The 125136-nt window shown below is 47.4% G+C and overlaps 2 protein-coding genes across 5 annotated transcripts; both read left to right on the plus strand.

Annotated features, from left to right (window-relative positions):
- The first annotated feature begins 14238 nt into the window (after positions 1–14238).
- On the plus strand, positions 14239–27620 carry Klhl36 (kelch like family member 36). 2 transcript variants are annotated; one of them, XM_038313291.1, is made up of 6 exons: positions 14239–14423; positions 16344–16420; positions 16560–16721; positions 19101–20171; positions 24831–24988; positions 26946–27620. In XM_038313291.1, exons 4-6 carry the CDS (start codon positions 19257–19259, stop codon positions 27496–27498), a joined length of 1626 nt encoding a protein of 541 aa, XP_038169219.1. In that variant the 5' UTR covers positions 14239–14423; positions 16344–16420; positions 16560–16721; positions 19101–19256; the 3' UTR covers positions 27499–27620. The 2 variants fall into 2 exon arrangements, with proteins under 2 accessions (XP_038169219.1, XP_038169218.1); XM_038313290.1 differs by lacking the exon at positions 16560–16721.
- Positions 27621–53819: 26199 nt separating this feature from the next.
- Positions 53820–101502, plus strand: Usp10 (ubiquitin specific peptidase 10). 3 transcript variants are annotated; one of them, XM_038312475.2, is made up of 14 exons: positions 53820–53945; positions 70753–70821; positions 75751–75808; positions 79597–80628; positions 87344–87435; positions 87920–88029; positions 88669–88724; positions 88952–89055; positions 91131–91230; positions 92702–92879; positions 95788–95953; positions 98257–98401; positions 100127–100192; positions 100487–101502. In XM_038312475.2, exons 1-14 carry the CDS (start codon positions 53925–53927, stop codon positions 100672–100674), a joined length of 2385 nt encoding a protein of 794 aa, XP_038168403.1. In that variant the 5' UTR covers positions 53820–53924; the 3' UTR covers positions 100675–101502. The 3 variants fall into 3 exon arrangements, with proteins under 3 accessions (XP_038168403.1, XP_038168400.1, XP_038168402.1); XM_038312472.1 differs by lacking the exon at positions 53820–53945 and adding an exon at positions 62612–62743; XM_038312474.2 differs by lacking the exon at positions 53820–53945 and adding an exon at positions 62612–62743 and having other exon boundaries at positions 79600–80628.
- Positions 101503–125136: the final 23634 nt, after the last annotated feature.

Raw genomic sequence — 125136 nt, forward strand, 5'->3', positions numbered from 1 at the left:
CCCAGGCTGGCCTCATCTCCTGGTCCTGCTGCCTCTACTCCCAGGTACTAGGATTACAAGTGTTCCGCCATGCTCGGCTGTGCACAGCTGCTTCTCTGTTAATTCTCTGTCCTTGTGTCAGCCTAGATGAGACTTGAAGCCATCCTCTAGGGCTGGTTTTGTTGCAGTACAGCCTCTCGTTAAATAACCGAGACCGGCCTTGAACTTGAAATCCTTCTACCTCAGCTTCCTGAGTACTGGGATTACAGCTGCGCGCACACACTGGGCCCATGCCCAGGGTTGGACACGGTGAAGGTGCCATTTAAACCAAGGCCATCTGACCTCAGAGGTTTTACATCTCCATCAGAAAGCAGCATTTGGAAATCACAAGATGGAGTCAGGCTGCTGGGCTACCCAGGCTTTAAGAGAACTCTGTGCTGAGTTTTTAAGAATATCTTATTTAGCTGGGTAGGGGTGGCATATTCTTTTAATCCCAGCACTTGGAAAGTAAACACAGGTGGATCTCTGTGAGCTCAAGGCCAGCCTGGTCTATAGGGTGAGTTCCAGAACAGCCAGAGCTACACACAGAGAAACCCTGTCTTGAAAAATTAAAAAAAAAATAAACCAACCAAACAAAAACCTTTATTTACACAGCTAGAAAGGTAGGTCTAGCATCCAAGAAGCAAAGAAAGAGGGGTCAGGAGCCCAGGGTCACTCTTCACTACACAGCCAGTTTGAGACAAGCCTGAACTATGAGACCCTGTCTCCAAACAAAAATAAAAACAAAAACCAAGGGCTGGAGAGACAGGTCAATGGTTAAAAGCACTTGTTGCTCTTTCAAAGGATCCCATGTTCACTTCCCAGCACCCACACATGGCATACAACCATCTGTAACTCCAGTTCTAGGGGATCTGGCACCCTGTGACCTCCACAGACACCTGCACACACATAATATTTAGGAACCCGGGCACACACACACACACACACACAGAGAGAGAGAGGGGGGGGAGAGGGAGAGGAAGAGAGAGAGAGAGAGAGAGAGAGAGAGAGAGAGAGATTTTTTTAAAAAAAATCTTTAAAAACAAAACAGCAAAACCCATCGTAATTGACTGCTCCTTGCAGAACCCCGACAGACTCTTTGAGGTCAGAGCCGTGGTTTCCACGTTTTCCTTGGGGCTAAAAGCTGAAGGAAAAAAGTTCCTCCTCAGCTGACCCGCCAGGTGGAATAGCACACACCCGACTCTTGCTTCCTCAGCAAGTGGCTGCACCTTGAAACAGGTGCCTCCCTGGGAAGGAATATTTATAGACAGGACTATTAATGGAATGAGCTGATCTCACCAATGCGAGGGCTTTAAAAAGAGGTCCTCAGGGGTGTCAGAAAGATTAAGTTGCCTAAGTGAGGGCTGAAGGTACAGTCTCGGGGCTCCTGGCTGATGGCTGCTCAGGCAATATGCCCTGGGTTTCTACTACTTAGGAGTCCAGAGGTTCTGCATGGAGGTCAAGGTCTCTTTTGGTAAGAGCTCGACATGCACAGGCCCCAAGCCTGCACGCTACAGTGTGCAGATACGAAGGTCAGAGGTTAACTTGTGTCCGTTCTCTTCTTCCACCTTGTGGGTCCCAGGGATCAAACTCAGGTTCTTCGACTTGGCAGCAAGTACCTTCCCTGGCTGGACCATCTGGCAGGCCCTAGAGTGCACCCCTCTCCCATGCACACATAGATAAATAAGTGTGATTTTTTTTTAGAGTGAAGCGTCTGTCAATTTATTGGCATCATCAACTATGAAAAAGACAGGTGGGTTTTTTGTTTTGTTTTGTTGGTTGGTTTGTTTTGCTTGTAAATTGAGGTTGGTTTCAGTCACCATAACAGGTGCCCACACATCTTCACTTTGAAGACGCAGAACTTCACACAGGAGGCAGGGACCACATTCCTTTCTCTCTCTCACAATTTTTATGCAGCTATCGGAAGTCTTCCCAGCGTTTGCTTTGAATCCTGTCTTCAGGGTACCCTTCACTGCCTTTGTACAGATCTAGTAGAATCTGATGTGGCTGAGTCCTGCCTGTCACCAGTACATCGCCATATTACCTACAGAGGGACGTGATGGGCCAATCCCTAGGATACTATAATGTTGGAGGTTCAGCCTGGCTGCAAGATGATCAGGCCTGAGCAGTAAACTCTCTCTCTCTCTCTCTCTCTCTCTCTCTCTCTCTCTCTCTCTCTCCCTCCCTCCCTCCCTCCCTCCCTCCCTCCCTCCCTCCCTCCCTTCCTTTTTAAGAAAATACTGGTGGGGGAGGAGGCTGGAGGGACAATGAGGACTGGTTAAGAGTACTGGCTACTGTTCCAGAGGTCCTGAGTTCAATTCCCAGCACTCATGTGGTGGCCCATAACTCTCTATATCTGTAGTCCCTATGGGATCCAGTGCCCTCTTCTGGCGTGCATACAGGCAAAACGCACATATACATAAAGTACATACATAAATAAATAAACTTAAAAAATACTAGGAACTTTGAAAACAACATGAACATTTGGCTGCACCAAGAACAAAATGAGTAAAATAAGATTAGAAAATTGTGGGGGCTGGAGAGATGGCTCAGAGGGTAAGAGCATTGCCTGCTCTTCCAAAGGTCCTGAGAGCCGGGCGGTGGTGGCGCACGCCTTTAATCCCAGCACTCGGGAGGCAGAGGCAGGCGGATCTCTGTGAGTTCGAGACCAGCCTGGTCTACAAGAGCTAGTTCCAGGACAGGCTCCAAAGCCACAGAGAAACCCTGTCTCGAAAAACCAAAAAAAAAAAAAAAAAAAAAAAAAAAAAAACAAAGGTCCTGAGTTCAATTCCCAGCAACCACATGGTGGCTCACAACCATCTGTAATGAGGCCTGCAGGAAGAATACTGTATACATAATAAACAAATAAATAAATATTAAAAAAAAGATTAGAAAATTGTGCTGCTGGGTGATGGTGGCGCACACCTTTAATCCCAGCACTTGGGAGGCAGAGGCAGGAAGATCTCTATGAGTTTGAGCTTGGTCTGCAGAGTGAGTTCCAGGACAGCTAGGGCTACACAGAGAAACCCTGTCTCAAAAAACAAACAAACAAACAACAAAGAAAGAATTGTGATTTATTTTAGAGGGACATGGTTGAAACATCCAATTTTAGAGGGCTAGAGAGGTGATTTGGTGGTTAAGAGCACTGGCTACTCCTCCAGAGGACCTGGGTTCAATTCCCAGCACCTACATGGCAGCTCACAACTGACTATAATTCCAGTTCTAAGAAATCTGACACCCTCACACAGACATACATGCCAGCACAACACCAATGCATGTGAAATACAAAACAAAACCAAACAAGTCAAAGTTTACACTTTTCTCTTTTAAACAAGACAAGTCAAACTGCTCCACAGAGCTGGGATTTGTCTTCTGACTAATTGTGTTTTGTTCTGACTGCCATAGCTTTTTAATTTAAAAATAACTAAGGACTGGAGAGATGGGCCGATGTTTAAGAGCGTATACTGCTCTTCCAGAAGACCCGATTTCAGTTCCCAGCCCAAAGTTGAGCAGTTCATAACAGCCTATAACTAACTCCAGCTCCCAGAGGTCCAATGCCTTCTCCTGACCTCTATGGGCACACACAATTTAAAATAAAATCTTTAAAATACAACAGTTTCTGCTTTAGTTGTGACAAAGAAGCCCCCATCCCACGGAAGGTCTCCTATCATCAGCTGGGTTTTTATGCTTTGTAAAAAGTGTACCTTTCCCTTTTAGAAACCACACTTTCCTCTCAGGCGCTGTCACTGTTTGGCTCAAAGCAAAGGCCGGTGTGGTAGAGCACACCTGCTGGAGTAAGAAGCAGGAGGATCAGGCATTCATGGTTAGCCTAGACAACATAGTAAGTTTGAGGCTAGCCTGGGCTACACGAAACCCTGTTTTAAACAAACAAAAACTTATTATGGAAGCCCTTTAAACAGTCATTTCCCCTAGAACATTTCAAGGACTGAGATGGCTTGAAAGATGGCTCAGCCAGTTCATGTTGCACAGGCATGGGGACCTGAGTTCTAATCCCCAGAACTCATGAAAAATCCAGGCTTGAAAGCCTGGAAGCCCAGGTTACCCTGGAGCTGTGGAGATGGAGGCGGGAGGACTGCTGGAGCTTCAGTACCAACCTGGCTTCAGGATCAGGGACAAAGCCTCTCAAGTGAAAAGAGGGAAACACAATAGAGAAGACATGCCATAGTCACTGATCAGTGTCTGTGAAGAGATGCCATGACCAGGGCAACTATAGGAGAAAACATTGAATTGGGCACCTGTAGTGAGGAGCCGCTTGTTTGTTCCTGGCTGCTCAGCCCCCGAAATTATCACACAGAAACTGTATTAATTAAATCACATATTGGCCCATTAGCTCTAGCTTCTTATTGGCTGACTCTTACATATTAATTTAACCCATTTCTAGTAATCTGTATATCACCACGAGATCGTGGCCTACCAGCAAAGTTTCAGCATGTCTATCTCCAGCGGCAGCTCCATGGCAGCTCCCTAACTCTGCCTTCCTCCTCCCATGCTATAGGCCAAGCCAGTTTCTGTATTCATTAATGGTAATCACAGCACACAGAGGGGACCCTTACATCATGGACCTGCTTGCTGTTTCAGAGGGTAAGTTCATGACCATCACAGTAGGAACAATAGAGGGTATACAGGCAGGTGCTGCAGCGATGCTGCGAACTACATCCTGATCTGGAGGTGGGAAAAGTGGGGCACAGGGTCTGGCTTAGGATTTTGAAACCTGAAAGCCCACCCCTGATGTGGCATTCCCCTTTGTATGCTGTGAATATGTTTTATTACCATTGGTTAATAAAAAAAAGCTATAGCGGGGCAGAATATAGCAAGGTGGAAAAATCCAAGCAGAGATAGAGAAGGAAAGAAGGCAGAGTCAGGGAGACACTGTATAGCTGCCTAAGGAGAAAGACCCCAGAACCTTACTGGTAAGCCACAGCCTCATGGCAATACACAGATTAATAGAAATGGGTTAATTTAAGATATAAGAGCTAGCTAGGAATATGTCTGAGACCTTGTTGATAGGTCAAACAGTATTGGAATTAATATAGTTTTTATAATATAGTGATTATTCAGGTCTGGGTGGCTGGGAAAAAAAGCAGTCTCCATTTATAAATGGCACCCAACCCCAGTGATACTTCCTCCAACAAGGCCACACCTACTCCAGGAAGTCCACACCTCTCAATTCTTCTCAAGTAGTGCCACTCCCTAATGATGAAGCATTCAAATATATGAGCCTATGGGGGCCATTCTTACTCAAATCACAATAATACCCAATATCCCCTTCTGGCTTCAGTGTGTGTTCAGTGTGTTTGCACCCCCACACACACACAAGCACACTCACCCACGACTGCAGTAAATAACATAATTTCCAAGCAAACCAGATGAGTCAGCATGTAAAGTTCACACCATGCTACACACTCACCTGAACTCACACACACACACACATACACACTCACTAGTAATAAGTATATTAATATTTATAATTTCAGACTTATATATCATTTCCACTGAAGAGCTTATTATACACTGAAGAAGGGGAAGGATTGTTTGAGGAAACCACATAGAAACGAAATGAATGGAAATGATATGTAAATCCAGATATGGAAATTAGCCGCCACTGCCACTCTGCGCGCGTGTGAGCTTGCCTAGGCTCTCCACAGCTTGTGATAGCACGTGCGGCAGGAGGTGAACATTCCAGAGTGAAATATTCCGTTTTCTTCGCTAGTGATAATAATTTTGTTTGTTTCATTGTTTTGTTTTTTGACACAGGGTTTCTCTGTGTAACAGCTCTGGTTGTCCTGCAACTCACTTTGTAGACTAGGCTGGCCTAGAACTCACAGAGATCCTCCTGCCTCGGCCTCCTCACTCCCAGTAGCTAAGATGACAGGCCTGCACTACCAGCTTCCACTGCAGTGTGCTTTCACTGATGCGGCTGACAGAGTGGACCCCACGGGCCCTTCATCCAGACAGGCATGGCTTCCCTCCATCCATCCACCCGCTTCCCCGTGCTTTCTCTTCGTCATTTGCCTCTTCTGGCCTCTGAGCTTCGCCTGTCTTCCTAGAGATGTGTGCCAAGGCTTTTACTCTTCTGCCTCAACATTTATGTATCATTTAACTAGGTAATGGCAGTCATAAGCACAGCTGCTACCCCAGGCCTGATGGCCAGCACTGACTCTGGGTCTACATACAGCTGACGTCAGAAGGAAGGGGAGGAAGGCTTGGCACATCATTGGCAGCTGTCAGTATCTCACAGGAGGGGACACTGCTGTGGACCTAGGGGACCAGGGATGAGAAGTCATCTGGGAGCCATCCTCACAAATAAGTGGTACAGGAGCGGGTGAGATGGCTCGGTGGTTAAGCGTGTGTTAAATCCGACCAATGCCAGGAGAAAGACCGCTGACACTAACCATGGCTAAATTAAGTAATGCAAGTTTTTTTTTTTTTTTTATTCATGTACGCGGGCTGTGTCTCCCTAAAGGTGGGGCCCAGCAAAGAGGTACCGGCACCGGAGTCCAGCCTCCGTAAGAAAGGACAGCCTCCTGTTCGTAAGATAAAGGAGTCATTATAGGAGAGGAGCAGCAGGAATGGAGGCACCAGATGGCGTGGAGACTGTTCCCTGCCAGTGTCCAGCCATGGCTGCAGGCCGTTTTAAAGAGCTGAGGCCACTTAGGCTGTAGGACAGGAAGCCATTCTCCTTTGTTCTAGCCAAACCAGAGACTTGTGAAAAAGAGGAGGTAGGTGTGTGGCTGGAACCCAGGATCTGAGGGGCTTGGAAAGCATGCTCTAGCAGGGACTGCAGGTTACTGGAAATGAACCTGGAAACTTCAAAGTGGAGACATTTATGTACTTGTTTTTTGTTTGTTTGTTTAGAGGCAGGGTCTCACCATTGTTGAGTAATAGCCCTGGATCATGAGGAATTGAGACGGGCAATAGCCCCCTAGCCACGAAGAATGGCTTAGCCCCAGCCTGAGCATTCCTGTTCCACTTGCAGAAACAATAAACCACCCTCCCTGCTCCCAGTACATTCAACCTTCCTCCCAGGGAAAGGCTGGGGCCCCTCACTGTTCCAGTAAAGCAGTCTCAGCCTGTTGAGCACTCCTTCGTCTGCTTCTTTGGTTTTTCGAGACAGGGGTTTCTGTGTAGCCCTGGCTGTCCTGGAACTCTGTAGACCAGGCTGACTGCTTCTTCCTCCTGAGTGCTGGGATTAAAGGCTTACGCCACCACCATCTGGCCCCCAGTCCCCTTTTTTTTTACCAGTCATTTTAAGAGAGCATCTCACCGAGTTACCCAGCCCAGCCTTGGACTTGCTATGTAACCCAGGCAGATCTCCAAACTTCCATCCTCCTGTAGGATGGTTAAACAGTGAGATGGGAGGCCCTTACCATCACACCTGGCTTCCAAACACCCTTAAGGCTGATAAGGAATGTATGCTGGGGGTGACAAGAGTGTGGAGACATGGGCTTTGTCGCCACAAAAATTCATGATTAACTTATGAAATTCAAATACATTTTGTGCTCAGTGCTAAGGAGGATTTGCCTATGGGGTCACCCTATTGCTTGCTGTTTCCTGTGGGCATCCCATGTGTCAGTCAAACTCTGCTCTGCCTGGGATGACAAGGCTATTCCCTCCTCCCTTTGAGGTCTCTTCTCCCCTGTAGTCTGCCTATTGGTCCCCCATTTACCTTGCATGCATAGTGCAAATGCCTCTCCTGGTGTTCACGCATATTTTTAGCAAATATGCTTTCCTCCCAGGAGCCCTGGAAGAGTTTATCATACAATTTACCTTATTATTTATTATGAGGGGTACATGCCATGGCACAAATGTGGAGGGCCAGAAGACAACTTTGTGGAGTTGGTTCTTCTGTCCCATCTGGTCCTATTGGGCCGATTTCTCTCCTGCCCTCCAGTTCCCGTAAACAAAGATACAGGGAAAAAGAAGGCAGAGTCTGGCAGCCGACGAAGATGTGAGGTAACAAGTCACGAGCCTTGTAGTAAAATATAGAATAACAGAAATGGGTTAATGTAAGTTTGTAAGAGCTAGTTAATAGTAAGCTTGAGCTAATGAGCTAAACAGTTCATGCAGAGAAACTGTCACTAGGCCGGTGGGGAGCCATATGTATCTGGAAGCAAAGCTCAGTTTGAATCAGTTTGTGGCAGCAAGCTAGGCTGCAGAGTGGTGGAAATGGGTTCTTGGTCTGGATCAATGAGAAGCTTCACCTGCAGGTGTACCAGATTTGTTGCCAGGCTCTGAGTTGGTGCTGTGCCCACAGTCTCCCTCGAAGAGCCTAAGTGTCATGCGCCCCAGCCTAGAGGAAGAAGCAGCTGTAGTGGTGGTGGCAGAAGGAGAGTCTGCTACACAGGAAGAAGTGGCCTCCCTGCACCCCCAGAAGATGCAGTAGAGTCCTGCACAGATCATGGCCATGAGTCACCCCATAGTTTCCAAGGAGGAAATAGGGTAGGATCCAGTCCTGTGGCCCAAATCCCAGATCAGACTCTCAAGGACAGCCAACCCCTTGGTCTGTTGCTTTAAGGTGATAGCACGGATAAGGAGTGCCAGCCACAGACATCACCGGAACCTCAGGGCAACTCAGCTGCCCAGAAGATCCCAGAGAGCAATGAAGCCGGTTTATTGACTCCCAGAGGGACCCAGGTGCAAATCTGCCCAGTCAAGGAGTTCCATGTCGCTGGGCGGTGGTGGTGCACGCCTTTAATCCCAGCACTCGGGAGGCAGAGGCAGGCGGATCTCTGTGAGTTTGAGGCCTGTCTGGTCTACAGAGCAAATTCCAGGACAGTCAGGACTGTTACACAGAGAAACCCTATCTCGAAAATCAAAAAAAAAGAAAAGAAAAGAAAAAGAAAAAAGAAAAAGAAAGAAAAAGAAAGTTCATTCAACTCCCACAGGGTGAAAGAGAAAAAGCCTTAGATGCAGAAATAAGTGTGTATTCTTGTGTGTGTGTGTATGTGTAAACGCGCCTGTGCATGTGTGCACATGCTTGTACATGTGTGTGTGACTGAAGCAGTGGCCCTGTACTCAGCACGCGTTTACAGCATCCCAGCCATCATCTTAGTCATCTCTCCGACCCTCCCCCCAACCTCAGGGACAGTGACCCTCAAGAGGCCACAGAAGTATCTGTGTAGGACCAGAGCTGTAGCCCCGCTGGTAGAATACTTGCCTAACATACATGAAGCCCAGGGTTTCATGTCCATTACCAAAAAACCAGGTGTAGTGGCACATCTGCATCCCTAGAACTGAGGTGGTGAAACCACGAGGTATCAGAAATTCAAGGTCGTCTTGGTGTAAATAGCAAGGTGGAGGCAGCCTGAGCCTCAGTTTGGTTTGTTTTTGTTTGTTTGTTTGTTTGTTTCAGTGTGACTGACCCAATGTCACACAGTGACTAAGTGGCAGAAGCAAAGCTAGTCTGTCTTTATACCATGGGTCATTAAGGCTCATGTACAGAATAAGTGATTGAATGAGCACAACCAACAAGACCAGATGCTGGGAGATTCATCAAGGACAGCCTGCTGAATCAGTCTAGGACAGGCATTTCGAAGGGTCAGGCTGCAGGGGCTGGGCACAATGACTGGGCATGGGCACCTCCTCGTATGTGAGGCATACTCCCCAGAACCCTGTGTTCCTGCCTCCCTTGGTTCCCAGAGGCAAGGCCAGTCTCTGCCCTCCCTTATCTAACCCTCTGACAACTGTGCTCAGTATCTGTCTTCTCCTACTGCAGATCCAAGGCTGGTTTCACTCAGCCCCGTTTGGCCAATACTGATTGCCCAGCTAGACACGGCCCATTCTTTCCTGAATAAAGAAGAAGAGTACCACAGACTCCACAACACCTGAAGAGAGCCAGACCAGCCGGAGGCTACACCCAGCAGGCAAGCAAGGAATCAGCGACTAGCACCCAGCTTAGGAGCAACTGTGCAGCTGACAAGGTCCCGGCCACATGCTTGCTTCTCCTAAAGAGGGACAAGGGACAAAGCCTCAACTCTGCAGTTAGGACCTGAGGGATCTCAGCATCCGGGATTGTGCAGGTCGGGGAGTTTGGGGTGTGGGGAGCAGAGTTCGTGAAGTTCACAGGGACAATTGAGAGGCCTGGCGATACGTGTCAGTACAGCCTGGTGATCAGTTCCCAAAATCCCATTGTTACCTCAGAGGTGGGGGGAAGTGTGCGGCTATCAGTTAGCAATGTCTGCCGTGAAGTCAGAATAGAAAATGAAGACCTGTGTGCTATGTGCTTACTGTCCTGAGCGGTAGAACTGTGGGAAATTACTAGCAATAATAGCAGCTCTGCTAAACAGACTAGCAAATGTTGTAATCTCAGCACTCCAGAGACTGAGGCAGAAGGACTGAGGTCCAGGCCGGCTTGGGCCTCCAGTGAGAACTTATCTCAAAATCGTAATAGCAAGTAACATGTCTTACACATGTCAATTGGGTTGGCATGTTCATTTCTTCCCTTTCTATTCTCAGATTAACCCTCAGAGACGGATGTCATTGTCCTTCCTCTAAAAGGTCTGCCCTATGGGGCTTTCTTATATTTGTGTCATTTGATGTTACATCCTGGGCTCCTAAAAAAGTACTTCCTGGCCATGCAGGCATTCAGTTGCATGTTTGCTGAGGGACGGGTAAATTTCCATTTTGCAGATGAGGAAACCAAGGACCCGAGCAGTAAGTAGCTTGCTCTGGGTAGGCAGCTGCTAAGTGCTACTTTAGGGCATCATGCCCTATAGAACTTTCTGGAAGGATGGACATGTTCTATAACCTGTTCCTTATGACAGCTATTAGCCACATGTGGTTACTGAGGACTTAAAATGTGGCTAGTGTGTGGAAATCTGAATTTATAATCTCATATAAATCTTGACTAATTAAAAGCTGACATTAGAAATAGCAGTGTGTGGCTGATGGCGGCTTCTCCGAATAGCACAGCCTGGAGCTTAGGGGTTTGAGCACCAGAGACTAATGCCAGATTCCAGGATGTAAAGTGCACACAAGGTCAAGGTTTTCCTGTGGCACTACAGAAATCCCCGGCTTTAGGTTCCACAGAGGGGCGGAGGGGAGGTTGCCGGCCAGTGGAGGTCCCAGCGCGTGCTTTTGCTGTCCTGCCACAGCAGTCTGGGAGGGCCTTTTACCCAGGTTGAGAATGGTGTGATGGCTCCAGAGGGGATCTGGATGACTGGGGACAACCTGCTGAGCTGGGACAGAGCTCAAGGCCTGTAATCTTGAAGTCCTGAGTCTTTAAGCCTTATCCTTTTACTGCTCAGCAGAAAGAGAAGCAAGGTGCCATGCCCCCCTCCATGGGTGAGTCAGGCTGTGGGCATTGCCAGTGGGTGAGGGACTTCAGTGGTCACACGCTAGAGCTGGGGTATGCACTCATTACACACATAGCGGCTTCCAGATGGCAGCTCATTCCTCCTCCAGGCCTCTGTCCAGGTTGGCTGGTGTCTTCCTTCCCATCCCATCCAAGGGTGATGTTGAGAAATGCCTAAATCAGATGATGGCCTGAGTGTGTGACTCCTAAAGAGAGTCCACTCCAGGCTTCATCAGTTTTATCAGGGATCAGGGCTGAAACAGAAGAGCACCTGTGTGGGTGGTTGAGCATCGTGTATCATCAGCTAAGGTCAACAGCTATGTCACAGATGGTTTGGAGGAACCATGGATTAATTCACTAAACTTTGATGACATCACCAGAGGGGGGAGCAGGTTGGAGGTGGGGAAACTGAGGCACAACAAAGTAGCTGGTACAGTTCACCCATCAAGGGTACAGCCATGCCAGGACTCATCCCAGGCAGAACCGGGAGGGAAATGTTGAGGATAATGGAGGAAGGGGTGATAAAGAACTCAAAAGGGAGGTCTTTTTTCTCTACTCAGAGATGAGGCACCTCCACCCAGGGCTGGCCTATATTCCCACTGTGGGCCCTCTCCACGTGCCAGCCTCATCCTCCAAAGGCATCCCGTCCTTCCCAGCCCCAGAGCAGTTCCAAACCTACAGGATGTGCTGGCCAAGGATTCCCAGCAAAGACATGACTGGGGCTGGCCAGCAAGCCTGCTCTTTTGTACAGAACTATCTAGATTATTCAGCCCTTGGGAGGAAGGCCAGGCCACGGACAAACCTTTGGCAAGCAGAACCGAGTGTTTAGAGAGCTGGCCCCACCTTCTAGGCCCAGCCAACCTCCTCCAGGAGCCCAGCCAACCTCAAGAGTCTTTTGGAGCTCTGCATTCTCTTCTCTGATAGTCTCTCTCTCTCTCTTTCTCCTCTTCTTTCTTTTCTTCCTTTTCTTTTTCTTTTTTTTTCATGTTTTTATGCTGTCCTGGAGACAGAACCCAAGCCTTTGTACATGCTAGACAAGCACGTCTACCCCTGAGGCACATCACCAACCCTAACATCCACTTCTGAGGCAGAAAATGGAAGTTAGTTCACTCCATGCTCCTAGGGAGATATGAAGAGGCCCAGGCTAGATTTACAGTCCCAGGTCCATAGCATTAATAATAAAAAACCAAGAGACAGATATTAGGGTTCAACCTGGAGGTCAGAAAAGCAAGTCAGTCACTGGCTCTTACCTCTATTTCAGTCTGAAATGGCGATCCTGCCTCAAGGAATCTCAGAATGAGACTGTGTCTGTGAGCTGTCTCCTTCTGTTTTATATTCCTCTCTAGGGCTGGGATTAAAGGTGTGTGTCACCACTGTCTGGTCTGTAAGGCTGGCCAGGGTGGCCGTTTTACTCTCTGATCTTCAGGCAAGCTTTATTTATTAAAATACAAATGAAATATTACTACACAGGTCACCTGTGGATTTCCAGGTTTGTCCAAGGCCTGACTACAGCCTCTCATCTCAGGGCTGTGCATCTTCTTCTTTGTCTTTCCAAACCCAACACCTCAGGTACGAATGTGAAGTTACAGGTTATTAAGATAGCTTTAGTTAGGTTGTCTATGACAACAAGTTGAAGAAGCGGTATGAGTTCAAAGTCAGTTTGATCTACCTTTTAAAAAAATCTCTTTAGTTAAATCTTGATAATAATAGGTGGACATAAATTTTTGCTCACACAAGGATGCAAACTAACAATGCTCTCATTTCAAAACTTTTTTTGTCACCCCCTGAAAGTCCCTTATTTTCCTTTGTTGGCTGCCCCAGCTCTCCGACCCTTGGCGTCCTCTGCTGTGCTTCCCTGGCTTTCCTATCTTCCTGTTTGAACATTTTACTTACGTCTTTTGTCCTCAAGTGGTTTGCTTTTTTAGGACAAAAACTTCACTATGTAGCCCAACCTGTCCTTGGGCTCTTCATCTTCCTGCTTCAGCCTCCCAAGGACGACAGCTGTGTGCCACCAAAAGCAGCTGGGGGCGTCCCTTGGTCTCTAGCTTCTTTTGCATATTGGAACCGCTTTAAGGTTCTTCCAGACTATAACGTGAGTGAAGTTAGATCATTGATAAATGAATTAATGATGATCTCAGCTCAACAAATATTTACTGAGAGGCCGTGTACCTGTCACGGGAACCCAGCAAGGATTATAATGTTTGCTGGAGGGCTTCAAGTGGAAAAGAAACAGAAAGAAAAGGGAGGAAGGGAGGGAAGAAAAAGATGAAAAGAATTATGTAAAATATGATGATCCAACTAGGGCAAAGTTGAGGGCCGTGGTGATCTGGGGAAGGAAAGAGAGAGAGAGAGAGAGAGAGAGAGAGAGAGAGAGAGAGGGAGGGAGGGAGGGAGGGAGGGAGGGAGGGAGGGAGGGAGAGAGAGAGAGAGAGAGAGAGAGAGAGAGAGAGAGAGAGAGAGAGAGAGGTAACAGTAATAGATTGGGATAAACAGTAAGGAGAAGCAGAAAGCAGGACACAGGGTACAGGGATGCTCTCAGGGATGCTGCCCCTGAGAGAAGGTAAGGAGGGCACAGCCATCCCGGAACCCCTGACATGCCCTGAGGTCTGTCCCACGGAGCCACCTCGTGTCCTGGAGCCCGGGACGTGGGAGCCAGAAAATTTCTGCGGAGCATGCCTGGCCTGCCTAGGGGACAGCTGAGGTGTGGTTAAGAGAGATCAATAGTAAGGAACCCTGGATACCTCTTCCAGACCCTTGCCGGCTAAACTACTTTCCGCTCCTAAAACTGAGCTCCGCCCTCCTGCCTGTTTTAGTCTCCAACAGACCCGCCACTCAGACGACGCTCCGCCTTCCACCCTGCAGATCCCGCCTCTCGTCCCGCCTTCAGGCCCCGCCCCTCAGCCGCCATTGACAGTGCAGGCTTGCACTTCCTAGCGGAGGGATGGTTACGTTTCGGGCGGGCACCGTAGCCCCGCAGCGCGCGCTGCTCTGGTAGCTGCTTGCAAGCAGGTGCGATTCGGGTTCGTGGGTGCACAGGTACGACCCACGCCTCCCTCAGCACCTCAGCGCCTGCCGGGCGGGACCCGGGACGGTGAGTGCAGCCTGGGCTGCGTGCTGGATCCCAGGAACCCCGGGCGGGGGCTCTGCACCTTCACCTCACCTACTTGCACGTAGCCCAGGACGCATCTAGCGGCCACGGACGCGGTCCCTGAGCTGAGGCGAGCCCTGCACTGGAGCGCGCTGTCTCTCTCTGGATCCCTTGGCCTAGAAAAGAACGCTCTCAGACTGTGAGGAACCAGAGACCTGGCTGGTCGCCCTAAGTAGTAGATGGGCAGAGAAGGTGTCTGTGTTTTCCTTTCTGTGACCTTGGGCGGGCCCCTCAGCCACCTGCCCAGCCAGGGTGTGATTTTTCTCACTGTGGGAACAATGGTACTCAGTCTCTGTGGCCAAGGTGAACCGAGGGAGCCAGGGGTGTGCAGTAAGTAGGTGCTTTTTGATGACTGGTCTGCTTCCCTTCTCTCTGGGCCTCCAGCAACCCGGGGAAAGTCAGAGTCCCTGCATGGGGACAGCTTCGCCACAAAGTTACTAGTTTCCTCCAAAAGATCCACTCCTCTCTTCTTTCCCAGGGAGAGTCGAACAGAATGGAATGTCCCGGATTTCTTCCTCGGTGGGAACACTGGAGCCCCCCTCTCTCCCTGTTTATCTCCTAGATGCCCTGACTTCGTAGCACATTGTTCTGCTTTAGCAAAGACTCTTTCTTCAATAGATAACAAAATGATTCTTCTTATGGACTCAGCAGAACCGGGGGGAATTTCTCCGAACCCCAATCCCAGTCCATGTGTTATGGCCAAGGTTGTTTCGTAAGGAAAATGAGGTGGAGAAAGTGAGACTGGCAAAGACAGATTCATCTTTACGGGCTGTTAATTAGACCAGCGAGAGTCTGCACCTCTCCAGTCTTCCCAAAGGATAGATGGAGGCCGGGTTCTCTGTGAGCCCCATTGGGGCAAGCTGATTTCATGGGGTTGAGAGTAGGGAAGTTGCAGGTGTTGACTTTAGGTTGTTTGCAGTGGTCCCGTGTCAGTGTGTCCCCCTTCCTCCCCCTCATTGTCCCCTACCCCCCAACGTATAGGGGCAGGGAGTTCCATAGACTCCAAGCACCAGCAGAATGTTTCTGACCACAGCTAGAGAAGCAAGTTGAGCAGAATTTCTCCGAGTCAAATTAAGCTTAACCTAACAGATTTATTCCTTCCTGGTGTCCCCTGCCAGTGCCCTCCTAGTCTTCAAAGTCCCCCAAAGCCTGGTTCCAAGATGGCTCAGTGGACAAAGGTGTTTGCCACCAAGGCTGACAACTTGAGTTCAATCCCTGGGTCTCATATGATGGAAAAAAAAGAGCTTAACTCTCCCAGGCTTTCAAAACATAAATAAATTAAAGTTAAGGGGGGAACCGTGAGGACGAGACACGGAATAAATGCTGTGGGATGCCACACTTTAGACGTACAGGGTCGTGAACTAAGGGTTAGTAAAGGGAGTTGTCTCCTTGCTCCCAGAGACACCATATAATGGCTCAGAGTTCCAGGAACTCTGATATCCATACAGATACCCAGGTCCTGAAAAAAGCAACTGGTCTAGCTTCCACCCCACAGTTCCCAAATAAAACAACTTTAAAACAAACAAACAAAAACCCAGCTGATTTCTCCCACATATACACACAGACTTTGCACTGTGTGCTGTCCTGTGTACCAGGTCGTGAGATACCCTTCAAGTTAATAGAGTCTCCTCTTGTGGTTGAGGGCTCTCTGTTTCTGTTCCTTCAATTCTCTCTGCCAACTCAGATCTCACACTAAGCAGCAACAGCAGTCTGACGTTTTACACACAGTATCTCGTTCTCTCTCACTCTCCTTCGTGGGATGGTTTCTTCATTTGCTGACAGTGGTGTCTGCCTGCAGGGCCCGCAGCTAACAGCCAGCCTGGAGTTAATGCCGCATGCTCAGAAACGCTATTCTCATTGTAGGTTCAGAATCACTCACAATGGAGGCAAGCAAGCAGATGCGAGTGTCTCGGCCATACAAAATCAGCGAATCTTCAAAGGTAACGTGGGCAGTGCCTCTCCACCTGTGGTATCGATTCCGATTGCCTCTATCTTATGTCTCCTTAACTGTGTCCACCTGTGGGTTTGCAGAGGAACTCCTGGGTATAGCTCCTTCTGTCTTCCATATCACCATGACAGGTGGGACAAAAGAACCAAGGGACTTCTGCCTTCGTGTGGGCCTTACCAACGATGGACTCTCGTGGAGAGTCCAGCCTCTGACCTTAAAGTAGGACTCGCCTTCCTGATGTTAGGATACCAGCGATCACTTCCCTGTTTGTGTCCAACTCCCTGGGATCCCAAGTATGAACAAGAATGGAGCCGGGCGGTGGTGGCGCACGCCTTTAATCCCAGCACTTGGGAGGCAGAGGCAGGCGGATCTCTGAGTTCGAGGCCAGCCTGGTCTACAAGAGCTAGCTCCAGGACAGGCTCTAGAAACTACAGGGAAACCCTGTCTCGAAAGAAAAAAAAAAAAAACAAAAACAAAAAAAGAATGGACTCCCTGGGTTCTGGCCACCAGCCCACATCAAACTGGTTTCATTAGAATCAACTTCAGTAAGTTAGGAAAGAGTCCAGGGAGAATGGCCATGCCCAGGTGGGCAGGGTGCACATTTGTAATCTCAGCACTCGAAGGCTGAGACAAGAGAAAACAAAAAGTTTAAGGCCAGCTCTGCCTATGTAATGAGTACAGGCTGGCCAGTCGGACAGAGTTATTTAGCAAAATCCTCTCTCAAAAACCAGCCTCTCTGTCTGTGTGTGTGTGTGTGTGTGTGTGGAGGGGAGGGGTGTCACACACCTTTAACTCCAGGAGAAAGGATCTCTGAGTTTGAGGCAAACCTGGTCTATAGGGTGAGTTCTAGGATATCCAGGGCTACAGAGAGCCCTGTCTTAGAAGAAAACAAACAAACAACAACAATAAAAACAAACAGGACTGGTGAGATAGCTCAGTAGGTAAAGGCATTTGCCAACTAAGCCTGGCAGCCTGAGTTCAAACCACGGGATTCATGTGGTGAAAGGAGAGAGCCAACTCGTGCAAGTTATCCTCTGAGCTTACATGTAAATAGTGGCACACATCACTAACTCCCCCCCCCCAAAAAAAAACCTAAGTAAATAAATGTAATAACAATAACATTTTAAAAAGAAAAAAAAAGAAATAAGGAATGCAAATTACAAGGGTTGGTAGAATGCTTGACCAGCCTGGCATGTACGAACCTCTGGGTTCAGACCCCAACTCTGTATATACAGGGTACAGGGGAACATACCTGTAATCCTAGCACTCAGGACGTAGAGGCAGAGGATCAGAAATTAAAGATCACCCTTCACGACATAACAAGAGGACAGGAGGGCTGGGCATGGTGGCTGTCCACAAGACAGGAAGAGGAGAAGGAGGGGATGAAGAGAAAGGGAGAGGAGGAAGAGAAGAAAACTCAACACAAGGAAAATACAAATAGCTGGTACGTTCAATAAACACCAACTAAGAATGGTTGGCCTGAGGACAGCATTCTTACAGGTGTGCCCCTTCCTTGGTTCTCAGCCCAGAATCTGAGATGAGAACGGGCATCAGGTAGGTGGGGACTGCGGTGGACTCCTTGAAATTGAGCAGAGGACATGGGGTGGGGAGGGTTTAGCATAGCAGTGAATCCAGTATTTTCTAAGACGAGACTGTTTCCCCTTGCAGCCTTAAGCACAGCACCCACTGGGCCATCTCATTGATTCCCTACATCTGAATGGTAACCGTGTTCCTTTCGGTCAGGCCAGGAAGTGGGTCGGTGGCTAGCTAACCTGAGACCACACAGCCAGCAGGATGCAGAGTTGAAGTTCTAACTTCAGTCCAGCCGACTTTAAGCGGTGGGGTAGGGTGAATCAGCACTCTCCTGGTGAGAAAACATTTACAAAGTATCTATCAGGACCTAGAAGAAGGAAGAAAGGAGAGAAAGAGAAGACAGAAGAGAGGAAGCTCTTAGACTCCTGGTGATAAAGGAGGAAGACAGAGAAAGCACGCAGGCAGTTTCTTTGGTTGTTTCTGGGTTTTTGTTTGTTTTTGTTTTTGCTTTTTCGAGATGAGGTTATTCTGTTTTTCTGGCTGTCCTAAACTATCATTCTGCAGACCAGGCTGGCCTGGAACTCACAGAGATCTGCCAAGCAGACAGTTTCTAGGAATTATATTTAGTGGGTTGGCTAGACAACTTAAACACGTAAAATCACTTGCTGCTCAAGTCTGACAGACAACCTGAGCTCCCCGCTTGAATGTCTGAGCTGGAGGGAGAGAGGGCCTCTCACCTCCACAGGCACACTGCACTGTGTGCCTATGTGCTAATAAATGTTTTATTCTCTTGTTTCATTTTATTTGAGGCAATGGCTCTTTATGTAGCCCTGGCTGGTCTGGAACTTTCTAGGTAGACCAAGACTGGCCTTGACCTCACAGAGGCCCAACTGCCTCTGCCTTTGAGTACTAAGATTATAGGCATGTGCCAGCATACCCAGCCAAATTTATAAAACACTGCAGAAGAGAGGAGAAGCATGCTCTCAGATGCCCCTGTGATGCTCCGGGGTTTACTTCCGTGGCTCTTATTCCATCTTATAACAATTGTCGTTACCTCTGGGCTGACTGTGGTCCCTGCAGGCCATGGACAGCAGGCCTGTGTTTTCTCTCCTGATGCACGGGCTTCTCTTCTCGCGCAGGTGTACCACTGGGCTGACCACTCCAGCACAGTGCTGCAGCGGCTGAATGAGCAGCGGCTGCATGGCCTCTTCTGTGACGTGGTCCTCGTGGTGGAAGAGCAGCAAGTGCCCGCCCACCGCAACCTTCTGGCTGTCTGTAGCGACTACTTCAACTCCATGTTCACGCTGGGCATGCGTGAGGCTTTCCAGAAGGAGGTGGAACTGGTCGGTGCCTCCTACGTGGGGCTCAAGGCCGTGGTGGACTTCCTCTACAGCAGTGAGCTGGAGCTGGACGGCAGCAACATTGACTACATCCTGGAAACAGCGCACCTGCTGCAGATCTGGACGGTGGTGGACTTCTGCTGTGAGTACCTGGAGCAGGAGGTGAGTGAGGACAATTACCTCTACCTCCAGGAGCTGGCCTCCATCTACAGCCTCAAGCGGCTGGATGCCTTCATCGACAGCTTTGTCCTGAGCCACTTCAGCACCCTGTCCTTCACTCCCGACTTCCTGCAGAACGTCTCCGTGCAGAAGCTGTGTGCCTACCTGAGCAGTGGCCAGGTACAGCACACGTGGGAGTATGACCTGCTGCAGGCAGCTCTGCAGTGGCTCACCCAGCAGCCGGAGCGCGAGGCGCACACCTGCCGGGTGCTCGAGAACATCCGCTTCCCCCTCTTCCCTGAGGACATCCTGCTCCAGCGTGTGAAGCTGGCCATGGGCTCGCTGCTGCCCACTGTGGCCGACGGCGAGGGCTTCGTGGAGGAGGCCCTGCACTACCACAGCAACCTGGTGGCGCAGCCTGTCCTGCAGACAAAGCGAACGGAGCTGCGTTCTGAGGAGTGCCTGCTCTTCGTGGGTGGCGAGGTCTCCGAGCGGTGTCTGGAGCTGAGTGATGACACCTGCTTCCTAGACACCAAGAACGAACAGTGGGTGAAGGAGACATCCCTGCCGGCCCGCCGGAGCCACCACTGCGTTGCCGTGCTGGGGGGCTTCATCTTCATTGCTGGTGGCAGCTTCTCGAGAGACAACGGAGGGGATGCAGCCTCCAACCTTCTTTATAGGTATGACCCCCGCCGTAAACAGTGGATCAAGGTGAGATTAAAGCAAATTAATTCGTTACTCTTGAGGCCTCCCTCTTTGCAGCTCCCTAACCTCACCATAGTTCCTGTTCAGATGCCTTGATGACTGCCCTGCTTCTGAGAGAACTGGGATGATATAGTGGTGGTCTGTATCCTTGCTGCCTTCCTCATGCCTACACCAGGGTAGGGGTCAGGGGAGGCCACGCAACCTCCATCTGAAGGGCTGGCTACTGCCCAAAGCAGTATTCTTCACTGGGACTTTCCACCCTGATGGAGCTATTCTGTGCCTGTCCTGTTTCCAGCACAGTGGCCACTGGCCCTCTGTGCCCATTGAGGGCTTGAAATGTGACCAGTGCACATTTTCAGTCTTATTGAATTGCAACTAACAGCTATTAAGTATCAATGGCTGCTCCAGGCTCCATGATGGGCCTCAGCCAAGCAAGGGTCCCCATGCCTCAGAGCCTCTGCTCGGTTTCTGTAGAAGGCTGCTTGTTCTTCCTAGCTGCCTGGCTAGCTTAGACCCAAAAAAATCACACAGAAACTGTATTATTAAATCACTGCTTGGTAGCCGGGCGGTGGTGGCGCACGCCTTTAATCCCAGCACTTGGGAGGCAGAGGCAGGCGGATCTCTGTGAGTTCGAGACCACCCTGGTCTACAAGAGCTAGTTCCAGGACAGGCTCCAAAGCCACAGAGAAACCCTGTCTCGAAAAGCCAAAAAAAAAAAAAAAAAAAAACAAAAAAACAAAACAAAATAAATCACTGCTTGGCCCATTAGCTCTGGCTTCTTATTGGCTAACTCTTACATATGAATTTAACCCACTTCTATTAATCTGTGTGTCAACACGAGGTCGTGGCCTACCATCAAAGTTTCAGCACGTCTGTCTCTGGCGGCTCCATGGCTTCTCCCTCACTCCGTCCTTCTTTCTCCCAGCAGACAGTTCTGTCTTCCCCGCCTACCTAAGCTCTGCCCTGCTATAGGTCCAAAGCAGTTTCTTTATTCATTAATGGTATTCAAGCATACAGAGGGAAATCCCACATCAGGCTTCTGTAAAAGGAGCTGCAGGCTGCTTCCCGGCTTGCGGCCGCCAGCTAGTGTTACCCAAAATAATTACACGGAAACTGTATTCATTTAAACACTGCCTGGCCCATTCGTTTTAGCCTCTTATTGGCTAATTTTCATATCTTGCTTTAACCCATATTTAGTAATCTGTGTAGCACCACGAGGTGGTGTCTTACCAGGAAGGATCTTAGCCTGCATCCGTCTCAGAGAGGAGAGGCATGGCGACTGCCTCAGGCATCTGCCTGACTCTTTCTCCCACAATTTTGTTCTGTCTACTCCGCCTACCTAATTTTCTGTCCTATCAAAGGGCCAAGGCAGTTTCTTTATTAACCAACGAAAGTAACACATAGGCAGATGACCCTCCTCCATCAGGCTTCTCTTGTGGAGATATTAGAGGAGCAATGTTCAGGAAGCCACAAAGCTCCATGCAACTTAGGGTCATTGTGGAGCCCAGACATCAGCCCCATTAGCATACCCTAGCTGAGTGACTTAGTTACCATTCTGTTGCCAGGAAGAGACACCATGACCCAGGCAACTCTTTAAAAAGGGGAGAGGGGTGCTGGAGAAATGGCTCGGTTGGTTGAGTACTTGTTTCTCTTGCAAAGGACCAAAGTTCAGTTCCCAGTACTCACATGTTTGCTCACAAACATCTGTGACTCCAGTTCCAGATCTGAGGTCTGCTAACCTCCATGAGCAAACGGGATACATATACATACATGCAGGCAAAACACCCATACAAATATAAAATAAGTACATTTTTAAAGAAAGCATTTAATTGGGAGCTTGCTTCCAGCTTCAGAGGGTTAGTCAATTATCATCACGGCCAAAAGCAGATAGGCCTGGTACTAGAGCAAGAGCTGAGAGCTTTACATGTTGATTCACAGGCAGCAGATAGAGGGACTGGGCTTGGAATGGGCTTTTAAAACCCCAAAGCTCACTCCCAGTGAAACACTTCTTCCACAAGGCCACACCTCCTAATCTTTCCCAAACAGTTTACCGACTGGGGATTTTGCATGCGAGTTTACGAGCCTACGGGGGCTGTTCTTGTTCAAACTGCCATACTGAGCTAGTGAGCACTCAGGAGTTTCAAGATGCCACCTTGTCCTTCCCAAGTTTCACCTTCTACCTCTATATGCTTGTGGCCTTGTAGGGCTAAGAGGGTGGTAGCCTGAGTTGATGGGCATGTGTCTGGATGAAGTGAAGTGTCCCCTTCTGCAGTCACCTCTCTAGACTGCCACCTACTGAAATGTCTTTATGCTCACACCTCTGTGTGATGAATTGCCTGGGGGTTTGCTGAATTTAACGCCTCCCAGACTTAATCCCAGGATTTAAGAGGTTGAAGCAGGAGAATTGCCACAAGTCTGAGGCCAATTTGGGCTATGTAGTGATTCCAGGTGAGCTTGGGCAATAGTTTGGGACCTTGGTGCAAAAACAACCAAAATAGATTCCAGATGGCTTTTCAGTTCTAATATCAAAACTCTAGCCTGACCAGGTGATGGTGGGGCATGCTTTTAATCATAGCACTCAGGAGGCCGAGGCAGGAGGACCTCTGTGAGTCTGAGTCCTGCCTGGTCCAGGACATCCAAAGCTACACAGAGAAACTCTGTCTCGAAAAACCAAAAAAAAAAAAAAAAAAAAAAAAAAAAAAAAAAAAAAAAAAAAAAAAAAAAAAAAAAAATTAAAAGAATAAAATTTTAAAAAGCCTCTAGCCTGGGCCGGCAAGGTGACTGAGGACTCTGACTTCTACATACGTGGCATAGCATACATGGTACACACACACACCCAGATATACACAATTGTAACACAAGTTCTAGCTGATACTAATAATAAAACCCGGAGTCAGATATTAAGGGTGAAAGCTGAAAGATCAGAGAAGCAGTACGGCCAGCCCCTAGAGAGACCTTTTTACCTCCATTGGTCGAAGGGATGATCCTCTCCTCAGGCTGTCTCCTCAGACTTCCTCTGACTGCATCTGTCTCCACCAAACCTCAGAATGCCCTGAGCTCCTGTCTCCTCCTGCTGTATATTCTTCTCTCCACCCAGCCATATCACTCCTGTCTCCATCTCTCTAGTAGTGCTGGGACTAAAGGTGTATGATCCCAAGCACTGGGATCACCTTTGTGTGAGCTCTGTTGCTCTTTTATTTTATTTTATTTATTTATTTTTGGTTTTTTTTGAGACAAGGTTTCTTTGTGTAACAGCCTTGGCTGTCCTGGAACTCACTTTGTAAACCAGGCTGGCCTTGAACTCACAGAGATCCTCTGCCTCCTGAGTGCTGGGATTAAAGGCACTGCCTGGCTTCATTATAAAACTTCATTAGAGTTACCACTAATACCCACGCAACAGAGTCTATACTAGGCTGTTTTGAGATTTCCTCTACCAACTGAATTAATCCAAAACTCTTACTTTAGCCTCAGGCAAACTCTTCAGACAAGGGCAAAAAGCAGTCACTTTCTTCCCCAGAATATCGCAAGAATGATCTCTAAGCAACATACTAAAATTCTTTTCCTCTGAAACCTCTTGAGTGAGCACCTCACAGTTTATCAAATCACACTCAGCACCACTGTCTTCCATGCTCCTACTAGTATGGCCCATTAAACAGCAGTTAAAGCATTCAACTGCTTTTTAAATCCATATTCCCAAGTCCATATTACTCCAAACTAAAACATAGTCAAGCCTATAACAGCAATACCGTAGGTACCAACTTCTGTCTTATTTAGGGTTTCTATTGCTGTGAAGAGACACCATGACCATGGCAATTCTTTAAAAGAAAACATTTAATTGGGGTAGCTTGAATATAGTTTCAGAGGTTCAGTCCATTATCTCATGACGGGGCATGGTGGTACACAGGCAGATGTGGTGCTGGGGTAGTAGCTGAGAGTCCTACATCTTGCAGGCAACGAGAAAGAGACTGTGATACTGAGCAAAAGACCTCAAAGACCACCTCCACAGAGGCATACTTCTTCCAACAAGGCCATACCTGCTCCAACAAAGCCACACCTCCCAATAGTGCCACTGTCTTGGGGGGCCCCTTTCTTTCAAACCACCATAGTCCCTTTCTGTTCTGTTAACATGGATGGTGACAATGGATCAGTATTGATTTAAAAAAAAATCTCAACCAAATTGTGCTTCAGCGATAAGGCATTGCTCAGTCTGCTGAAATCCCTGATGGGGAAGAATGGAAAACTGGTTTTTGTTTAAACTTTTAAGTCTTATATAGAATTATTTATTTTATATGCCTTAGTGTTATGCTTGCATGTATGTCTGAGCACCATATGCATGCCTGGTGTCTGAGGAGATCAGAAGAACATAGGAGACTGAATTGTTTTTAATTTTAGAAAGTCATTAATTTCTTGCCTAATGCCAGTCCACGAGGTTGACCATGTGGCCAAACCAATTTCAGGAGGTGTGGCCCATGCACCTCTTGAGGATTTGAGGTCTGATGGAAGCATCAGGGCTCTCAGAATCCCTACCAGTATCACCCCATTTTCCTCAAGTCCAGGCCCTTCTCTCCAGTTCCCTGCCTGGGCCGTTGACTCTGTGGACTCAGTGGAGGAACACAGTGCCAGGGCTTGGGAAAGGAAGCTTCAGGTGTCTCGCCCTCACCACAGGTGGCCTCCATGAACCAGCGCCGTGTGGATTTCTACCTGGCCTCCATTGAAGACATGCTGGTGGCTGTTGGTGGCCGGAACGAGAACGGAGCGCTGTCTTCTGTAGAGACCTACAGCCCCAAGACCAACTCCTGGACTTACGTGGCTGGCTTACCAAGGTGATGAGGGCTTGAGACCACTGCTGGAAGGTGATATTGTCACAGGAGAAAGTTTAGTCTTTGCCTTCTGTTTTCATAATGTCCTGGCTTCTGCAAAATGAAGTAGGCCATGAGGAGCTGAAGGCAGCTGCAGTTCAAGATAAGCATTTCCAGTTTTCAAGTTGGCTGGGCCCTGGGCTTCAGAGAGTGAGTGTTGTGTTGGGATGGTCAGTCCCTTCCTAGAAGGCCTGGCTGGGTGTAGGCAGGAGGTCAGAGGGGCATGGGCCATACCCTACCTGTGCTTTATTTGCTCACCTGCAGAATGGGTACCACAGGACAGCCTGGGGAAAGTTAGACATCATCTCTCTGACATTCTCATGTGGCCTCCAGCAAACAGGGAGTACCCCAGAGATAGCGGTGCACCCCATCCTCCCCAGACCTGCAGCTGAGTATAGGCTGTGTTGTGAGTCTGCTGAACCTGCACACATCTGTCTACCACGCCTAGGTTATACCTAAACCCAGACTCTGAACCTTCCTGGCTGTAAGATGCACTAACTGTCTTGGGGATGAGGTCTCCCAGAGTTAGCAGGGCGTGTGGGGTTGGAAGGAATTTGTGTTTAAAGTCACAAGCCTGGCCTGGGGGCTTATGCCTATCATCCCAGCACCCAGGAAACTGAGGCAGGGGATTGAATTTGAGGTCATGCTGCGTGCGCTACATAGTGAGACTTTGTCTCAATAAATATGAATTCCAGAAACTAGGGGGCAATTCCTGGATGCTATTAGTGAGCAAGTGATACTCTGTATCACTATGACTAGGCTCTGGGCATCCATAGCAACCTGGTGAATGGAGAGGTAGCCAGAGAGTAACAGTGAGCAGGTGGGCAGTGTTGTAAGTGATTGCCTGTTGATGGGCTCTCTGAGTAAACACAGTTTATCAGGCAAAATTAAGCTGGTGGTCATGCTAAGAGTAGGTGCCACCACCACCACTGTCTTGGGACAATGGTGTGGGGGTGTGATTATTTCTAAGGAGACACCCTGTGCTCCTAGTTGGTGTGAACACAACCCATGATGTCATCATCAGCAATGTGTGCACAGCCCACGTTGATGAGTTTCCCATCCAGCTTTTCTCAGTAATTGCCCTGTTGGCATAGCAAGCCTGCACAAGCCCCACGTGAACCAGGAGCTAGGCCTGACCCATCTCTTCTGCCTGCCCTGGGCTCTCCCTGTGAACGCCATCTCTAGCCCTTTCCAGCCCTGATTCCGACCAAACCACAACACGAGGTTTCATATCTTTGGTCCTGGGCTTTTTTTTTGGGGGGGGGGGTTGTGGGTTTTTCTTCTTTTACATTCACATTGTGTGTGTGTGTGTGTGTGTGTGTGTGTGTGCACAAACAGGTCCTACAGCACACACAGGGTAGTCAAAAGACAACTTACGGGAGTTGACCTCTTCCATCATGTAGGTTCTAGGGATCAAACTAAGGGTGTCAGGCTTGGCAGCAAGCACCCATATCCACCTTTTTGCCGGTCTTTCCTGACATTGTTTTGAACCCATATTTATAGGATTCACTTTGTTGCCCTGGCTGGCCCAGAACTCACAGAGACCTCCCTGCCAAGTGCTAAAACTAAAGGCATGCATCACAGGCCCAGTTAAACATCCTTTTTTTGTCTTTATTTTTTCCCCACTTTGATAGCGTTTAGAGGAGTCAGGTTTACAGAAAACTGCACAGAAAGTGGAGTGCTCCCATGCATCCTCCCTGTGGCAGGGAACTCTTGTTCACCTGCCTTCTGTGCCCCTTGTCCACTGACAGCTGAGGTCCGTGAGCTGTCTGTGGTTTACCAGGTCTGTGTTTTCTCCTCCAGCCCTCATGACCTCCTGAGAAGCAGGCTGTACCCTGTTGGCTAAGAGCCCTAGTCCCCTACTCACAAAGATGGGACCCGGCTCTGCCCTGAGCTCCTCTGTCCTCTGTCCTCTCTGTAGGTTCACCTATGGCCACGCAGGCACCATCTACAAAGACTTTGTGTACATCTCAGGGGGCCACGACTACCAGATTGGCCCATACCGCAAGAACCTGCTGTGCTATGACCACCGGACTGACGTATGGGAGGAGAGGCGGCCCATGACGACGGCCCGAGGATGGCACAGCATGTGCAGCCTGGGTGACAGCATCTATTCCATTGGGGGCAGTGACGACCACGTGGAGTCCATGGAGCGCTTCGACGTGCTGGGTGTGGAGGCCTACAACCCTCAGTGCAACCAGTGGACCCGTGTGGCGCCGCTGCTGCAGGCCAACAGCGAATCGGGCGTGGCTGTGTGGCAGGGCCGTATCTACATCCTGGGCGGCTACAGCTGGGAGAACACGGCCTTCTCCAGGGCTGTGCAGGTGTACGACCGTGAAGCCGACAGGTGGAGCAGGGGTCCGGACCTCCCCAATGCCATTGCAGGCGTGTCGGCCTGTGTGTGCGCCCTCAACCCGAGGCTGGAGGAAAAGAAGAAGAGGAGCAAGGACAAGCACCAGGACCGAGGTCAGTGACCCCGAGGCTCTGGGCCACATCCACGGCTGTCACATCCTAGGAGCTTTTTTTGTACTTTTTTCATTCCTGGTATTTCTATGCTATCATAGTAAATAATAATTAAATATTCTTCACCACTTTACATATTATCTTGTTTGAATACTTGCACTTGGGTCCTCGTGTCTGCATGAGCCTCTTCCCAGGCCACATGCCCCTGAAGGTCCCTGTGACTGTTCCAACCCACAGTTAATGGCTCACAGGTTACATGAAAAAAAAATTGGTAGTGAAAATCAGTGTCCCCAAGTTTCGGGCTTCCCCAAACCTAGCTGCAGCTATCGTACAGACACCCAAGCTGTGCTGAGGCATTAGAGGAGGCCTGTCCAGAGACTTGAGTTCTGAGCGTCAGCTGCATTCTGCATTCGGTTATCTCAGGCAAGAGCATGCATGTTTGTTGTGCATTTAAAGACATGGGGATCCCAAGCTCCCTGGACAGGCAGTTGAGACCCAGGGACTCTTGATTTTCTTGCTGAAGGTTCCATAGCAGCCGATTCTTTTCCTGAATAGTGTCGCCTTCCCTGGCTAGAAATCTTTGTGAATTCTCTGTCGTTAAGAAGGAAGGGTAGGAAGAGGCGCAAACGTGTTTATGTGAGGTATTCCGTCGTGTGAGCTGCCTACCTAATGTCACTGTCGGAGCGAGCTCCCCAAATCTGCCTTCATTTTTTTTTTTTTTTTTTTTTGGTTTTTCGAGACAGGGTTTCCCTGTAGTTTCTAGAGCCTGTCCTGGAACTAGCTCTTGTAGACCAGGCTGGCCTCGAACTCAGAGATCCGCCTGCCTCTGCCTCCCGAGTGGTGGGATTAAAGGCATGCGCCACCACCGCCCGGCCTGCCTTCATTTTTTAAAAATATTTATTTATTTATTATGTATACAATATTCTGTCTGCGTGTATGCCTGCAGGCCAGAAGAGGTTGGCCTCTTCTGCAGGCCAGATGGTTGTGAGCCACCATGTAGTTGCTGTGAATTGAACTCAGGACCTTTGGTGGAAGAGCAGGCTTAACCGCTGAGCCATCTCTCCAGCCCCCTGCCTTCATTTTCTCAGAAACAAAAATGCAGCCCTGTAGCACTTTCAGTGACTTCTCTGGGCTGGTGCAGTCATCGGGAGCACTGCACAAATGAGTACATCAGTCCCCAAGAAGCCTAACTGGAGGCTGGAGAGATGACTCAGTGGCTAAGAGCATTGACTGCTCTTCCAGAGGTCCTGAGTTCAATTCCCAGCAATTATATGGTGGCTCACAACCACCAGTAATAAGATCTGGTGCCAACTTCTGTCTGCAGGGACACATGTAGGCAGATCATTGTATACATAATAAATAAATAAAAAATAATAAATAAATCTTTAAAAAGAAGGAGGAGGAGGAGAAGGAGGAGGAAGAGGAGAAGAAGGCCTAACTGGACCTCTGCAGCCTTTTAACACAGCATACCATTCTTTTTTTTTTTTTTTTTTTTTTTTTAAATTATTTATTTATTTTATTATGTATACAATATTCTGTCTGTGTGTATGTCTGCAGGCCAGAAGAGGGCACCAGACCTCTCATTATAGATGGCTGTGAGCCACCATGTGGTTGCCGGGAATTGAACTCAGGACCTTTGGAAAAGCAGGCAATGCTCTTAACCACTGAGCCATCTCTCCAGCCCCCTGCATACCATTCTTGCACTTTATAGTCTCTGACCTCTGAACTTTCAGGTAGATGGTTTGTGTGTGCATGCATGTGCGTGTGCATGCATGTGTGTGTGTGTGTGTGTGTGTGTGTGTGTGTGTTTAATGTGAATAAAACTGGTGGTTTCTAAGAGGAGCTGAGTGCCTTAGTAAGCTGTGTCTCAGTTAACAGCATGGAATGAATGGGGCTGGGACCAGCGCTCAGTTGGTAAGATGCTTGCCTAGCAGGAAGCCTAGTCCATGGCTTCCATTCTGAGCACCACATATACTGAGAATGATGGCCCAAACCTGTAATCTCAGCACTTGGGAGGTGGATGCAGGAGGGTCAGAAGTTCAAGGTCATCTTTCACTACACAGCAAGTTTGAGCCTTGGCTACAGGAGACTCTGTCTCAAATTAATGAATGAAATAGTAGTAAATTAATAAGTAAAAATAAAAGCATTGGATGGAAAGAAAAATATGAACCTGTGTTGACCCAAGAAGAAATGTCCTTAGGTTTGATACTGAGTAGCCATCAATAGGAGGCTCCAGTCAGACTCAGTTAAGGTTTCTGGTGATGGATGCCTTTGGTGCCTTCTGGCACCCAATGTCACAGAAATCTGTAACTGGATATGTTTTTTTTTTAATTTAACTTTATTTTATGCACATTGGTATAAATGATGTCAGATTCTCTGGAACTGGAGTTACAGACAGCTGCGAGCTGCCATGTGCGTGCTGGGAATTAAACCCGGGTCCTCTAGAAGAGCAGTCAGTGCTCTCAACCACTGAGCCATCTCTCCAGCCCTGGACATGTTTTTTTTTTTTTTTTTTTTTTAATTTGCAACATTTGTGTCTGAATTTTATGACATTCCAAGTTTTCTTGCCTTGCCTCCTTAGTTACCTTTCTGCTTGTTGCATTTGTTTTGAATTCCATACGGAGCTCCCAGTTCCTGAAATACATTAAAACAGCTCGTCTGCCAGCGCCTGCTTTGTGATTATTACATGGTTGTGTTTCTGTCTTCTCTGCTCGGTGAAGATGAGCCCCGTGCATGTGGAGCGTGTAGAATTTGGAAATGAACCAGGCTTCCTTTGACCATTGTGGGAGACCGGGGCATTTCATGGCCACTTCACTGTGCTTCTAATGACTGTGCTTCCCCTGGAGTACGATTCAGGTCCTTGATTGCCACACTGAATCCCCGTGACCTGAAGTGTGTGTCAAGTGGGTAATTTGGTTAGCAAAGAAAAACGCTAGAAATGGAGAGAAGTCTAGGCCAGAGCATGCAGTGGGTTCCCTTGGACAGAAAGACTGTGGTTGGGGGTAGAACTCAGAGGTTCAGCCTTTCCCTAGCATACAGGAAACTCTAGGTTTCATCCATCACACTACAAAACAAAAATAAAAACAGCACTCCAGAGCCTACGGCAGGAGGCTTGCCATGAGTTCCAGACCACCCTGGATTGCAGAGTGAGATCTGTCTCAAACGGTCAAAAAGGAATAGACCAGAAACTGTCAGTGAAGATAGAGGCTCCTCTCTCCTGGGGCTGTGGGGCCGAGGTTGGCTCCCTGCCTGCAAGTTTTAAGGAGGCCACGTGTGGACAAGCCAGTCACCGATGGGTGCCTTCAGTTAATTCAGATCCAGAGAGCACAGGGAGGCACCTGCACATTGCATACCTAGAAGCTTCAAACCACCCCAGGGAGGACATGGCTGCCTATCACCAACTCTTCCCCTTAGTATCCCCAGGCTATCAGTTCAAAGCCCTGCTGAATGTGGCTACACTGGCACCTGACAGCCAGTGAATGGTCAGGTATCTGGGTCTGAGAGCTTCCAGGAGGATGAGACGGGAAGAAGGGGGCTTTGCCTTTCGTGGAGTGACGAGCCAATCACAGCCAAGCAGGGTGAGTATCATTTGTGACACGGAAGGATGTGAACATCAGCTCAGCAAAGCTGCTCTCACCCGAGGCTCACACAATCATGGAGCCACCCATAATTCCATGGGGTGGGGGGATCCCAAAAGATAGTTAGTGTGTGTGGGGGGGGGTCTTTTCGGCCTCCGTGGCTAGCAGAGTATTGATACGTGGGAGGCAATAAGGCAGGCACTTCAGTAGCCAGCGTTCGTTCAAACTTCAGGAGTCCGACCCTAAGTCTTTGTTGGAGGCATGTTTAAGCACAGCACAGTTTGGCAAAGATTTTCCCGATGATAATTAACTCAACCCTGGGTACACAATAAAGTACACATAAATCTCCTTAAGGAACAAAGTCGGCTAAATAAAGATCAGACGTGACTCCATAGAAACTCTCTGTAAAGTACACGTGACATCTTCCATAAAGATAGGTTCTATAGGTGACCAAGAAAAACATGCTTATGACAAGGATCTGGGGGAGGGTCCAACTTGGTGTCTGACCACACAGATAGTGAAAAGGTCACCAGGCTATTAAACATGTCCACCCCTCCCAGTCTTCTGGGCAGATAACAGGTTATGCATCCCTTCCCTTGAAGGAACAACCGTGTGTGTGTAACATTCCAGGCTTCCCTAGTGCTTCTCTGTGAGGACAATGACCTCTGTGCCTCCTTCAGGTTAAGAAATCTCAGCAGCTTGAGTTTCCCCCTACACACTTTCCCTCATCCTTCCTCTTGTCTTTGGTACCTGGTCTCTTTTATCTCTCCACATGGTGACCTCATGTGCACATCTTACAAGGAAACCAGAGCTCACCAGATTGAAGGTCCCCAGTGCAACGAGCGGAGGTTTCATGACTTCTGGTCCCGGTCTGAGAATACTTTGTCACTGATGTGTGTCACCCCTGGGGGCCATCACAATTCCTCCTGCTGAAAGGGATGTCAGTGACACGGTGGACCTGTCCCCAAGTCCTGCAGAAGGCATGTCCTGAGGTCAGAGGATGCCACGCACACCCCTTGGCACTTCAGCAGGGACTGTGCCAGATGCTTGACACAGCTCTGCTTTGCCGGTTCATGCAGGAGCCTGCACCCGGGCCCTGAGAGGCTCTGTGGCAGAAGTGATGTGTGGGTTGGTGACAGAACTCGGGGGTAGATCCCTTGCCTAGTGTGCACAGGGTTCTGGGTTCCAACCCCTAAACCACTGGGTGGGGGAAAGGAATGCCATTTTCCATCCTTAGGAGGTAGGTGCGAGAGTAGCAGCATAATGAGTTCAAGGCCAGCCTTGCCTACTTAAGACCCTACCCCCATAAAAAAGCTGTCACCTCAGCCTGAAAGCTCAAATGAGGAGGCCCTAGGGCTCATGTTAAGACTCCCGAAAGGGGCCAGGCGATGGTGGCGCACGCCTTTAATCCCAGCACTCAGGAGGCAGAGGCAGGTGGATCTCTGTGAGTTCGAGACCAGCCTGGTCTACAGAGCTAGTTCCAGGACAGGCTCTAAAGCCACAGAGAAACCCTGTCTCGAAAAAAAAAAAAAAAAAAAAAAAAAAAAAAAAAAAGACTCCGAAAGGATGGTAACACATGCCCTTAGTTCCAGCGCTCTCTTCAGGAGACAGGCAGGCAGATCTCTGTGAGGTCAAGGCCAGCCTGGTCTACATAGTAAGTTCCAGGACAGCCAGAGCTACATAGAGAGGCCCTGTCTCAAAACAACAAAAATGAAGCCCTCAGAGGAGAAAGGCATAAGCAGGGAGCGACGGGGAAGATGGAAGACCATGTAGAGTAGATCAGGCCTGTACCCAAACCAGTCTCCGCTGGAAAGAACTGGATGCTGGTGGGTATACAAAGGGGCTTGGGTCAGGCAGGTGGCTCATGCCTGTGATCTCAGCACTTAAAACACTGAGGCAGGAGGATGGCAAGTTCCAGGCCAACCCAGGCTGTGAGCAAATCTGTGGAGACAGGAAGCACCTTGGCAACTTCCTGGAATGGGGATGGGGAGAGGAAAGTGGGAACAGCTGAGGGGCACAGCTGCGCAGCCCCTCGACTGTAGGAGGAATCGTTAGATTCCTTGGAAAGATAGCTCAGCGGTTATCAGCTCTGGTGGAAGACCCAAGTTGGGTTCCCAGCACCCATATCAGGTGAGTCGATCGCCTCTGACTCCAGCTCTAAGAGATCAGCTGATGTTCCCTCCTGGCCTCTGGGGGCACTGCATTCATGGCCACACACATGCACACGCACACGCACATCCATATAACTAAAAATAAATAAATCTTTTAAAAATGTTCTGCTCTGGGGGCTGGAGAGATGGCTCAGAGGTCCTGAGTTCAGTTCCCAGCAACCACATGGTGGCTCACAACCATCTGTAATGAGGTCTGTCACCCTCGTTACATACATGGAGGCATACATGGAGGCAGAATGTAGTATACATAATAAATGCTTAAAAAAAATTTCTGCTCTTAAAGAGTCCACTCGATAGCATATGAATTATATCTCAATAAAGCTATTTACAGAATTAAGCTAATTAAAGCAAGGTTGCACCTCGTCCTCTTGGCTCCAAAGAGTTACAAATTGCAAGCCAGGACTTTTGTTTGTTTGTTTGTTTGTTTGTGAGATGGGACTTCTCTGCATAGCCCTGGCTGTCTCGGAACTCTCTCTGTAGACCAGACTGGCGGCCTTGAACTCAAGAGATTCACCTGCCTCTGCCTCCCGAGTGCTGGGATTAAAGGTTTGCACGACCACTGCCTGGCCAGAACTTAATTTTTAAAGATTTATTTCTAACATGGGGTTAAAATGATAAGGTTGGAGGCCAAAGAAATGGCTCAGGGTAAGACTTTTGCAGCCAAGCCTAATGACTTAAATTCGATCCCTAGAACCTTCACTGTGGAACAAGAACTAACTCACGGAAGTTGTCCTCGGAACTCCACAAGCACCTGGAGGCATGTGCCCCTTCGGTCACAATAAATAAATAAAAATTTAAGCGGAAGCTTGCGTGGTTGCCTCAGGGTGCCCTCTAGGTGGCGCTGTGAAGCGGCAGTGCTCCGTTCTGGACCAGCTTGGGCGGGGAGGTACTCTCAGGCCCTTCAGGACAGAGCCGTCAGGCGCTCCTAGAACAGCTCGGATAGGCGTGTCTCTGCCAGCACAGTTCCCTGAAACCTTTCTGTACCCACAGTCCGTTCTGGCTGCTCAGCCAACAGCTGCGTCTGGTTTGTTCTAGTCAAGACCAAGCCACAGGCCTTCTCCCAGGTAAGCATAGGCAGCTGGGCTAGCCTGTGTGTCCAGGCTTGAGACTCGAGTGACCTCAGCGGGAGCTCACACCTGCTGCCCATAAGGAGGATGACTCTCTGCTGCCCTTCCTGTTGACGCAGCAGGAAGCCCTGGGGTCTGGCTGGGGCCCTTTGAGCTGACCTCCAGCATCCTGGCTGAGTTCCATAGATGGGTTTACCAGGCTGGCTCTGACAGTGATTCATCCCCCCAGGGCCTTTGGATAGGCTGTTCAGTCATCCAAAGGGGCTAAAAATACAGTTCTGACTTCTGAGCCTTTTGTGCTCCCTGCTAACATTCAGGAGACCTGATCCCAGTTTCTGGTCATCACTTCAGCCCACAGCTCAGAGCCTCACTGGCATCTCCTCTTTTAGAGTGGAGACCGGTCACATCTCCCTGATGTGCACAGAGCCCAGGACTCTGGATTACTCTCTGCGGCAGCTGGGCTTAATTCCACAGACTTGAGGAGAAAGACTACCGGCCCTAAACATGGCCAAATTAATTAAGGCGAACAATTATTTAAAGCAAGCTTGGTGACTCATCTGGCTTCTGGCTCTAGGGGATCATCTGATGTCCTCTTCTGGACACAGACAGACAGACACCTTCATAGCTGCCTGGAACGTGTGTGTGTCTGTGTGTGTGTGTGTTCCCAAGACTCAGCAGTTGTCACCTACCTAGAAAGCTGCCACAGAGAAACTGAAGAGGATGGTCGGCTCAGACTCAATCCCTGGAGCACCACATTAGCTTCAGACTGCTTCAGTTTCAAGATCCAGCTTTTGATGGTGCAGACTTAGCTTCCTGGTCCGCTTGATGCATCTGTGGTGGTTATTTTTTTTTTTTTTTTTTTTTGGTTTTTCGAGACAGAGTTTCCCTGTAGTTTCTAGATGTGGTGGTTAATTTTATGGGTCCGCTTGGCGGGGGTCCACAGCTCCAAGCTCACGCTCATCTTTGCAAGTTTCAAATAACATTTATTATAGTGTATTTTATAATTGTTTTGCTTTACTATTAGTGCCTTCGTTAGAGCTTCCTATGGCTGTGAAGAGACACCATAACCACAGCAACTCTTTTTATAAAGGAAACATTTAATTGGTGTGGCTCACTTACAGCTTCAGAGGTCCAGTCCATTACTATCATGGTGGGGAGCAGGGCAGCATGCAGGCAGATGTGATGCTGGCTACAAATTGGCATGCAGGTAGCAGGAAGTCAACTGACTCACTGAGCTGTATCCTGGCAGAGGAAAACCTCAAAGCCCGCCCCACAGTAAAACACTTCCTTCAACAATGCCACACCCACTGCAGCAAAGCCACACCTCCTAATAGTGCCACTCCCTATAAGATTATGGGAGCCAATTACATTAAAACTATCACAATTAGTTATTGTTGTTGATCTCTTCCCATGCCTAATTTATCAATTAAACCTTTTTCATAGGTCTCTAGTGTAAGCAAAATCAAAACAGATGTAGAGTTTGGTGTCTCTGGAGGTTTAAGCTGGTCACTGGAGTCTTGGACCGTGTCCTCACAGGTGATGGGTATGTTCTGTGCGACTCTGCACATACATGCCCATAGATTCAAATGGCTTCGCTGGCTGGTTAGGCCCAGAGGAAGTTAAACTGGGTCTCAGAAGGAAGAGAGATGAGGCCTGGGATGGGCTTTCATCTAAGGGCAGGGAGTAGTGTTCCCGAGTCCCATGGTGACTTGTGCTTGTTACCTGCCTATCCAATATACAGAAATGCTTTGCTCATAGATGCCAGCTAGCCTCTGTCATCGCTGCTCCAGAGGCGACTCAGCAGGCACACAAACAGAGTTGCTATGCAGCAGGAAAGGAGGGGGCTTAGCAGCATGCCCTATCCCCACCCCGCTGCTGCCACTGCCATCAACACATAGCAAAGCCCACGTGGCTCCATCCATCCCTGGAGGAGGCCTGCGGCGGGAAGATACTCCTTAACTTCACGAGCGCCCAGCAGTGGAAAAGCCCAGTTTATTGATGACTGGAATCCCAGCACTCAGGAGGCAGAGGCGGGTGGATCTCTGTGAGTTCAAGGCCAGCCTGGTCTACCTTGTCTCGAAATAACAAGAGCAACCACAAAAATAAATGTAACTGGATGTTTTAGGTAAGATGGAGCCCCAGTGCCCTTACCTTGACCCTCCTCTAGTTGGTCAAGGTCGTGATAATGATAGAGGTAGCTAGTGGCAGGTAGTGTAAGTCCGGGTCTCAGGCCTCCATCTTTGGAGGCCCCGCCCCTGTGCCTACCAAATCTTGACCTCTCCTCTGAGGAGGGGCAGGCAACCCACCAAACCTTGACCACTCCTCCGGTCTCCCTGGGAAAGTCTGAGAGAGCTCACATTAGGAAAAATTCCCAACAGGTAGCAGGTGCCCCTATCTCCTACAAAGGAAAAATCTGCCTGGAATACATGCAGACAGAATACTGTATACATAATAAATAAATAAATAAATAAATAAATAAATCTTTTAAATAAAGAGTTATTGAAAACCCAAGAGACAGGAATTTACAAGGTTTTATTTGCTCTTTGGATCAAAAATGGGGAAGAGAAATATTCTCAGCCTCCTACCACCCTGTGTATGGTAGTGTTAACATTAATGGATGCCAGATGTAATGACATGCCTGCCACCCAGCACTTTGGAGGCAGGAGGATCAGAAGTTCAAGGTCATACTCAGCTACATAGAATTTGGGGCCAACTTGGGTTACAAGAGACTCTTCCCCAAACAATGACAACTAACATTCTAACCCTGAGGACACAGAGCAGAGAGTCCCTCCGGTGGCATTTCAAAGCCCCACCTTTGCCTCAGCAAAACCCAACTTTAAAAACCATTAAGACAGGCATGCTGGAGCATTCCTTTGGTCCCAGCACTCAGAAGATAGAGGCAGAAGAAGCTCTGTGAATTGGAGGCGAGCCTAGTCTACATAACATGGTCCGGGATGAACAGTAAGGACTACATAAACCCTGTCTCAAAAACAAACAAAATAAGACAAAACAAACATCTTGTTAAGGCCTTTCGCTTGGAAGAAGTAAAGCCTGGTGTGCTTAGACACTCCTATAATCCCAACATTCTGGAAGCTGAGGCAGGAGGATGCTAATATCTGGGCAATTTAATAAATCCTGTCTCAAATAAAAAGTAAAGGAACAGCCGGGGATGTAGCTGCGAGTTGTACTTGGCATTCAGAAAGCTTGGATTACAACTCCCCACATTGTGTTTGCTCACAATTAATGAGGAAGATGCCTGCCTGCCTGCCTGTCTGTTTTGTCTGTTTGCCTGTCTGCCTTCCTTCCTTTCCTCCCTCCCTCGCGCCTCTCTCTCTCTCTCTCTCTCTCTCTCTCTCTCTCTCTCTCTCTCTCTCTCTCTCTCTCTCTCTCTCTCTCTCTCTCTCTTTCTCTCCTTTCTCCTTCCTTCTTTCCTCCCTCCCTCCCTCCCTCCCTTCCTTCCTTCCTTCCTTCTTTCTTCTGGGACTGGAGGAAGATGCTTGGCTCAGTTTTGTTTTGCTTACTCTCAGCCTTGAGAGATCCAGGCAAGAGGATGGCACTGGTGGCCAGCCTGTGTTACATAGCAAGATCCCATTGGAGAGAGAAAAACAAAAAAGAAACAGGTTTTGCCTGAGTCATGGGTTCCTGTTATTTGGTTGTTGTTTTTCTTTGAAATTCATGATCTTCCTAATAAACCATCTTGCTTTCATAAAAGAAAAAATGTTTCTGTTTGCATTGGCTAGAGCAAATTGAGTGTCCCCCACACCCTCCACCCCAAGGCTGTCTGTCTGGCAGAAAGGAAAATCTTATTTTAGATTAAAATTGATGAATAGTAAAGATTTTTTTTTGATGTGGGTTTCCCTCTGTATACCATGATTACCATTAATGAATAAAGAAACTTCTTTGGACCAGCCTGGTCTACAAGAGCTAGTTCCAGGACAGGCTCTAAAGCTGCAGAGAAACCCTGTCTCGAAAAACCAAAAAAAAAAAAAAAAAAAAAAAAAGAAAAAAAGAAAAGAAACTTCTTTGGACCTATAGCAGGGCAGAACTTAGGTAGGCAGGGAAGATAGAACTGAATGCTGGGAGAAAGAAGGGCAGAGTCAGGGAGAAGCCACGGAGCAGCTGCCAGAGACAGAGTGCTGAAACTTTGCTGGTAAACCATGACCTCATGGTGATATATAGATTAATAGCAATGGGTTAAATTAATATCTAAGAGTTAGCCAATAAGAAGCTAGAGCTAATGGGCCAAGCAATGATTTAATAATACGGTTTCTGTGTGATTATTTTGGGGCTAGGCAGCCAGAAACCCACAAGTGGCTCTTTTCCAACACTTTTTTGCTTTGTTTTGTTTTGTTTTTCAAGACAGGATTTCTCTGTGTAGCCCTGGCTGTCTTAGAACTCACTCTGTAGACCAAGCTGGCCTTAAACTCAGAGATCTGCCTGCCTCTGCCTCCTGAGTGCTGGGATTAAAGGTGTGCTTGCCCACCACTGCCCAGCTTCGACATGTATTCACTCAGAGTGAACTTTTAAGGAAAAAAGCCCTATTTAAAATCCATCTTATACTTATGCATAATTGGGCATCACAGGCAGGGACTTGCCTAGTAAGAAAAAGCTTATGTAACCCGAGCTTGTCAGTCTAAACCAAGAACTGCCCTTCAACACCCCTTTGTAACCAACTCCTCCATCCTGAGCTCCATAAAATGAACCAAGACCCCCACCCATAATAAAAAAATTCAAGAGGCTCCAAGTTGCATCTTGCAATGTTGGATGCCAACCCAAACAAATGGCAGTATGTTGACTGAGTGCTGAGAACAGGTTTTGGTGATTATTTGCTTTTAATTTTTTTAAGATTTACTTATTTGATATGTTTGAGGGACTTGCCTGCATGCACGTTCATGCGCCACATGCATGCAGTACCCAAAGAGGCCAGAAGAGGGCATCAGATCCCACGGAACTGGAGTTCCAGGAGGTTGTGAGCCACCTGTAACATGGGTTTGGGAAAACAAACCTGGACCCTTTGGGAGAACAGCTGGCGCTCTCAACCACTGAGCAGTCTCTCCATCCTCCTTAGAAAGGGTTTTCATGGCTCTGAGTGTGAGTCCCCTTCTCCTTTTCTTCACTGTTAATGATTCTTAACTCTAAACTTCCAATCTGGATGGGAGTAGACAGGCGTGTACCAGCAGGACCCGTGCTTCCCATCCACCTGTGACGGGGTCTCAGCTAACCTAAGTCATTTCTGATTTGGAAATGGACCCTTATATGCTTTTTGGGAAAGGGGAATAGGAGGGATGGTTCAGAGGTTAAGAACACTGCAAGCTCTTGCAGAGGACCCAGGTTCAATATTCAGTACCCATATCGTGGCTTGAATCCATCCATAACTCCAGGGTCCAGGGATCTGATGCCCTCTCTGGTTCTGTGTGGGCATTGGGTACATATATGGCACACATACCATATGTAGGCAAAATATCCTTATACATAAAATAAAGAAATAAACAAAACAAAGTTTGTTTGTTTTTACACTTCCCCATGCCTCTCAAAAAGGAAGCCCCAAGGGTTGAGAAGATGGTTCAGCCAACAAAGGTGTTTGCTGCCAGCCTTGATGATCTGAGTTCAATCCCCTCACGGTGAAAAGAGTGAGCCTACTCATGTAAACTGCCCTTTGACTTTCATGTATGCTTTTCTCTCACACACACACACACACACACACACACACACACACATTTAAAATGGCTTTTTATGTAACCGGAGACTGTGCTTTTACTTCCCAGCAGCCCAGACCTGAATAATCAGACAGAAACTCTATTAATTACAACACTACTTGGCCAGTGGCTTAGGCATAGTCCTACCTAGCTCTTACATCTTAAATTAACCCATTTCTATTAATCTATATGTTGCCACAGGGCTGTGGTTTACTGGTAATGTTCGGCATTTTTTTCCTTCAGCGACTACATGGCATCTTCTCAACTCCACCTACTCTCTCTCTGTATCTTTATTTGGACTTACTGCCTAGCTCTACTCTGCTAAGCCATTGGCCAAAACAGCTTTATTTATCAACCAATAAGAGCAACAAATTTAAAGAAGGACATCTCACATCATTTTTAGAATTATTTTATTATTATTATTTTGGTGTTTTTTTATTTTGGTTTGTTTTTGTTTTTCAATACAGGGTTTCTCTATGTAATAGCCCTGGCTGTCTGGAACACATTCTGTAGACCAGGCTGGCCTCGAACTCACAGAGATCTGCCTGCCTCAAACTCCCGAGCGCTAGGATTAAAGACGTGTGCCACCGCCACACAGCGAATTATTTTATTTTATGTGTAAAGTGTTTTGCTTGCATTTATGTCTGTGCATCACATGCATGCCTGGCACCTGCAGAAGTCAGAAAGGGCATCAGATCCCCTAGAACTGGAGTTGTAGGCAGTTGTGAGCCGCCATGTGGGTGCTGTGATTTGATTCCTCTGTAAGAACAAGTGCTCTTCACCCACGAGCCGTCTCTTTAGCCCTTCACCACTCCCATTTTAATTTTCCTTAGAAGCAATAGAAGTATGATAATGGTATTACAGTGTTTAGAGGAAGTCCCAAGCAGTGACCACCGCCCTGCAGTGCTTTTCCTCCAGGGTCTTGCTGCATCTGTTCGCTACACACCTTTGCCTTTGGAGAAAGTTTTCTTGATATTCTGTGATCTGTGAGCTTTTTTAATCCTTTGAGTAAGATGCCAAGAAACACCCAGTCCAGGCACTGGTCACAAGATAGCGCCTTCATCCGTCCCCTTTACACCTTCTGGATCAGGTTACTGAGCTGACCTCAACATCCATGTTTAAAGGTAAAATATTTTAGGAAACTGAGGCAGGAGGATCAAGTGACCCTGTCTCAATAACAGCAAATAGAAGCTGGCTCACATATCCAACGGCATGTGTGAGCAAAGGGAACGGCAGCCGGAGACTGTGCTCAGCTCTGGAGAGAAAATGCTCGGAGATCCTCTCAGTGACACAGACTCAGAGCCAAACAGGAAAAGGTCGTGGGGCAGCCGGCCCAGAGGTTGGAGTGACAATGTGACAGGATGAGGAGCACCAAGGCTGGTCTACGACCCTGGAAAGGTTGCCCATGACCCTGGAAACTGAAAGAAATGTGAGGGCTGGGGCTTCCCGCTGCTATGATCTGAATGGGACTCCTTTTCTTGGGATGAAAGTCAGTCCCAATCCCTCTGCTGAGGGTATTTGGAGGTGGGTCTGGGAGCTGGTCACTTTATAAGAAGCATAAGAGAGACCCAAGCTGGCATGCTCCCCCTTCGTGCTCTGCTAGGAGGCCTCAGGAGACAAAGAAGTGCTGTCTCCTGGACCTCAGCCTCTAGACCTGTAAGCTATAGGAACTGCGCTTCTGTAGGATTGCCTGTCTCAGGTATGTTTTTAGGAACGCCAGAGAGTGGATAGAATGTCCTTCAAAGCCTCCAAGGTGAGCACAGGTTTTGCACTTCTGGTCTCTAAAACTATGACAGACTGAATTCTTATTGCATACTACTGCAAGAAGCAGGCTGCTGTGGTTCGTTTTCAGTATGAGATCCATTTAGAGTTCACCAGAGTTACCGATAAGCTCGAGAGGTGAGGCTCCTCTCTCCTAGTGCCCGCTTGTTTCAGAACTCTGAGAGCTGGACTATTAAAAGTTTCCAGTGTGTGACTAAGCCGTGATAAGAAAAGGGGGGGGGGGCAGCCTCAAGCCCCAAACTACTCATTAGATAAGACTGTCGTAAACCAATGAGGTGAAAAATTTGCCAAGGGAGAAGAGCGCAGAAACTTATCATGATCCGTGCCCTTTATTACTTTTTAAAATATTTTTATTTTATGTGTATGAGCGTTTTGCATGTATGTCTGTACACCACACTCTTGCAGTGCTCACAGTGACCTGAAGAGGGTGACAGATCTGGAACCAGAGTTACAGGTGGTTGTGAGTCACCAGTTGGGTGCTGAGAACTAAACTTGGGTCCTCTGCAGCCAGTGATTCCAGCACTGATTGGGGGAGCTCTAAGTACTTATTGTCTTGTGCCAAGTCACCAGGCAGGCTGTTTTTTGCCTTTTCTGTATGCTGATATCCTGCTCTACTGAACCATATACTGAAACTGCATACTTCACTCGTCTTTTGAATTTGCTATTATCTTATTTCCAACGTCCCTGGCTAGCTTGCCCTCAAGATTCTGGGGGCTTCTCCTTTCTTTGCCTCCCATCTTGCCATTGAAGGGCTAGCATTAGAGACCTGAGCCACTGAATCTGACTTTTACATGAGTTCTGAGGATCCAAATTTAGGTCATCAGGCTTGGACAGCAAGCGCTTTCACACACTGAACTAGCTCCCCGGTCCAGCAAATGTTTTTCCAAATCAGAATCTGAGAAGCATGCAGCATGCCCTTGAGTGGGGGAAACAGTAGCGTCCACTTCACTGGGTTTTGTGAGAGCTCAATAAGGTCATTCGTTCATTCAACAAATGTTCACTGAGAAGCTGCCAAGTGCCTGGAGCTGGTTTAGGCACTGGGGACATCTGGGAAGCAAGATTATGTAGCTGGCTTCTGGGAGCCTGGCTCCAGCATGGGAGCAGAAAACTCACATGTAAAATAGACACAGACCAGGGTGCCAGCTCAGGACAGGTGTGACCCAGCAAGATCCAGCAGAAGAATAGGAAGGACCACAGAGGAACCACCACTACTGGGGGGTGGCCAGGTCCTTAGGGGGAGAGACCTGATTAGGATAAGTGAATTGGCTGTGTAAACCAGGCTGGACTCGAACTCACAGAGATCCCTTTGCCTATGCTTCTGGGATGTTGAGATTAAAGGTTCTTTCTATGCTCAGAACTAGAATGGAAGGGCTAGATGTGGAGCTGACAACAGAGAGTTTGCCTGGCACTGCCGGAGGCCTTGAGCTTGAATCTCATCTCTAGTGCGACAAAACCACGCACATATGTAGACGTGCTCATATGCAAACCCCAAAATGCTTTGGTTTTTGTAAGTTATATCCATTTCTCGTGTCTGTATTAAAACTGAAAACAAACACAGGGCTGGAAAGTTGGCTCAGGTAAGAGCAGTTGTTGCTCTTTCAGAGGACCTGAGTTCAGTTCCCAGGAGCCACTAAAGAGACTTATAACCCTGGGTAACTCCAACTTCACCCTCTCACCCTCTTCTGGACTCTGAGGGTGTGCATGCATGCACCATGCATGTGCACACAGACACACACACACAAACATAAATAAATAAAATGTGATATTTATTTGTTTGTTTGTTTGTTTGTTTGTTTTTCTGTGTAGCCCTGGCTGTCCTGGAACTCTCTCTGTAAACCAGGCTGGGCTTGAACTCATAGTGTTGTGCTTGTCTCTGCTTCCCAAGTACTGGGATTAAAGGCATGGGCCACCACCATCCAATTTGTGATTATTAATTTTGGAGGCGTTTTGCCGTTGTTTGTAGGCAAGGTTTCAAGTCTAGGCTGGCTTCAGACTCACTAGGCTTTGAATGCCCCCTGATTCTCCTGCCTCAACCTCCTAAGTGCCAGGATTCCCAGTGTGTGATATATATAACTGAAAAGTTTTTGTGGCCTGGTAAACCTCTCCACCGATGCAATAATCTGAATCAGACCAAATCAAACCGAATTAGAAAAAGTCCAGGTTTAGTGGATACTAGTATTCCCGGGCAACCTTCCAGGCCCTCAGAAAGGAGATGGGGAAGGAAGACCGGAAACCACACATGTTTATTCTCTGGGGGGGGGCAGTTTAAGACCCTGCGATAGTGGTCTTGAGCATCTCTGAGGAGGGGTCATCGTTTGGTGGGCTTTCTCTGAGGTAGAGTCTGGACTGAGGAAACTCCAAGGGGAGGGGACTTGAGATGGGACTTTCCACCCAAACATTCTAGACTTTTTGGATACGTGGATGCCGGGGGCTGAGGTGACGCCTTAACCTAAACAATAACTATTGTTTATTTATTTGTTGCTGTTTATGTTTTGAGACAAGAACTCTTGGCCCGCCTTGAACTCACAGACACCCTTCTGCCTCTGCCTCCCTAATGCTGGGATTTAAGGCCTGTGCCACCGTGCCCACACTGCATGCATGATTTAAAAAAAACCATACATTTCTTGATTATTTATTGAGCGTCATGCGTGAGTATGGAGGTCACTTCTCTTCTTCCCATTATACGGGTTCCAGAGATTGGACTCTGGTCGCCTTAGCCTGCTGAGCCCTCTCAAAGGCTTGTGTTTTATCACTTAGAGCGCACTGGATTGTGTTTTATTCTTAAAGACTTAGTAGCTGGGCAGCTGCGCGTAGCTGCGCGGAGTCCTGCGGAACACGTGTGACCAGGGCGGCGGGTGAACAGGCGGTGCAGTGGCGGGTTAACGGCACAGACACAGAAAATAGACATAAAGCTTTATTAAAAAGAGAGAGAGAGAGAGAGAGAGAGAGAGAGAGAGAGAGAGAGAGAGGGAGGGAGGGAGGGAGGGAGGGAGGGAGGGAGGGCGCGTTGTGCACACGCAAAAGGGGGGTAGTGAAAAGAGAGAGAGGGAAGAGATTCAGGATGACTCCAAGAGACCAGAGGTCGCTGGGAGTGGGCGTGAAAGGGGCGGGGACCAAAAGAATAACATTGTGTGGTGACTCCCAAACGGTCGGTCAGGCTTCTTACTATTCATTACGCTTTCCTTTGGTCACATCTGTTTCCTTTGCCACTGTCATCAGAAAGTCTTCAAGAACTGAGAAGCTGGAAGGGCAGTGGTGGTGCAGGCCTATAATCCCCAGCACTTGGGGGCTGGTGGATCTCTGTGAGTTCAAGGTCAGCCTGGTTTACAAGAGCTAGTTCCAGGACAGGCTCCCAAACTACAGGAAAACCCATCTCAAACACCTCATAGATACCTACTTCCCATAATTCCAGTTTTTGTTTGAAAGCTTGAATTTTTATCATTGACCATAAATGTCAAAGGCATGAAGCTTTTCCTGGGACCTCCCCGTCTGAGGACTCTGGGAACACTGATAATAATTTTCAGCAATTTCTAAGCTCCTAGTGTATGCAGGCTAAGCCATTCACATATATTAATCTTGATATTCATTTATGTTGCATGTAACACGGCGCTGGTGGGTGGGTTCACACGGGTCCATAAAACGAAGACACATTGAGAATGAACTTAGTCTCTGCAGCTGGAGGGGCTCAGCCTCGGTGAGCTGAAGTGCTCTCCCTTTGTCTCTTGGCATCCTTCTATTTTCCTGAATTTACACTTTAGCTAGTAGATTTTCAGATCTCAAAAAACTGAATGAAGTTTCCAAAAATACAATGCCAGGTGCAAATGCCTGATTCATGAGGTACCACGGTTTTCCCGGCTTCCTCTAAACCAAGTTTTGCATAGGCTTTGTATCCATGGGAAACTCTCAGACAGGATTCACAAAGGGCAACAAAAGGTATCAGTAACTTAAAGGATGGATTAGGGGCTGAGTGAAAAATCCGGAGCCAGGCCAGGTACAGCCCAATGGGAGTTCACGACTAGCGAGGATTACTTGCTAACCCTCTGGCACCAGGCCGGAATGAATTTCTACCACACATTTTGGGGGGTAGTGATGGAGCACACATTTAACCCCAGCACTCAGGAAGCAGAGGCAGAGGCAAGCACATCTCTAAATTTGAGTCTAGTGTATTCTATAGTGTGAGTATCTCTAAATTTGAGTCTAGTGTATTCTACAGTGTGAGTTTCAGGACAGCCAGAGCTATGCAGAGAAACCCTGTCTCAAAAAAACCAAAGTAGTGTTGGAGAGATGGCTTAGTGGTTAAGAGCACTGGCTGCTCTGTTCTTCCGGACGTCCTGGGTTTAATTCCCAGCAACTGTATTGTGGCTTGAAACCAAATGTAGTGGGATCTGATGTGATCTGATTGTTTTGGTATAAAGTCATATGTGCATATAGAACACTCATACATAAATAAATCTTTAAAAGAACCTAAATAAGTAAATATTACATGACTTTTTTGAGTTTTATTTAGATTTTATGTATGTGAGTATTTTGCCTGCCTGTACGTTTGCACTATATACTTCCTAGCACCCTTGTAAGTCAGATGAGGTCCTCAGATGCCCTAGAACTGGAATTACGGATGATTGTGAAGCCCACGTCGGTGCTAGGACTCAAACCTGAATCTCTTGCAAAAAGTAGTCAGTGCTTTTTTTTTTTTTTTTTTTTTTTTTTTTTTTTATTTTGGAGACAGAGTTTCTCTGCTTAGCTTTGGAGCCTGTCCGTCCTGGAATTCCATAGACCAGGCTGGCCTTGAGCTCACAGAAACTTACCTGCTTCTGCCTCCCAAGTGCTAGGATTAAAGGCGTGCACCACCGCCACCCAGTTAGGTTTTTGTTTTTTCAAGACAGGGTTTCTCTGTGTAGCCCTAGCTTCCTGGCACTTGCTCTGTAAACCAAACTCACGGAGATCTGCCTCCCGCTGCCTCCCAAGTGCTGGGATTTAAAGCACATGCCACAACCCTAGGTCATAAGTGGTGCTTTTAACCACTAAGGCTTCTCTCCAGACAGATTTTGTCACACAGCTTTTCTACAGCCCTGGGAGGTGTTACTGTACCCATTCTACTGAAGGAGGAGACTGAAGCCCAGAGAGCTTCAAAACCCACCCAAGGTCACACGTCTGTGCTGCACCCGTGTGTGACCAGATTCCAAACCTGACTTCCTCAGATTTGACAGGCCTGGAGGAATGCTCTGTCCCCAGACATAGAATTAACTACCACACGCTAGGCTATGCGGCCCTGTCTAAATAGGAAGCATGTTTTCTTGAGGCCCTCTGGAAAACATCTGCTTAAAGGGGACCCAGCTCAAGGGAATTCTAGAAAGTCTCATGCTCTCTCTGTACAACAATGAAAAGTACCTGCTCATATTGAATGGCAGGAGGTGGGGGTGGGGTAATAAAGCACCAGAGGCCACACCCCACCGGGATGTCTATTACCTCCTAGGTAGGCATATCGCCCTGAGTTAGTTTATCACAGCTCTAATGGATTACACTCAATTGACTAGTTGAGAAAAACACAAATCATTCCCTCTATAGCTCTTCAAATTAAAAGACGGACAGGGCTCAAATCAAAAAGATGGCCGTGCTGAGTGCCTTCCACAGGGGTGGTGGCCTAACTGGCTTTAAGAGGCCAGCCTCATTCCTCTGCTTCTGGCTTTTATCCATGTCTCTGAGATAGGGCCTCATATAGCCCAGGTTGGCCTCTATTCAATATGTGGTTAACTTTTAACTCCTGATCCTCCTGCTTCTACCTCTGGAGTATCAGGATGACTGGATGGGCACCACAACGCCTAGTGTTTGCGGTGCTTCATACACTCTGGGAAAGTGCTCTACCAATGGAACTCCAGCTCTCCCCCCACCCCCGTTCTCTCTCCTTCCCCCCCTCTGTTTTCACACCCCCTTGTATGCTGTCTCTCTTGCTTTCCACTATGCTCCCTTATAGGGACCCATGTGATACCATGGAACCAAGATGGATGACGCCAGTTTACATCTGGCATTGATGTCCTCAGAATCATTCCATCTGCAAAGGTTTCACTGCCTAAGTCACACTTCCATCTGTGCCGGCACCAGGCGGGGCTGTCTTCAGATCTTTAGGTGGGGTTAACCACATCCCATAGGAGAGATCCCCAGAAAAGTTAGGAAACCTGTCCAAGTTCACACAACCACAAGGAGGGTTTGAAACTCTATAGTGGGCTGCTAAGTGCTGCGGGTGCACTGTGGGCTCCTATTGAGGCAGGATAAAAGAGGAGCTTAAGAGGCTTGGGGAGGGATGAATCCCAACACCTGGGGGCGGGGGGGAGGGGTGGGAGAAGAGAATCTTTGTTTATACTTCCTGTTCCTTGAGAGTCTTGAAACTGGAACTGATAAAGCCAAGGTTACCTACAGAGATAACGTTAGTTTTTCTTAGGACAAGCACAAATGAATGATAAATGCAATGAGCCACTCCTACTTAGAGCAAGGAAGTTTGTGGCCCCAGTCTAACCCTATTAACAGCCCCGCCCATCTCTCACTCCCTCTCTCTTTTGATTTTTCCAGGCAAGGTTTCTCTGTGTAGCCCTGGCCATCTGGAACTCACTCAGGCTAGCCTCTAACTCAGAGATACACCTGTATCTGCCTCCTGAGCGCTGGGACTAAAAGTGTGTGCCGCCAGGGCTAGACAGATGGCTCAGCGGTTAAGAGCAGTTAAGAGGACCTGGGTTCAATTCCCAGCACCCACATGGCAGCTCACAACTCTCTGTAGCTCCATTTCTAAGGGCCTTGACACCCTCACACAGACATACATGCAGGCAAAACACCAATGCACATAAAAATAAAATAAAGTAAAAGAAAAAAGAAAAGGGGGGGCTGGAGAGATGGCTCAGAGGTTAAGAGCACTGCCTGCTCTTCCGGAGGTCTTGAGTTCAATTCCCAGCAACCACATGGTGGCTCACAACCATCTGTAATGAGATCTGGTGCCCTCTTCTAGCCTGCAGGCATGGAGGCTGAACACTGCATACATAATACATAAATAAATCTTTAAGGAAAAAAAAAGAAAGAATAAAAGAAAAGAAGGGAGAAAAAAAAAGTGTGTGCCACCAAGTCTGGCCCAATGTCTCTTATTCTAAATACACAGTCTTATAAAACCACCCAATGTAGTTTCATTTACAAAAGAAAATGTTGTTTTTTTCCCCCTTACTTTTTACTCTTTGATCTTTTGGAGGCCCATCACCCAGCTCCCAAATAAACACATGGATGCTTATTGTTACCGATAAATGCTTGGCTTTAGCTCGCCTTATTTCTTGCTGGCTTTTTGTTTTGTTTTGTTTTGTTTTTCAAGACAGGGTTTCCCTGTTGCTTTGGAGCCTATCCTGGAACTAGCTCTTATAGACCAGGCTGGCCTCGAACTCACAGTGATCCGCCTGCCTCTGCCTTCCGAGTGCTAGAATTAAAGGTGTGCACCACCACTGCCCAGCAATTGCTGGCTTTTCTTAAATTATCCCATTTATCTTTTGCCTCTGGGCTTTTTCCTTTTCTGACTTCTGTGATCTTGTTTCCACTCTTACTCTGTGGCTGCCGTGTAGCTGATGGCTGGCCCTTGGTGTCCTCTCTCCTCTCCTTGCTCCTTGCTCTTCTACCTCCCTTCCCAAATTTCTTCTTCTCTTTTTATTCTCTCTGCCTGCCAGTCCCGCCTATTCCTCCTCCTGCCTTGCTATTGGTCATTCAGTTCTTTATTAGATCATCAGATATTTTAGACAGGCAAAGTAACACGGCTTCACAGAGTTAAACAAATGCAACATAATAGAATACAATACATCTTTGCATCATTAAACAAATGTTCCACAGGATACATAAATGTAACATATCTGAAAATAGTCCATAACAAAAAAATATCCTTTTTTGAGACAAAATCTGTCTATGTAGGCCATTCTGGCATGGAATTCACAAGAAAATCATTTGCCTACTTCTGCCTCCCTAGTGCTGGGATCAAAGGTGTGTGCAACAAGCAGGGCCAAAGAAAACTCTTAGGGGAAACCATTGAACCAACTCATATAGTTTTGTTTTGTTTGGTTTTGGCGAGTCAAAGGTTGTAGTAAGAACTGTAGTCTTGTCCTAGGGAGACAGAGGCCAGAAGATCAGGAGTTCAAGGTCATCATTGGTTCTATAGAGATTTTGAGGTCAACTTGGGCTACATGAGAGGAGAGCTTATGCCAAAGCAAAGGAAAACAAAACCCAAGAAAAACTCACTGGAAAAGCTGTGTCCATACTTACATACTACCTTTTCCCTCCTGTCTCTCTCTAAATCCTAAACTCAGTCTGGCCTATGTGCTATCCCTGTCCTAACTCAGTCTGACCTATGTGCTATCCCTGTCCTAACTCAGTCTGGCCTATGTGTTATCCCTGTCCTAACTCAGTCTGGCCTATGTGTTATCCCTGGCCTAACTCAGTCTGGCCTATGTGTTATCCCTGTCCTAACTCAGTCTGGCCTATGTACCATCCCTGGCATAACTCAGTCTGACCTATGTGCTATCCCTGGCCTAACTCAATGCACCATCCAATGTAATCTTCTTGGGAGGTTCTTACCCAACTGCAGCAGGTTAGGGGAGACTCCTCGGGCTCCTATGACAAAGCTGGGACATAATTGCTGTCTCTCCCCCCAAAAATTCTTATGCTGGGAGGTGGTACACAGCTTTAATCCCAGCACTTGGGAAGCAAAGGCAGGGGGATCTCTAAGTTTGAGCCCAGCCTCGTCTACAGAGTGAGTTCCAGGACAGCCAGGGCTACACAGAGAAAACCTGTCTCTGTCCTGAAAAAAAATGAGATAGGCCTCTCTGTAGTCCTAGCTGTATTGGAACTCACTAAGTAGAATAGGCTGGCCTTGAACTCAGCGAGATCCAGTTACCTCTGCCTTTAAAGTACTGGAATTGAAGGCTTGCACCACCAACCCCAGCCTTCTCTTTTTGGTTTGTTTTTGTTTGTTTGTTTTGAGACTGCTACTGCTTCCCAAGTGCTTGGGTTTAAAGACGTGCACCAGTATCCCTGGATAATTTTATAATTTATTTGAATGTAAGAGAAGACTGGGGGCCTGGGCACGCCTTTAATCCCAGCACTCCAGAGGCAGAAGCAGGCGGATCTCGCTGAGTTCAAGGCCAGCCTGGCCTACTTAATAATGTAGCAAGTTCTAGGACAGCCAAGGCTATATAGACAGACCCTATCAAAAAAGAAAAAAAAAGGGCTGGATCTTGTTTACTATCATTTCCATTTTTTGTTCATGAAATGTTGATTAAAAATCCAACAGACATTACTGTGCAAATTCATATGAATTAATAGTTTTTCTAAGACTATTTTTACATGTGTATATGTATGTCTTTGAGGGTACCTGCATGTATGTGCAGGCACCCTCAAAGGCAAGAAGAGGGTGTCAGATCCCCTGAAACAGGAGTTACAGATGGTTGTGTGCAACTGGGTGGGTGCTGTGAACAGAACCCCTCAGCCATGTTCCAGCACCTGTCTATGGGGTTTTCTGTGTATTTAAGTATCTATTCATGTGTGGATTTAGTTTTCCTGTCTTCATCCAAGCATAGATACAATGACACACAATAATAACAATATTATAGCAACTGTAACATGTTTTTTGTTATTGTTGTTGCAAAATGTTTTATAGAGAAAAATTGAAATATAGTATCACTTAGATCCCATAAGTGTTAACATTTTGCAACAATTTAGTTCCTATTTGCTTGTGATTTTTTTTTTTTTTTTTTTTTTTTGGTTTTTCAAAACAGGGTTTTTCTGTAGCTTTTGGAGCCTGTCCTGGAACTAGCTCCTGTAGACCAGGCTGGTCTCGAACTCACAGAGATCCACTTGCCGCTGCCTCCCGAGTGCTGGGATTAAAGGCGTGCACCACCACCGCCCGGCTTGAAATTATTTTTTACTTATTTGCTGAACCACTGAAAACTTTTGGCAGACACTGGTAAGTTACTCTGAAATTTTTCAGACTGTGTCTTTCATCAGCATAGCAATGAACACAATCGTCTCCTTACATTGGTTTATTTATTTTGAGACAGGGTCTCACCATGCATCAGAGAGCCTGGAACTCCTTTAGTAAACTCAGGCTGGCTTCAAACTCAGAGAAATCTACATTCCCCTCTCTCTGGTGTGCTGGGATAAAAGGTGTACACGACCATGCCTCTGCCTCCTTCTCCTTCCTCTTACTTTTTTCTTTTGTGACGGGACCTGGTTCTCCGGATCAGGGCGCCCTTGAACTCATGATCTTCCTGCCTCAATCTCAGGAGCTGGGCTGACAGTACAGCACCGCTTCTGCATTCTAACATTAGCAAGACACCAGGTGTCCGTAGGGATCCACATGTGAACGTCTTTGTCAGAACAAAAACAGTAAATCAAACCTGGCTTGGTGTGCATCCTCCTGCCTCTACCTCTTCAGTTCTGGGACCACAAAAGTGTGCCAATACATTCAGGTTACTTGGTGCTTGGGATAAAACCCAGGGCTTCATGTATGTGTGCTAGGCAAGTACTTTGCCAACTGAGTTACATTCCCAACCTCAGAGGGTCTTACTTTTACCCTAGGTTGGCCTGAGACTTGTTACTCTGTATCCTCCTGCCTCAGCTTCTCGAGTCTTGAGTGTTAGGATTACAGCAAGTACAAACTTGTTCAGCAAATACAACGTTCGTTTACTAATCCTCTTTGTGTGTAGTGCTAGCATCAGAATCCAGCACTTCTACTGAACTATGCCTCCAACCCCCTCTTGAGAGCACCCTGTGGGAATTCACTGGTCATGACAATGCTTGGGAGAGAAACCAGGTGTTGTGATGCTTTTTGATAATTGTCCTGACTGATTTCACTTGTCCAACAAGCATCTAGGAGAGCCTGCTATCGTCAGGGCACATTAACAGTCCGACAATTTCCACAGTCCATGAAACAGTGAGCCTGGTTTTTCAGAAATGAGATGCCATAGTCTATGGACGCTCCTCCTGGACAGGCCTAATCTCTGAAGCTAAGCAGCATCAGGTCTTACTAAACGTTGGGTGGGAGACATGTGACGCCTCCAAACACATACAGCACAGTGGAAGGGTGAGCTTGAGCCGGGCAAAATAAGACCTCGAGTTAAGATGTTTTTTTCATTCGGTCACAGGCAGTGAGGACTAAGAGAAAGGCATACAGAATGGGGATGGATGGTAGACTGTGTAGTCAGGTAGGGGGCTCAGCAAGGGTTTCTTGCAGTATGTGGTGGGTTAACAATCGTCCTCCTGCCTGTATGTACGCGCATATGCGTGCTATAAGGAACATCGACTACTCGGCGTGTTAAGATCTGAGTATGAGTTTGTTTTGAGACAGAGTCACCTTACGTAGCTCAGCGTGACCTGGAACTTCGCCTGCAATTCATGGACGATCCTCCTGCTTCTGCCTCCTATGTATTGAGATTATAGGAGAACAATCCCGGATCAACGAGATCTTTTTTTTTTTTTTTTTTAAAAAAAAAAAACGAATTAATTAGTATATTTTGTGTGTGCCCCTGTGTATATCAGAGGACAATTCTGTGGAGTCAGTTTTTCCTTTCTGTCATGTGGATCCCAAGGATGGAAGTCAGGTCGTCAAGGGTAAAGGAGGAGGCTCCATTACCCGCTGAGTCATCTCACTGGCTCCCTCAACGTTTATTCCTGTGCTTTACAAACAGTTTTTTTTTTTTTTTTTCCCTAATGCCAGGCAAAGCTAGTGGAGAATGAAGAGTGAAAAAATGAATGAACGGTCAGAAGAGAGCGCTCCAGACGGTAAAGATCCGTCGGGACCGCAAGTGGCGATGCTCAGGGCCGACCTCATGCGGCCGCAGAGCAGACGCCGGGACTCCACGTAGCAGTCTAGGGGTGCGTGGCCACCTCCATTCGCACGCCGTCGCCCGCAGCGGCCGCCTTCCACGCACCGCGGGCGGAAGGGTCGCCGGCCGGGGCACACGCCCACCTGTCGCGCGCAGGCGCAGAACGCCGCCTGCTCTCCCGCGGCGCGCTCAGTGCGCAGGCGCGGCGGCTGATGCGAGTGTGTCTGTGCGGCGAGAAGATGGCGGCTACGGGGGACGCGGCGTGAGGAGGCAGAGCAGCGCCGAGCCTCATTGAGACGGGCCGCCATGGCCCTCCACAATCCGCAGGTAGCGCGGGCCGCGTCCAGGGCGGGAGGTCTGGGCCACGGAAAGGCCTCGGGGCGGCAAGCGCGAGGTGCGCGGCGGCCGGGCGGTGGGGGAGGCGCCGGCACGCTGCCGGCCTAGGCCCGCGCCGCGCCCCTTAGCGCCGCGCGCCCCAGCACCCGAGGCTGCCCGAACTGCCCCGAGAGCGCCCGAGCCGCCCCGAGAGCGCCCGAGCCACCTCGAGAGCGCCCGAGGTCTCGGGGAAGGCCTCCGCGTGCCCCGCCGGCAGACGCACAGTCCCGGACGACGCTCTGGCCCAGCGACTCGGGTGGTTGGTGCGCTACGGCGCCTTGGGGACCCGGCCCTCGCCTCCGGGATACTGTTGCATAGAAAATTGGGAACCCCATGGGGTGGCACACTGTCTGGTTTGGGACTGACACCTTTTGCACGGAGCCCGGGCTAGGTTGGGGCGCCGCAGGCCGGAGAGCCTGCTGCGCCTTGCTCTCGGTGCGGGAGCTGCTCGCTTAGACCCCTTGATAAGACGCACTTCGGAGAAATGAGAAGTCAGCACGTGGTGCTGCTTCTCAGGGCTGCTTTGGGCCCGGCGTTCGCTGAGGTCTCAGAGCTAGACTAGAAATTGTCTCCTTTTATTATAATTATCTCTGAATGATTTTTTTTCCCCTGCCATACTGAGAAATAAAGTGAGCCGTGGGAAGTGGTTGGGGAGCCAAATCTCAACCTTTGGTGGCTGGGTCTTTACTGGCAGGCGAGGTCGATCTGGTTAGACCACCTTTGAAAAACGTTTGTGTCTTTATTTTGGGGCAGGGTCTCCCTCTGTAGTCCAGGCTGGTCTCTAACTTGGCATTCTTCTGCCTCAGCCTGGTGGGGTTGCCTCCACGAGTCACCGTGTGCTTTTGAAAGGTTATTTTAATAACGGTTTCAATGAAGGTATGATGGATTTAAACCTCGAAATCTTTTTAAATGAAAGGTTAGATCCTAGGAGAAACTGCAGTTCTATTAAATATGTGGTGTTTCTTAGATCAAATCAGAACTTTGCCTGTTTGACCTTTTCCCTCCTTTTGTAAATTTACCTTTGTATTTGGTGTAGTTCTTTGCAATAGAAAGGGAATTTGCAATTGTTGAAAAATATTTTTGACAAATGTTATTATTCAGAGTATTCTTAAAGTGGTAAACAGATCTTTACAACGCAGTCCTGGCTGGCTTGACATTCAGACAACTGCCTGCCTCTGCCTCCAAGGTGCTGGGGGTTCCGGTCATTCACGGCCACACTGGGCTATATTCCGACCATTTTTGTTTTGTTTTTTTTTCGAGACAGGGCTTCACTGTAGGTTTGGAGCCTGTCCTGGAGCTAGCCTTTCCCCGCCCCTGCTCCCCAATTTTTTTGAGACAAGTTTTTCTGTAGTTTTGGTACCTGTCCTGGAACTAGCTCTTGTAGACCAGGCTGGCATCGAACTCACAGAGACCTGCTTGCCTCTGCCTTCTGAGTGCTGGGATTAAAGGTGTGCACCACCACCTCCTGGCCTTTTTTTTAAAAAAATTTTATGTGAATAAATGCTTTGTGTGTATGCGGTTTTTTTTGTTTTTTTTTTTGTTTTTTTTTTTTTGGTGCCTATCGAAGCGAGGTGAGAGCTTTGACTCTCTTGGAGCTGGAATTAGAATGGCTGTCAGCCTCTGTATGAGTGCTGGGAATGGAACCTGAGTTCCCTGCTAGAGCAACTGCTTTAAACCTTGGAGTCGTCTGTCCAGCCCTTCCTCAGAGGTTTTGGGAGATTTCAGCCTCTTGCTCAACTCAAATATAACTTCAGTCTCAGCACTAGGGAGGCAGAGGCAGGCAGAGCCCTGTGAGTTTGAGGCCACCCTGTTTTACATAGTGAGTTCCAGGATGGCCAGAGCTATATAGTGAGGGCTTGTCTCAAAACAAATTCTAGTTGACTGCCTTGTTTTATTTTGGAGTTAGTCTGTAGAGTTCATTCTGAACTGAGCTGTAACGTAATGCTTTTTTTTTGTGATTTTTGAGATGAACAGAGCATATTTAAGCTTAATTGGCTTTCTCAATCACCAGGAACAATGTCAAGTTGATGGAAATACTAGTGATGCTTTGGAAGCTTGCAATCTGACTCTTCAGGAGTCAGACTGGCAGGTCTAGCTAAACATAAGTGTTAGCAGTGCCTTGGATTGTCTAGTGGCAGAAAGGGGGAAAGGTGATAGTTTGAGTCCTGTTGTAATTTTAAAAGAATAGTAGTAGAAAAGCTGTGTAAGATTAAACACCTGTAAGTAACCTCAGGCTGGGAGAGGTGAAGGCAGCAGGTTCAGGAGTCCAAGGTCAACCTTGGTTACTTAGCAAGTTTCAGGCCACCTGGGTTATGAGAGCACTCGCTCTCTCTCTCTCTCGCTCTCTCTCTCTCTCACACACACACACACACACACACACACACACACACGAAAAAAGAAAAGAAACAAGACAAGATTTCACTATTGGATCTGTCTTGTTCTGAGTATTTTAACAATTAGTTCATTTATTCATTCATGAACTACTGGCAGTTTACCGTGTGTTAGCCTCGATGATGTATAAACTGGTTTCTCTTTTCAACTCATTCACCTATTTGTTTGTTTGTTTAATTTTCAAGATAGGATTTCTCTGTAACAGCTCTAGCTGTCCTGGAACTAGCTCTTGTAGACAAGGCTAACCTTAAACTCACGGAGACCCACCTGCCTCTGCCTCCCAAGTACTGGATGCTGGGATTAAAGGCGTGTGCTAGGTTTTCCTTGAAGTAGTTTCCACAGGTTCAGATAAGGGTTAGTTTTCAGTGGACTTGCAGAGGTTACAGGTTAACACTGTCATATTTTGTAGCCATTTTCATGTTTTGAACTATTTGAACCCTGTTTTATGGATTAAAGAGCAACAGTGTAGAACTTAGAAACATAGTGTAGGGTGCGTTCCTGTCCCCCAGCCTAACCAGTTCGGGAAGGAGCTGTCACCTGAGTTGGAAGTGAATCTGGCATGCCTGCTGTCAGAACTGGCTCAGTGAGTTGAGGGGATTAATTTGAAGCTACCAACATGCTTTGTACTTGAAAAAAAGTCTGTGTTGAGTCCACAGTGTTGTTTCTATACCCAGGCTGGAGAGGTTGCTTTTGGTTTCTTTTCTCCTTTACACAGACCCTGACATCTTTCATGCTGGAATTTCTTGGATGTAGCTTATAGCACATGGCCGAGTGTTAAACTGTCATGGAAGTAATTTGTAACTGATGGCTAAATTAGGGTAATTCTTAAAAGGATACTTTTGATACAATGTTTTATTATGTAGCCCATAGTGCCAGGGAACCGTGGCCCCGCTCAGACTTGAGACTGGCACAGCTCCTGCTTGAGTTTCCTGAGCTCCCTACTCTGCTGTGCCGTCAGAACCACAGTCCTACAGGGTGGGTGCAACTGAAATAAATAGCAGTTTTGAAGTGGTAACGGGGTATTTGAATATTTGGGGGGGGTTGAACATAACAACAGTAAGACACTTCAGTCAATTTTGAGACTATGTGCAATAAGAAGTGCAGGAACTGGGAGTCTCCTTAATGCCTATTGCTGTGTTTAGGGCCTCACCCTCATGTCCTTTCAGCCCACCCTGTTGGGAACACAGAATGGTGGTGGGCAGTAAGTGGACAGACTGCATTTTGGATTCTTCTCTAGGGCTAACATTTATGTTGTGTGGAAGTAGAATGGTTTGAACAGTAGCACACATTGGAAATTGAAAGGAGAAAGATGCCATAATTTGGTGATTGCCTCATGCAGGCTAGATTGTCAAGAATGGGGAACAACTGTCATTTCCATTTGGATGAGGTACATCTAAGTCATTTTTAGTTTTGAAAATTATAGGTGTGTAAGTACTTGTGAACAGTGGATCAAGTTTTAGGATACCTTTAATGTCACTGGGGGCCACTTCTTTTTTTTTTTTTTTTTTTGGTTTTTCGAGACAGGGTTTCTCTGCAGCTTTTTTAGAGCCTGTCCTGGAACTAGCTCTTGTAGACCAGGCTGGCCTCGAACTCACAGAGATCCGCCTGCCTCTGCCTCCCGAGTGCTGGGATTAAAGGCGTGTGCCACCACTGCCTGTGGGGACCACTTCTTACTGATAATTTACCAAAGTATGGGAAGTGGTTAGCAGCACTTGTTGGAATTTGTCCTTAGGCTAGTGCGTTGCAGTCGACTGGTACACAAGAAGAGTCACTGTCACAGAGTAGACACATGTGTCTGCAGTGGAATTGCTGGCCATGGGATATCGGATTAGTGTCATTTGTCTCTTAGTGCCACTTCAGCAGGGCACTATTCATTTCTAAGATTTGCTTGTGCTTGGACTGCAGTTTTTCTGTCTGTGGAAGTGATCTCCTAAAAGGCCTTTTGTGACCATCCTGTTGGGACAGGTTGGATTAAGAACTAGTGTTGGGAGCTGGACAGATGGTTCTCTGTGGAGGTGATGGTATTTGCAGAAGACCTGGATTTGATCCCATGTGGTGGCTCAGAATGTTGCCTGTAACGCCAGTCCCGGGATATTTGCCACTTTTTTCTGGCATTCTCAAGCACTGAATGCACACAATACCCAGACACATATGCAAGCAAAACACCACATTCATAAAATTAGAAAAAAACAAAACACGTATTGGATAAAGTTTGCTGGTGCACATGTTTACCTCAGCATGTGGGAGGCTGAGCATGGTTGGGAATTTGAGGCCAGTATTGGGAAAATTCTGTCTGAAAAAAGCAGAATGAACATAAATTGGAACATAAAGGTTGTCCACATGCATGTTTATTTGTTTCAAAGATCAGAAAATGTATGATTTTTAGCCAGGCGGTGGTGGCACATGCCTTTAATTACAGCACTCGGGAGGCAGAGGCAGGCGGATTTCTGAGCTCTAGGCCAGCCTGGTCTACAAGAGCTAGTAGTCCTGGGACAGGCTCCAAAGCTACAGAGAAACCCTGTCTCAAAAAACCAAAAAAAAAAAAAAAAAAAAAAAAAAAAAAATGTGATTTAAAAGAAACCTGAATGTGACTCTTCAGATTACAGATGTTTGTGAACTGGTTATTTTCTTAGTATTGAGAAATTTTGGCAGTGATCCAGTTTTCATTGGAAGACCTAGAAAATTAGAAGCTGCCTGCTCCGGTTCTCTGCCCATCTCAACACCTGTTATTTCAATTATTCTCATGGGAACAGGACAGGTGAACTGTTGGGACTGTTGGGATAGAAAAGGGATTTGGGACTGGTATCAGAAGACTCAAGGACCTCCTCCTGGAACTTTCATACTCACAGGAGAGTTGAGAGGCTGTACAGGACACATGGGAACGGGGCTGCTTCCTGTGTGTAGGTGCGTGGCCATGTGCATGCAGAGACCAGAGAGCTACACTTAGGTGCTTCCCTCCCTTAGTGCCCTGAGGCAGGGTCTCTCACTGAAGCCAAAACTTTAGTTCCAGGTAGACTGGCTGAAAAGCTAGTTAGCTAGCAGGCTCTGGGGTCTGCTTGTCTCAACCTCCCCAATGCTGGGGTTGACTTGGCTGACTTTTTAGGATCCTTAGGACCCTATTTTAGGGAGCTGTGTCTGTCTGCATCTTTGCTGGGCAGTCATCTTGAGGACCATCTCCTAGTCTACGCTGGTCTAAGAGTCTCACAAGTAATGGCTTAAACAAAAGCCTAACCTTCCTTCAGTCATTTGGTGTCTAGTTAACAGCAGCCACACCATCTCTCTTTATGGTTTTCTAAAACTGCCAGACAGTGGTGGCAAACTTCTTTAATTCCAGCTCTCAGGAGGCATACTCTTTTAGTATGAGGCCAGCCTGTTTTGTAGAGCAAGTTCAGGACAGCTAGGGCTACACAGAGAAACCCCACCTCAAACAAAAATATTTTGGGTGTGCACATATGTTGGTAAACCCTTGCTTCTTTTTTCTGGTCGTGTGTGTGTGTGTGTGTGTGTGTGTGTGTGTGTGTGTGAGAGAGAGAGAGAGAGAGACAGAGAGAGAGAGACAGAGAGAGAGAGACTTTAAAATGTAGCTAAGGGAGCCGGGCGGTGGTGGCGCACGCCTTTAATCCCAGCACTCGGGAGGCAGAGGCAGGCGGATCTCTGTGAGTTCGAGACCAGCCTGGTCTACAAGAGCTAGTTCCAGGACAGGCTCCAAAGCCACAGAGAAACCCTGTCTCAAAAAACCAAAAAAAAAAAAAAAAAAAAGAAAAAAAAATGTAGCTAAGGGGCCGGGCGGTGGTGGCGCACGCCTTTAATCCCAGCACTCGGGAGGCAGAGGCAGACGGATCTCTGTGAGTTCGAGGCCAGCCTGGTCTACAAGAGCTAGTTCCAGGACAGGCTCCAAAGCCACAGAGAAACTCTGTCTCGAAAAACCAAAAAATAAATAAATAAATAAATAAATAAATAAAATGTAGCTAAGGCTTCCTTCAAACTTGCTATTTAGCCACATAGTCAAAGACGGCTTTTGAGCGTCCTGTTTCTACCTTTCCAGTGCTGGGGGCTAACAGTGCTGGTTTATATGATGCTGGGGATTGGGGATCCAAAAGATTTACTGTGAAGAAATACAGATGTCAGTTGGCATCTAAGTGTTCCTTAAAAACTAAACTCAGAGCTGGACAGTGGTAGTGCATGTCTTTAATCCCAGCATTTGGGAGGCAGAGGTAGGTAGATCTCTGGGGGTTGGAGGTTAGCTAACCTGATACAGAACAAGTTCCAGAAGAGCCAAAACTACTCAGAGAAACAACAAAATGCCAACAATTCAGTAAAAAAGTACTAAGCCTGCCACATTAGCTCTCCTATAGGTAAATTTCAGTGGGTACCCTGGCTGGGATGGAAAGAAGCTGCCTGGTAAAGAGTGTACCCTGAATCCTTAATTGGGTGTTTTGACTTTGTGGGACATGGTTGATACAACTCTGTGTTCACAAAGACAGAATTTGGAAGACAGGTCTTTCAGTGTCATAGCTGCTGGCTAGGAACATGTAACAATCATGTCTTGGTCTCCCGAGTGTTGTGATTAGAGGTGTATACTATGTCCTGCAAAAATTCATTTTTATGTCTTAAAATACTAGAGTAAGGCTGAAGTAATATATGGATTACATTTTTGCAAGTCGTGGACCTTGTCACCTAGACAGCTGAAGAGTATTTAATGGAATCCATTAGCAAACTTGCAATCCCCTTTCATAAAGGATCCAAGGCTACACCGCTGGGGCTCTCACACTAACACACTGGTGCCTTTGCTGGAACAGAAGCCGTTCACCTTGACTACATTGCTTTTATCTAAGTGTTGTCAGGACCACCCATTAACTTATGGGTTTATTGGCATTCTAGCAACTGTCAAGAGGCTTTCTAGCATTTCTATCTTCTGCATTTCGCCTGTATTAGGCTTGTCTCAGAGAAGTAAAGCTAGGGTATCTATATATGTGTGATGTGTGATATGTGTGTGCATGTGTGGAAGCCAAATGACAAACTCTGTAGGTTCAGTTCTCCCCTTTCACTTCTATGTGGGTTCTAGAGATGAATCCCAAGTCCTGGTTATATACTGCAGCTGCCTTTACCTGTTGAGCCATCTTGCTTTCCTAGGACTTAACATTAAAACACATGCTTCTGCCTTCTTTACCTTCCACTAATAGTAGCCACAAGGCCAAAGCTGTGGGGAGTCAGGTGGGACCCCAGAAATCAGAACAGGGGTCCTGCCCGAGAGAATTTGAAATTGAGACTTAATTCTAGGTCTGTGGTTTCTGTCCATTCTATTTTTTCCCCCATGTGTATGAGCATTTGCCTGCATGTGTTTGTGGCCCTCTGGAGGCCAGAAAACTGTATTGTATCCCCTGGAACTGGAATTGGATAGATATGGTTGTGAGCACCATATGGGTCCTGGAAACCTGGGCCCTTTGCTAGAGCAGCTGGTGCTTTTAACTTACTGAGCCATACCCCCTGCCCCTTTTAAAAATAATTTAATTTTTGTGCATTGGTGTTTTGTCTGCATGTATGTCTGAGGGTGCTGGGATCCTCTGGAACTGGAGTTACTGGAGCTGCCACGTGAGTGCTGAGAACTGAACCCAGGTCCCCTGGAAGAGCAGCCAGTGCTCTTAACCGCTAAGCAATCTCTAGCCCTCCAACCTCTGTTTTAAAATTTAGCTGTTATACAAAGAAACCCTGTATAAACCCTTACTAAAATATAATTTTTTTTCTGTGATGGAGCAAGTGCTGTACCCCTGAGCTAAGCTACTACCATCCCAGTTGATATCTTGATATATGTAAATGGTTTTGTTTTTCTAGTCAGGATAGCTCTGGCTGTTCTGGAACTCTGTAGACCAGGCTGGCCTTACACTTGGGTCTGACTGCCTCTGCCTCCCTAGTGCTGGGATTAAAGGCGTGTGCCACCATCTCCCGACTGACTTTCTTTTTTAAAGAGTTGTTTTAGGATCACAACAAAATTGAGAAGATAAACTGGGTGGTGGAGGTGCACGCCTTTAATCCCAGCACTGGGGTGGCAGAGACGACAGATCTTTGTGAGTTCAAGGCTAACCTGGTCTACTGGGCCAGTTCCAAGATAGGATTCAAAGCTGTAGAGAAACAACAACAACAACAAAAAAGCGGGTGGTGGTGGGACACGCCTTTAATCCCAGCACTTGGGAGGTAGAGGCAGGTGGATCTCTGAGTTCGAGGCCAGCCTGGTCTACAAGAGCTAGTTCAGGGACGGGCTCCAAAACTACAGAGAAATGCTGTCTTGACGAAACTAAAAAAGAAAGAAAAGAGAGAGAAACTGAATTGAGAAGATGAAGACATCTCCTGCTTGTAAACTTGTAAGTAGTGTTTTCGTTTTCCTAAATTTAGGTGGCTGCCAAGGCATCTCTATTTAAGACCCAAAATAGGTTTCCTGGGTAGGTGCGATCATTTGGTAGAAAGGGGCATGCAGTACAGCCCTGAGCTTTGAAGGAACATTGCGGTAGCTGGGTACTGTGGTTTGTGTGGTCCTGCATGGGTCTATATGGCCTGTGCAGCCATATGTTATCACCATTCCACACACACCACAGAAGAGAGGCAGGGCTCTAGATCAGGAGGTTGATAAGCCAGTGGTTCTGGAGACTTACTTATGCGGGTCTTTGATCTTCTAGAAGACACTAGGCCAGGACCTCCTGTCCACAGAGGGAGTCTTATAGCGATTCTCAAATGAAAGGTAGAGTGAAGGAGTGGATGAAATAAAGCTGATTAATAATAAATAAAGCGTGCTTGCAGGTGTTACTGTGCTGGCTAATGTGTGGGTTACACTTGGATAACAGTCCTTTCAGATTTTAATTTTACTTAAAAAAAAAAGACATGCCATTTGTGAGCAACTTACTCCCGCAAACGATATGGGAAAGGAAAAGATGAAAGGGTGCCCAAGTGAGCCTTCATCTTCAGTTTGCTTGTCATCCGTATGTTTTTGGTTAGGCTTCAGGGTCTCTCTGAGTTGTTAGTCTGGGCAACTCACTGGATTTGGAATGCTCTTTGTTTCCCAAGTACTGAGTCAGGGACTGGAGCTGCCACACTCTCTGTGTCTCCGTAGTCTGTCCTACCCCACCACTCCATTCTGGGATCCCATCTTCGGGTTGTAGTGTGCCATATGCTGGAACAAACAGTCCAGAAACTATTCTGAAAACATTTCAGTAACATTTTTATTATTATTTTATGTATATAAATGTACAACACATGTGCCTGGTGCCTACAGAGGCAAGAGAGGACATTATGTCCCTCTCTAGCCCTACAGTCCACTCTTCACTGTAGTCCTGTGCTCTAGCTTGATACTGTAAAAAGAGGTGATCTCAGCTAATAGGTTCTTGTTGGTCCATTACTTCTACTAGATGCCTAAAGGACCGACCATTCTTTGGAAAGAGTGGTAGGTCAGTCATCTGAGTGACTAGAGAGGAATCTGCTAATTAACCTGAAATGTTTCTTTTCCTTTTCCTTTTTAAACATTTTTACTTTATATGTATGGGTCTTTTGCTTGCATGTATCTCTGCACCGCATTCATAGAGTGCTGGTAGAGGTCAGAGAAGGGTGATACCATGGGACTGAGTTACAGGCAGTGGTGAGCCACCTTGTGGGTCCTGGGAATCAACCCCCAGTACTTAGGAAGAGTGGCAATCAAATAGTAGTTAAGAACTGCTGACCCAGATGGGCGGTGGTGGCACTCGCCTTTAATCCCAGCACTCGGGAGGCAGAGGCAGGCGGATCTCTGTGAATTTGAGGCCAGCCTGGTCTACAAGAGCTAGTTCCGGGACAGGCTCCAAAACTACAGAGAAACCCTGTCTCGAAAAACCAGCAGTAGTAGAGCATGCATTTAATCCCAGCAGGCCAGCCTGGACTACAGAGTGAGTTCTAGGACAGCCAGGGATACACAGAGGAACCCTGTCTTGGAAGAGGGGAAAAAAAAACACGAAAAACTAAAATGAAACAAAACCCCTCACACCTCACAGAGATGCACCTGCCTCTGCCTCGTACTAGGATCAAAGACTTGTACCACTTACAACCATAACCTGTCACAAAAGATGTTTTAATGCCTCCAGTCTAGGGCGAGTATAAATGCCAAGAAAAACACAGGCTTGTTCGAGGCCAGCCTGATCTACAAGAGCTAGTTCCGGGACAGGCTCTAGAAACTACAGGGAAACCCTGTCTCGAAAAACCAAAAAAAAAAAAAAAAAAAAAAAAAACCACCACAGGCTTACCAGGCGGTGATGGTGCATGCATTATGCAAGCACTCCTCAGCCCTATTATTTTGTTGAGATAGGTCATAGCTCAGGCTGACTTTGAACTCCAAATCATACTGTTTCTCATACACTTCCCAAATGTGCCACCAAACCATATCAACCATATTTGCCTCCTTCTCTCCCCTCCCCTCCCCTTTTCTTTGTTTTTTCTTTCTTTCCTTCCTTTTTCTTCCTCCCTCCCTCCCTTCTTCCCTCCTCTCTCTCTCTCTCTCTCTCTCTCTCTCTCTCTCTCTCTCTCTCTCTCTCTCTCTCTCTCTCTCTCTCTCTTTCTTTCCGTCTATGTAGTGCTGCCTGTACTGGAACTCTGCTGGTCTCTATGTAATCCTGGTTTACTGGATTAGGCTAGCCTTGAACTCATAGAGATCCTCCTGTCTCTGTTGAGTGTGCACCACCACTCACAGTTCTTTGTTTTTAAGATGCTCTTTCTCTTGTTTCTTCAGGCCAAGTGATGTGCGTCAGCGTGTCTTACTGCAATTACTGTGTCATATCCATCTGTACTCTTGACAAGCACAGTCCTGAGGGCTGAATGAGAGACTGCATTCTGTAGTACCAGCAAGTGCGGGAGTGCCAGTTAGCATGCCCATTCCTTTGCTGGCATGGCTGGAGTTAGGGCAAGTTGTCCCCGAGACCTTAGGACCATCGGCCTTGCCCTTCCCATTTAGAGCTCTTTAGTTGCCTAGTTGCCCACGCCCCTGGTTCCCCACTCCATCTTGTGTGTGTGTCCATCTCTGTTTATCCTACCTGACATTTCTAATCCATACACCCCCATGCTGGAACATACCAACCCAAAGTCATCCCTAAATGTGGCTTATGACAACCCCCCCTCACAGCTGTGGCGTGGCGTGGCTTTGTTCCCAGCATTTATGACCATTGAATTCCCATAGGTGTGATATGGGTGCTTTGTGCTCATTTTCTGCTCTGTAAGCCTAGGGCGAAGAGTTTTGCTTGCTCATCACTATGTTCTGGAGTCTACAGCATGGAAAATGCTCAATTCGTATGGATAGATTCATTAATGGAAGATATACTGTAGTTTATGCTTGAAGCCCAGAGTCAAGTGTGGGAAAGGTTATGCAGGTCACTATTCAGATCTAGAGTGAGGAATGCTGTCCCAAAAGGACATGACAATATTCAGAAAGGGTTGCAGGGGGAACAGTTCACAGAGTGCCCAAGAGAAAGTCTAGCCTGTGTAGTTTGTGTGTCAGGAGACTGGAGTGTGGAGAGGATGTGGGGCAGGAGCCTGGGTGCACAGTGAGTTTGGTAGACAGTTCTTGAGGGCGCTTGTAGATTCACTGATCATCCTGGGAAGAGCTTTTACAGGGAACCACATGTACACTGTTGGGAGAAAGCACTGTAGTGGGTGAGTGAAGTTTGAGGAAAGTTCTTTTGTTATTTTTTGTTTGTTTTATTTTATTTTATTTAGAGTTTCTCTGTAGCTTTGGAGCCTGTCCTGGAACTAGCTCTTGTAGACCAGGCTGACCTTGAACTCACAGAGATCTGCCCACCTCTGCCTCCCAAGTGCTGGAATTAAAGGTGTGTGCCACCACTGCCTGGCTTCCATTGCTGTTCTTATAGAAAGGACTGGGAAGCCGCTAACGGTGGGCTTTTGTTATATGAATCATCGTTTCTAATTTTGAGATTGTGTCTGCAGCAACTGCTTAGCTTTAATTTTCAGTTGAAGTACCAAGAATATGCAACTAGCCAATTTAAAGCCTGACAGAATTTTAATAGTTGGAATAAAATATGTAAATGAGGTAAAGTAGACACCAAACTGAAACACAACTCTCCAAAAGCTGTGGGTTGCTATCTATGAGAGTGGCTTTGTAATGCTAATGTCTCTGTTCCCTTCTGCCCGGGGCTTCCCCTCCTGCAGCTCAGTCAGGGGAGAAATAAGCATTTCCCCTGCTATTTGTAACACTCATCAGCCTGCACTTGCATTGTGACAGCCTGTGAATATTGTTATGTCCTGAGTTCTCAGCATCTGCTCAGATTATCCTCAGCCTCAAACAGTTCGCCTGGGGAGGTGATGCTTAGTAAATATTGTTATGTCAGTGAAACTCCTGGTTTGCATGGACTCAGCAGTGTCACCTTCAGGTGTCTCCCATCCTTGCAACCACACCACTCTAGAGCGGTTTTTTTTCTCTGTGTAGCTCTAGTTGTCCTGGAACTAGCTCTGTAGACCTGGCCTTGCACTCACAGGGATCTACCTGGCTCTCTGCCTTCTGAGCTTAAAAGTGTGCACCACTTCACCTGGCTCACTTCCCTTTTTTAGTCAAGGTTCAGAGTGTTGAGCGGGTAGGTTTTGGCGCGCTGTTTCCAGGTCCATGTTTTCCCTTTCCAGTTTTTGCTTCTTTTGTTTTGCCATGCTTGACGCAGGTCAGAGCCTCACAAATGCCAGGCGTGCCCCACCCCAGTCCTACCTATTGCTTAATCCATGTCAGGCCCAGGAGCTCTTCTACCTGGTGAGACATCTTGGAGCTACCTGACCCAGCTCATTTTCTGCAGAGAATGAAGGCTCTGCTCCTTCACAGCATCTGTTGCTTCGAAGAATGGCCTAAACCTCTCAGAGAACAGAAAGGCTGACCAGAACCCCCTTTTAGCTGTGGTAGGGCTCAGCCTGCCTGCATAGTTGTGCACTGCAGTGGGAGACTGTCCTAAGTAAGAGCTTGTGGTAACTGCCCATCTCCCTTAGAAATTGAAAAGCACTGAACAGAACCAAGGTCCTGCAGATTACTTGTCTCACAGCTGCCTCTTGAATCACCAGGAACCTGTTCAAAAGGCAAAGAACATTAATTTGGGGGCAGTGGACATTCAAATCAGTTTCTAGAGATGAAGCCTTTAGAAGATTAGGGGCCAAGAATGTTGTTCTCTAGTGCCCCCTAGTGCCACGCAGTAATGGCAGACCTTAAGTTTCCCTTGCTGGCAGACACTAGTTTCCTGTGATTCTCATCTATGCTTCTGTGGGTGAACCTGAGAAGGTACTCTGAGCAGGATGCCTTTTCTTTGTCTTTCTTCCAGTTCTTATGTTTGTGTGCCACTCCCTGGAGCTTGGCCTCTGCCTTTTGCAGTTTTATCAGCAAATTGTATTTTTTCCTCTTTTCTATAAATATAAATTTTATGTATGTGGGTATTTTACCTTCTTGTGTATCTATGTACCCTGCACTCTTAAGAAGTCAGGCCGGGCGGTGGTGGCGCATGCCTTTAATCCCAGCACTCAGGAGGCAGAGGCAGGCGGATCTCTGAGTTCGAGCCCAGCCGGCTCTACAAGAGTTCCAGGACAGGCTCCAAAGCTACAGAGAAACCCTCTCTCTCAAAAAAAAAAAAAAAGTCAGAAGAAGGACTAGAATTCCCTGAAAGTGCAGTTACAGATGCTTGTGAGCCGTCACATGGGTGCTGGGAATGGGACTCAAGTGCTCTTAACTCCTGGACTGTCAGCTTCCTAGGGGATGTTACTGGTTACCACTCAGGTATGCGTCACTTTGGCTAGGGAGATGTATTTGTGTATACAGTATAATTGTAGCCCACACTCCCTAATTTTAATGAGTCCCCTGACTCCAGATCTCAGTATTTTCATCTTTTCAACCCTTGACAATGACTTCCCCAAGCATCAAGGGTCCTGTTACACATCACTACTATGTCCCATCAGAATGGTGGTTTTTTTTTTTTTTTTTTTTTGTTTTGTTTTTTTGTTTTTTTTTTGTTTTTGTTTTTCGAGACAGGGTTTCCCTGTAGTTTCTAGAGCCTGTTCTGGAACTAGCTCTTGTAGACCAGGGTGGTCTCGAACTCACAGAGATCCGCCTGCCTCTGCCTCCCGAGTGCTGGGATTGAAGGTGTGCACCACCACCGCCCAACTCATATTTTGTTTTTTGTTTTTTTTTTTTTTTCTTTGTTTGGTTTTTCGAGACAGGGTTTCTCTGCAGCTTTTTTTTTTTTTTTTTAGAGCCTGTCCTGGAACTAGCTCTTGTAGACCAGGCTGGCCTCGAACTCACAGAGATCCGCCTGCCTCTGCCTCCCGAGTGCTGGGATTAAAGGCGTGCGCCACCACCGCCCAGCTCATATTTTGTTTTTTTTTGAGATAGTTTCTCTACACAGCCCTGGCTGTCTTAGAACTCACCCTGTAGACCAGAACTCCTAGCTCCAGAAGATCTAACATGTCTGATTAATTCTCATCCATACATATCTTTTCCTACTTTGTGAATCTGCAGTCTTTTTATTCCCAAGAGGGGATATATTCCAAAAGGGGATGGCTTTCTGAGCACTGCTCTCCCTGAGACGGAGTTTCCTGGATCCTACTTCTGTATCCATCCTTGTCTGTCATCATAGTTGAATCCAGTGTTTTAGCACTGAGCCACCACATCCCTGGTCTCTGAGAATGTTTTATACACCTGAGTAAAATATTTATAGGATGGAATTCTGGGGAAATAATACCCTAGCATTCTAGGGAAAAGTACTTCTTGAGTTTTCAAAACTGCCCTATTGCTGTATACATCTGTTCTGATACTAAAAACCAGCTGAGCTTTTTAAATTCGTGTTTTGAACTTAGTCTAATTTTTACAGTTTTCTGTTCTCTGATAGGGTGGTTCCTTTCTTACTACGATTCTTCTGTTTTTTTTTTTTTTTCACCTGCCATGCTGGGAGTGATGGCAGTATAAGCTTTCCCATGTTGTAAGTGATTAGTTAATGTGGCGGCCGAGTCCCCAAGCATCTCAAGAGAAGACTCCAGACCATGTTGAGTCTCAGTGTCTCACCATCGCCATCAGCCCAGTCTCCTGTTGACTGGGTCAAGGATATGCGTTATGTGAGGACAGCTTTGTTCTCAGTGTGTTATGGTTTTGGTAGACAGAGCCAAATAACCTCAGGAAATGGTCTTCCCAACAGTGACTTTTTGAAGAATAACAAGTATTATTTTCTATAATACTTAGTTACAGAATATAAGTTTATAAACTTCCCCATAAGTCATTTCTTTTTTAAAAAATATTTATTATTTATTTATCATGTCTGCTTGTATGCCTGCAGGCCAGAAGAGGGTTCCAGACCTCATTACAGATGGTTGTGAGCCACCATGTGGTTGCTGGGAATTGAACTTAGGACCTTTGGAAGAGCAGGCAATGCTCTTAACCGCTGAGCCATCTCTCCAGCCCGCCCACAAGTCATTTCTAGACTTGAAGATGCAATGGAACTGAAGACACAGCTCTGCTTGTACTTTGACCCTCAGTCCTGAGTTTTTTATGTAGCAGGTTACTGGCTGGATGAATGAATGAGTGTTGTGGAAATCTCATGATACTTGTAAGTGGCAGATTTCTTAAAGCAACTAGGAGCTGGTGGCCACTTGGCAGACTCTTACCAGATCCTGTCAGTGAAGGTCACGCCTAGCACTCTATGAAGCTAGAGGGTTGTATCTGCCATATGTTTCTCTGAGTCCTGTTCATGTTTAGAATAAATGACACGTCTTTAAAGATTGTTACTCAGGATGACTGACACTTTTCCATGAGTTTTCCTGTCCTTTGACAGGGAAAATGAAATGGAGGTGGGTAATGATGTCACTCAGCAAAGAGCTAAATGGAGGTGAAAAGGTGAACCCGGAAGTTTCCCACAGGCAGGAGCCTACATGCTGTGACTATTCTTGACTTGCTTCAAAATAAGCTCTTTCAACCTTGTTCTTTGAGGGTTTACAGAAAAGGTTAGGCGGCCTTTTCTTTTTTTTTTTTTTTTTTTTTTTTTTGGTTTTTCGAGACAGGGTTTCTCTGTGGCTTTGGAGCCTGTCCTGGAACTAGCTCTTGTAGACCAGGCTGGTCTCGAACTCACAGAGATCCGCCTGCCTCTGCCTCCCGAGTGCTGGGATTAAAGGCGTGCGCCACCACCGCCCAGCAGGCGGCCTTTTCTTGCATGTCATGAGAAAACACTACCCCTCGGAACCTCAGCTTTCAGCTTGAGGCCCCTCATTGCTTATTTGAAAAGGATTTGGGGGATTCTAGTCCAAATGTTTCATAGGACAAACTGTAAAATATTGACTTAAAAAATAAGTAATGTGTTTATTGTATGTAATCAAATGTTCTTATTGTTTTCAGTATATTTTTGGCGATTTCAGCCCTGATGAGTTCAATCAGTTTTTTGTGACTCCCCGCTCGTCAGTTGAGGTAAGAAAAATTGTTTTCATGCTCATATGTGTAAAAATGATTGACAGTTCATTTTCACTTTAATTGAGAGTCCTAATAATGCATAGATGAGCAGAGACTACACCATGAGTGTGCTGGACCCATTTGTTGCTTTTGTATTTGCATTAAACTTAGAAGGTGCCAGTATAGTTGCACACACAGCTAGATCCCTATTTCTCCTTCCTGGCTCCTTTCCCAGCGCATGCTGTGTCCATAGCAACTGTTGAGTGCTGTGCACTTTAAGATCATCCCTTTGCAGTTCACTTTAAGCCAGTGCTGTATTCCCAAGTTTATGCTTATACATTTGTTTTTTTTTGTTATTGTTTTATTGTTACTGATTGTTAGTTTAAATATTGTTTTATGTGTATTAGTGTTTTGCCTGTATGTGTATGTACCACTTGCTTGGGGTCCATGGAGATCAGAATATCGGATGCCCTGGAAGTGGAGTTATGGATGATTGTGAGCTCCATTGTTGATGCTGAGACTGAACTCAGGTTCTTTACAAGAGCAGTAAATGCTGAGCCACCTCTCCAGCACCTGCTTTCTGGTTTTAATTGCTCAGTAGGTTCGTCATACACATTGTAATTTATTTACTACACTATATTAGTGTGTGTTTACTGAGTGTTGCAGGAGCTGCCAGGTTGGGTTAGTGGGTTCCTGAGGGAGGACATGATGATGTCTCATTTCTATGACCTATCCCATAGATCCACTCCTCCCATCCCCAACTTAATCTCCATCTCCCTTTCCCTCTCCCTCTCCCTCTCCCTCCCTCTCTTTCTCTCTCTCTCTGGTCTCACTGTGGCCTTGAATTCACAGATCAACTTGTGTCTTTCCCCCATTGATGGGATTAAAGGCATAGGCCCCTACACACATGTAATATGGTACACATTCATATTCCTGCCCATAGCTATGGTATAGCTTGATCTGGCTTTATTTTCTATGTGCTGTGGGCTTTAAAATTTTAGTGAAGCACTTTCTTCTGTTTCTAAGATAAAGAACTGGTGGTAAACGGGGAGAGAGTGTAAAGCATCACAACTGAGAGCTTTTGTGCCTGTCTTAGGTGCTTGTTTAAAACCTTGCCCCAGTAAGATAGGGAGCCAGGGAGAAGCAAACAGGTGATTCTGTGTGTGATCTTTAATATTGGTGGTGTTTATAAGGATTACTGGTGTTTCTAGAGCTGTGCTCTGGTTTATGAGCAGTGGCTTGAAAGTGGATCTCCCTAGTGGAGAATAGTCAGGTAATTTAGTTGCTGTGTTTGAGCCCACTCACTGTCTTATTACTGGTGCTGGAAAGTGTTTATTCCAGGAGATACTCAGATCTTAGTATTGGAAGCAACATATATACATCGTGTTACTGAACAGATCACCCCTAGTACCATAGCTCAAACTATAGGGGCAGGTGAGTGTGTGTGTGTGTGTGTGTGTGTGTGTGTGTGAAAAAGAGAGTGAGTGAATGAATGGGGGGCACAGATAAGGCTCTTGGTTGTCATTTAAGGATTTTTGTTTGTTTTTGGCATAGGGTCTCCCTATGTACCTCTGTCTGCTCTGGAACTCACTCTTTAGAGCAGGCTGGCTTTGAACTCACAGAGATCTGTCTGCCTCTGCCTCCCAAATGCTGAGATTAAAGGCATGCACCACTATGTCCCACCTTAGATTAATTTTTAAAAATTGTGTATGTGTATGTATTGTGCGTGTGCATGTGGTTTGTGCACATGTGTACAATGCATATGGAAACCATTGGGGTTAGATTTCCTGGAGCTAGAGTTATAGGCTATTGTAAACTGACTGACAGTGGGTCCTCTTCAAGAGTAGAAAGTACCCTTAACTGCTGAGCCATGTCTTCAGCTCCCTGAATTGGTGTCTCAGGGACTTACTTTCAGATTATTATGTTGTGTTTCCTGAATGTTTGAGGAAGCTGGAGATACCACACTGTGCAGGGCCCCAGGCTTACACGCTTCTCAGAGTAAACTGGACCTACTTTGTTTACAGCGTCTCACCTTTATATGGGGAGTTACATTGTTGATTTGATGTATAAGAGACAGAATTTTACTTCATAGTCCAAGCTGGCATGAAACTTGCTATGTTTCTCAAATTGGTCTTGAACTCATGGTGATCCTCCTGCCTCAGCCATTTGACTGCTGAGATTCCAGGTGTGAACCACCAAATCTGGTACTTTTTGTATTATAAACTGCTGTAGAATTGGACAGCTTTGGTCCATTTGGATAGTTCTGTCTCATTGTGCTTACTACATCTTCTGTCACGAGGGAAGGTCTTAACTTGGTGGCAGTTTATTGAGTGAAAGGTGCCACACACCTGGACAGCAAAAGTAATCATGTTTTTGCAGTGCTGGTTCATCCTGTCTGCAACCATTCTGTGGTTACGATTTCCTCAGGCCAACAGTCAAAGTAAATGCATGTATGATTTTAAAGTCTCACTCTGTAGTGTAAGCCAGCTTCAAACTCATAAAAATCCTTCTACCATAGCTTCTTGAGTACTGGGTTTATAGATGTGCATCATCATGCCTACTAACGTGTCTTGAGTGTGTGTGCCATAGTTCTTGGCTGACAGAGGATAACTTGTGGAAGCTGGTTTTCTCCTCTTACCATGTGGGTCCCATGGATGGCAGCAGTCTGGCCAGCGTCAAGTAAATAAGGGAGGCAGAGGCAGGTGGATCTCAGTGAGCTTGAGGCCAACCTGGCTTGCAAAGTGAGTTCCAGGACAACCAGGACTGTTATACAGAGAAAGCCTGTCTCGAAAAACAAAACAAAAACAACAAAACAAAACAAAAAAAAGTAACCCCCCCTTTTGCTATATGTGGTGGCACATACTTTTAATCCCAGCACTTAGGAAGCAGAGACAGGTAGGTCTCTGTGATTGTGTATGGGGAGTCAAACAGAGGACTACTTTGTGGGGTCAGTTACAGAGATTAAACTCAGGTTGCTAGACTTGTTCAGCAAACTTTTTTACCCGCTGAGCCATCTCATCAGCCCCTAAATGCATTAATACACTAACTGAAAATGACAGGTAGGACTGGAGAGATGGATCAGTGGATAGAGGTCTGTGCTGCCAAGCTTGATGACTTGAGTTCAGTCCCTAGGACCTGAATAGTGTCATGACAGAACTGACAACATCACCACTACCCCGGTAAATAATGAATGGAATTTTAAAAGAAGCTTAAATGAAATTGTAAGATTACCCCAGATTTTAGTGGTGATCTGTTAATTGGTTAGAACAGTTAGCCTGGCTTCCCTATCTGTGCTGTCCCAGAAACTCCTCCTGAGGTCTTTGAGGATAGGAGTGTTAGGAACCCTTGGTTTTTCACTGCCACTGCCCTTCTCAGTCCTATTCATGATATATATCATAGATGCTAGCACCAATAACATGGCTTGCCCTATGTGAGGTGGCTGTTTTGAGAAGAACTAGCTAGAGTTCTGACCCTACAAGGTCTGGGTGCAGGAGTTGGTGGCTTGTGTTGTGCTGATCTGCTTAATTGTCCCCAGGGTAGTTTGCTGTCTCTGCCTCTCTTATAAAAGGGTTCAGTAATAGAGACTCTACCCTGCCCACTTATCTGCTTTTATTACTTCAGAGGCCACATTTCTGCACACTGTAATTGAAGTTGCTATATGGACTCTGGGGTGTTCCACCTTCCCAGTAGGCACATACATTGTCACTGGTCCTCCCTCCCAGAGTTGGATTCAAAAGATTTCCCAGTGTCACAGGGATTTTACTGTGAATGGATTGATTCATAAGACCTTTCTGTGCCTCATAGATTTCTGTCTCAAGGGGCACCCAAGTCACTGACAGAGCAGACATTCTGTGTAACACACGGTGTCTCATCTTTCTTCTCTGATTGTAGAAATACAGGGCTTTGCTTAGAGGCTTCCTTGAGATTGCTGCACCACGTGTGCTGTCAGTGATGACACGTGGACGGACGGGTTTGCCCGTGTGTCAGGGTGCTAAGTCCTGGGTTGCCTCTTGGTGCCAGATCCTGAGTGAGCAGTTGGACTCCTTTCCAGTTACCGTTTTCTTGGTATTTGTCATTACCATCTCTGGAGAGAACCTAGCACTTTACTTTAGTTGGTTGGGGTGGGGGGGAGTAAATTTACCTCTTATAACCACAATGGCTACCTAAAAGAGTCCATTGGAGACATGAGCCTAGGAGACCATTAAACAGCAGACAGTGATTGGTCTGACACCAGCTAGAGACTGCTGAAGCTGCACATCCCAGGCTCTCCAGACTTGTTTGACCGGACAGAAACGCTGCAGCAGGTGCTTTGTTCTGAAAGTCTCACTTCTCAGACATTCCCAGCTCTTAAATGTAGAATTGGCAGGACGAATTTGAGAGGTTCTTAAAATTCCCCTGGTTTTCACAAAGTAGCCAGGCATATATTTTTCTTCCAAACAAAAAAGGTGATTTCAAACCATTAATTCAGTTGCATGGGACAGTGTGTAAAAAGGGAGTCACAGTTTCCAGGCCATTTCTTCCTCACGGGCTTTTTGCTGTCTCTGCCCAGAGCCCTGGCTCTACGTCTGCCAGCTGTGTTGCTGCTTGTCAAAAAGAGTGACTTCCACCAGCAGACGGGACAGCCCAGGGTCTGGGCTCACCACTGACTGACGTCCTGTGGAAGGCAGGCAGGCAGGCAGGATGGATGTGATGGGAGGGTTTTACTGTAACCTGTACACATGCCATTAGGAGTGCATTTTCAGGTTCCCAGTCTTGCTTTCAGTGTATTTAGTAATGGTAAATAATTGAAAGCATTCCTAAACTGTTTGATTCAGATTTTATCAGATTTTGGTGTGTGTCTTTCTGGGAACATGATGTCATGAGATGGAACTTGAAGTGTTGAGTTAATGTAGTGATTTATGTTGAGTTTTAATATTCTGTTAATGTGTTTTTTGATTTCTTGCGCAGCTCCCTCCATACAGTGGGACTCTGTATGGCATACAGGCTGAAGATGAACTACCAGATGGTAAGCTGGGTCATGTGTGCTAGGTGGGCAAGAAACCTGCAAACGTGTGCTCCGTTTTCTTATATATTTTTTCCCCACTTAAGAGTTTATTCATACTTGGGCTATGATGTGTGAGTTTAGTGGAGTGTGCTTAGTGTGTGTTGTGGGCAGAGGTTAACTTCACGGAGTAGGTTCTCTTTCTACTTTGACATGGGTTCCGGGGATTGGACAGAGATCGAGGTTTGTGCAGTAAGTACTCCTTACTGAGCTGGGTTCCTAGTCTATTCATGTCTTGGAGTCCCACCTGTAGCCCTGCAGGCTTAAATTGGTGCTCTTAACTCAGCCTAGAAGCTGGGGAAGCAGGTCTGCGGTACTAGGCCAGCTTGAGCCAACATTCCTTAGTGCTCAGAAGCTTCTGCTGTGAACTGCAGCTCACTCAACTACCAAGTCACTCTGATTGACAGGTGTGCTTTCAAGTTTGTGCTGTGCCCCAGATCACTGGGCATCATAAGTTCTGATCAGGAGAGAGGTGTTCCTGTCTGTTACCTCAACAAGCCCTGGTGTTGTGGGTGTGTCGCTCCACATGGCTGTGTTCAAGTCTTCTTGGGTCCTCTTGGTAGTGAGCCTGTGTGGAGCTGTTATAGCAGTTGGTGTTTATGTCCTGTCTGTCCCAGATTCCTGGGCGTTTAGGTACCATTCTCACGTCCTGCTCTGCTCCTCTTCTGTCTCCAGTCTGAGCCCTGGCAGATGGCTAAGAGTTGCTTATCATGTGCAGTAGTGTTTGCTGCTGAGCACAGATATTTAACACATCTTGACTGTGCAGTCATCACAGACCCAAACTTGACCAGACCATTTCTAGTCAGGATTGTTGTAAAGCTTTTGGTGGCTTCCAAGAATCTAAAGGAAAGTCTTTTTTTAAGAGCCAGGGATTGGATTCCATGTTCCGTTAGCATGTCATACTTGTGATCGGTGTTAATTAGGTTTACATAGAAGTTTGAAAAGACTAAGCCAGCCTTATCTACAGTAACATTTCAGAAAGTGACTAAGGTTAGCAGTTCTGCAGTGAGCTGTAATAGATCTGAAGGGAACAAACAGGTTTAGTAATAGCTTCACAATTGGTAAAATGAGTTGCCCTTTCTTTAATCTGCTGGTATCCAGCTCCAGGAGTCTGGGTCCCTTGGGACATCCGTCTCTGAATGTTTGCACCTGTGATGGTCTGTTCTTTTTCACGTGTTACTTCTTGCTTGTCAGAGGCTTTGTCTCCTGCTCACACCTGCATTGGTGTTGGGTTGTATTCAATCTCAACCCACTTATTGTTCCTTGGCTCCTTTTCTTCATTCTCTGCTCTCTCTTCCAAAGTCTGACTTTAATTTTCTTGGGAATGCTCCCAGAGTCTTGCTGCCTGCTTACAGCTAGTTGTCAGGACCACTTAAAGGTTCTTTCCTCTAAAGCCTGGTCTCGTGTTTTCTCTCCGCAGAGCAGTGGTTCTCAACCTGTGGGTCATGACCCCTTTGTGGTCACATATCAGATATTTATATTGTGATTCATAACAATAGCAAGATTACAGTTATGTAGTAGCAATGAAAATAATTTTATAGTTGGGGGTCGCCACAACATGAGGAACTATATTAAATGGTTACAGCATTAGAAGAAGGTTGAACCACTACCATAGAGCCTTTCACACTATGGTAATAAATCTCCTTTTAAGACTGCCCAGCAGTGGGCCACAGGGACAACATTCATTTCTGAGTGTCTGTGATTGGCTAGTGTAAAATGCTGTTACCCCTCAGCATGTAGGAGAATGTGTGATGAAAGTGCTTCCCTCTCCCAGTGTAGACAGTCTCAGCAGGTGACCTCAGGGAACCTTGTTGTGCCTTGTACTTTATCTGCTGTCCTGTCTAGGCAGTTGCTGAACTTTGAATCAGTGTGTCCTTGCTGTCGATTAAGTTAACTGTTGAAGTTCTACTGTTCTCTGCATACCTTCCATGGGAATGAAGCACAGTGCTGGGATTAAAGGGTGTCACCACGCCCCACCGGAACAGTATGTTCATAAGCTTTTCATAGTTTTTTTTCTTGTGTTGACCAGTCTGCCTCCCACTGAGGCAGAGGGATCTGCAATGCCTCTTACCTTTGTTGTGCACTGTTAATCTTTGTGAACTCAGGTTGATCTTGTCAATAAATGTAAACTCCTGGAGCAGGAGCCTTGTCTTCCCTGCTTGGGAAAATCTCTCACACACCATGGAGTTATATGTACTTGATGGAGCTCACTTTGAGAAATATTGCCTCAAGGTATACCCCCCCCTTTTTTAAAAAAATTATGTGTGTGGCATACCTTTTTAAGTGTATGCCTGGTGCCCACAGAAGCCAGAAGAAGACATGGGATCTCTTAGAACTAGAGTTCCAGACAGTTGTGAGTTGCCTTTTGGTTGCTGTGAATTGAACCTGGGTCCTCTGGGAAGAGCAGCTAGTGCTCTTAACCACCAAGCTTACATGCCGGGGCGTTGTCTTCCTTATGTATTGTTTGGCTATTGTTTGTAGGCCTTTTCATTTCTTCACCTGAAAGATGGGACTCAATCTGAGCTTTCTGCTGTCAGTGTGTGCCCCTCATGAAAAGAAGAGAAACTGTCTGAAGTACCATGTTGGGTAGATGTTGAAGTGCTTCTCTGATACCCAGTCACATCCTAGAATATTGTTCTCTGATAAGATTGAGAATGGATGTGGAAGGCATTTTCTGTTGGGAACAGTCAATCTTCTGTAAGCTTCACAGTACAGAGCACAGTAATTCTGAGTGTGACTTCACAGTATACATATCTCAAAGGGTAGTCTTCCTCCAAGCACACACACCTCAGTGTCTGTGACTGGTAGCCCAAGCATTGTGGATTAGATGGAACCTGGAGCATCATGGGAGAGCTGCAGCCCCCAGGTGTAATAGAAACCATTGTTCTTTGGTAATCCATTTCAAAGTAAGGAAAGAACTGCTCATTGGCTAGTTGAATACAGATGAAACCTGCTGTGGTTTATAGTCACTGGGGGTAGGATTGCCTTTCTTCCCACTTCAGCTATGGGCATCCTTCTCCTTTATCTAGTTAGCACATTTTTGGCTTCTCCCTGAACCTGTGTTTTTTCCTCCTTCCCATGAAGTCTTTCAAGCCCTCCAGAATAAAACATACTTAGAACACGATTTTGGAGATATAATTTCATCCTTGAAATGCGGGACTTGAAAACTATTGCTGCCCTGCACCAGAATTGAAGGCGTGTTTCCTTTATTTCACATGCATGACCATTCACCAAATATGCAGCAAGTAAGCACACCATCTACCACGGAACTCTATGTCAGAGGAATATATATCTGTGTTTTGTTTTGTTTTGTTTCAAGACCGGGTTTCTCTGTGTAGCTTTGAGGCTTGTCCTAGAACTCACTCTGTAGACCAGGCTGGCCTTGAACTCACAGAGAACTGCCTGCCTCTGCCTCCTGAGTGCTGGGATTAAAGGTGTGTACTATCACCGCCCCGCTCAAAGGAATATTTTTAAGCAATGCTACAAGTTACTTGTTTATTTATGTAGTGTGACTGCCATGTAATAGAGAGTGGCCTTGGATTTCTTAGTTACCCAGATAACCAGAGGTAAGGGCAGGCTTCTTTTTTCATACCCCCAATTTGTTCTTGTTTTATAGATACATTTCCAACAGATTATTAAGATAGGCATAAAGCTTGTTGTAGCTGTTTCAAAGAGGGTGAATGGTCTTGATACTGCAGAGCTTGCTCCCTGTGCTTGCAATGGATGGGCACTGATTGCTTGTTTCTTCCCAGCAGGACAAGAAAATCAGAGGATTGAGTTTGGGGTTGATGAAGTCATCAAAACAAGTGATGGTTTGGCGAGAGCCCCCAGCTACAGCATTTCAAGCACTCTGAACCCCCAGGCACCTGAGTTTATTCTTGGTTGCACAACTTCCAAAAAGACCCCTGATGGCATAGATAAAGATGAAAACTACAGCTCCGTTGACCAGTACCCAGATTCGGCACTGACTCTGGAAAACAGCTCTAACGTGGAGGGAGAAGCCTTGGAGAACGATGGTAGCACTGGTGGTCTTGGTCAAAGGGAGCGGAAAAAGAAGAAGAAGCGCCCCCCTGGATACTACAGTTATCTGAAAGATGGTGGTGATGAGGTTGTTTCTCCAGCTGCGCTGGTCAATGGCCATGCTGGTTCAGCAGTTACGAACAGTGTGGGTGTGGAGGATGCTGAGTTCATGGTCGATGTGCTTCCTTCAGTTATGCCCAGGACTTGCGACAGCCCTCAGAATCCCATGGACTTCATCAGTGAGCCTGTGCCTGACAGTCCTTTCCCCAGAACACTAGGTAGTGATAGCAGGACTGCAGGGCTGCTTGAGGGCTGCCATGGAACTGACTTTGAGCAACCCTGCCTCCCTGCAGACAGCCTTCTAAGGACAGCTGTGACGCAGCCCTACGTTGGCACTGATACTACTGAGACTCTTGCAGTTGCTAATGGAAAAATACTTGAATCCTTGGGCGAGGACACTGCTGCCAATGGGGTAGAGTTACACACTGAGGAGAGCACAGACTTGGACCCTGCAAAGCCTGAGAGCCAGTCACCTCCTGCTGACAATGTGCTCTCTGCATCTGGGGCCATTCCCATTAGCCAGCCCGCAAAGTCCTGGGCTAGCCTCTTTCATGATTCTAAGCCCTCCTCCTCCTCGCCCATGGCATATGTGGAAACTAAGTGTTCCCCCCCTGTCCCATCTCCCCTGGCCTCTGAAAAGCAGGTGGAAGTCAAAGAAGGGCTTGTTCCAGTTTCAGAGGATCCTGTAGCCATAAAGATTGCAGGTACAGTTAAACAGACAGACTGAGTGGAGATGGGATCTGTCTTAGGGACACACTGTGTAGTGTGTTGGTATGCACAGTGGTGGTAAAGGGCATGTATGCATTAACATTACCTTGTTGTAAAACAATGTATTTAAGAAGAAAGATGCAAGGAGAGGGTGCTATGCCTTTATGTAAGTGGGGAAAACTTCATGTTTTTTGCAAGTTCCTTATTGGCAAACTCCATTTCCATTTTCTTGTTACTGTAGCGTTGGAATGTGTGACACCTATGTCCCGTGCTGTAACTAGGGTGTACTAGGTGTGATGATCCTCCTCAGTTGGTACTCAGTTTGTATTCTTTTTCTCTATCAGTATAGAAATAGACATTTAAAAAAAATGCACCCCCCTCCCTTCCCTAGTGACTTCAGTTAAGTGATTGATTTTATTCAGAATTGTAGCACCAAGCTGAAGGTAGGGAGTGGAGAGACACAGAGGCTGGGTGGTTAGGTGCAAAAGCAGGTCTTCAGGTCCCCAGCTCCGGAGAGTGCTGCAGTGTGCCCTTGGAGTGCTCAGAGTCCCAACAGACATTAAGGTGTATCCTCTTGATAGTTGGGGGTAGCAACAAGTCTTGGCTTTTAACTGTCACAATTATGGCTGTGTGTGGAAACATAGACCTGTAATTTCAGCTCTCAGGAGACTGAGGCGGGGGGGGGGGGGGGGGGGGGGGGGAATGACAATTTAAGCCCAGCCTGGCTTCAGAAGCAAGACCCTGTCTCAAAAAAGAAACCAAAACAAAATGAGAACATTTTATTCCCTATGTGAGATATATTATTCTGAGTGTTCTTAGTGTTCTGAAGTCTCTTCAAATGAGAAGATTGATAGAGTTTTTTTTTTTAAATTTTTATTGTTTTGGGTTTCATATTGTAGTCCAGATTGGTTTTGAACTTGCTATTTAGCGCAGTCTATCTCCAAAGTGACTTCTCTTCTGCTTCTACCTCCCGATGCTGGGATCACAAGGTGTGTCACTGTACTCCACTGGAATAATCCATTTTTTTTAAATTTTTAAGTTTTATGTGTTCAGGTGTTTTGCCTTCATGTATGTCTAGCCACCACTTGTGTATTTGTGCCAGCAGATGCCAGAAGACAGAATCAAATTCCCTGGAACTGCAGTTACAGTTGGTTGTGAACCCTTACGTAGGTGCTAGGAATCAAATCCAGGTCCTTTGGACTAGTAGCCTGTGCTATTAACCGCTGAGCCATCTCTCCAGCCCTTTGGATCATAGTTTTAAAGAAAAATGTTTTTCTTCTTTTTTTTTAATTGAAAAAATTTTAAAAAGGTTTACTCATTTTATTTTGTGTTTTTGCCTGCATGCACGCCATCTGTTAGTTCTGGGAATTGAACCCATATCTTATACAAGAGCAACAAGGGCTTTTAATCTCCAAGCCATCTCTCCAGTTCATTTTTCTTTTTAGTTTTACTTTGTAGCACAAAGCTTTTCACAGATCCAGTCTTCTTGCCAGTCTTCCAAGTGCTGGGATTCTAGTTGCACACCTGTATGTCCTGCCTGGTTTCAGATAGGTTTCTCCTAAAATGTATTCATTATGGGATTGAGCAGGTACCTCAGTAGGAACATTTTTTTTTGAATGCATGAAGATCTGAGTTTGAATCTCCAGCATTCATGTTGAAAAGCCAGAGACACTGATTTCAGTTTATTTTTTGAGCCATTTGGCATTTTCATTCCATAAGCATTGTTTCTATTAACTTCTATGAGAAAGATGCATTGGGATCATCTTCCCTAAATTGCCTTGAATGAAAGTTGTTTCTGGAGAATGTGATGCTGCAGCCAGTGTTAGAGTGTTTGGCTCTAAGGGAAGAGGGAGCTTTAGAAGCTAGCTGTAATGTCCTGAGCACAAGTCAGCAGTGCCCAACCCTCTGTCTTTTTGATTATAGGTTGGTGGATCAGGCTAGAACGAGTGCAGACCTCATTAAAGTAACTGAGCTGACCCAAGGCGGGAGGGAGTCAAGGACTTCAGCAGTCTTCACTGTGATTCAAGATTGGTGGGAGTTCACCTTCTGACTGTGTGGTGTGGCAGTCACTGAAGGAGCAGGTTTCCGTGCTGGGCATGAGAGAGAGTAGTAACAGTGGGTGGAGTCATTGATCTTAACCTAAAGATAATCAACTGCAGTCAGTTTTAGAGCTGCTCATTTCTTTTGAAATGGAACTTATTGGGATACAGTGGTTTGGGGAAATATAGATTATTTCTTTTTGGAATGATAAAAAGTTTTTTTTCAAACCCTTGTCTATACTTTTCCCTTCCCACTTAGATTGCCTTTTAAAAAAAAGTTTTGTTTTTGTTTTTTTTTTTTTTTGAGAAAGGGGCTCGTTGTCCTGAAACTCATGATAGAAACCAATCTGGCATTGAACTCCGATCCACCTGCCTCTGCTGTGTGAGTCGGCATTAGCAGTGTATACTAGATTGATTTGTTTTTATGTGTATGGGTGTTTTGCCTCCATGTGTGTCTGTGTGCCACATGTGTGCAGTAACCATGGAGGCCAGAAGAGGGTGTGGTATCCTCTGGAACTGGAGGTGTAAACATTGTTAGGTGTGTGTGTTTGGGAACTGAACCTTGGTCCTTTTCAACTGCAAGTGCTCTTAACTACTGAACCATCTCTCTAGCCCGCAGACTGCCTCTTTAAAAAAATTACATTTCATTATTTGTGTGTGTGCACGCGCGTGCGTGCATACCTCCATGTTTATGAACACCCAAACACAACTGTCATAGTCAGAGGGCAGCTTGGGAGTTGGTTTTCTGCTCTACTGTGTGGGTCCTAGGGTTGAACTAAAACTTAATGGCAGGTGAATCTGTTCTCCTTTTTTCTTTCTTTCTTTCTTTCTTTCTTTCTTTCTTTCTTTCTTTCTCTCTCTCTCTCTCTCTCTCTCTCTCTCTCTCTCTCTCTCTCTTTCTCTTTTGTATTTCAAGACAGTGTTCTCTTTGTCGCCCTGGCTATCTTAGAACTTGCTCTGTAGACCAGGCTGGCCTTGAACTTAGAGAGACCCACCTGCCTCTGCCTCCCTAAACACTGGAATTAAAGGCATGCACCATCACCTGGCTTCTGCTCTGCCTCTTAGGAGGCTTGTGGGATGTCTGTAATGGACTGACCATGTCAGGGGTTACCCATGCGTTTCTCTACATTGTCACTGCCCTCACTCCAGGGTTGAATTGTTTTGCTCATTGCATCTGTTCAAGAAGTTAAATTACTTCAGAATGAATGAAGTGGCAGTGCCAGAGTGTGAGCCCAACTCCTTGGTTTGTATTTCCAGGCTGTGTGTTTGTTGGAGGGTATGTGTAATTATGGTCATGCAGACATGCCATGGCACATATAGAGGTCAGAGGACAACTTTTGGGGAGTCAGCTCTCCTAACATGGGTTCCAGATATGCATCTTAGATAATTAGGTCTAGTGGCAACAGCATTTACCAAGCCATCTCAGCAGCCTGAACTTTGTTAACTATGAGATAAATGAGTTTTGTTTAAGATCTATTGGGCCATTTCTGATGAACTGGAAGGATTTGTGTGGTCTTACCAAATTTTGTGGTATACTGTGTGGGACAAGGAGGGTAGATTGGCTGTTCCTTGTTTAAGGCATGAGATAAGAAAGGAGCTGGAGGCAACTCATAGCAGGAGGGAAGACTTCAGGCAGCCAGCAGGGTTGGGGCAGCAGTCTGGGGACAAAGGGCATGGAGAGTTCTGTTGAATTATCAGTGGTAGGGTATTGTTTTCAAAGGACTTTGAGTCCAGGCAGATATTTGCCAGTAGTGATAAAAGGCAGACAGTGAGTGGTACCTGCTGTGGCATTTTTCAGTCAGTCTCAGAGAGCAAGACTTAGGGTGGTTAGAAGGCTGCTTGTACTTTATGATTGGTGCTTCTTTTTACTTTATGAAATGCCATTAAAGGATTGTCTGGAATAATAATTATGTATAAAGTGTACTGCCTGCATGCATGCTTGCATACCAGAAGAGGTCATCTGATCTCATTATACACGGTTGTGAGCTGCCATGTGGTTGCTGGGTTGTGGACCTCTGGAAGAGCAGCCAGTGCTCTTAACCTTTGAGCCATCTCTCCAGCCCCAAGAGAACAATAGAATAATCTTTAAGAAAAGGTCTAGATATTTCTTCTATATCTATTCGTAAAGAGCACCTGAGGATTGTATCAGAGGGCAAAGAAGTTTTGAGCATTGCCTAAATCAGTTATGTAGCCTCATCTGTCTGCTCCACATTTTCCTTTGTATTTTATGCCTGTATGCTTGCAGTTATTGAACAAGCCACTGGGTGGTGCTAAGAGATAAGCTTACTATCTTGGAAGGGCACTGGAAACTGCTTTTTGATCTGCTGGCTATTTAGGGAAGGGCAGTGTAGAAACCACCCCGAGCATTTGGTTTCCCAGTAAATGTCTGAACTCTGAATTTGAGGTGTGCGTTATTGTGGGAGTATTGAGAATATGGCACACTGATTCTTGAGTGTAAGTCACCATTCTCAGTGTTATCTCCCGCTGACTAAGGCTAGGCTCACTATTGCATCACCGCACAAACAGTATGACAGTGTTCTTTCTTGGTAGACACCCCCCACTCTCACGTCTGCTTCCTCAGCCTCTAGATGCTCCCTCGGTGTGTCAGCAGACGAAGCACACCTCCCAGACCTGTCCAGCTAAGCCTGCAATGTGTGATGCTCCCAGCTTGGACAGTGAGTCCCACTCATTACTGGTTCATGAACTGGCACAAAGTGGGTCTAATTGTAGTCTTGGAGTGCCATATAGGATGAATTAGCTGTTTATCAGAGGTCAACTATGGCAGAGAGACCAAACCTTCTAATTGTATAAAAACTTGCCATTGATTACTGCTTTGAAGCCCTGTGACATTATGCTGGGGAGTGGTTGGTTGAGCACACACAGGTTTGGGGGTTACTGTGATCATCCCTGTGCTGACAGCGAGTGATGCCATACAATACAGATATTTAAAAACTCCTTTTGTGTGTGTGATCATGTTCGTGTGTGTGCTTGTGTGGTCAGATTGTAGGAGTCAGTCCTCTTTACACGACATGGGTCCTGGGACTATGACCCAGATCATTAGGTCTGGCAGCAAGTACCTGTAACTGTTGAACCACCTTTAATAGTTTACTCATTTCAAAAAGATGAGCCATGTAGAATCACTCACTGTGCTTCCTCGCTGGAGGAAAGGAGAAGGAAGTTGTATGTGTGTCTGTGTATATACATGTTTTACGTGTGTGTATACTTTTAAACAATGAAATTAATTTTTTCATTTGACTTTGGGACACCAGCCTGGGACCTGCCAGTACAACAGTTTTGGTTTGTTGCCATGCATGGTATCACATGTGCCCATTAGTGGTTCATTCCTGTAAAACAGCTTAAAAGGAAAGGCGGCGGCATCGTATTGTGACCCTGAATTGGAGCCTCGATTGTGTGTTAATCATACGCAGAAAGCAGACCGAGGGTGCTCCTAGGTGGCTGAGAACTAGGTCCTGCCAGTTAACACTTATGAGTTATTGAGACAGACTATGAGGAAGTATGTTCACTCTAGCTATTACTGTTACAGAATTCATTATGGCATGTGGGAAGAGCCTTGCTGTATAGACCAGGCTAGCCTCAGTCTCACAGGGGTCTGCCTATGCAGTGCCATGTAAGGCTAGGTTTGTTTTTGTTCTTGTCTTTGAAACAGTCACATGAAGTCCACGTTCATTTAGAACCTACTGTATAGGCTGAGGCTGACTTTGAACTCCTGATCCTTCTGTATCTGTCTCCCAAATGCTACAACTATAGTGATGTGCCACCACTCATGACTTCCTAGTCTTTGTTTTAAAAGTGCATTTCTAGATAGACCTAGGGGCATGTACTTGTAATCCCAGTGCTGAGGCAGAAGAAGCTATGAGTTTGAGGTTAGTCTGGGTTGCATAATATCAGGCCATCCAAAGCCACAGAACAAGACTCTGCCTCAAAATCCAGTGGTGGTGAAGACGCTTAGTTGTAGAAAATGACATTCGTAATTTATTTTTCCTTTTCTTTTTGAGACAGAGTCTTACCATGTAGCTTTGGCTGGGTAAGATCTGCCCGTCTCTAGATTTGCAGTACCATGCCTGGCTTCATAGTTTTCTTAAAACTGGAAAAATCTGAATAGAGAAACCTGCTTCTGAACTGAGTGAGGAGCTAAGAGTGCAGAGTAAATGGATTGCTGGTGTGACTGCTGATGGAAACTGACTAGCAGGAGCAGTCATCCCTTAATGTGGAGCTATCAAGCTCCCACTGTGATATGCCAGGTCTCATGCGAATTCAGAAGACACATTTTGCACCCTAAGTACCTTTGAAGTATCTAGGACACCTTGCTGCTAGTGAGGCACACTGTCAGTCTTGGTGGGGTAGCCAGCATCTTCCCTATCTGCTGTCTGCTGCTAATGATTGTGTGCATTTCCTTCGATTGTGCTTCCTAGTCTATTCTCCCAGGAGCATAAGTAAACGTTGATGTTTGGAGGAAAATATTAATTGGAAGAAACAATTCCTCGTTCAGTAACAAAGCTGATTTTGAGCTAAGTGAGGCTTTAATAATGAGGGCTTTCTGAGGACACGTTTTCCTGAAGAGCTCTCAGCACTTCAGAATGCCTTTGCATGGATGCTGATGCTGCTGGCTAGAATGTTGTTAATGTCTTCATTTGCTTCTTCACTCTTGCAGAGTTACTGGAGACTGTAACCTTGATACATAAGCCAGTGTCATTGCAACCCCGCGGGCTGATCAATAAAGGAAACTGGTGCTACATTAATGCCGTATCCTTCCTGGATGCCATCCCCAGGCCTGGCTACCATGGTGTTCTTCTCTCTGGGTGCATTTGACTTAGTGAAACTTCCTCAGTGCAGCTGGGCAGAGGCTGGGCCATCACTTGGTCTGCCTACCTCATATTGATGATACTCTGAGCCCCACTTCTCTACCCTCTGTAAGAGTATTGATCTGTTGACCTGTGAAGGAGAGAATCAGGCATGCTTTATTCTCATGGCAGTGGTTGTAGATAGTAGGATAGAGTGACCACTCAGAATAGAAGCTTTGCTCTAACTAGTGGTAGTATCTTGCTCAACTAGGTTCTTGAATGTCACCCTGGCCCACAGCAGACCCTTACATGGCCATTAAAAGGCAGCTATCTTTTTTATTTGGTTTATGCTTGAGTGTCCTTGGCTTTTCTTGTTTTTATATGCCTTTAGAAAGTTTGCTGTTGTCTGTTTCATTTCCTTTACACTTCCTTACTGCGACATTTAGACCCTGCAGGCATTGGTGGCTTGCCCTCCGATGTATCACCTGATGAAGTTCATTCCTCTGTACTCAAAAGTGCAAAGGCCTTGCACATCAACGCCCATGATAGATAGCTTGTAAGTAAAGTGCTCACACATATGCCAGTGGTGGTGGTGGTGGGGCTTTCCCCTGGTGATGGGAACTTGAACGGTTGGCAAAAGAGGTACTCCCTGAGTTGAGTCCAGCCCTCTACTCTTGATTTCCTACAGATAAGTACTGGGATATTCTCCTGCTCCCTTTTAGTTTATGTGTATAAGTGTTTACCTGCATGTACAAGTGTACCACATGTATGAAATGCTCATGGAGGTCAGAAGAAAACTTTGGATCCCCTGGAACTGGAGTTACAACCCGTTGTAAGCTGCCATGTGGGTGCTGAGAACTGAGCCTGGGTTTCCAGCAAGTGCTCTGGACTGCCCAGCCACCTCTCCAGCCTATGGAATTCTCTTTTAAAGGAAGATGTTGTTGGGATTTTATACCGAAGTATAACCGAACTTTGTGCTTCTTTACCCTTCAGATTCAGTAGAAAACCTTGTATTGTTTGCCAACTTAAAATAGCATTTAAAAATGATCCCAAAATGTGTATAGATTTAATGTAGGAACCCACTGGGTACTGTCACGTCAATTGACGTGGACCGCACAACTGCTGGTTGTCATGTGTTGTGCCGAGGCCTGCCCGCTCCTAACATGCTTTGCTTCACTTTCTTTTCTCTACTTAGTGTTCGGCTAATGAACGAGTTCACTAACATGCCAGTGCCTCCCAAACCCCGCCAAGGTGAGTGAGTGGTAGCTGTGAGGCCTGTTATGGGAAGATGGCGCCAGGGAACCAGAATGTGGTAAATGTGGTCTTGTTGAAAAGAAAATGTCCTTTTAAATCTGGGTGTTCTCCCTGTGCCAGTTTCGGCTTCCTGCCTGGGTGGTGGTCGGAGTTTAGGTGGCTTTGCTTTCTGTCCTAATTTATACTATGCTTTTAGTTACCAGAATATCTGTTTTCTCTTGTAGCTCTCGGGGATAAAATCGTGAGAGATATTCGCCCAGGAGCCGCCTTTGAACCTACGTACATTTACAGACTCCTGACAGTTATCAAGTCAAGCCTGTCTGAAAAGGTCTGGGGTGCTCTATGGTAGCTGGGAGGGGACACATGCCTATAGTTCTATTGAGTAGAGGCCAAGGCAAGAGGACCTTTGGGAATTCAAGCCTATCCTGAGCTACAGAGCAAGTTGCAAATAAGCCTGAACCACTGTCAGTGTTTGTTGCTCCTGTTTGTGTGTTTCACACGCCCCGTGCCATAGGTGAGGTTATAATGGAGTCGTTTAATGAGTGTGCCAGTTACCCACACTTAATGGCACTAAGCAGGGACTGAGTCTCACTAATTCCATTAACTCTGTGAATTCAAGCTGGTAAATGGGCAGAACCTGGCTTTTGAGTCTTCTTCCCTTATTGCTGCTGCACTGTACTGGATAGAGTGAAGATTGCTGGTCCTGGAGTGCCCAGCCTTGTATTTATGCTCAGGCTACAGCAGCTATGCCATCAACTTGCTTCTTGCCTCTTGCTAAGTATTGCATTTTGTGTTACTAAAGGCAAGTGAGCAGAGAAGCTGGGAAGCCTTACAGATGGCCCTGAGAGCTGTTGAGAATGGGAGAGTGATGAAGGTATTTGTCTAGAATAGTCAGCTGGTCCTTTCAGTCCCAAGTCTGTAATACGTTGGCATGCACACTTCAAATGCTGTTAAAGGAAACTTAGTCAGACAGGTAAAATAGTTAAGAAAATACCATTTAAATGAAGTGGTACGGAAGCTACAGTGGTTGGAATAGAGTGAGCTCCAGACACAGGAGAGACCCCAGCCGCACAGCTTTAACTTTCTAATGCCTGTGTTGCAGCTCTTCTTGTTGGCTTGGACTTGAGTTTCCTCCTACTTGGGATTCAGGGTATTAGGGATGCCTAGCCAAGAGTAGGGATTAGAAACAGCCTAGGCAACAGAAAGACAAGTGTGAGGACAACATGCAGATGTTACAGAGCCTGGAGGAGGCCCAGGGGCCAGTGGAGCAGAGATAGAGGGATCCTCAGGGACGGCTCCATGAAGCCGAGCCCCTCTAAGTTTGTGTTCCAAAAGAATGCTTTTGAAAAAAGCACTTTGGAAGTTACATCGGAGCTGAATAGAGCTAGCGCTTTAAGACCAACCTCAAGCTGGATGATTTCCTAGCAGGAGTTGGGGCAGCTGATGTTGTGGGCCTAGTACTGCAGCAGACAGATCCAGAGAAAAATCTTCAGACGTCCCCATTGGTGCCACCCCAGTGCCCAGCCATGATGCTGCTCATGGAGTCCTCCAGTATTGTATGGTAGCCCACATGGTTGGTAGAGACTCTGGGTGGTGGGGGGCGCATCTCAGGAACTGTGTCACAGGCTCAGGAAATCCCAGATGTCAAGGGGAAAATAGCACTTCATAACAAAGCTACTTTGCTTATATAGGGTTTGATACAGTCCTTTATCCATTCTTGGAGTGATGGAAGACCAGGTTCTCAGATACCAGCCAAGGGCTTTCCTGGGAGTGCAGCCTCATGTCTGCTGTGCATGCGTGCGTGCGTGCGTGCGTGTGTTTACGTTTTGGTGTGTGGCTGGTGGCTGTGCTGTCTCTAACTGGTTTTGGCACTGGAGAATGTCCATAACAGTCAGCTGATGACTTATGACTAGAGTCCTTTCAGCGGTTCCTGTCCAGAGAATGGAGATGGAGATGAGGTTGCCAGTCACTGCTGAGGGAATGTGACTCAGGGCTTATGTTGTGGCCCTTAATGTCTTGTTCATGGGTGGTTTTTTTTGTTGTTGTTGTTGTGTTTTTTGTTGTTTTGTTTTTCAAGACAGGATTTCTCTGTGTATCCCTGGCTGACCTGAAACTTGCTCTGTAGACCAAGCTAGCCTCGAATTTAGATCCATTTGCCTTTGCCTCTTGAGTGCTGGAATTAAAGGTGTGCACCACCAAGCCTGACTTTTTATTTTTCTAGCATAATAGGTGTAGGAATTTAGTTACAAAAGCAAAAAAGCATGGAACAAACCTCGCGACAGCTCTTGGGATTTGCATATGCCAATCTGGAATCTTTTGTTGGGTGGTTTGATCCAGGTGACGAGAGTCCTATAGACCTCGCTGCAGTCAGTCAGAATTAACATGGTCATGTCTGACCTCCAGGGACGACAGGAAGATGCTGAGGAGTACTTAGGCTTCATTCTCAATGGACTTCATGAGGAAATGCTGAGCCTGAAGAAGCTCCTCTCCCCCACTCACGAAAGTAAGTTCTTCTTGACAAGCCTGACAGCTGCTTGTCAAAGACGGTGCATGTCCATGTTCTCTCTCACGCACCCGTCTGAAGTCACATGTCCATCAACAGTGACTAGGGTGCATTAATAACTAGTTTGTTTCATTACATTCAGCCCAGCAGTGAGAAAGTTAGGTTTGGATAACTGGAATTTATCCAGATCCATGCTGTTTAGCTTTAACTTTTACTCCAAAAAGATTGAGGCCTTAGTTGCTGTTCCTTTCTTGTGTAAAATGTGGGACCAGTACAGTGGCACTAAAGGGTTTGTTTACCTTGGCTTACAGTTCTAGAAGGATAGTGTCCAGCACAGTGGAGAAGCACTATGGCAAACTAGACAGCCACATTTCATCCACAGAGGAAGCAGAACACAGAGCCAAGCTGTAGACCCTTGAAGCCTAGCCCCTGTGATGTATTTCCTCCAGCAAGGCTTTATTGCCTAAAGGGTCCAGATCCTTCCAAACAATGTCACCAATCAAGAACTAAGTGTCCATCCCCATGAGCTTATGGGGTACATTTCTCATTCACACGATTTCTGAAATGCAGAAAAGCAGAACAGGTAGACCTACAGGCATGGGTTCACTCCGCACACGTGCACCTGTCTCCTTATGATGTGAAGTTGGAGGAAGTAGTTGAGTTGCTGACTGGTGCTAAAAGCATCCTCTGAGGAAGAAGCGCCCGTGCACTGCTCCACACCACTCCCCCAAGTTCAGTGGTTATTAGCAGATTAAAGTTGCTTTCCAGAGTATCTTCAAATTTTCAGTTGTCCAAAGACTGCCTCTGGTTTTTGTTTGTTTTACGCCACCTCTGACAGTTTTTCTCTTGTGTAACAGTCCTGGCTGTCCTGGTACTCACCTTGTAGACCAGGCTGGCCCCAAACTCATGGAGATCTACCTACCTCTGCCTGCTGCTGGGATCAAAGGCGCGTACCACCACTGCTAGGCTTTTTTTTTTTTTTTAAAGTAGTTGACAGACCTGCTTTTTTGCTGTTGTTTTGGTTCTTTATATTTATTTAATGTGTGTGTGCATAGAGGGGGGGGTGTGGGTTTGTGCCTGTGCAATTGTGTGTGTACAGAATGGGGGTCAGGATAATTTGCAGGAGTTAGTCTTCATCCCGTGGTACCAGGAATCATGTTGTCAGGCCTAGGGCATGTTGCTTCACCTGATGAGGCCTTTCACCTGGCCTGACAAATCATTACACCAGTGGTTCTCAATCTTTGAGGTTTGCCTAAGACCATCAGAAGACACAGATACTTACAGTTTAGAACAGTAGCATAGTTATGAAGTAGCTATGAAAATTATTTTATGGTTGGGGGTCCCATAACACAGACTGTAGCATTAGGAAGATTGAGAACCACTGATTTAGATAGTTCCTGCAGAATGTGTATTTGCTTGGATTTTTTTTGCTGTTGAGAATAGTAGCCTAAGCAGACCCTTTTCTTTTCAGAACTTACTGTTTCCAATGGACCCAGAAGCCACTTGATGGAGGACGAAGAGCAGGAAGACACCGGTGAAGGGAGTGAGGATGAATGGGAGCAAGTGGGTCCCAGGAATAAGACGTCGGTCACCCGGCAGGCTGATTTCGTGCAGACTCCTATCACTGGCATTTTCGGTGGACATATCAGGTTCATGCTTTTCCATGTTGCCACAGGGGAGGGGCTGTGAGGTGTCTGGAAGCTTCCTGCCATCTGCTTTTGCCTGCTTTTTTTCAGTTGCTTTTTCTAAAGCCCTGCCACTAGGGCCATGTGTTTCAGTGCTCCTGTGGGCTCTCCCGTCACTTCCTACTGAGAGTAGAAAGCCAACTGACTTGTTTGTTCTGGTGAAAGAAATTCGACTCGTGTGTCTGATTATAGGTGTTGAATTGCTAGGTTGTTTGTATTTAAAGTCTGTATCATGATGTTATGAGCGCAGATGTAGAGTGGCGGCCACAGAGAACTGGGCAGCACATCTGCCACCTTCCTCGGTTCCCTCCCCCCGTGGACGAGAGCAGCTGTGCTCTCCTCATTCAGTGTGCACCCCCGGTCGGCGCTTTGTGTCCTCTCCTCTTCTCCTCCTCCTGTTTTCTTGCACCACTTTGTCATAGTGACAGGTTGTTGTGAGTGACTTCCTTCTTTTAGATCTCCAGCAGTGTGAGCACATACGGCTTTCCTTCTATGTCCAGCTCAGCTCATTTAGTATGTTTTCCAAGTCCATCCATGCCCTGCCAAATATCATGGGAAATATCCTTTTCCAAGGCTGAGTAATATTCCTTTGAGTATACCCACCATGGTGATTTCATCCATTTGCTTTTGGATGGCCACATAGGTTGTTTATATGGGAACTAATTATGAATGGACTGGACGAATTTACATACCAGAACCTCATGAGCTAGAAAGTGAAGTGAATGGAGGGAGACATTGGCACACTGGAGGACATGACCCCTGGTCTGCCCCAGTCCTTCAGTCAGCTTTCTGTTTCTTCGCCTCATCCCCTGAAAGAAATAACTTTCAAGGATGTTTTAGTGGGCTTCAGTATGTGGCATCTCCTGGGTGCTATATTTAAAAGATTGACCAACTTTAAGGAGAAAGTTTGCCATCCATGCTTCAGAAACTGCCTTCTCCTCTGTGGCCCCCATGAGTAGGGCTAAGGAACCAGTTGAGCTGCTCTGTGACATTGCACAGGCCCCCTTCTCCTCCAGGGTTCTGGAATCTTTGTGACCGCGCTGTTAGGTGTGGTCTGGGAAGTGTCATACCATGCCCATTGTCACTGTAGACACATCCTGCCCCTGAGATGTGCCGTGGTGGCAGGGGTAGCAAAAGATGGCTGTGCCCTTTGCTACAGCCTGGAGTTAGGACTATTGAACATGCTTTGGGGGATGAAGAGCAGGAAGACACCGGCAAAGGGGGTGAGAATACAGACAGCCAGAGTGCTTCCTTTGCACTAGGGCAATAGAGTTTTAGTGCCACAGCCAACATGACAGATCTTAGATGTGCCCTAGAGTGACAGTGGAGGAAACCAGGTTCCCCTTGAAGAGATTGCTGTCATGGCTGCTCGCTCCGGTCTCTATAGGGTTCCCTAGCCTCAGTGGGTGGGGGGAGTTTTTATGTTGAAGTTTACTGTTTTCTTTAAAAACAGTAAAGCAGAGATAAGGAATTATTGTTGTTTATAAGTATTATTTTAGTCAGGTTAGTGTAGGTGTGGCCATGGCCAAGGATGACTGAGTTTCTGATCCTCGCTCTCCCACCTTCCAAGTGCTGGGAGTACAGGGACGTGCAGTCCGACCCGACCTGTGAGGTGCTGAGGACAGAACCCAGGACGTCATGTACACCAGCAAGCTCTCCATCCCTTGCTACAGACCTAGGCCAAGAAAAGGGACTATTTCTGTTTGTTTTGTGTTTTGTTTGTTTCTGCAATTCACTTTTTGGTTTTTCAAGACAGGGTTTCTCTGCAGCTTTAGAGCCTGTCCTGGAGCTAGCTCTTGTAGACCAGGCTGGTCTCGAACTCAGAGATCTGCCTGCCTCTGCCTCCCAAATGCCGGGATTAAAGGCGTGTGCCACTATCGCCCGGCTTTGTGTTTTGTTTGTTTAAGACCGCGCCTATATAGTTGCCCATGTTGGCCTCCTGTTACTCATTCTTGTGGGTTGTCAGTTTAACTCAGATCTGCCTGCTTCGGCCTCCCAAGTGCTGAGATTAAAGGCGTGAACACCACTGCCCAGCTTTACTTTCATTAATGTTTTTCAGCTTCCTGTGGGAACACAAGGAGCATCAGTCATGGCTTTCACACCCGGGAGGAAGGTTGGAGTATTAGACCTTGACAGTAAAGCTTTTCGCTGGTTCTCAGGGCTCCTGGCCCATGCAGTCCAGTCTTCCTCCCACCAGCTTTACTCTGCTCATAAGCTAGACTCCAGGCTGCGCAAACAAGAGACTTTGTTTTCTTAGAATGTTTCCTGGATGAGGTTGAATGAGAGATGAGATGAGCTTACAGTTATTACTTTAAAGACCTTAAAAAAAGAAAAAAGAAAAATAAAAAAACCTAAGAAAACATTGTTGAGTTGGCATCCTACACACAAGGCTGGTTGCCTCTCTTCCTGGATTGCGAACATGTTTTTTATTATCTTTAGCTTGCTTCCTTTCCTCCTCCTCATGTTGTTTTTATAGAACAAAAGCAGTATTAAAAGTCCTGTTTTTCTGGGAATTTCCTTCATTTCATTAGTACAGGCTCTGGCACTTTATTGAAGCCCTTTGGGGGTCACTTTTGTTAACTGGTGCCGCATTGTACCCAGGTGTGCAAGGTAAGAGTTTGGAAGTTGAAAGCATCTGAGCAAGTGGGAACATGGACTGATCAGTTGCTAATAATAGGAGGTAGTCCTAAGAGCTTTTTTTTTTTTTTTAAATGAAATTCTGGGTCTTTTTTTGCTTTCCTGTTTTCTCTGGTCTTCTGGGAGTGATATTGAATAAACTTATTTGAATGTTTATTCCTTATCTGTTGGTTAATCTTAAAAAGTGACAAAGAGTGGCCTCTTACATCTTTTTTGTTTTCGATTGCCACCCTAGGTCTGTGGTTTACCAGCAGAGTTCCAAAGAATCCGCCACTCTGCAGCCGTTTTTCACATTGCAGTTGGATATCCAGTCTGACAAGATACGCACAGTCCAGGATGCCTTGGAAAGCTTGGTGGCAAGAGAGTCTGTCCAAGGTTACACCACCAAAACCAAGCAGGAGGTATGCTCAGGCCGGCCAGGAACCTGTGCGGAGGCCCTCTAGATGCATGAAGAGGACAGAACTAGGAAGGCTCTTAGACCAGTTAGTTAGCTTTACTGAGTAGTTCCAGAATTTCAGGATGGTGTATTGGAGACAGATGGTCTCCTTTCTGCTCTGCTTTGCTTTTCACCTTCTGGCAATCCTAGTCCTGGTATCCTGAAGGAAGCCTACCTCCAGCAGAGGCTGAGCAGTTCTGGACACATGTGTATTGTATTTTAGCACAGATCACTCGGGACACCGACAGTCAGACAATACGCTGTTTGGATGCATGCTCTGTTTGATGTGACTAGACAAAGAGTCTGTCCATCCTCATAGTGATGAGCTGGGCTTATACCTTGATCAGGAGAGGCTGTTACCTGGCTCTGTGTGCCTGTTCTTTCGGTCTGCAGTGGAGGCCACCTTCTCTTCTCTTCTCTGTCAGGTGCAGCCTGTGAGTGTCTGTGCTGGGACCTCTGCTTTTGTGTTATGGTTGTTGGGTGGCTTTGGGCCACCAACCAGCTCCCAAATAAAAACATTATTTTAATTACGAATGCTCGACCTTAGCCCAGGCTTCTCATACTAGCTTGTCTAATTTAACCTGTTTCTATTCTATTTGTTTACAGTTTGCCTTGGAACTCTTTATCTTTCATTCTTTATGTTCTGCCTTCCCACTTATTCCATGGCTGACTGGCACCTGGCGTCTCCCTAGTGGCCGCTTTCCCCCAAACACCCCAAATTGCTCCTACTCCTTACCTTGCCCAGAAGTTCCACCTATATACACCTCCTCCATCATTATTGGCTGTTCAGCTTTTTTTTTTTATTAGAACAGTCAGCTGCCTTAAGCAGGCAAAGTAAAAACAGCAACACATAAACAAATATTCTGCAACATCTACACATGCAATACATCTTTTTACACAGTTAAACAAATGCAACACATTTTTGCATAGTTATGCAAATAATCTGTAACACCTGAGAGTGAGAATGGGCATCCCTGACTCTTGACTGCTTTTGTAACATCATTCTGCTGGGCTGCCTCGCCTAGCCTTGATGCAGCTGTGTGCGCCTGATCTTACTTTATCTTGTACTATGTTCGGTTCATGTCTCTGGGAAGCTTGCTCTTTCTTGGGGGAGACATGTTGGGGAGTGGATCTGGGTAATTGGGGAACTTTTGGCAGGGAGTGGAAGGAGGGGAGGCTATGGTTTGGATGTGTTGTATGAGAGAAGAATAAGGGTTTTTGTTTCATTTTTTAGAAAATTTGTGTCTCAGTTTAATGAAACCCTAGAACTGAGAGTTTTAGTAACCATGTATTGTTTTAAGTTTTTGTTTTGTTTGTTTAGACAGTTTCTCTGTGTTGCCCTGGCTGTTCTGGAACTCAGGCTGTAGACCAGGTTAGCCTTGAACTCAGAGATCCACCTGCCTCTGCCTCCTGAATGCTGGTATTAAAGGCTTGTGACCCCACCACCTGGCTGATGGGCCAGAAGTTAAAAGGTAGAAACTATGACATCAGGTACCTGGAATGAGTCTAGAATTTGTGATCTGGAGATTAAACTGTTGGTTGATGCCCCTCTCAGCTTCCCACCCCTTTGTTAGCTCACAGGTTTCTGTGACGTGTTTGTTAGGCTTCTCACCTAAGGAGGCCCAGGTCCTACCAGATGTAGCCTCTAGTGGACTGCTCACCTCAATGCCTTGCTGTCTTTTACATTGTTACTTAATATTCTCTTTGTCTTCAAATAAATAGTGGAGCTTCAAGGAAAGGAATGACCAACTAAGGTGCATTTAATGGAGAAAAACAATAAACCCCAGCACCAGGCATAGGCCGGGAACAGTACTGGTTGGGCAGAATAGTGCAGCATCCATCAGGGCACAGTGTTTGATCCGCAGTACATGCCATGCTCACCTGGGAATTACACTCTGTCAAGTCTTATATATAGTTATTGCTTCTTAAGGATTCAGGAGATCCGTGAAAGCACAGAACCACCGAGTCAGTGACAGGAACAGATGTCTTCAAGATTACTCAGTGTTTGTCTGAAGAAAGATACTAGATAGGTTTATGAATGAGAGTAGAAAAGACAGGCTAGTGCCTGCCAGTTCCCTCTTCTCAGTGCTTGTGTTCTCAGCTGACTGTCTTCATTTGGAGGCTGCAGATGGGCTTCAAGCCTAAGGGCTCCTTTGCAGGTGTGTCTTTGGGGGTGCAGATGTGGCTAGGGCTGGGAAGAGCTGTGGAGCCCCACAGAGGGCGCTGCTGCAGCCAGGCAGGCCTGTGAGCCTCGGTACATTGTCACAGGTTGAAGTCAGCCGGAGAGTGACTCTGGAGAAGCTCCCTCCTGTCCTCGTGTTGCACCTGAAGCGCTTTGTCTATGAGAAGACGGGTGGGTGTCAGAAGCTGGTCAAGAACATTGACTACCCCGTGGACTTGGAGATCAGCAAAGGTAATGCCCAACCCTGCACCTGCTGCAGCGCCCCCTCCAGGCCCAGGACTCGTCACCACCCACTCAGTGAATGTGACACCAATTCAGAGTTCTTTTTGCTTTAAATTTATTGACATTTGTGGATTTTTATTCTAAAATTCTCATTAGAGTAGTTTTCTTATTTTTTAATTTGATTTATTTTGCATACATGTATGATTGTACCAAGCACATGCTTGGTGCTGGTGGAGGCCAGAAGATCCCCTGAGTTTGGAGTTATCTGCTGCCATGTTGTTGCTGGGAATCAAACTCTGATCCTCTGAAAGAACAGCCAGTAATCGTAACCATTGAGCCCTCCCCCCCTTTTTTTTTTCTTCCTTTTTTTTGGGTTTTTCGAGACAGGGTTTCACTATAGCTTTGGGGCGTGTCCTAGAACTAGCTCTTGTAGACCAGACTGGAATCAAACTCACAGAGATCTGCCTCTTCTGCCTCCCAAGTGCTGGGATTAAAGGTATGCGCCACCACTGCCCGGCTACTTTTCTTTTTTAAACACAGGGTCTCACTGGGTAGTGCTGTGGCTGATCTAGAGATCACTATATATAGGCCAGGCTGGCCATGAACTCTGACAGAAATCTGTCTGCCTCTGCTTCCTGAGTGCTGGTATTAAAGCTGTGCCCACACCTGGCTTTGAGTAGCTTTGTCAAAGATAGACAAAACTGAAAGCATAATTTAACTAGATGAGAGAAGCAGAAGAACAGCTCTGAGGAGCAGCAGGTGCTGGCAGTGCACGTCCTCTGCCCCCAGACAGTGACATGTGGCCTGTGCAGTGATGTGCTGGCCATTGCTTTCCATAGGCCTCTGCAGCTCAGTGACAACACTGCATTGTAGATTTTTAAATTTTATGTGTGTAAGTGTTTATTCTGTGTGTATTTGCACCACATACCTACCCATCTCCACCAGCTCTGACAGCATGTCTTAAAGAGCCCCCGGGAAAGAAAGGTACCCTACTATAAATGCAGGTTGAAGGTTTTGTGTGTGTGTAAGAATGCATGCCAGAGCACACATATGCCGGTCAGAGGACAGACAAATCTCACCTTTTATTTGGGATCCTGTAGTTGAATTCAGGTCACTTGGCTTGCATAGCAAGAAGCTTTACCTACTGAGCCAGCCATCTTACTGCTTCCCCTCCTTTTTTTTCTTACTATATTTAAAATAATTTGTTTTCCCTGCACACACACTGGCGTTTGTGTGGAAGTCAGACACCCTGTCAGTTCTCTCCATCACCGTGTGGATTCTGGAAGTCCAGGCTCTAGGGGGCAGGCACTGCACACTCTGAGCTGCTCTGCCAGCACAGAAGAACTTCCCCGAAACGTTACGGTTGTGACAAACATCTTAGTGCCAGAGCCTGACTAGGAATGTGGCAAACCCAGGCAGTCCACAGAACACATGGGTCTGGGGAACAGAAGGCCGGTGGTGTCACCCCTCCCCAGCCCCCCATCTCTGAGAGATCCTCTTGAGTAGAGAGTCCTTTGTCCCCAGGACTGCATGCTTGGGTTCTTGTTTCCTGGTCCAGGAGCTGGGTATGCAGTTGTCTCCTCTGCCCCTTGACTGTCATGACACCTTCAGGTCTAGTCCTGACACAGCTCTGGTGCGGGACCTGCCCATCCCTGCTCTGACCTCTAAGTGGGGTGTCACCAGTCAGTGCTGCTGTTCTGCGGAGACTTGAAGTGTTGCTGTTTTGTTTTCCAGAACTACTTTCTCCGGGAGTCAAAAATAAGAATTTTAAATGCCACAGAACCTATAGGCTGTTCGCAGGTGAGTGTGTTTGCCCACGGCTCCCTCACAAACATAACACAAGTGGGTCTGTGCGGGACCTCGGCAGAACCCTCCGGGAGTGCAGTGTCTCAGAGAGTTGGTACTGGGAGAGCTTGAATGTCTAGAGAGCAATGGGTTTGACATGGGAGGGTCCTCACAATTGTAAGTGTCCCGCTGAGTCAGTGGTCTGCTGGCCCTAGTGGAAACACCTCCTCTTGGAGGGATTAGGTGGGATCCGTGGCAGTGGGGTTGAGGGCCTTTTCTCATGGTTGCCTTCTGCACGTCGTCTTCCAGTGGTCTACCATCACGGTAACAGTGCCACGGGCGGCCACTACACTACAGACGTCTTCCAGATTGGGCTTAATGGATGGCTGCGAATCGATGACCAAACGGTCAAGGTTATTAACCAGTACCAGGTGGTGAAGCCAACTGCTGACCGCACAGCCTACCTCCTGTATTACCGCCGTGTGGACCTGCTGTAGCCGTGTCCGTGTGCCTGCGTGTGTGCCTGACGCTGCTTCCTACACCTCCCAGCTCACTCCCTTCCCACCTCTCTAGTGGCTCCTTAGAGAGAAACTCTCCCTCTGCAACAGTGGGCTTGAAGGAGAGAAGATGTTGGGGGTCTGCACAGCGCAGCTCATGCTGACTAACTTCAGAGACTGTCGCTTGAGTGAGGAAATGCACGCGACTTTGTGGCGCTTCTGAAGACCTGCTGGCTCCTGAGCGAGGAGGTGGCTCGCACTGTGTCCCAGTCTGATTGCATAGTGAAATGAGTCCCACACCAGCAGCTCTTGTACATTTGTGAAAATGAATTTTATCTTTCCTTAAAAAATAATTTTTTTAATTCATCACACTTTCCTCCCTTACCCTTTAGTTTTTGATAAACGATAAAAATGAGCCAGTTATCAGAGATGAGAGAGTTCTTACTTCAAGAGGAAATAAAATACACTTCGAGAGGAAATAAAATACACAAAACATGTCACTGGTTCCTAGAAGGAAGCATTTTAACAATTGTGAGCTGAAACTGCTGACTATACACTGCGGGCCAGACATTTGGAGTGCAGATGCCAGGCTACAGAGGTGGGTGATTGTAACTTTATTACCATGAAAAAAATTTAAATCACATTCATGATCTGTGTACACATGAAGAAAAGTGGGCAAAATAATGAAGATTGACATTTCCCAATGTCTACTGTGTAACCTCCTGTCCGCGCCTCTCTGATGCCGTGTCCCTAATTGTACACAGTGTAGTGGTTCCTAGGCGTATAAAGTTGTCACCCGTCAATAAAGATCACAGAGTTGGTTTAAAACTGCGTGTGTTTCTTGGTATGGAAACACCTTTTCTATAAGAGGCCTCCCTCCAGTCCTGTAAGCCTTCTTTCTGGTCAACCTCTGAACTTAGCTAGGATTCTGACTGTGTCAATTAGCATGAGAGGGCCTGCCTGGCTTTGACTTTTGCTCCCTCTGATCCTGTGGCTTTGGTCAAGGCCTAGTCTTTGGTTTTTCGAGACAGAGTTTCTCTGTGGCTTTGGGGCCTGTCCTGGAACTAGCTCTTGTAGACCAGGCTGGCCTCGAACTCACAGAGATCCGTCTGCCTCTGCCTCCCGAGTGCTGGGATTAAAGGCGTGCGCCACCACCGCCCGGCTCAAGGCCTAGTCTTACTTTGAGTGTCTCTGATGTTCCCCTCAGCTCCTGACAGATGAAGAGGCTGCCAGCGCTGGGCTCTACAAGGCAGGGCTTGCAGTGAATGAAAGCTTTTTCTCCCAGGCTCCACTGTGATGTGACAATGTTTCTATCAGTCACTAATGGCGCCCAAGTCCTTCAGGATGTGGAACTGTGGTTCCTGTGCATTCTAGAAACCAATCAGCATCCCTCCGGATGCCAGCACTTATTCTCCGGGTGCTGTTGCTGGAATGGTTGTGTCCTCTGCTGTATTTGTGACAAATGTGTCCAGAGCAGGAGGCCCACCGATGCACTCATGGGTACCCGAGTCAGCTTCCAAATGAAACGTATAAGCGTTCTGTGTGTGTACCGGAGCCATTTTCCCTTCCATTGTCTGTGCTGCCCTGTATGAGATAGTCGTGTGTGTCTCCTTTAACCCACAAGGTTGGAAAAGACCGAAATGTTGGGACCCCATCCGAAGACCTCTGCGCAGTGAACAGAGATGAAGTCCAGTGGAGTACTCAGCATTTGGTCAGCTAGGGACATCTCAGGCAGGAGGCTGTCCCTTGTGTGTTGTGCTCCCTGTATGCGGACAATGTTGTTCTGCGCAACCCTGGCTGTGGAGGACGGTGTGCTTAATTGAGCCCATTCCTGACTGGGCTGCTGTACCAGATATCATACAGTGTGCTAAGACAACAGCCGGAGGCCGAGTCCAAGGTGGAGGGGCCAATCCTTTGTGTAACGATGCGCTTCCTGGCTTGTAGACACTTCAGTCGTCCTCCCGAGGCCGTGTGAGCTCTGCTTTCTCTTACAAGGCCACGCATTCCTTCAGGATTCTCCCTCCTTGACCCCATCTAACCCCAATGGCTCCCTGGGAGCCCTAACAACTTGCTTCCTGGTGTTTAAGGTTCTGGCATCTTAGCATTGGAGAGAGGTGAACATAGCTGGTGGACCCAGCACTACTCAACTCGGGGGGTTCTTTTAAAAATTTTTATGCATATTAATATGTTGCCTGAGTGCATATATGTGTACCACATCATACCTGGTACTAGGTGTACTTCAGAAGACTGAATCAGATTCTCTGGAACTGGCAGTACAGATAGTTGTGGCTGCTGTGTGGATGATGGGAACTGAACCCAGACCCTCCGCAAGAACAAGCAGCTCTTTACTGAGCTGTCCCTCCAGCCTTAAGACTGGGGTTTTGATTTCATCTCAGTTTTGTGTGGTCTAAGCTGCACCAGTACACTGCCAGTTGCAGATGCATTCTGTCCTTGGGTAGAGCACGAGGCTCGTTTCCTTTGGAATCTAATCCTGTCACAGCGTTCGTTAGCGGTTAATTTTCTGCTGGGTTTCCCTGGCTTTAGTCATACTCAGAACTCCCTGCAGACTTACTGTCAGGACGTTTGAAATAGATGTTCCCCTAACCGAATTTCAGTCTGTCAATGTCTTTACGTCCAGGTGAATGCTGAGGTGACATCGGTCATGACTCTGGGACTGACATTCAGGATTGGAAACTGGACACTAGGAAGCAAGCCTCAAAGCCCTTCAGGAGTCAGACCGGATGGTAGAGGCTTAGGATGCTCCCTGGAATCCTAGATCAGGGTCTCTGTAAATCCTACAGAAATGTTTCCAGACATAGCCAGCTATCCCCGGGGCTTCTTTTCCCCAGTTTAGCGCAGGTGGGTTTGGATTGGAGCTTCCATCAGCAATGTCCACAGTCTGTACACCTTCATTCCTTTTTGCTGCTGAGGAATGTCCCCCACACTACCACGTTTCCTATGCGTGAATGGACTTGCCACCAGCAAGGGTTACTCCGGATGTTGTTAAGTTGTGTGTGGTGCACACAACAGTTCTTTTCAGGCATGCTCAGGCTTCAGCAGGAGTCACTGCTGCTTTGTTACCTCTTCAAGCCTACATCTGCAATTCTGGTCAGGAGCTGAAGCCTTCTGCAGGGTAAGGCACACCACACACAGTCAGTTTGACTGTCAGGTCCTCCAGTTTCTGGATACAAAAAGGTCCCAAGTTTACCAGTTTGGTGGCAATATATCTTGGTTCTGAACTGTGTTGCTGTCCTCTCTTCCTGGCTGCCACTCACTGACGGTCACCTAACACTCTGGGAGCTGGGCTGAGCAGCTGAGCATGCACGGCAGAGGGGGCAGGCAACACACACAGCAGTGGGAGATTTCAGTCACTGTTGCTTGCATTCCTGATTTGCCTCTGGTGAACTCCTGCCACCTCTTCAAGAAGAGCAGAGACCTCAGGTGTGTTTGTGGGGAAGGTTTCTGTGGGCAGAGGTGCTGTTGGCATGTGTGTGCTGGTTCCTGCTGGGCCTCTCCTGGCTTGTGCCACCCAGCCCCTCCCTCTGTGCTCTGTAAGTTTTATCAGGAGGACTAATAGGTGACAGACCTTTTAGCCTTATGGTTGGTACTTCAGAGCCACTTTTCAGGGTGCAGGGGAGGAATGTGTATTGCAGAACGTTAGTTTGACTATGTAAAGATGTGTTGGATTTTCTTAACTGTGTAGAGATGTGTTGCTTCTTTACCTTGCCTTCCTAAGGTACTTAATTAGTCTAACAAAGCTAAATGACCAGTAGTGAGGGAACAGGTATAGGCAGGACGTCCAGGTAGGGAAAGTAAGTGGGATGAGGAATTTAGACTGGGGTTGGTGGGGAAGGGAGAAAGAAAGAGCCAGGGCCAGTCTGTCAGACACCGAGGAAGCAGGGAAGTAGGGCACACAGAATGAAAGAAAAGTAAAATGTCCCAAGGCAAGACATAGATGAGTAGAAACAGGTAAAATTAAGTTAAAAGAGCTAGTAGGAGAAGCTTAAGCTAAGGCTGAGTGAGCATTCTTAATTACTAATAAGTCTCCCTGTTTTTTATTTGGGAATTGATTGGTGGCCCAAAGAAAAATCCAACTACAAAAGTGAAGTGCCATTGTGAGCCAAGCCAGGGTGTCTGTGTCTCTGTGTCTACGTTGCAGGTTTTCCACAGTGGGCACTTCTCACTTACTGTTTGTTTTTTGAGACAGGGTTGCAAGTAACCCAGGCTGGCCTTGAACTTGGATAAAGCTAAGGTGACTTTTTACTTTCTCTGCTTTCCAAGTTCTGGGTATGTCCCACTACATCCAGCCATTTTTCAGTTTTCGTCTACAAAGCTTGCCTTCCTGGGGTAGCTGGTGGACCCTCCTGCTCACCCTCCTCCTTACAGGAGTCTCCAAGGCCTGAGGTTTCACTGTGCCACAAACCCAGGAGTTAGTTGCAGGGAGCATGCTGGCCAAGTCTGTACCCTCTGGAAAGGAAAGCACTAAGTTCAGATTTGAAAGCTAGCATGGCAGTCCCGTGCCCATAAGATGCAAGGACCTAATTCCACGTTTAAAGCATGGGGCACCGAGACTTCTTGGGCGCGGGGTGCCATTCCATTCGGGTGACCTAAGCACAAACAGATCCTAGCCCTGAGGATTAAGTTCCCCCTTAAATACTTGTGGGTTTCGAACTTGAGGGGGAAGTTTGCCTGGGAATGCTGTCTTGGGATTCCATCAAACACTTGGAAAAGAATCTGAAAACATATTTCTAAACCATCCATGGTTTCAGCCTAAATCCTAGTTGGTTTTTTAATAACCATAGCTTTTGGGGCTTCATCATGCTATTATTATTATTATTATGACTGACTGACTGAGGAGAAGGCTTTCCTGAGAGTTCAAGGTGGTATGAGTTGGCCTGGGGACTCCCATGGTCCGGCTGGCAGGCTCCAGCACACAAACTCGGGCTTTCAGAAATAGCTGCCCCAAATCTGATGTTAGTCAGGTGGCAGGCAGCTCATTTTCAAATGTGCGTGTTTATTCATCGCACATGGACCAAGTCCCTTTCTGCACCATGCTTGTAGCTGCCAGGAAACTCAGGCGAGATTTCTGACTACACCCTTCTTTTCCGTTTTCCCCTCCCCTTCCCCTTCCTCCTCCTCTTCCTTCCCTTTTCCCCCAGCATTGAAGATTGAACCCAGGGCCCTGGCAAGTGAGGCAAGAGCTCTATCACTGAGTTTCCTTTCCAGATCTTTGTCTATTTTTTTCTTTTAGACACAGTTTCACCCTGTAGCCAATGGTGACCTTGATGGACTTGACCCTCCTACCTCAGCCTCCCAAATAGCTGGGATGGTGGCCTGAGCCACCAGGTTCCACCACTATTTTGAAAAGCTCACAGGAGTGAGGGGACGCCCAGGGACCTAGGACTGTAGGAATGTCACCTTGCATTTCAATCTCACAGCGGAAAGACCTGTTGAGCTCTGCTCGTAGCGTTCCTGGGCTTCTCTGGCACACGGCTGCAAGCTCTCGCGCACTCCTCCAAGGCCTCTGAGCCACCTGGTCAGGTTTATCACAGCAGCGACCCCCACCTCCTGGTGCCAATTTCTGTCTTAGTTACTTATCTGGTTGTTGCAACCAAACTGAGAAAAGCAGTTTAAGGAAAAGTTTTCTTTTAGCACACAGTTTGAGGTCTGCCTCCCGATGCTGGGATTAAAGGTGTGTGCACCACCACCGCTTGGCCATTTCATTTCTCTTTATCACTTACTTTGACTTGTATTTTTAATAGTTCTCTTGAGGATTTTGTGTAACATGTTTGATCATATGCACCCCTCCCCCAACTCTTGTCTGATCCACCACCCCTCTTTGCTTCCCACCCAACTGCATGTCCACCCTACTCCCACTCCCGCCCATGAAGTCCATTTTGTGCCACCCGTATACTCTTGGGTGTGTAGGTTGACTTAAGTGGCCTGTCCTCCCCCAGCGGCTGTCAGTTGCCCATAGCTCTCTGCTTGGGATAGGACTCAGCGGCCTGAGCCTGTCTTGTGCAAGCTGTCACAACTACCGTGAGTTTGTGTGCAGCCTCCCTGCTGTGTCCGGAAGACAATTTCCTTTTGTCATCCAGGGCCCATTGTTGGCTCTTACACTCTGCCTCCTTCCCCCCAAAGTACCCCAAGGCTGGGCGGGGGTGGGGTGGTCTGTGACACAGATGTCCCAGTTCAGGCTGAGCATGCCACAGTATCTTGTTCTCTGCACCTTGACCAGTTAATCTATGTTGATCCCCATTTCCTGCGAGTAGAGTCTTCTCTAGTAGGGCTGAGTGATGCAGCTGTCGGCCTGTATTTTAAACGGTTGTAAGCTGCCGCTGATGAACGAGGGCCCTGAGCACCGGCCGTGGCCCAGCACCTTACACCTCCTCCACAGCAGCCCAGAGGCCAGGGAATTTCCTGTTCTCATTTACAGAGCAGCAAAGGAGGCCAAGAGAAGGGCACAGCAGCGTGCACAGCAGGGATTCAAACTCAGTGCCAGCTTCAGTGGTGGCAGCGAACACTGGGCCAGGGACGCCTGGGAGCCACTGAGCCACAGGGTCTGTGACGTGGGTTTTGCTGTGGGAAACACTAGTGAAGAGCGGTTCCCCTCAGAACTCACAAGGCGGGGGCATTCTGCTTTGGTTAAGAGTTCTGGGAAGCCTGTGCTCCTCCCGAGCTGCCATTCCCACTCCGAGAGTTCTGGCTTCCTCCTGCCCGTGGGAACCTGGTGACTCTAGCCTGCAGCAAGCAGGCCTGACTCATGGCCAGGAGGTGTAGGTTCCAGGGGCTGTATCAGGGCCCCTCAGCTGTGGTGACTGTCACAGCATCGTCCCTGAAGAGGCCATGCGGTGGTGTCAGCCCCTTGTGGTCACTGCGGACAGCTCCTAGGCAGGTGACATTGCACCCAGTGTGAACCGTCTGCCCTACAGTCTTCCTGTACCTGACTGGAAGCCTCAGCCACCCCCTCCCCCACTTCTGGATTCCATGTGCTCCCTCTAATGACCTCTCCCTCCTGTTCCCCGTTTTTCATTTATGTTACTGTCTCTCATCTGCTCATAGTCCCAAGTGCTCATGCAGACATTCCCTGCTCTGACAGAAAGGGGAAAACAGGCCACCTGTCACCTCCTTTACCTCATGTGTTTATTACGGCCTTTGCAGCCCTCCCCCCTTCTTCGTTTATTCAGCATTGTACTGGTGGCTCAGTGCTGATTTTGCTTAATCCACTTAATAAGTCTCTCTTGGTCCCTGGAGAGTGCTGTGGGTGTCGCCCTTAGGATCCAGTGTGCACCTATAGTTCCTGACACCTGGTAAGAGTTACCAGTTGAAAGAGCATTGGAGTGAAGCAGGCACCCAACAACAGCATATCGGTCTGCCCTGACAGCACTGCTCAGCATTCCTTACTGTTCAACATAAGGCGGACCCGCACCCCAGTGTCAGCGTGCACCTTAACAATGTAGCGGATTCTTCTGTTCTTCAACAATGTAGCAGATCCTTCCTTTCTCCTCAGGTGGGCTAGCCCAGTACCAGAGGACTCTCTTCCCTTTGTTTCAAGCAGGGAGTGTTCAAGCGGGGAGCGCAGCTACGCAAACAGGCTTGACCAAAGTCTTCCCCCACCAATGAGGACAAGAATCCCCCCCCCCACCTCCCATGTTTTGGGAATAAAGGCATATTCTCCAATACATCTGGCCTTTTAAAAGTAGTTTCTCGTTTTCCAATAAGGTCCATGTGTTTGTTTGTTTGGTATATGTGTGGAATTTGTGCATGAGTGAATACTTGTCACACATTTGTAGTCTAGCCAGCCAGCTGCCCCAAAGGATTTCCTCTCTCTTCCCCGAAGACTGGGGTCACAGGTCGCCCGCAGACCCTTTTGGCTTTTATGTGGCTTCTAGAGATCCAGACAGGTCAAGGGCTTTACCCACGGTGCTGTTTGTCTGTCTTCAGCCCCTGAGGCTTAATGTGCTCATGTGTGAATCTCCCAGGTCATTTCTCAAGCACTTCTACTGTTTTTGAAACAAAGTCTCTCTGGCGGGAGCTTCTGCTCTGGCTGAGGAGCCTGTGATCCCCACAGTCTGCCTGTCTCCATCAGGCCCAGCTCTGTGTGGCTTCTGGAGAGTGAACTCAGGCCCTCATGTTTGCATGGCAAGTGCTTTAGGGACTAAGTTGTCTCCCTACCTGCCCTCCCTTTGGGTTTGTTTTTGGGACAGAGTCTCTCTATGTGGCCAGGGTAGGCCTTAGTGCTGGGAGTTTGATAATGTGTCATGGTGTTCACCACCATGCCCGACGATGTCTCCTTTGTCTGATTTTAACCTATCTAGATTTAAAATAGGTTTTTTTCAAGTCAGGGTTTCTCTATGTAGCCCTGACTGCCCTGGAACTCTCTGGGTAGACCGGGCTGGTCTTGAACTCAGTGACCCATCTGCCTCTGGCTCCCGAATGCTGGGACTAAAGGTGTGCAACACCACTGCCCGGCCATTGTCCAGTTTCTTAAAGACTGGTTTCACTAGAGAGACATGGAAAACAGGCTTCTAAAATTCTGAGCCACGTGTCAGAGAACTGAAGATCTGGACACTTTTTGGTTGAGACAGGGTCTCTCTGAGCCTGAAGCTGTCAACCATGCAGGCACATCTGGATTAACCTGTAAGCATCACAGGCAACAGAATGGAAGCTGGACTGGTGGCAAATGCCTTTTCCTGCTCTGAGTCATAAGAGGAGCCAGGCTGTGAGTCCCAGGTCACAGGCCCAGCCTTCCCTCCCTCTTGCCGTTCCCTCTCTGGAGCTGTTTATTCTTCAGACTTCTCTGGCTCCGTGGGGCCTTTCCCCAGCAAGAGCTTCCCGGGCCTACTGCTGGAAGCTGGGTCCATACTTGTTTGGCCCATGTGGTCTGTCCAGTATTCTGTTTAGAATGGGAGCTGACCCTGTGGACTGCATGAAGCTTTGCCTTGTTTTATTTCAAAGTCTTCCCAACAGGTGCCACCAAGACCAGCCGTTGTCAGTCCCTTCTGTGGCTCATGACAGAAGCTCAGTGTCCTGAAGGTCCTTGCTGGAATTCCATCCAGCACAGGCTGTCTCTCTCCCAGGGCCCACAGCCTGGGCCCCTAAGCAATCCAGGCAGGCCTGTCATTGTTGAACTTTCTAAAACTGGTGAGCAGCTTTTCCCCCAAGGCCTTCTGGGCTGACCTTGCCCACATATCAGGAAAAAGCCAGCCTGCTAGCAGCAAGTGAAGGAATCTGCTTGATGAAGCAGATTCTGCTGAGGGCAGCAACCCAACCCAGCTCATGAGGCCTGCGCCATCCTGCAGAGTGGGGCTCCCAGCTGGAGAGACAGCGACTCTGGTAAGCGAGCAGGAGCAGGTGCAGTGAGGCTGAGGGGGGAGGTGACCCCAGAGAGACCCTAGGAGTGACCCCGAGGTCTAGGACCGGCTGGACTGATGGATGGTGTCTTAGGGTCACTATTGCTGCAACAAAACCCCGTGACCAAAGCAACTCGGGGAGGAAAGAGTTAATTTCCACGTTGCTGTTCATCCCTGAAGCCAAGACAGGAGCTCAAACAGAGCTAGAACCTGGAAGCAGGAGCTGACACAGACTATGGAGGGGTAACTGCTTGCTGGCTTGTTCCTCCATGCTGTCTTATAGAACCCAGGACCACCAGCCCAGGGGTGGCACCACCCACAGCGGGCTGGGTCTCCCCCATCAATCACTAATTAAGAAGATGCCCCACAGGCTTGTCTGCAGAGCCATCTTTGGAGGCATTTTCCTAATTAAGGTTCCCTCCTCTCAGGTGACTTGGGTCAAGTTGACATAAAATTACCCGGCACAGTTTGGGGTTTTTTTTTTTTGTCATCTTGACACACAAACACATTAAGCCACACCCTCCTTTCTCATTCAACCCCAAGACCTCATTATTAAAAACATAAGCAACTTTAAAAGGCCCACAGTCCTTATAAATTCAAATACATTAAAACTCCTGTCTCTTTAAAATATCCAAACCCTTTTAACATCTAAAGCCTCGCTTAAAAGTTCAAAAGTTTAAAAGTTCCTTCAGTTGTGGGCTCCTGTAAAAATCAAAATTAAGCTAAATCCTTTCTTCAAGAGGGAACCGGCCACATCTGAACAAAGCAAAACTAAACTCCAACAGTGTAAATAACTCCATGTCCGATATCCGGGATCCACTCATGATCTTCCGGACTCCTCCAAAAGGCATGAGCGGCCTTTCCCGCTCTGCCCTGGGCAGCACACACAGCTTGTCCTCTAGGCTCGGGCTGGCTCCCCTCCACTGCTGCTGCTGTTCTTGGCAGTCAACCCATGGTCCTGTAATCTCCAAAAACACTGGGGTCTTCTGCTGCTTCTGGGCTGTGCTTCCACCAGTAGCCTCCTAGGTTCTCCTCATGGTGCCAAGCCTCTCTGCATGACCCCTTCCATCCTGGGGCTGCCACTGAGGCTGACCTTCACCAGTGGCCTCTCCCGGCTTTCTACAATGCCACGCCTCAATCAGCTGCTCTCCATGACCCCTTCATGACTTTAAAACCAGCACCACCTGGGTGACTCTTACACTATCAAGTTCGGCTGTCAGCACGAGGTGCAGCCTTGGCCGCTTCTGGACCACAGCTTCTCTGCCTGCTCAGGAGACACTTCCCAGAAGACCGCACCTCAGTGATGCTGGTCCCTTTGCTAATTTCTCAGCTCCAGAGAGCAGCATCGAGTATCCCAGAGAAAGCTAAGGTTTCACATCAGTAGCTCTGGTGTCTTGTTAATCACAGCTGGCTCTACAGCCCCAGCTAGCCAGAACCACGGAACTTTAATTCAGAATTTAAACTCCCCTCTGAAATGTTCCAAGCCGGGCCTGCATCTTCTGCATTGTCCTCAACGTTATCTTCCTCCAAGCTCCTACAGAACAGCCCAGTGAGATCTCAACACTCAATGGCTCTTCTAGTCCCAAGTTCCAAAGCCCTTTCTTCCATAGTTAGGTCTGCCACAGCAATACCCTGCTATCCTGGTGCCAACTTGATTTGGTTACAGTTTCTATTGCTGCAGTGAAACACCATGCTCAAAAAGCAAGTTGGGGAGGAAAGGGTTTATTTGGCTTTCACAGCATTGCTCCCCGTCAACCACTAATTAATAAAATGCCAGACAGCCGGACCTTAGGAGGCATTTTCTCGTTGGAGTTTTCACCTTTCAGGTAACTGTAGTTTGTATCAACTTGACATAAAGCTAGTCAGTGCACTGAGTAAGCCACGATGAGCAAATCAGTAAGCAGCACCCATTCATGGCCTCTGCCTCAGTTCCTGTCTCCAGGTTCCTGTCTCGTCTTGAGTTCCTGTCCTGGCTCCCTTTGATGCGCTTCCGCGGGTTACACATATACACACAAACCCCCCACACATATGCATACAGAAATGCCATGGCTATTATGTAGTGGTTAGACATTGTATGAGCCCTAGGTCCCATCTTTGGCACCAAGGAAAGGGCATTTCATCGTCTAGTGGCCTCAGACAGGCTGGCAGAGTAAGTGTTGATGGTTTTAGGGTTGAAATGAAGGTCCTTCCTGGAGGACATCAGAGGACTTTAAAGGGAAGGTCAGTGGCCCCAAGTGCCTATTGTCTGTGACTTAAGCCACTCCTGGGCCCTACAGGGCTTTTGCAGGCATCCTCAGCCTTTCTGGTCATCCCCAAGTCTCCTGTGTGGGCTGCCCCTACCTGGCAGCCTGAGACTGGCCAGCGGCCAGTTTGCACATCTGGGATGTGTTAATTGATGGCTAGAAAATACGTTAGGGTAATCGTGGGGCATTTCTGGTAAAGAGGCTTGACTAGGTGCCCTTCCAGAGCCAGATGACTGGGGCCATGCCTGGTGGTGTGTGGTCTGGGAGTCTCTGGCTACCTTGTCCTTGTGCGATTCTGCCCAGAAACTGCTGGCAGTGCTGCGGGCTGATTTATGGTGGTTTCCTGTGGAGCCTGCAGCCCCAGTCTGTGGCCTCTCTGCCACCCTCTCAAAGACACAACTCGCCGTGGGTCCGTATGAGTTCCCTGTGGTTGCTATAACAAACGACCACAAGCTGAGTTGCTTTAAACAATATAAACTTACTGCCTTAGTCCTGGAGCCAGAAGTCTCGGGTCTGTCTTAGTGGGGAAGGTCTGGGCGTGGCGAGGTTGGCTCCTGGAAGTGCAGGAGATGGTGCATTTATCTTCCTCTTGCCACTTCTGGGGGCCACCTACACCTCACTCTCTGTCCTCAGAGGGTTTCCCTCAAGCCCTTGCTCTTGCCAGCACATCTTTCTCCCCTGACCCTTCCCTCACACTCCCCTCCCAGAGGTGATGCGCATGACTTCATCTGGCCTACCATTTCCTTCAGGACACTGTCCTTACGATCCGTAGCAGGATCGCATCTGTAGAGGCGAGTGAATCTCACGGCGCACTGAATGGCATCTCCCAACACTTGAACCCAGCGGTACCTTAACAAAAGCCTCTTTTAAGTTCTGTACACACGAGGTGCCTTTGTGTCCAAAATTTTTCTTTGCTTGTATGTGTAGTGTGTGTGTGTGTGTGTGTGTGTGTGTGTGGTGTGTGGTGTGTATGTGTGTGTACACAAGCCTCTGTGAGTGTGTGTGCATGTTGTTTAGCATAGTGCACATAGGGAGGTCATAGGACACCTGGGCATCATGGTGGGGGTGGGGTGGGGACTACTGCAAACTCCAGGCTAGCTGGCCCATGTGCCTCTGGATGAATCTCCTGTCTCCACTTCCCATCTTTCCCTGGGAGTGCTGGGTTGACAGCTGTGTGGGATCCAGGGGCAAAGGCAGGTCATACGGCTTTTATAGCTATACCAGAGCTCTGCCTACCTGGTGAGCCATCTCAGGCCCGCACACATTTTCCTTTAACTTTCATACATATGCATTTATTATAGGCTGACCAATAAAATATGCTGACAGAAAATTATAAAGAATCATTTTGAACAATTTCTTAAGTTATCTATTTATTTATTTCATGTGCAATGGTGTTTTGCCTGCATGTATGTCTGTGTGAGGGCATCAGATCCCCTGAAACTAAAGTTATAGACAGCTGTGAGCTGCCATGTGGGTGCTGGAACTCAAACCCCGGTCCTCTGGAAGAGCAGCCAGTACCCTTAATCATTGAGCCATTTCTCCAGTCCATTTGAAACAAGTTTTTTTTTTTTGTGGGGGGGTTGTTGTTGTTTTGTTTTTTCGAGACAGGGTTTCTCTGTGGCTTTGGAGCCTGTCCTGGAACTAGCTCTGTAGACCAGGCTGGTCTCGAACTCACAGAGATCTGCCTGCCTCTGCCCCCTGAGTGCTGGGATTAAAGGCGTGCGCCACCATCGCCCAGCTGAAACAAGTTTTTATAAGGGGCAGCAGGGTGGTTCAGCAGGGAGGGCACTTGCCATGCAAGCCTTGCAACCTGAGTCTCCCTGGCACCCACATAAAGGTGGAAAGGGAGAACTGGCTCCACAGGGTTGTCCTCTGTGGCACAATAATAATAAATAAAATTAGAAACTAAAACAATAGAATGATTCCTTGGTATATATGTATATCATATATATACCACATGTATGTGTGCGTGCGCACACACACACACACACACACACATATATACACATAGTTTCACCATTAGAGAATAACGTAAATTTATATACTTATATGATGGATGTATCTGTTTTGCATAAAGCATTAAATCTTGCTGAATACTCGATACTGCAGCACAGACATCCGTAACATTCTCCAGATTAACCCACATTCTGACATTGCCTTTACATGGTCCATAGTACCCAGTGGCAGAAGTACATTCAGGGCCATTTCAGAAAACTTGAAAGTTCTGTCCTAAGCCCAAACACAGGTTCCTTTAACGTGAAAACTGAACCCTTTAAAACAATGCAATTGAAGGAGGTAGGAACCTGTGTTATATGCCCTGAAGAACGGAGGTAAAAAGTTATTGGAAGTCTTTGTTCTCGGTCACGGAACCTCCATGTGTCTGTGAGGAGAGCAGCATAGTCTCCTCAGTCAGAACCCTGCAGGGCAGGCGGAGGGGACAGTGGCTTATACCTGAGCAGAGTTGCACCAAGAGCTACAGGCCAGTGCCATGTGACGAGATGGCACGTGAAGATCAGTGTGCGGACAGGTGTGTGTAGAGCCAAGGCTGCAGTGGTCACGTGACCCAACTTCTACTGTTGTAACCTCTCTCACTGACCCACAGTTGAAGAAGCCTTATACTGTGGCCTCATTTGGAGCCAGGGTCCTTGCTCAAGTTAAGGCCATCCTCACTCCCAAGAGGTCCCACAGCAGTGACTGGGGTGTTCTTAAGAGAGAGAGATGTGAACGCAGACACACAGAAAATGCCATCTGACGGTGGTGGGGTTTGGATGTGGGGGACCAATTCCATGACTGTTTGATTAAAGGAAGCTGTGTTTAGAACTGGCCAGCCGGCTGCCTCTCCCGAAGCCAGGATTCCAGAGAGCAGCCCCTCGTAGGCTTTTGAGGTCCCTTGTACGGGGAAGGGTTAGGGTTGATAGAAAGCAGCTGTCAGGATAATTGGCCATTAGCATCCGGACAGAAGAGTGGGGGGACTCAGGGTTCAAGGCTGCTGCTTGTGTGGTAGGTGAACGTGAGAATCCATCATGTAAAGGGATCATGAAGGTATCAGGGAAGACATATTTTCATAAGGCAGAAGGGCAGTCATATATCACAGGCTTGGGAGTTTATTAGCAAGGCGAAGGGGTGGTTATACATCATGGGGTCACAAGTTCAGCATAGGCTGAAAAACATGGTTTGCAGGATACATTAGGCTTAGGGAACCAAAGCCTACTCTTGTGAAGTCTGGAGACTTAATAGCAATGCATGACAGTGTGGCCCCTTAGCATCATCAATATGGCTTCTCTTTTGGTTTCACAGTTGGTTCTCGCCTGATGTCTAGAAAGAGCCCTGGTCTGTCTATACCTCTGCCCTGGCTTATGCTCAGAGAAAGCGACCGCAGAGCCGCCGTGGCAGGAACAGTCCAGCTGGGAACAGGGAGAGCTATGCTGGGGCCAGCTCCCTGTCCTCATCAGGTTCAGGATGACACCAGCCTCCATCCAAAGGCTCAGTACCACAGAGACAGGAAGACTACATTCACCACAGGCCTGGGCCAGAGATGAATGGACCATGTTCCCTGCTGTGGGTCACCACAGCGTGGGGCCTCAGACTGGGCTCCTCAGAGACTGACCCACCTGTCTTGGCTTGGTTTCTCGATGCTGTACTAAATACCCGAGGTGAGAGGGTGATTCTGGTCCCCAGTTCAGGGTTCTGTGCAAAGTCTGGGTGGCAGCAGAACTGAGCCATGAAGGTCAACTAGTGTTCTGCTCTCTGGCAGTTATTCAGCCCGTGCTGCCCTGTCCTTTGGACCCACCCACAATTAAAATGGGTCTTCCCATGTGAATTAATATGATCAAGACAGCCCCCCAGGAATAACCTGAGGTTCTAGATTCTGTCTATTTAACAGCACTATCACACCCCTTCCCCGATCTGAGGAGCACAATTCTGTGGCAGGGTGCTGGTGGGCAGGTAGCTGGGAAGACACCCATCTGGGCTTCCTGGTGCCCGGTCCTTGTGGTGTCTCCATCCCTTGCCCTGGGTTTAACTCCTAAGACATTGACCATTTCAGCCCAGGAGCCCACATGTGACTTCTGGCCTTGTGCCTATCTGTGAGAACAGTCCCATCCTGGTCTCCTGGGCATAACAAGAAATTTGAGAACTCAGTCAGTCATAACAGAAGTATAGAATGTTCATTAGGATGTTCTTCTGTGAGCATGCATGTGCAAGTGTGTGTGTATGTGTGTGTGTGTGTGTGTGTATCTGTATGCGTGTGTCTATGTGTGAGTATATACCTGTGTGTGTGTCTGTGGGGGCACATGTGAACATGGGGGCACATGTATGTGTAGAGGCCTGAGGTTGACATGGAATTCTTTCTTCAGAATTCTTCTTTTTTTGTTTTTTTTTTTTGTTTGTTTGTTTGGTTTTTTGTTTTGTTTTGTTTTGTTTTTCGAGACAGGGTTTCTCTGTGGTTTTGGAGCCTGTCCTGGAACTCACAGAGATCTGCCTACCTCTGCCTCCCAAGTGCTGGGATTAAAGGCATGTGCCACCACTGCCCAGCTCTCCATCAATCTTTACATTATTTAGTGAGGCAGGATCTCTGAGCCTGGAACCCTCGATGGCACTAGAGTCTGACATGCTCTGGGGAACCCCTGTCTCTGCTCTGCCATTGTTGGGATTACGAGCAAGTCAGCAGCTATGCCAGCCTGGCTTTGGTGGGTTCTGGGGATCCGAGCTCAGTCTTCAAGCTTGTACAGCAAGTCTTTATCCGCTGAGCCATCTCCGGCCTTCCTCGGAGTTCTAAAGTTCAGAACTGGTTGTGTTGGAAGGGACATGTAGCTTCCAGAGCATTCTGTCCTCAGTGTGGTTTGTGGTGGCACGTTGTGGTCTCAGTTCCCAGACAGTAGATACTGAAACCTCAACACGTCTTCATGTTCGGAGCCTGGCAACCCGGTGGTCCCTCTGTGGGTCTCATCAGGACTCCTTCATGCTGCTGCTAGTTAGCTGACCTCTCAGCTCGGGTGGGAGGGTCCAAAGTGACTTGCTGCACACAGGAGTTGGTTCTGGCTCTCAGTTCAGGCTCCATGTTGGCTAGATGGTCACAAAGGTCCCTTGAGAGCTAAAGCCAAGGCTCAAGTCTCCCGCTTCAAGCTGGGAACTGACGCATGGTTAGTCCCATTGCGTTCCATAGGCCAAAGTCACACGGCCTTTGTGGGCATGGGGGTGGGAGGGGAGTGTCGCACAGCAAAAGATCAAGGGAGTAAAGGCAGAATCACCCAGGGCTAGCTCTCTGATGGACCGTGTGATCACTGCTCTCTGGGAGAACCATTGCCAGCTGCAGCGAGCACGGACCCAGCCGACTGCTGGGAATGATCTGTAGTAAACACAAAGGATAAGTTAGGTGACGTCACCCTATACTGCCCAGGGCCAGGCCCATAGCCTCAGGTCATTTACTCTTTCTGTTTCCCAGAGCCTCACTGTCATCCGTCTTGGCTTAGGCAGGAGGGTCTATGGAATATGGAGCTTGTGTGGCGGCCAGGGAACAACCTATGAAATTGGTTCTCTCCTTCCACTCTGTGATTCTGGGCCAGTGGTTCTCAGCCTATAGGTCGTGATCCCTTTGGGGTAGAATGACCTTTCCACAGGGGTCACATATCAATATTTACATTCATACCAGTAGCAACAAAAATAACTTTATGGTTGGGGGTCTCCACAACATGAGGAACTGGGTTAAAGGGTCGCAGTGTTAGGAAGGTTGAGAACCACTGCTCTAGGGGATTGAACACAGCTCATCAGGTTTGGCCGCGAGCATCCACAGCCCTAAGCGCCACCTCCCTGTCCGTGCACACACTTCCCAGAAAAGGAAATGAGTATTTGCCCTTCTGAGTCTGCCTTATTTCTCTTAACTGCTGACTCCTGGGTCCATCTATTTTCTTGGAAACGACAGTATTTTTCTTGACTAAGGCTCCACGGTATACATGTTCACATTTTCTTTGTCCAGTTGCCTGTTGACAGCCATCTAGGCCGGTCCCACGTTCCCAATGACAGTGCAGACAGCAGCAGTTGAACACGCAGGATGTGGAGGTGGCCTGTGTGGCACTGACCTGGGTCCTTTGGGTACACGCCAGCACTGGTAGCTGGGTCAAGGGTGGTTCTGCTTTTAGTTGCGTATTTTCTTTTGGAGTCCCCACACTGATTTCTCTAGTGGCTATACCAGTTTACATCCTGGGGACATTTTTTATTTGACTTAAATTATCATTTTATATTATACATATAGGTACTTTACCTGCATACATGCCTGTGTGCAATGCTCACAGAGGCCAGAAGAGGACACTGGATCTCTTGGAACTGGAGAAGCCACCATGTGGGTGCTGGGAATAGAACCCTAGTCTTCCGCAAGAGCAGGCAGCGCTCTAGGCCTCTGATCTATCTCCCCAGTCCCTCTGGTCATTTTGAAAACTAGAACAAAGGCTTTAATTAGTTAAGCTAACTGAACTATCTGAATATTCCCATACAATGGAAGGAGGTTAAGGAAGGCATGGGCCCTGGACTCTGGAGTGTGAGGCCCCGGTACTCTCCTCACCTCTGCTTCTGCCGTGCGAGTTCCTTCCCCATGGTCCTACCCAGTCCTGGACTCCATCCTGTCCTGGTGGGATCCCTGCAGGGTCAGCCCTTTTGCTTCTGCGCTGGAAGAAGCTGCCTGCAGGTGTGGGTGTAGGCATCCTGTCCCCCATGACCAGGCCACACAGTCCTGTGTTTCAATTCTTGACCCTCTGCTGGGTTCAAGCCAGGGGAACATGAAGGCTACCTGCTTCCTATTCCAGATGGTTAGGGTGTGTGACAGTTAACCCACTTGAGACCCTGTTCACAGCAGCTCCCGTCTGCCAGGCCCTTGGCACAGGTTAACTTGTGTTAGGTGGTACAGCCCTCCCCTCAACCATGTCCTGCTGGCATCCTGTTCAGAATGTGACCTTGTTTAGACACCATCTTCACAGGTGGAGGGGTTTGAGGTAAATGTGTTCCTACTGAGTTAGGGTTAAAGTTGGCAGGGGTGGGGGTGGGGGTGGAGGGGATGACAGGTGTCCTTGTAAAGTGACAGAAGTGAGACCCTCACTCAATGTAATAATGAATTTAAGAAACTTCAAGTTGTGAAGCTGAGAGTTTTATTTTTGCTTTGTCCCTGTCTCCCTTTTGTGCAGGTATAATCTTCCCTGTGTCTAGATCTCTCCTTCCCCAACTTCCCATCCTGCTGGTTCAACATGCAAAGCCTTATCTAATGTGTTCTGGGACTCGAGGGTCCATCCTTTTCTGACACAGGGGTTCAGTCAGATAACTGTCTCTAACTTCTCTTTTGTTTATTGCTTTTGACACTGGATCTCTCCGTGTAGCTCTATTGATCCAGGACTTGCTATGTAGACTGACCTCCAACTCACAGAGATGTGCCCTTGGAACCCTCTCAGTGTGACCCCACTCACAGCTTGAGAACAGACCCTTGGTTCCAGAACTAAGAAGAAGCACAGGTGAGCTGCTTTTTTAGCCTGGGGAGCGCCCTCCAGTGCGGATGCTGGTCAGCTGGCTGGGGCAGCAATCTCAGACCACAGGACTTTCTCTACAGCGGGATGCTCAGGGTGGCTCACAATTCTTGGTATTTTGTATTGGAGCTTTGACCATTCAGAGGTCGGAGACCTCCCAGGACTGAAGAATCCTCAGTGGTAACTCGTACAGCACAGTGACTTTGGGTGGTACCACTCTTTGTTTTGTTGAGACAGTGTCTCACTGCATAGCCATGGCTAGCCTGGAACTCACTCTGTAGACCAGGCTGGCCTCCATCTCAGATCTCTGCCTGCTTCTACCTCAGGAGTGCTGAGATTAGAAGTGTGCACCACCAACAGGGAGGTGCTGCACACCCTTAATCTCAGCATTTAGGAGACAGAGGCAGGCGGATCTCTGAGTTCGAGGCCAGCCTAGTCTACAGAGTGAGTTCCAGGACAGCCACAGAGAAACCTTGACTTGAAAAACCAAAGGGGGGGGGGAAAGGTGTATACAATGCCTGGCTTCTGGGAAGCACATACTATCAATATGTCCATTTTCTAAATGTGGCAGGGGCGTGGGAGAGCAAGAGAGAGCACAAGACTTGGTCATTGTCTTGAGCCTGGAAGTGGCCAAACTGTTTCCAGGGACCTGGAAACCGATTCCTAGCTGTCAGTTTGAGGGAGGTTTTTCCTTCCCACCCCATATTTGGGCAGGAAGTACTCTGGCTGATCAGTCAGGAGGCCCGGTTCATGCTCTAGGTTTGAAGATGGGGCCCAAGGTAGAACTGCAGGGTTACAGATTCAGGTCTATACTCTTCTAAACTTCTCTATGCAACCCAGGGCCATCCCCCATCCCCTCAGCAGAACCTCCTGCTGGTCCCAGGCAGGGCGGCAACCACCATGCTTGGACTGGCCAGAGAGTGCCTTCCAGTGGACTCTGTGCCTATAACCGGATGACTGACAGGTGTCCGGACTCAAGAGCCAGAATGTGGAACTTGCGGGAAGATGCGGGAAGATGCGAGTCCAAGCGCGGGAGTTGTAGCTCTGCCAGGTGAAAGGCTGCAGGCAGCATGAGCTGGGAGCCTGGGATTTCCCAGACTACTACCCTGATCTGTGGAGATACAATCAGATTTCCGTTTTCTGATTTCTTTCCCCCCTGAGGACAGAAATGCAGATCGAGGAGTCAAAGAGAAAACGCAGGAACAGGAAAAGAAAAACACTGCTCAAACACAAGACAGTTTCTTGAAAATATATTTTTAAGTTTGAAGGCAGTGGTGGTGTGGTGGCGCATGCCTTTAACCCCAGCATTCAGAGTTGGGCAGATCTCTGTGAGTTCACTGACAGGCTGGTCTACAGAGTGAGTTCCAGCACAGTCAAAGCTACACAGAGAAACCCTATCTCAAAAACCCAACACACACACACACACAGACACACACAGAGTTTTTATTTATGTGTGTTCAAAAGTGTGTGTGTGTGTTAGTGTTTGTCAGGTGTGTGCCACAGAAGCCAGAAAAGGGTGTCAAGCCCTCTGAACCTGAGGGTCACAGGTGATTGTGAGCTGCCAGTTACCTGATCCTCTGCAAGAGCAAGCGCTCTTAACTGCTGAACCATTTCTCCACCCCCAATTATCATGTTTTTTTTTTTTTGGAATACAAGGTCTCACTTTGTAGCCCAGGCTGTCTTGAACTCACTCTGGAGTCCAAGCTGGTTTCAAAGTCATGGTGATCCACCTGCCTCAGCCTCTCAGATGCTGAGATTACAGGAGTTTGGCCACACAAATGGTCTTCGTGGGGCTGAAAATCAAACCCAATTTCAGGCACACTGGACAGACACTTTCTAGACTGAGCTACACCCCAGCCTACTCTCACTTTCGAAAGTGTATCACGATTAGCCATGCTAAATAAGAAAGACCTCCTTTCCTCTCCACCTGAATAGGGGTAGACATTTACTCTTCCTTGTTTGGCTACACCACTTTATATGCCACAAGCAGTGGGGCAGACACAGAGAACATGACTGTCAGGGACTCATGACCCCCCTCTTTATGACTTCTGGTTCCCTAGCACCTCATGGACCAATGTGATTGCTCTGCTTCAGCCCTCACATATGTATTCCAGGTATTTGGGAAGCAATGAAAGCTGTGTGCCCTCCTCTCTTTTGAAATCCTAGTTCTGGCTCAGAGGTTAAGGTCACTTGCCACCAAACCTGATGACTTGCGTTCAATCCTTGGGAACCCACATGGTCCTCTGATTGCCACGTGTGCATCACTGCATGTGTGTGTATGCACCCATGCACACACAAAATGTAATAGCTGGGCATAGGTGCACGCCTCTAGTCTGGCATGCTGGGAGTTTGAGGCCACATAGTTGGCATAGTAAGTTCCAGGCCAGCCAGGGCTACTCAGTGAGACCCTGTCTATAAATATAAATACAAGATGTCCCAGTTCTGAGAGGTGGGTCAGCTGGAGTTTGGAGCCTCAAAACCTAAGAACTAAGTGGGCCTGCAGGTCACATGTAATTCCAGCACTCAGGATACAGAAGAGATCCCCCAAGCAGGCGAGTCAACTAGGCCCCTAACTCTGTGAGTTCTGGGTTCAAGTACGAGACCCACTAAGGAACACACTTGGCTTGGCACCAACCTCAGAAGTTTACCGCACACATGAGTGCCCACACATACACATATGTGCCCTAACATGTTTGAACACACATATACACATGTACAAAATGCACAAAATGTATACTGTACATATGCAAAAACTCAAAAACCAAACCAAGAACCAAGACGTCCTGTAGAGTCACACACGACTGTTTCATCTTTTTTTTCACTAAAATAGTTTTAGAGATGGGAGCAGCTGTAAGGCCACTGAGCGTGTGTGTGTGTGTGTGTGTGTGTGTGTGTGTGTGTGTGTGTGTGTGTGAAGCCAGGCAACAGGCAGAATATCCAGACTCAGCCCTGGCAGCCTTGCCACTCATTCTGTGGCTGAGCCACTTATGTGTGTGTGTGGGGAGGGGTAGTGTCACAATCCTCATGTAGCTGTATAAGTCTCTCTCTTGTCTTATAATGTCCCTTGTAAAAAGCCAGCCACCCCCTGTGTGACCACTTACATGCCTCCTGGCTGTGCTCAGTCAGTGTCACCCAGCACACACTCAACGAATACTCATCGGGAACACGAAAGTATGCTGGGGTGTCCCCAGAGCGTCCCTCGACTTCTGGGTCCCCTTCCTCAAACTCTAGGTCTGTATCTTGGTTCTGACTCCATTTGCAGACCTTGAGCTGAGGATGGGGGGTCACAGGGAATGGGGAGACGGCTACTAGAGAACCAAGGGCCTCACACGCACCAGGCAAATGCTCTGCCACTGACCTGCACTGCCAGCCCACAAACGGTACGCACACATTCCACTTCAGAGTTCTAAGGTCCAGGAAGACCAAGGTCAAGGTGGCTGGTGAGGGCTGCCTGCTGCTTCTGAGAGGCCTTGTTGTTACGTCCTCCCTTCTGAGAGCAGAAGGAGTGAGGCTTCTCCCCGGGCCCTTTCGGAAGGTCTCAGCTCTTGCCCCTATGATCCCGCTTCTTAATTCTTGCCCCTTCCTGATTTAAATTTCTGCATCTGGAAGGATTCCAGAGTCTCTGACACCTGTCCTGGATCACCTCTAGTCCTTGGAGTGTCTTGGTGGACTGAGGCTCCCTGCTATCCTGTGTCCTCCCTGTAATCCTACTGTGAGGCTTACATGGAAGGTTTCTGCATTTGAAACTTTGGTTTCAATAGGATCTTGGCCTCTGTGTCCTCAGAGTTCCCGTCAAAGTGAGCTCTCCACCCAGCCAGTGTCAATCTCCCCCAGAGGAACGGGGACCATGGGTGCAGAGGGTCACCATCTCATCATCTCGGTTGTTTTCCTGAGCTGTACCCATCACAAAGTGGTACCCCATGTCTCTTTAATACTGATCATTAGTGCTCTTTGACGCAGTTGCGGCCTGGTGACGCTCTTCAGCTGCTCATTGGTGCTCAGAAACCAGGGAGCAGTGGCGTTCCCTGGCCTTGGTGCTCTGTGTCCAGCTCACAAACTCTGATAAAAATAGTTGGTGAATACGAACTCCAAGTGGGCTGTGAGCCAGCAGCCAGAGACTGGCACAGGGTCAGGAGAGCCTGCGTCTTCTCAAACATCATTGGACCACTGGCACCTTCATCTCGCAGTCTGGCGTGGCCCCTCATCATCCCACTTGGTCCCTGGGGCTCAGGGTGGCCCTGCACACCCCTTTAGGCATGAGCAGATCTTCCCAGATCCAACTTCCCCAGGCCTGGAAGGGTTTTTCCGTTTGTCTCAACCTCCCCGGAACCCAACCCTCTCCCAGGTCACAAGGGCACTCCTGCTAGGGTTTCCCAGGATGTCTGCGGCCAGTCCCTTCCCCAGGCACAACTACATGCAGCATCTTGGCTCTTGCTCTTCTGGAACCTCCCAGGCATCCACAACGCCTACGTTACCATTATTCAAATACAAAGGTTGTAAGTTTTCTCTTTTCCTTTTTAAAGAAATTACATCCTGAGATTGCAAAATGAGGGGAAAAGTTTGATCAGAACTGAACTCCTCATGGCCTTGGCAATGCCTGTTAGTCCTCAGTGTGTCATTCTGCTCCAGTGACTTCACATTAACCCTTGAATAATTTAAGCAAGGGGTGGGGGGTGGCTGTGATGGTAGCCATGGGACAGATGGGACCTTGAACACAGAAGTTTGCAACGTTCTCAAGGCAACAGATGGGAGCTGTTGGGGTTTGAAATTCCCTGGCTCAGGATGATGCTAACCAGCAAGCTAAAGACGCCATTTGCCCCATGGGTGTTTCTGTCTGGGAACAGCTGTGGCTCAGAGAGGTCAGGTGACTTGAGCAAAGACACACAGTTGGGGCATGGGATGAAGACTGAAGCTTAAGTCTGTCATGATTTAAGACGGTGCTCATTACAAGGCTAGTGCCCAGCTCCTAGGAATGGCAGCTTATTTTAATTGTGTGGCTGTAGGCTATCTGGTCATCTGTGGAGCTTTCTTCTAGGAGCTCTGCAAATTCTTTCATTTCCACTTGTGTAGGTCTGCGGTCTGTGCCCCCTCCTTAAAGCTGATTAGACTCTGTGGTCAGCAATGGAGAGAGGCATACTGCCAACCCCAGGTCCTCAAAGGCCTCGCAAGCCACCTGGCCCTCCAGGACGCTTGCTTTAGAGGCAGCTAGGCACCGTGGGAAAAGTGATCATCTGGCACTGTCCACTGGAAAGGCTGGATGGAGCCACTATAGCCAGCAGCCCAGCTGGATTCCTCCCACCCTCCAGCCAGTTTCGAACGCCATTGTCAGTGTCTAGCCCCAGCCAACAGCTGACTGCAGCT

This window comes from Arvicola amphibius, chromosome 15 (genome assembly GCF_903992535.2).
Source record: "Arvicola amphibius chromosome 15, mArvAmp1.2, whole genome shotgun sequence".
NCBI classification, from domain to species: Eukaryota; Metazoa; Chordata; class Mammalia; order Rodentia; family Cricetidae; genus Arvicola; species Arvicola amphibius.

Bases quoted from the DNA above. Each gene is read 5' to 3' on its own strand.
- Klhl36 (XM_038313290.1), top strand. From the start codon at position 16,361: ATGGAGGCAAGCAAGCAGATGCGAGTGTCTCGGCCATACAAAATCAGC. The intron at 20,172-24,830 runs GTGAGATTAAAG...CCCTCACCACAG, and splicing joins GCCGTAAACAGTGGATCAAG to GTGGCCTCCATGAACCAGCG. The intron at 24,989-26,945 runs GTGATGAGGGCT...TCCTCTCTGTAG, and splicing joins TACGTGGCTGGCTTACCAAG to GTTCACCTATGGCCACGCAG.
- Usp10 (XM_038312472.1), top strand. From the start codon at position 62,717: ATGAAGACATCTCCTGCTTGTAAACTT. The intron at 62,744-70,752 runs GTAAGTAGTGTT...TATTGTTTTCAG, and splicing joins CATCTCCTGCTTGTAAACTT to TATATTTTTGGCGATTTCAG. The intron at 91,231-92,701 runs GTAAGTTCTTCT...TTTTCTTTTCAG, and splicing joins CCTCTCCCCCACTCACGAAA to AACTTACTGTTTCCAATGGA.